General features: G+C 48.5%; 3 protein-coding genes across 4 annotated transcripts; 1 reads left to right on the forward strand and 2 right to left on the reverse strand.

Annotated features, from left to right (window-relative positions):
• Positions 1 to 50,424: 50,424 nt before the first annotated feature.
• Positions 50,425 to 59,813, reverse strand: LOC149366766 (uncharacterized). The gene is made up of 4 exons (XM_089552258.1): positions 59,418 to 59,813; positions 57,197 to 57,572; positions 53,387 to 53,669; positions 50,425 to 52,118 (listed from the first exon to the last, which is right to left on the reverse strand). The coding sequence occupies exons 1-4, from the start codon at positions 59,640 to 59,642 to the stop codon at positions 51,833 to 51,835; spliced, it is 1,170 nt and encodes a 389-aa protein (XP_089408384.1). The 5' UTR covers positions 59,643 to 59,813; the 3' UTR covers positions 50,425 to 51,832.
• Positions 59,814 to 62,279: 2,466 nt separating this feature from the next.
• LOC149366767 (uncharacterized) lies at positions 62,280 to 72,978 on the forward strand. Its single transcript, XM_089571732.1, has 4 exons — positions 62,280 to 62,426; positions 64,934 to 65,126; positions 67,556 to 67,783; positions 71,168 to 72,978. Exons 1-4 carry the CDS (start codon positions 62,383 to 62,385, stop codon positions 72,731 to 72,733), a joined length of 2,031 nt encoding a protein of 676 aa, XP_089427858.1. The 5' UTR covers positions 62,280 to 62,382; the 3' UTR covers positions 72,734 to 72,978.
• A 7,424-nt stretch (positions 72,979 to 80,402) lies between these two features.
• LOC149366768 (piwi-like protein 1) lies at positions 80,403 to 121,264 on the reverse strand. 2 transcript variants are annotated; one of them, XM_089552275.1, is made up of 7 exons: positions 121,127 to 121,264; positions 105,218 to 105,938; positions 95,610 to 96,440; positions 94,304 to 94,444; positions 93,041 to 93,613; positions 89,364 to 89,747; positions 80,403 to 81,103 (listed from the first exon to the last, which is right to left on the reverse strand). In XM_089552275.1, exons 2-7 carry the CDS (start codon positions 105,779 to 105,781, stop codon positions 80,654 to 80,656), a joined length of 2,943 nt encoding a protein of 980 aa, XP_089408401.1. In that variant the 5' UTR covers positions 105,782 to 105,938; positions 121,127 to 121,264; the 3' UTR covers positions 80,403 to 80,653. The 2 variants fall into 2 exon arrangements, with proteins under 2 accessions (XP_089408401.1, XP_089408392.1); XM_089552266.1 differs by lacking the exon at positions 121,127 to 121,264 and adding an exon at positions 112,107 to 112,263.
• Between the last annotated feature and the right edge of the window lie 632 nt (positions 121,265 to 121,896).

Here is a 121,896-nt window from a genome sequence, read left to right on the forward strand (position 1 = left end):
GACCTAAAACCGCAGAAATGTTGCAATTAATCATTGATAATCAGGCTTCATCAGATGCTAAGATAGATGCATTAAGAGCTGAAATGACCGAAATGAACGTGAAATGCGAGAAACTGACCGCTGCACTTAATATGATTGCAGAATTGAACAAGCGAGTACAAACCCTAGAATCCCTTGTTCGTCATCAGGCGGATAAGTTGGTAGAGTATGAAAATAGAAGCCGATCCAATAATCTCTTAGTTTTTGGTATCGATGAGGACAAGGGTGAATCAGACCGCGACCTGGAACAAGCTGTTATTGATAATGTATTTAAAGGAACCTTGGGAGTAGAAGTGAACACGATCGACAAAATTCATCGTATTGGGAAGAAAAAAGAGGGTAGTAATCGGCCGGTAATCATGCATTTTTATGATTTGCGAGAAAAACAGTCTGTGATGCAGAACTGCGGCAAGCTGAAAGGCAGCTCGATAAGCATTAGTCAAGACTACGCTAAAGAAACTGTTGAATTACGAAAGAAACTATGGCAAAGCAGTGAAAAGGAACGAGCAAACGGCAACAAGGTGTAACTGGTACATGACAAGCTTAAGATAAACAATCATATCTACGTCTGGGATCGTGAAAAGAATGAACGGTGTCTGTACCGTACGGAGCAAGTTAAGGTTCCTCGATTCAAAAAGAGGGGAAAGACTGCTAGCCCTACATTGCTTCAGTTGCAAACTTCAGACAAGGCTTCTGACACGGAAAGCGATTCTTCTCGGTCATAGCTCAGAATTCTACTTGTAAACGCCCGCAGTATAGCAAATAAAGTAACTGATTTAGAGTATCTACTAATTTCTGAGAGCCCTGATGTATTGATGTTGACTGAGACATGGTTACATAGCGCAATTAATGACAGTAGTATTTTTCCTCCTGACTACAAGGTGTTTAGATGCGACAGAGATTCCAGAGGTGGTGGCGTGGCTATTATTGTGAAAAGCACTATAAACGCAGTCGCCCTTGATTGCAATGTCTCTGAAACGGTCTGGTGCAAGATCAGCTGTGCAAACATGTGGTATATGTTAGGGACTGTGTACAGACCACCAGCCACTCCGCCAGAATTTTTGGATGGCTTGAATGTATTTCTTAACTCCCATGTAAATGAAAACACAAGACTAATAATGGCTGGTGACTTTAATTTGCCGCATATTAACTGGGAAAGTCTATCAACGGGTAACGCAGAAATAAGGAGTGCCAATAAATTGATGCAGGTCATGTTTTCACATAATCTTAAGCAAATAGTTAAAGACTTCACAAGAGTTACACCAAAGTCCCAGTCATTGTTGGACTTGGTTTTCATATCCGGTAGAATACCAGACTATACTGTATCAGTTGAGAATGGTTTATCAGATCATAAGATGGTTTGCTTGAATGTACCGCTGCACACAAGAATCTGTAAGAAACCATATGTCGTGATGCATGTTAAGGATTATGGCCGTGCGAATGACACGTCCATCCTAGACGTTCTTGAAGAAAGCTTTAATGAATTTGAAATAGCATCCAACCGCGAAAGTGTAGAAGAACTATGGGACCGACTTAAAGGCATAATCAAATATTGCATAGATCATTTTGTCCCCACACGTATAAGGAAATCACAGCAAAAAAATCCATGGATAACTAGGAGCATCATACACCTTAAGCGTAAGATAAAAAGGTTAAGGAAGAAAAAAAGCAGGGCAACAGAACTTTCAATAACCAAACAAATGCTAAAATCTGCATTGGTGGAGTCGAAGAAAACGTTCTTCAATAAAACGCTTACAAACTTCCTTAAAAGCTCGCCACAAAAGTTTTGGCGATATTTCGCAGATAGAAAGAATGAAATAGAACAGATAGTGGATGGCGACGCAGTCGTGACAGAAAAGAAAGATATTGCAAACGTATTTAATCATTTTTTCCAATCAGTTTTCACGAAGGATAGATGTGACAGTGACGGTGATCCTTTAGTCTGCGCAATACAATACCCAATGGAAGACCTACGCATTACAAGGGAGGGCGTGTTCCAGCATTTGCTTAGGTTGGATGCAAAAAAATCGTGTGGCCCAGATGAAATACCAACGGTATTTCTTCAACGGTACGCTGAATGGATGTCGTATTATTTGCAGCTTTTATTCGAAAAATCTTTGCGGGATCATTCAGTACCTCAGGACTGGCGCGATGCCACCGTTGTTCCGATATTTAAAAGTGGCAATAGGCTATGTGTAAACAACTACAGACCGGTCTCGCTCACTTCTGTGTGCTGTAAAGTCCTAGAGCATGCAATAGCAAAACATATTCTGTATTTTTTAGAAAAAAAACGATTTATTATGCCCAGTTCAGCACGGTTTCCGATCTGGCCTTTCGACGGTGACACAGCTAATCGAAACTGTACATGACCTTTGTACAGCTACAGATGAATGCCAACAGGTAGATGTTGTATGTATAGACTTTGCGAAGGCATTCGATAAAGTTGCACATCATAAACTACTTTCCAAATTGAGGAGCCTAGGAATTAGTGAAAATGTAGTATTGTGGATTCAGGCATATTTAAAAAACCGTTATCAAAGGGTCAGAATCGGGAAAAGTGAGTCGGGGAAGTGTGAAGTTGTGTCTGGAGTGCCGCAGGGGTCTGTTTTAGGCCCACTTTTGTTTTTATTGTATATTAATGATATTCCGTCTAATATTAACCCACCTGTAAAAATTAAACTATTCGCCGATGATTGCCTAATTTACACGCGTGTAGCCTGCACGGAAGATCAGATCAAACTAAATAAATGCCTACAATCATTAAACTCGTGGTGCCAAAGATGGGGCATGGTAATTAACTACAATAAATCTACATACACTCACGTAACTAAAAAACAGAACGTTATCAGATTTGAATATAATATTGGAGAAAATACCTTGGTCGAGGTGCAGAGTTTCCGGTACTTAGGGGTGACAGTGGCGCATAATCTAGACTGGCGTATTCATATTGAGAATATCTATTCAAAAGCGTACCAGAAGCTTTGCTTTCTTAGGAGAAAACTTCCAAACGCAACTAGAGAAATTAAGTTAGTCGCCTACAAAACGTTTATACGACCAGTTCTGGAATATGCGAATGCTGTGTGGAGCCCTCACCAAAAATGCTTAAAAAAGAAGGTAGAAAGAGTACAGCGGATTTCAGCACGTTTTATATGTTCAAAGTATCGCCGTACTGACTCGGTTACAAAGATGATGCAGCAGTGTGAATTGGAAACGCTGGAAATTAGAAGAATAAAACATAGACTCAAACTTTTTTTCCAGATAATGCAAGGGACATTAAAAATAAATAAAGAACATTATGTGAAAGCGCCTCTAAAACGTGGTTCCCGGAAAAACCACAGCAGGGTACTACAGCCTATTAACACACGTACGGATGTGTACCGGTATTCTTTCTTCCCTGATGTAATTGAAATGTGGAACAAATTGCCAAGTGATGTTGTGGAGAGTATGAACGTGCAACAATTTGAGCTAGGTGTTGATATATTTTTGAGAAATGGTGCACAAATTTTGAACTCTGACTCATGATTGCTCATTTATGTATTTGTTTTTGTTCCCTCCCTGTAACGACCCTCATTTGAGGGTTAACAGTATGACCAAATAAATAAATAAATAAATGATGATCCGCATTTTATTACCGCTATCTATCGCATCCGCTCGCAATACCTACATGCCAAAAGCTCATGGAAAAATGTACAGCTAGGTTTCTGGACAAAGTGTATCGTGCACACTTACTTTTAGTGCCGGCGAGCAAATACCGTCAGCCGAAATACACGCCCCTTTAAGGGAGCACTTGAATGCGATTTTAATAGGAATGTAAAATATTGGACGGGGGCACTTAAGCTGCTCCTTAAGGGTAAGACGCGACAGCGTAATAGGTTAATTCTTATATATGCCGCTGCACCACTGCGCCAAGAGTTTTTTGAGGAGTCCCAGCGGTCAATGAATGTAAAGCAGAGTATGACCAGTTCTTGATATATAGGCATTAATTAACCCAACAATGCGCTCTCGTCATACCCTTAAGGCGGAGCTCAGGTGTCCCGTCCAACTTTTGTAAGCTCTCCTGCTTTAACTTAGGACTGGCTGCGAACCTTCGTGTGTGGTTCATCGTCATCATCAGCCTGACTGCGCGCATTGCAGGACAAACGCCTCTCCAATCCCTTGTGAAATGTTCTATACACAGTCTATAGACACCTTATAGACTCTATTGCCTTCCTATAGATATTTCTGTCTACTCAGAGTCTATAGACTGTCTATAGACAAAAGTCTACTAAAAGAGCATGGTCATAAAACTATAGATTGTCTATAGACTGTCTATAGCACCTGTATCGCATAAAGACTTCATCTGGAGTTGTCTATAGAGAGTCTATAGACTTTGTAGACAGAAGTTTATGCACAGTTTATAGACCGTCTAAACAATTTTTGTAAGAGATATCGCCTTTTAAGCCTGCCATGTGCCATCTGTAGCCACCTTACGCCGGAAAAAAAAAACAACCTCATCCGCCCACCTAACTGTCTGCCGCCCCTGCTACGCTTGCTCCGTAAGGCTTGAAACATAACGTAATTAGCAGAGACTTTCCAAATGGTGGTGAAGCAAACTGCGCACGTTCTGTACACAATGAAGCGAGCGGAAAACTTGCTTCTTCCTACCATAAACGAGTTATACGTAACACCATACATAACTGTAAATAAGATTTGTAAATACCTTGTCCAGTAGAGCAGCTGTACCGCTGCTGCTGTTAGCTCGACGAGTGTCATTCTCTACTTGGTGCAGTCTGAAGGGGTGCCCTTGTGACTGCTGGAAAATTACAAGAATGAAGAGTGTCAACAGTCGCCTGTCCAGGAACTGGTGATCGTGAAGACAAATGTTAGCGCGCACAGAAAAATACCTAATTCCAAATTTACTAGGAGCACCTTAAATACCCGTGAACACTCACTGGCCAGCTGAGTTAACTAAATCTATGACATTTGACGCCATTTTCTTTGCGTCGATATTGTAGAAAAAAAGAGGTTACTTCAGATGTTCACTTTTCAAAAAGTGTTTCCTTAATTCTCTACAAAGTGGCACATTTGTCACTCTTCTTTCTTCTGTACTATTTCTATCGCTCACATCGAGTAGTTAAGACTGCCGTATAAAACCCATAGGGAACGCTTTTAACGTTAGCAAAAAGATTAATAACAGAAAAATGCAAGCCTCCCGACGAGACACGCGCGAATATATTGATTGTTGTAGTGAAATCTTACTATATAAGAAACAACTGCGTTCAAAAACCTACCGTATCGAACCATGTAACGTTACACGAGACAAACATCATTGATTAAACGACATGCAGCCTGCGTCATCCTTCGTGCTGTCTTGATTGCCCTGTAGGTGTCTCCCGACACTGATCTGTGCGCTATTCGCGAGTTGTAAATAAAAAGATGCCCTAATTTGTAAGCCGCTGTGCAAACTAAGGCGGCCCGTACACATAGCGAAGCATAAGAGGCTTTCAACGCTTTCTTGGCGCACGCCGAGAAACCGAAACGACCTGTTGACTATAGATAGCTCGACCAGAGTCGCTGGAAGGCTCGGACACTCACTCCCAGCTTGGTCCATTCCAGCGTTGCTGCACAGGACGCGCACCACAGGAGGCAGATGGTGAAGGCGTTCCAGGCGATGAAAAGCCTCAGCACTACGCGCACAGGCTGCACGAAGTACGGGAAAGCAGTTAATTTTTGTCCGAAGAGTAAGCGATAGCAAATGCACCAGTGCGAAAACGCCTTTTATATTTAACCCGCCGCGGTGGCTCAGTGGTTAGTGGGCTCGGCTACTGAGCCGCAGTACCAGAGTGCAAACCCGGCCGCGGCGGCCGCATTTCAATGGAAGAGAAACGCAAAAGGCGCCCGTGTGCTGTGCGGTGTCAGTGCACGTTAAAGATCCCCAGGTGGTCGAAATCATTCCGGAGCCCTCTACTACGGCACCTCTTTCTTCCTTTCTTCTGTCACTCCCTCCATTATCCCTTCCCTTACGGCGCGGTTCATGTAATCACCGAGATATGCGACACAGATACTACGTTTATTCCTTTCCACAAAAACCAATTTTCATACCATTTTTATTTCAACTATTGTCAGCAATCAACCGGCACTTGAAGTGCCAAACAACGCAGCATGAACCCTACACTTCCTACCTGTCCTCGGGAAGCCACCCCCGAAGACACAGAAGTCGCGACATGCGACGTTTCGCTGGAATTTCGCATTAGAGAGCAGCGTTATGATCGGTCACGATTTTATAGCAAAGTTTCCTAGATGACAAGTTGAATTTGAAATCCCGGAGAGCTGCTAGTTTAGCATGCCAATCGATTTATATCTCTCAAAGGAAGCACGTACTCTTGTTAACCCTCTGGAGCCTAAACGTACTGCCAAGGCAATATTGCTAGCACTAATCAATTCCATTTCTGGAAGTTTCGAGTCAGCGCTTGTCTGTGTGTCTTCTTGCTTAGTCTTTCGCCTTGTTCGCGCTATACCCCCTAAGATATATGCATAAAAGCCGAATGCCTCCTGACGCAATATTATTTCTCTAGTTCATGGATCGCTCATTGCGCAGGAAACTGTCATTCCAGGAATGCACTGATTGCATGCTTTACTAATGACTTCATAAATCAATGCAATGCACTTCTACACACTTTTCGCTGACCGCAGCAAGACAAAGATATATCTGTATAGTCAGCGCCAAAAAGGACTATAACAACAGCGCTTCGATTTCTGGACTCGTTCAAGGAATTGCGCCTCCCACAAGTGAGTAATATTGGGTATCTTACCGCAGCGTCCATACTGATATCCTTCTTTTCGAGTCGAGCTTGCTGCAAGAAAAAGTTTCAGGTGATGTAAAGTGCTACAATAAACCTCAAGTTAGAATTCAAAACTGCTCAAAAGGACGAGTTCAGCATCTAAAGAAACGAATATAACAGTAGTGTCCTATTCGTTCCTTTACCTCCTGCCCTTGTCCTTTTTGCAGAGTTAGCAATCTTCCTTGAATATGAACCATCTGGTGTGCAAGAACGTCCTGCTAAATCGTTGTGCACTATGCCAGTGTCCTTCTCAAATGCCGGTTTCAACGACATTCTCGCAGGATAAATTAGGGAATTCAAAAATATTTTACCATCCATGGTAAGCTGCACAATTTATGGTAAGTTGCACAGGATTGTAAGAAAAAATGGGAGGCAGGGGGCGGGAGTGAATCAGGTAAGCGGATGAGAATGGCAACTTTTCGGGTATCAGTTGGAGATGAATGGTCCTGCAGTAGACGTAGTTATGATGCTGATCATGATGACAATGACAATGATGACTTTTGTGTCGAAACTAAGGACTCTAAACGAGTAGCGATGCTTATCAGGGAATCTCGGTGGTGATGAATAAAGTGGTGTGAAGCGCATTAAAAACTTGGGGGGCCTTTTTGCCCACATTCTTAAAGAAAAAAATGCGATAGCCTTTAGATCGACTGTTAAGATAACTACAGTCAGTCTCTAAGGTCGCTCTAGCAATTTCCCCGCCAAAACTTTGTTTCAAGCCGGTTATATTGCCCTTGTATAGTATACACGAGTCATCACCATCTAAAATGTTCCAGTACTTCCCATTGAATTGTCCTATATTGGACTGCACTAATCCGAACAACTAATCCACCCTAATCCAACCAGTATACCCCATTATTTCACATTAATCTATTTTTTAGAAATTGCTTGCTTTCAGAATCTTGGTAGCCTTTTAAAATTTCTGCAGGTGGGCGAACTTCAAATTTTTTCAGATCCTGATATTTACAAGTTTGGCGGTGTTGATGACGGCACAAGCCTCTCGACCAACCAAGGAATTTTGGGACATAAAAGCTGGATTTTATCACTAAGACAGCAATCTAGCTACCGTTGTATTAAAACCTGTGGAATTGTATGCAGGCAGAATGCTTGTGCATTTCTAAGCAGAAAACTCACGTAGGAAATGGCCCAGATTAGGAGGGCGTCACTGGCTGCGTTGGTGGCGAAGGCGAAGTCGAAGATGGCATTGATGGTTGGTGCATCTTCGTCAGAAGAAAAGTATTTCACTCTACAAAATATACATTGAGACCAGTAGAACAGACACAAAGAAACATGCACATAGAGGGCAAAAAATGGAGCTTATCATTGAGTAGCTATCCACATAGGGAGACTTCCGAAGAACGAGCAAGTATTAGGAAATTAGTTATTAGTCCCTGTTTATTGTGTGGAAGAAAAACGGTGAGCTTTTAAAAAGAGACTATCTGCTTCAGAACAGCATTTCTTTTGGATTAGCAAGTGTACTACTATTTGGATTAGGAACTGTACTGCTAACGGACTGTTTTGTCTTTTCCCAAGAGAGGAAATGGGTCAGGAAGGGCGCCGAACAAATTATCGCCGAAAGTAGGCTTCGGCTTCGAAGGTTCTGTGAGAGCTGTCACTGGTCGGAAATCTGACGCGCACGCAGCGGCAGCTTAGGAGGTGATGATTCCTATACTGTCCCTACTGCAGCGCCTTCCTAGCACGAACCTCGTCCGCGATGGCAGTTACACCCCTCTGGCGAAGCATACTCTACAATTCTGGACAAAATCATTTTTGAATGAGAAAGAGCTTATGAACGCAATTTTTAATATATTGTAAGATTTCACTGTAACTATCAATATATCCGCAGATCTCTCGCCGGCAAGCTTGCATTTTTTTTTTGCTATTAACGTTGCTGCTGCCGTCAAAATCGTTCCCCACCGGTTTTCTATGCCAGTCTTAACTGCTCGATGCGAGCGACGGAAACACTAGAAGAGAAAGATTTTGCTACATATCGGAAGAAGAATAGACCATTGTCGTCAATATTTTCAAACCGGTAAATTACAGTTTTCCAAAACTCAAAATTTCTGTCCAAGAGTGCTGAACATGAAACCGTAGCCTATGTGTATGTGTGCGTTGCTGAGGGGGGAGGGGGGGGGGGGGAGTGGAATTTGGAACTAATCTAAGCGGCAAAGCTGGTGTAGGGTGAAGTTGGGTGAGTGGGTAGTGGCCGTTCTGGGGAATGGCAATGGGTGGGCGGGAACTGCATCGAGGACCTCGAGGGGATCCCAGGGCATCGGGGCAAATCCCGCCACCCTTCAGGCCCAGAAAGTCACCAGAAATGAACCCGCCGGAAGGTGCTCCGGAAAGGGCTCCTGGGTCCGGAGGGAGGCAGGTGCACCCTCTTTTGGATGCACCTCCAGGCACCTGTCAAAATCTACGGACCACGCGTAATGAAGGACCAGGATGCCTCCGTAAAATGGCTCTCGCCGGAAGACAAAGAATTGTCTCTCTCGGGACAATGTAGGCAGGCACGGAGGATAGAAGCTCCGTGACATAGTTTGGTGGCCACACGTATTTCTGAATGCCAAGGTTTAACTAGTAATAAGGGCTAAATCTGGGTCCGCTGCACACATAAAAGAAAACGTCCAAAGACTGCACCCACGCTGCCCACTGCATAACACAATATGTCTGGTCCTCTAGAGAGAAGCGCTCGAAAGAAATATTAGCCACTGTAAAACCACTGCTTGAGCTCTTCATATCAGCCTGGATAAAGTACTCTTGATACGCATTGAGAAACAGACCGCACAGCTATTGGCGACTCGGGTCAAGCTTATCGCTTATTGCTTACCGGAGTGCTTAACAAGGCCGAACGTCTCTCGGAAAAATGGCCGCGTACGCAGGGTGAGGCCGAGACAGTTCCAACCCTGTGGAGAGGAGGTTACTGTAATTCCGGTAATATTCTTCATCGGGTGATAATCTTCGTTATTTTCATTCAACTTTCTTATATTGCACAAGCGAGTATCAACGCAGAAACGTTTTTCTTCTTATTTACAGAGTCATCCATGTATCGAATTGCTTAGAAAATTATCTGTTTTATCGGTTTTATCTGTTTTTCGTACAATGCCGGCTATGCCAGGTACTTAGATCGGGGCGGCAAAAACGAAAGTAGGAAGCGTTTGTTTCATCACAGCTGCCCGGTCCATGAGCGCACTTTAATAGTTGAAAGTGATGGCTAATTCCGCAGTCCCTATATTGGCACCATAAGAAACAAACAACCAAGTAGGAAGCCATTACGGTATTGTTGCACAAAGTTCCCACTTGTCTGTAGTAAATCCAAGCATTTCACCACACAAATGTCAAGAGCCTAATCAAGTAGAAATTGCAGCCGTTAAAACATACGTAGGTATAAGCAAAATTAGGAATTGAACCGTGTACCTACCGCATATGATTGACTGATTGACTGAAAACACCTTTATTTACTAAATATTCGTAGAACATGTGGGTGGGCTGCCTAGTCCGGTAGTCCACTGGTTATTGATGCTGCATTGGCCCTGCCCACCAGCCAGTACCACTAGTGTAACTTAGCTGGCGTTGGGTATGTGTTGGTTTGTAGTCGCCTAAGGTTGCTCTCTTCTAACTTATTGAGGGATTTATGTGGTGTTGGGTACTCCTTCCTGGCTGTTCTGTATGGCGCGAGGTTGTCAGCATACACTGCTAAACCTATTAGGTCGCGGCACCCTTCATGATGATCAAGGGAAGACACACGGTATAGAAGGGCTCGGGCATGCCTGTGAGCGGCTTCATTTCCTCCTGATAGTTCCAGGTGACCGGGAAACAAGATGACTGAGGCTTGGCTGGGTGGATGCTTAATCAGCAATGACAACCCTGACCTGTGAATTAATCTGTTATTGAAGTTGCGACAGGCGTTGTGGGAATCAGAGCGCACAACGGCGTTGGGGTTAGATGCAACAGCTAATGGAATAGCTGCCTCCTGTGCGTGATTGGGGTTGGATGTTTCCGCATATAAAACGAATGATGAAACAAATAAGCCTGTGCTGCTATGACGAACAAAGTGCTTAAAGAGTTAGAAAGCTTTGGTTCCTTAATATTTCGTAGTAGATGCATTGCTTCGTTTGTTCAGATTTTCCCTCATTATGGATGCATTGTCATTGAAATACCTTGAACCTCTTGAACTTCTAACAAAAATAATCGAACAGTTTTCTGAACATCAGCACACAAGTGTAATCTGAAGGTATGCATTAAGCTGCCTCAAAGACACTTACCAGGCAGCAGAAAGTGACCCCTAAGGCGGCCCGGGCACGTAAGACGGCAGTGGTCATCCCAACGTAAATGCCAGCTTGTTGGATGACACACAATTAAGAAGCTTTTCAGCAGCAGTATCAGCGCGTCCTTCTTCTTCTTCTTCTTCTTCTTCTTCTTCACCTCTTTATAATGGCACATACCCACGTGGGGGGATTGGCCAAGGTATAGTGGTATAAATCAGGAAATTTCCATAGGATTACGACAAAATATCGGAGCCAAACGTGAATTTTGAAAAATATATTCATGAAAAACGACAGAAGAATATATGCAGTGAAATAACAGAGAACATTTTGGCGAGAATAATACTAATAATAATAATAAAAAAACTCCAAGACTTTTAAAAAAGTTAGCAAATCAACCTACCAGTTGCAATTATGTAATCATGGACATTCCCACAAATTGAGCCCAATGCAAATCCTTTGGCGCTCGCTCCGAACGATAACAACACTGGCAGAGATAACGGGAGCCCTAACCTGGAGAGAGGGACCTCCAGGTAAACCTTTCTCTGAAGTGCGAACTTTGGAGAGTAGAGAAGGAAATGATCCACAGATTCAAAGTCCCCGCATGAGTCACATAGGTTTGTCGGTGACCACCCACATCTGCATAGGTATAAATGTAAACTGGGAATCCTGCACCGCAGTCGCGTCATTGACACCTCACACTGCCTGCTTTTACACGAACGGACGTTCCATTTATACGCTAAGTGCTGATAATCAGTAGTATTTAGTAAGGGATCGCGTAACCTGGCTGATATATGTTGGAACCGCTGAAACCTGGAGATCGCCAGCAGACTGAAATTCGGGACGGAATGCATTACTGACCCGTCAAGAGCTGACGTTGCTAAATAATCAGCCACCTCGTTTGAATGAATGCCTGCATGACCAAGAACCCAGACAAAACGGACCTCCTTTAAAGTGGACGGGACATAAAATCGCAGGAAACGGCTCAAAAAAATCTTTTTGGGAAGTTTCAAGGGGGACTAAAACTCACAAACAATTAGCCGCGATGATAACGTGATACACATGAGACGGAATTTTGTGCAGGGCCATTCCAAGAGCCAAAAATTCCGCGAAGAATATAGGGATATGATCTGGGATGCGGACAGAATAACTCCATGCCAAATCCTGCGTACGGAATTTTCGTAATGATCGCTATTAACACCAGTGAGCATACAACCTCTCCATGCGCTGTTATGTCTAGACAGATAGATACAGAGAGGGGGGAAAGGCAGGGATGTTAACCATAAAGGTTTCCGGTTGGCTACTCTGCACTGGGGAAGGGAATGAGGGGATTAAAGAGGGAAGACAGAAGGAACGGTAAACAGTCGCAATCTGTCAATCAAGGCAGCTTTCAGTTAGTAGTCAACCCTGGCAAGGCTATGCCTCCACCGTTTTAACGCTTACAAGGTGAAACGAAGAGTGTCTTAGTTTCAGCACTAAATGATTTTCAAGCGGCTGATGTATGCCTTACATTGACGGAGTGAAAGTATTAAAGTATTCAGTGTAATATTTTGTAGTATCTGTTACCAAGAACTCGGCAAAGTCCTGAGCCAGTGCAGCTAAGATTAGCGTCCTATCACGTTCGCTTCTCAAGCCACTCGATCGTTGTCCTTTTTTTCGTTATGTTCTCTTTCTTACGCCACGTAGTGACAGCCGAGTCCACTACAAGTGCTTGTCCAGAATTCCTGGTACTGGCAAGAGCCCTGTGCGGTCCTGCTGGGAGACGACATTGTTTTCTACGTTGGCATAACAGTCGACCGAAAAGCGACAAACATCAACGAAAAAGAAAAAAAAAAAGCAAGTTTGGTTTGGTATGGTTTGGTGTTTATTTTCTTTCAAAATGAAAGGGCAAGCCAAAGCCCTTGGCTCCCTGATACAGGCGGCAGCATACACCTTTAGCGCCTATGCAGGACAAACAATGACACCAAATATTATAACAACAATATGACACAAACAAGCATGAATTGAATGCATCACATGATACCTCAATCAGAAGATACAAATAAAGTGGCAGTACATATACCTGTTAGACGACAGGAATGCACATGCATCAGTGACAAATTTTATGCCGCAGGACGTTTTCATGGAAACAAAGACTAGCCAAAAACATATATTATAGCTAGTATAGGCCACAAAACTAAACAGGATTCTCTTCCAAATCTTTTTTTATACACTTTTTAAATACCTTAGTTGATGACAAGAATTCCCGTCCTAGTGAAAGTTGAAATTCATTCTAAGAAATTATAACCATACCGCTGCCTCCAGAGGCAGAGTCTCATATGAGCGCTCGCATTACTCACGAAAGCGGGGAAAAAATTGACCAGAGAAAGAATTCATAGTGCGAGGGAAGATAGGACCGTCGCGGGCGCATTTCAAAACGCGAGATGCACCAGTGATCCCCGTATTCTCTGGCTCTCCGCTGGTCCGCATGAACAATTCAGGGGAGCATCAACTCGCGCGGCATATTGTGGCGGGCAGCCGTCTCTGGATCTCCGCGGAGCGACCTCTGGGAGCGGCGGCACACATTTTGGCTAAGTGCTCAAATATTGACCCTGCTGCGGGCACACGGGAAATGCCGAGCTGACATGGCTGACACGCCGGCAGTTCGCCAAAAGCTGACGACCGAGGGAAAAAGCATGAAGAAAACTGTAAGAGAAAGAATATGAGAATGAAGCATGTCAGCAAAGCTTGAAACTGAAAAAAATTCTTTTTATCTTTATTTTCTAGCTTTCCGCAGCGAACTGCGTTGTTAGTCTGGTTTTTGCTTAATGACGTTTTAATTTTATATTAGATAAACAGCTGTTTGGTTCAGAGGGTCTGGGCCAGGCAGAAAATATCTCTCGTTCGCCCTGCTGCTAGGAGCCGAATTGTGCCGAAACCAGTGCTTTTGATTAAAAATGAACAAAAAGAATACGATACAAAACCTCCAAATCTACCTTTTCTCCGGCACTAAGCAATGTAATGTGAGCTATGCTGAGTTCTGCACTTCGCAATGTAGATGAGTTGGGACTTAGCTTTAATGGGTGTATGAATTTCCAATTTGAATTTATTTTCATTTTAAAGTTACACAAAATGCTCGCTGACCACTGTTTGACGCGGAAGAGTGCTTAGGCTTATTATACTCGCGCACAACTTTCTGTAGCTCTGTAGCCAAGGGTCGGGGCCCGATCGAGGAAGCCAGCCTGCCCACGTTTGCGCGCGAGAGCTCCAAAGTAAAAGTTGAATGATCACATTCTTGTTACTTGACAATATCTTCTTACTTACGCGGAAAATACATAAAAAATGTAGTTTTTATATAGAACGAGAAATAGTATGACACCACCTGCAACGGTGTACAAGAAACGGCTACGTCATAATTGTAATACGAAAATTGCTTTCTGAGGAAAGTAAACTGCGCTGTAACTGCCTCGCATCTCAGTGGCCACCTCAAACGCGCCTTAAGTCAAGAGGCAAAGTCTGGAAACGCGGACAATAGAAGGTGCATATGTCATCGGTTTAAATGCCTGCCACGAGCTACCCTCCAACGTGACCAGGGGCGTAGCCAGGGGGGGGGGGGGGTGCCTATGGGGCTTCAGCCCCCCCCCCCCCCCCCCCCCCGAAATTTTTTCAAACTGTCAACGACCGCAGCATGGCCCACGTACATATCGCGACTTCTGCTGTATCTGTCCTCGCTTCGGCGAGCGCGGCTTCGGCCGCTTATCTGTTTTTGAGCAGCGTCCGCTCCGGCGGACGCAGTTGTTGCTGCGACGCGCGTCTTTCCTTTCATTTTTCTCTTTCCTCTGCTCTTTTAACTCTCCTCTATCTGCACGTGGCAGCGGTGGTGGCTTGGCTCGAGCCAGTAGCAGGCCCGTGCAATTTCCTTTTAATCCTTCTCTCAGTCACAACAACAACAACATCATAGTTTTGTTCTTTGCCTGGATCGTCCATCCGTCCGTGTGTAAAGTTTACTATCTGTGATTGCACGAGATCTTTATTTGCCTTGTTTGACGCATTACATAGAGTGACTTTTGCTTAAACACGTAGATTTATTGGAGAGATCCGTGTATTTAAGTATCTTGTTGCGCGGTTTTGTATATAGATGCAGTGACTTTGTTTCCAGTGACACTTTTTTGTCCTTTATCAAGTCATATCTTCGCACGCCGGGATCGAACCCGCGTCTTTCGAGTCAGCAGCCGAGCGCCGTAACCACTGAGCCACCGCGGCAGGGCAACAAGCCGGAGCAGTGTACGGTAAATAGTGGCTCACAATTTTGATAAATATATAGTTGGGAAAACTGCCGCCACATGGGGTTAGCCAGTGGTGGCGGGGGAGGAGGGGAGGTGGGGCATATAAGACGTACGGAACGAATGTAATTATACTAAATTATGCCTCTCAGCTTCCTATGTGCACCCTCTGGACGCTTGATGACGTGACTATTTTCTGCCACCTGTGGGATTTATGTATCGTCTGCGAGTACACACAGACACACAGAATAACCTGCGAACATACCCACACAAACCGGCTTTTCTCGTGATGGGGCTAATACGGCTTTTGCTTTGAAGAAAGCCAGAGAGGTGTCATAGTGGAGGGCTTGGGCTCAATTTCGGCCACCTAGGAACATTTAATGCGCTCTGACATCACACGAACGAGGCGAAATTCTAGAAGCCCATGTACTGTGCGTTTTCAGTGCACTTTAGAGAACCCCGGGTGGTATAAATCTCCACAGCCCTTCACTACGTTGTCCCTCACAGCCTGAGTCGCTTTGGGACGTCGAACCCCGATAGACATAAACCAAAGAGCACACGGTGCCATTTGTGTTTCCGCACTATTGAAGAGCAGCGGCAGCGGCACCGCACTTTATCCTCAGGCTCAGTAGCCGAGCTTTGAAATGTGAGTAACCGTTACAAAGCGTGAGCAGAAAAAATATGATCACGGGACTTCCACTAAGGGGCCTCTTATCTCTTCCTCCTTTCATTCCCACTTTATTAAGGCGGAAGCCTTTAATGCCTCATCGTTGTAAGCAGGAGTTGTCAGAAATGTCAAGATTTTCAATTGGTCGAAATGACCGTGACGTCACAGTGTGCGAATTTCAAACGGGGCGAATTGTACTTTGACTAGTAAGCGTGCAACCAATTAAAGGGATGGTATATTGATGCCCCAAGTAAGTGGGACTGAGGTTAGTTAATTGCTTAATTGACCAAGTAGCCTTTCTAGCCAGACCATATAAATAAATAAAACCGAGTAGGAACTTGGTCGAGTTGGAAATCAAACTAGGGTCTCCGGAGTGCGAGACAAGCACGCTAACCACTCCGCTATGCCAGCTCGATGGTTTGGAATGAACAAAGGCGTGTCTAATGAATGTGGTAGCTTCGTTCACTCCCATCTTCCTGCCTTCCCTTACGGCGAGATATGCGAGACAGGTACATTTCCTTCAATCAAAAACCAATTTACCGAAATAAAAACTAGAGTTTTACTTGACAATTTACCGACGAGCAAGGCGGTTGAATTTCTTTGGTGGAGAAATTCTAGAGGCCCGCGTACTGTGCGAAGTCAGTGCACGTTAAAGGACCCAAGGTGGTCGAAGTTTCCGGAGCCCTCCACTAGGGCGTCTCTCATAGCTTTAGCCGCTTTGGGACGTTAAACCGGATAAAACAAACCAAACCAGGCATAGAGCCGAATGGGCGATTGCGTTCTGTGGACTCCCTCGCAGCGTCGCAAAACGCTGTCGCGTTCCGCTCCTAGAGGCAAAGCTTAACATCTTAACCGCACATCAGTGGCACAAGCAGCAACACTGCGCATAAGGCTTTCGCCTCACCGCAGTTTAGGTCAACAAAGTGCCCCTTGAATTTTCGTTCCTTATAGCGTGGCTGACGTTTTCAGCGACAAGTCATACAGGTACTGCGCCTCCCTTTATCTCAAACCCAGTTTAACGCAAAAGCTTCCTGTGTGCTGTGAGATGTCAGTGCAGCCGCCGCGGTGGCTCAGTGGTTATGGTGAGCGACTTCAGACCTGAAAGACGCGGGTTCGATCCCGGTCGCGGTGGTCGAATTTCAATGGAGGCGAAATTGTAGAGGCCCTTGTACTGTGTGATTTCAGTGCACGTTAAAGAACCCTAGGTGGTCGAAACTTCCGGAGCCCTTCACTACGGCGTCTCTCATAGCCTGAGTCGCTTTCGGACGTTGAACCCCAGAATCCAAACCAAAGATCCCCAGGTGGTCGAAATTATTTCAGAGACCTCCACTACGGCACCTCTTTCTCTCTTTCTTCTTTCACTCTTACCTTCCTCCCTTCCCTTACGGCGCGGTTCAGGTGTCCGCCGAGATATGCGAGACAAATACTGCGTCATTTCCTTTCCTCATAAACCAGTTTACCAAACCAACAGCAGGTTAAAAATCCCCAGGGGGCGGAAATTATTCCGGAGCCCTCTCCTACGTCACTCCTGTCTGTCTGTCTGTCTGTCTGTCTGTCTTCTTTCACTGGTACCCTTCGACCATCCTTTGCGGTTCCGGTGGATGGATGGATGGAAACAACTTTATTAAAACACACACAAAAAAAATCTTCCAGGGTGGGCCCCTACTGGTCCAGGAGTCCACGGGCTAGTGCTTCACTTAAAGCCCGATCCACTAGCCATTTCTGGCCGGCGGGCTGAGCGGTCCGTAAAGCAGCCTCCCAGGAAGAATGAGTGGGATTGGGGATGGGGGATACTGCCTTTGGGGAAGGACATTCCCAAAGGTAATGGAAAAGTGTGGATTTGGGCACGCCACAGGTGTTACAATCAGGAGGAAAGGTGGGATGAAAGCATGAGAGGCGGTGGGGTGAAATAAAGCAGCCTGTCTGTAATTGCCGCCATGTGGCGCTGGATAAGGGCGACAAGGTACAGTGGGGTGGTGGCAGTGTCATGCGGCTGAATTTGTAAAATGTGGTAATTTGGTGATATGTAGAGAGGACCGAAGAGGCTTCTTGCGCAGGGTTGGGTGCCTGATCCTCCGGGGTCCGGGAGGAGAGTTCTCGGGCCAGCGCATGAACGCGCTCATTACCGGCGATCGAGGCATGCCCAGGGACCCACGACAGAGTAACCGTTCGGTCCAGAGAGGTGGCCGTGGTAAGAATACGGTGTGTTGCCGGAGTCGCCACGCCCTTTAGGTAGTGGCGGTACGCGGCCTGTGAATCTGTGCAAATTTCTGTTATGTTTTTGTCAATGATGGAGTGGGCCAGAGCAAGTGCGATGGCAGCTCCTTCCGCCTCTGCAGGCGAATTAGTTCGAATAGTGGCGGCGGCCCCCACTGTGCCGTCTTCATAGGCTGCGACCGCCGTGAAATATCCTGGTTTAGAATTTTGTGCCGCGTCGACATAAAGGATATCGGAACGGTTGCTGTATGTTTTCGTGTAATAGCTCGCTCGTGCCTGCCGCCTACCGTGATGGAGACTAGAACTCATATTGCGCGGTAGGGGCTTCTGATATATGTGATCCTGCGTGCGCAGAGAAATCATGTAAGGTGTAGGACTTGTTGGGGTGGGAATTGGTGGATTGAGGCGTAGCTGTCGCAGTAGGCATTGTCCTGTTTCCGTGCGACTCAGGCGGACTAATTGGTTGGTGCGTTGAGCCTCTATTAATTCGATCACTGTATTGTGGGTACCAGTGGCCAGGAGACGTTTCGTGCTAACCGTGCGTGGAAGACGTAAGGCAGAGGTGACAGCCGTGCGTATTAGGATGTCTGCCTGTTGTCTTTGCCGCTGAGTGAGTATGTGGTATGGAAGGTGGTATGTAATGCGGCTAATGATTAGTGCATTTGTCATATTGAGGGTCTCGCGTTCAGACAGCCCATGATTGCGTGCTGCCACCCGCCTGATAAGTGCAGCGACCTGTTTGGTCTGTCTCTGCAAGAGCTGAAGGGTGGCGGTTGCATCGAGTGTGTTGTTAATTAGAAGGCCGAGAATCTTCATCTGAGGCACAATGGGCACTGGATTCCCGTACATGTGCAGTTCAATCGGGGGGTCACTGGGGAGGGGTTTCAGCTGCAGGAGTTCCGATTTATTTGGAGAGCAACGGAGGCCTGTGTTTGCTAAATGAGTGGTGGTGATGTCTATGGCAGATTGCAGGATATCCTGGGCTGTTCCAAGGGATCCTCCCGTTGTCCAGAGGGTTATATCATCTGCGTATATGGCTGTGTGGAGCCTTGGGACAGCAGCAAGGGCCTTTGCCAGTGGCGCTAGGGCAATGTTAAAGAGTAAAGGTGATAGAACCGCCCCTTGTGGGGTTCCCCGGTTAGGCAGGGGGAAAGGCAGGGAGGCAATATCCCCAAGGTGGAGGTCTGCCGTGCGCCCCTGAAGGAAGGCCCGAATATATTGCCATATGCGGGTGCCACACCCCGTGGTGGCTAATGTCGTGAGGATATGGTCATGGCTTATTGTGTCGAAAGCCTTATGGATATCCAGGGCCAGTATGGCTCGCGTAGAGGCGGTACGACGCTTAGTGCAAAAGAGGGACTCTTTAAGCGCGAGAAGTACGTCTTGCGCCGAGATGTTTGGGCGGAAGCCGAATTGAACGTTTGAGAGAAAGCCTGTTGTTTCTAGGAATGGTTGCAGGCGATTGAGAATGACATGCTCGAAGAGCTTGCCGACACAGCTCGTTAAGGAGATGGGGCGCAAATTTTGAAGAGTGAGGGCTTTGCCCGGTTTGGGTATAAATCGCATGCTGGTATGGGTCCAGGATGAAGGGAGCGTCCCAGCTTGCCAGTGGTTATTAAAGAGCTCCGTGAGTTCCTGGAGGGAGACATCGTCCAGATTGAGTAGTGCCTTGTACGTTATGCCATCCGGCCCCGGCGCCGTAGAGCGGTGAATACTAAAGAGTGCTCGGCGGACTTCGTTTAAGGTGATGTCGGCATCAAGTTCTGGGTTAGGTGGAGGTAGATTGGGTGGATCTGCCGACTGAAGGGATGTGGGTATATAAGTGTCCCGTAGTTGGCCAATTACGTTGGTGCCCTTTTGGAGCTCTAGTTGTATTAGACGTTGTGTGTTTACTTGTGTCTGAGATTTAGTGGTTGTTGGATCCAAGAGAGCGCGTAGGAGGGACCACGTGCGTTTAGTGCTTAATGTACCCTTCAGGTCGTTACAAAAGGTTGCCCAGTTTGCGCGGGCTAGCGTGTTCGCGTATTCTTCGGCCTCGCGAGTGAGAGCGGCTATGCGGAGTCTCAATTTACGATTGTGTCGCTGGTGACGCCAGCGCTTGAGAAGTCCCTGTCGGGCCTCCCATAGATGAGCCAGATGTGGATCAACCTGCGGTGCCTTAGGGGTATTTTTAATGATTTTGCTGTTCGCCTGGATGGCCTTCACCAGACGGTCTGTCCAGTCAGTGACAGTATGGGGTTCTGTCGAATCAGTCGCTAAATATGAGCGCAATTTATCCCAGTCAGTGAGAAGCTGCGAACGAGGGTTGAAAATCTTGGATTCATAAGATATAATAGTGGAGACTGGAAAATGGTCACCTCCAAGGCTGTCCTGGAGCACCGTGTGAGATTTAACGATTATGTTCGGTGTAGCCCATGTGAGATCGGGTGTGGTGTCGCGGGTGACGCTTGTGCCAATGCGAGTGGGTACGGTGGGGTTTGTGATCAGGCCAAGGTTGTAATCAGCCATTGCGGTAGAAATCAGGTTACCTTTGGGGGTATCCGAGTTGTATCCCCAGTGCGTGTGACGTGCTTTAAAATCACCCACCACAAGAAGGTTTGAAGAACGGAAGGAGCCCAGGATACCCGGAATAACTCTGCCTTTATCTTTAGGATTGCTGTATATGTTAATAATGGTTTCGGTGTTGAGGTGTCCATCTAATCATGATACACGTGCTGCGCCCTTTGCTTCCCCCAAAAAACCAGCAATCATTGCGGCGAACAGTGTTTCTGTAAAAAAAAAAACAGTTCGAAATGTCTACACCACCTTTCCAAAAGCTCTTCGGAAAATGAAAATGAAAATTGGTTTTTTGTGTAATATTTATTTACAAACTTTATTTTATTTTACAAATGTGCATACAGTCTTTAGGATGAGCCACAGGCCAAAAGCTAAAGAAAATAGCTTGAAAATGCCTGTGGCTCATCTAAGAGCCATTACAAAATAATAAAATAAACACATGCATACAACGGTGGCAGATCGGAAACGAGCACACTGTAGAAAGAATTTATAATATTTACGATTGAACTGATGGGTACACAGAGATGTAGTTTGAAACTAGAAAAAAACAATTAAAACTGAACAAATGCATTTGAAAGTTATACACTGCTGGGTTGATTACAAAGGGGAAAAGGACACCGATACATACACAAACTACAATGTATGAAAAAGAAGTTATGGAATATTTTTTACAAAGTACACTTTTAAATCATGTGGTCGGAGGTTATACATGCTCAGCTGGTTAGATTCGTAGCTGTTTAGAACATTAGATATAAGGAAGTTAAGTGCTTGTTTACCATAGTTAGTTCTAGCTCGTGGAAGTGTCCATTTAGCAGTTGATCGGGTTTGAACTTACTTTTCTATGGGCTTTAACAATGCGATATTAAGCAAAAAATTACATATTGATGGCGAAGAAAATTTGAGATAGTATAATAGGCGGTACTCAAGAAAAACATTGACACGAATTACTTCATACTTAGTAAACAATTCAGCCGTATGGGCAGTAAAACTGGCACCTGCGATAATCCTGATAGCTTTCTTTTGGAGAATTAGAATTTTCTGTAGATTTGTTTTGGATGTGGTAGCCCAAACTATGTGGCAATAGTTAATGTGTGATTGGAATAGGGCATGATAAATCATTCGTTTTATACAGGGAGGAAATTCAGTGCGGTACCGAGCAAGAAAACCAACGGAAGGAGCTAATTTCTTGCGAAGATGTGTTGCGTGTGCGGTCCAGCTCATACAGGCGTCAAAAATTACACCGAGTGATTTGAAGGTGTCCACGATTTCTATTTTATGATTCCCAAGTTGAAGATCATCGTTTAAGTTAATTTTGACGTTTTTAGGCCTGAAGAAAACAGCTTTAGATTTATTGGTATTAATAGACAACCCATTTTGAACGGACCACGCATGCAAAGTTTTAAGAACAGCATTACCGCGATTTAACAACTGATCTGTTGAGGAGCCCGTTAAGAAAATACTGGTGTCATCTGCGTACAGAATGAATTTAACGTTACTGTCAATGTTTACGAGATCATTTATATATACGTTAAAGAGAAAAGGACCTAAAAGGCTGCCCTGAGGCACTCCACAGTTTATAGCCTGAAGAGTGGATCCATGTCCATCACAGAAAACAGCCTGTTTTCGATCAGTGAGGTATGACCGTAGAAGATGGAGACACATTCCTCGAACACCATACATTTCTAGTTTAGCAAGCAAAATAGTGTGGTTAAGAAAGTCAAAAGCCTTACTGAAATCAACAAAGATACCGAGAGTTAGACATTTACGTTCAAAATTTTGCAAGATAAATTCTTTTTGTGAGAGGAGAGCAGATTCGGTAGAGCGTCCTTTTCGAAACCCGAACTGTGAATCTGTTAGCAAGCTGTGTTTAGTAAAAAAGCTATCCATTCTTTTTAGAATAATCTTCTCATATACCTTCGAAAAAACCGGAAGTACGGAAATCGGGCGGTAGTTGGTTAATACGGCTTTATTACCTCCTTTAAAGATAACTGTTACTTTGGCATTTTTCATTTCATTAGGGAAAATAGAGCATGAAAGGGACTGATTAAAAATGAAAGCTAGATACGGGGCTATTAGGTCTGCAACAAACTTCAGCGGTTTTATTTGCAGCCCATCATAATCCACACAGCGTGTTGATTTCAGATTCATTAATACTGAGAACACTTCTTCCGAATCCGTTTGATAAAAGACTAGTGATAAAAGACTAGTGATTAGGAAAGGATATCGCAGTAATTGTCCCGCATATCTCGGCGGACACCCGAAACGCGCCGTAAGGGAAGCTAAAGTGGGAAGTTAGAGAAGAAAGGAAGAAAGAGGTGCCATAGTGGAGGTCTCCGGAATAATTTCTACCCGCTGGGTTTCTTTTACTTGCACTGACAAATCCGCAGGTGGTCGAAATGATTCCAGAGACCTCTATTACAGCTTTTACTTTTTCCTTCGGAGTGTACTACTTTTCCGGTCTACAGAATTTGTTTTAAACATTTCTGGGAGGGCGGCAAGAAGGCGTATTAGAAGTAAATAGAGTAAACCTTACTTCATTTCAACAATTCAATTAGAGAAATTGAAAACAGGGCCGCTGTCCCTGTTCATGTGTTCGAAAGTGTGGCCTCAAGGTAAGGTGATCAAGTAACCTTAGGTATGATAGTAGTTTGTTTTCGAGATTTTTTCCAATTGAGATTGGTGTAGAGGCAAAACATCTGACGTTTCTCGAAGTTTGTGGCATTCATTTAGTGATCAACATAGGTAGCCCCAATGTTCCGATATGTACTTATCCAGGCTATCGGCTTATAGCTGAGCTACAGGGGTGAGTTTGAATGACACTGAGTCAAATGGCATACGAAGTTTGGCATGGTATTCGGACTGGACGGACTCCCGCGGTGGTACACGACTATTTCCAAACGCATTCGAATGCCTCAGCTCGTTTGCAGTGTACAGCGTCGACGACGGCGGCGGTCACAGTGATCACACTAGTCTGACAACGATACCATCACAGTGAACAGCAGCATGCGATTACAGTGATCTAGTTCACTGTAATGTTTAAGAGCGCAGCTCTTTGGCGCCCGTTTCTGCGTTTCACGGCGTCGCCTTCTGCGTTTCGCGGCGCCGCCATCACCGTCGCCGTTCTCCGTTGTAACCAGCAGTAGACACCTGCTTTATGCTGTGAAACCAATGGAGCGGGAGCTTTGAGAGCGGAGTAAAATTGGCAAATTGGTTTTTGTGGAAAGGAAATGCGCAGTATCTGTCTCACACATCTCGGTGGACATCAGCATACCCCCTATGCCCAGAACCCTTCGCCGCTTCCCTCCACGTCCTTTCCCTCTGCCCGGCGGACCCTCCCCCGCGGGACCTAGAGAACCTCAAGACCTGGGAGGACTGGGAGACCCTGCTGCGCTCGGAGGACCCGGCCGTGCAGACCATCGCCACCGGCCGGGCTGCCATTGTTATGGACCTTAGGAACATAAACACGAGTGCAGTGGGGTCGTGCCCCGAATTCCTTTTAAAATAGTTTTCTCTCTCTCTCTCTGGACACCTCAATTGTGCGTTAAGCTATGTGGCGGTAGTGAGAGATGTGCGGTGCCTGGTGGTATCCGTTGTTTGAGCCAGCGTCTTCGCTTCGGCGGACGCGGTTGTTGCGACGCGCGTCTCTTCTTTCACTCTTTCCTCTTATCTTTCAACTCTCCTCTATCTGCACGTGGCAGCAATGGTGGCTCGGCTCGAGCCAGTAAGCAGGCCCATGCACTTTCCGTTTCATCCTTCTCTGTCTTAACAACAATAACAGTGCTTGCGTTGGCATTGGCAACGTTTTGCCAGAAACGCTGCGCTGAAGCCTTAGGCCATCGGCGTTCATTGTGTTTGTTGGCGTTGACGTTGACGTAATTTTAAGGAAAAGGTAATTTTAAGGAAAAGACGTGCGCATATTTGGCTGCCTGGTTCACTAGACGCCTGAATCGCGCTTATAGGTACGTGGGCATGAGAGAGAGATGTGGGCTGTATGCGTTAGCGTTGCGCGCTTATAGGTACGTGGGCATGAGAGAGAGATGTGGGCTGTATGCGTTAGCGCTGATAATGGTGAGCGAACTCTCGCGATCAACGGGTAATTGCCACCTGGCAGGGCGGGTGGGGACTTTAATGTACATATAAAGACAAACAACAATTCCTTGCCACTCATGTGGGAGAACATCCCGTTCCTCTCTCTCGAAACGCCTTCCACGGCTGTGACAACCTCGCGAAATACTTGCAGAGACCTCGTCTATGGGAACCGGGGCATTGGTGCAGCAAGTCGAGCGTATACCCATCTATTTCTCCAACCACAAAGCTTCCTTCATGACAATCAAGAACTGTTAGTGGAGTGTTTATGGCAGAAGAAAAATGTGTGAAAATAACAAGTTGTCAGTAATTGCACATATATGTCTTACACGAATGCTTTGCCTCAATCTATCGAAAAGCTGAAACAGTTGATGAGCGGCGCTCAAATTTCGCTTTAGGATTGGATTGGATTGCAAAACGTTTATGGTCAGCACTGAGCCCTAGTGGGCATTATACTAGGTGGCTTCGAGCCCATGGCTCTTGGCGACCTTGTGAGCCCACTCAGTGGCCCGGACTTGCGTCAACGGGTCTGAGCTGGCCACTATAGCCTCCCACCGCTCTAGAGGTGGGACTGGTAGTAAGGACTGGTAGTAGGTCCGCCGGTGGTGGCGCCTTTTTGCAGCTCCATAAAATGTGGTCATATCCGGCTATCTCGCCGCATTGTTTGCAAGTAGCGTTGTACTGTGTTGGATACATGTATGCTAGTCTCGACGGGCTAAAGAAGGCTCGCGTCTGGAGCCGACGCCACGTTACCTCCTGGCTTTTGTCGAGCTTTTTGTCTGGTGGCGGATAGATCCTCCTTTCCAGTTTAAACTGGTTGGTGTATTCGTGAAATGATATGAATGCATCCCTCGTGAAATTTGGGGACTCAACCCGGCTCACTGCTCGGCTGACATAACCTCGAGCTATACTGTGAGCCAACTCGTTTCCCCTGTTCCCCGAGTGTGCCGGCACCCATATTAGTTCCACCTCTCTTGGGTCCCAGTCTTTGTCTTAATATTCGTTCTGCCTCCTGGGAGATCATACCCCGCGCAAAATTGTTGATAGCCACCTTGGAGTCGCTAATTATGGTGACTGCTTTGGTGCTGGATATTGCCATGGCGATAGCCGCCTCCTCCGCTGTCCCTGAGTTTTTTGTTTTTACCGAACCGGCCGTTAATGTTTCACCCGAGTCGTTCACGGCCACGACCACAAAGGAGTCGCCTCCTTCGTATTCCGCCGCGTCTACATAGGTTGTGTATTCCGAGCCTTCGAGCTTGGCTTCAAGGGCCTTTGCTCTGGCTCTCCTCCTGCCTTCGTGAAAAGCAGGGTGCATGTTTTTTGGAAGTGGTTTAATAGTGAGTAATTTTCTAACTTTGGTCTGTAATTTTGCCTGCGCGTTTCTTTCCGGAATTCTATCATGTAATCCTAGGTTGCTCAGGATCTTTCTCCCCGGGGGTGAGGTCGCAAGCCTCCTTAATTGCGCAGATATATGTTCCTCGCATAGTTCCGTGGTGGTGTTGTAGATCCCCAGTTTAAGAAGTCTTTCCGTAGGAGTGCAGTGGGGCAGCCCCAATGCTGCTTTATATGCCTGCCTTATGATCCCATCTATTTTGTTCTGTTCCGCCAGCCCTAGCTTGAGGTAGGGAACGGCGTAAACTATTCTGCTTATCACGAAAGCCTGAACCATTCGGCAGAGATCTTTCTCTTTGACTCCCCGTCTTTTGTTAGCTATTCGCGTTATGAGCCTGGTTGTCATGTTAATTGTGGACTTAAGCCTGTTTATTGTCTCTGTGTTCTTTCTATTGTCCTGTATTATAAGTCCTAGGACCATGATTTTGTCAACTCTGGCTACCGGAGTCTCATTTACCAGTACGTGAATGTCTCCTGCGTTGGTATCGCTTTTGCCAGCCCCCCGGATCACTAGAAGTTCGGATTTGCTTGGCGAGCATTTTAGTCCTGCCCATTCCGCGTAATCCTGGACAATATCGATCGCGTGTTGGAGATTTTGTTCTATTTCCCCATCGTTTCCTGTATGCGTCCATATTGTTATGTCATCCGCATATAGCGTATGGTTAATACCTTCGACAGTCTTCAATAGCGGCGGTAGGTTCTTCAACGCCAGGTTGAATAAGAAAGGAGAGAGCACTGAGCCCTGCGGAGTTCCCTTGTCTCCCAGCTTAATAGTTTCTGACTGGATGTCTCCTAGATTTATTTCTGCGGTTCTGCCGGTTAGAAAGTCCCTTACGTAATCGTAGGTCCGCTTTCCAGGGGCAATCTCCGCCAGATTAGTTAGCATGACCTCGTGTTTGACGGTATCGAAGGCTTTATGTAGGTCTAGGCCCAGTATAGTTTTGGCGCCCCCTTTGTTGGGTGGGTCTATGATGTCTGCTTTGAGCTGGAGCATGACGTCCTGCGTGGACAACTTGCTCCTGAAGCCTAGCATCGTTTCAGGAAATACCTCCCTTTCCTCTGCGTATTCCTGGAGTCTGTTTAATATGACATGTTCCATCAGCTTCCCCAGGCAGGACGTTAGCGATATCGGCCTGAGGTTGCCCACTTCAAGTTTCTTCCCGGGTTTTGGAATAAAGATTACTTTGACATGTTTCCATTGTGAAGGTAGACTACCTCGTTTCCATATCTCATTTAGGTTATCTGTGACTGCCGTGACCGAGACTAGATCTAGGTTCTTTAGCATTTTGTTGGTTACCCCATCTGCCCCCGCTGCCGACGTGGTTCTTAGTTGACTCATTGCTCTCCATACCTCCGCTATCGAGATGTCCTCATCTAGCTGTGTGTTCTCTGCTCATTGGTAAGCTGGAGATGAACCCTCTTTGTCTGTGTTAAGGTACCTGCTCTTCAGTTCCTCTATTAGGTCCGCGGCTGTTCCCTGGTATTTGTGAATCAATCGTTTAAGCTGCCCTTGTGCCGCCGACTTTGTTTGTCCTGGGTCTAGTAAGTGGCGAAGAAGATGCCACGTGTTCTTGCACCCTAGCTTTCCATTCATTTCATCGCAAATTTGTCCCCAGTGTTGACGCTGAAGCTCGTTTGTGTAGTCTTCTATCTGTTTTTCGAGTGTCGATATTCTCTTCTTTAGCCTTCTATTGTGTTTCTGTTTTTTCCACCTCTTCAAGAGGCTCTCGGGCGCTTCCCACAAGTGGGCCAGCCTCGAGTCTCTGATGTCATGTTCGGTGGTTGGGGTCTTGTCTAGTGTGACTGTTTACGTCTCTTTTGAGTGTCTCAACCCATTGATTTAGATCCGATATCTCCCTCGGAGTGGTTCTGTCCCGGACTTTTCGGAGGGTGTCCCAGTCTGTCAACTTCGTTTCGCGCAGCTTCCCCTTCATCGGCCTGGTTTGTGTTTCAATTTCTATGATGTAGTGATCGCTACCCAAGGTGTGTCCTGTGTTTGACCATCTTTCACCCTCGAGGCGTCAAGTCTGGGGACGTGTCTACGCTGACGCTATTGCCTATCCTCGTGGGGTCTTGCGGGTTGTTTAGTAGCGTGAGCCTTAAGTTTTGGATTTCTGTCCATAGTTTGTTTCCCTTAGGGGAGGCCGTCCGATATCCCCATGCCGGATGCGGAGCGTTGAAGTCCCCCGTGATTACTAATCCCTTCTTATAAGATAGTCTAATGGCTTTACGTAATAGGTCCGCCAGCCCTGTGCCCGGTTTTTCGGTGAGTTGTATATATTCAGAATAAAGACACTGTTGTCCCCTTTTCTGTTTGGGATTGTTTCTAACATCACGTAGTCCTCGCTTGTGTTTTCGAGTGCGTGTTGTGTTGCCGTTAGATTTCTTTGCACTAGCGTGGCCGTGAACGACTTGGGTTTGAGCTCTTTTTGCACTTCTAGCGGGGTGTACGCGGCGTGGCCAATTAATTTGACCATGCCGCTTGCCTCCTGCAGCGTGATTACGTCCGGTGTGGTTATGTTTTTTTGAATGTATGCCTGCAGGTTCCACCTTTTGGACTAGAAGCCTCTGCAGTTCCACTGCCAGATTCTAATTTGTTGGCGAAGGGTCATGATGTCCTATAGAGGCTGCTGCTGCGGTTGCAGCGAGGGGAGGGTGTTGCCGGCAACAGGGGGAAGCCTGGCTTCTATGTTTGCTAGTTGTTCCAGAATTTGCTGGAAGCAACCCATGGTTCGTTCCCTGAACATGACGAATTCCGCCGTCAGATTGTCACCACGTTCGGCTATTTTCTCTACCCTAGCGGCAAGGGCATTAATTCTAGCGTCTTGAGCGTCAACCCGCTTCAATAGTGTGTTCATGTCTGACCTAACCTTGATGTGGGTTTTAGCCGATGCGTCCTCGTTAGGACTTTCTGCCGCCTTTTTGGGAGTACTGTCGTCTGTGTTTCCCTCTCTGGGTAGAGGTCTTTTCAAGGGGACTCTGGTGTCTGTATCCATTGCGTTTTGAATGTCTCCCCCTTCATATGTGTCACGCGGGGGCGCCTGACTCGCGTTTTGTGATTGTTGCAAAGGAGGTTTTTCGACCGCCTTCGGCTGTTTTGTGTCAGCGTTAATGAGTTTCCTCAGCTCCACCCTTTCCCTCTTTATGGTGTCTAGCTCTCTGTCTCTTAGCGAGCTGCTCTACCAGTTCCTTCTCCCGAGCGGTTTCCCAAGAAGAGGCCTTATCTGGCCAGCTCACCTTTTTGCCCGCGTCTCTGTCCTTGCTTGAGCCTCTTCCTCTGCTCGAGCTGCTCTCTCTGTCAGGACCCGAGCTGGCGCCCCCGGTCCCCGGTAATGATGGGAAGGAGCTCGATCTGCTCCCCCGGTGGCCTTGGCGGGTGCCGCTGTGGTCCCTGGTCTTCGGTCTTGGTTGGTGTCCGGAGTCAAGTTGCCCCAGGTCGTTCTTGGCTTTATAAGGTTCTTTCTTTGCCAGCCGATACTTGCAATTCCGGCTGCCGGTGTTGTGTGGCCTCCCGCATATGATGCACTCGGGTTTGCATGTCGGCAGTTCTCCCTCCGGTGGGTCTGGATGGTCTTCGCCGCATCTGCGGCAACGCTTTACCCATGGCTTATAGCACACATCCGTCCTGTGTCCCGTCTTCCTGCAGTTGTAGCAGGTCTCTACCCGCTCTCGGTACGGGTAGACGATGAACACTGATCCCCAGTAGAAGACTTGTCTGGGAAGCTTTTTCTCTCCAAAGGTGATGAGAATAGATCTCGACTTGCCAATTCTTCTGGCGTTGAGTACTACGATGTCCGGGTTGCGTTTGATGAATCCATGACGGCCTTCTTCCGGTGTTCCGATATCATAGGCGTTGTATACCACGCCCTTAATTGCGTCGTCGGGAGCCGCGACGTAGGGTGCCATAGCGAGGGTCTTCTCCCCGATAACTATCCTCTTTATCCCCGTGTAGGTGCTCGCGCGTTGACGATTGGGTGTGCTGATCGTGTACGTGTTGTTCACGGAGTTGATTCTTGAAGTGTCTTCGTCCAGGACATCTCCGTATGGTAGTTGCGCGGCCGCGCTGGTGGCCTGCAGTAGGTGACGTGGCACGTAATCGTTCAAGTTCCAGCCTCTGGGCCTGAAGATTATTTTATAGTCGCTCTCCGGGAGCTTCGGCATTGGTGCCCTTTTTCGGATGTTCGGGTCTTGCTTCTTTTTCTGAGTGGCAGTCGATTTCTTCTCCCCGGCGCCGTGATCGCCAGCGTTCCCGCCGAAATTCGCGGCGGCGTTCGTGCCAGCGTTTCCGCTGGCGATTCCAGGCTTCCCGCCTTTTTTCATCCTGCGATCGTGCATGCTGAGAACGGTCTCCCACTCACCGTTCTCAAATTCCGAGGGTGCCAGTTCACCTCCGTCGACGGCGTTGATCATCGTGGTGGTCACGGGGCCGCCCCAGGGGCCGGCTCCCGTCGATGCACGGGTAGCTACGCTAGGCCTGGGCGTTAGGCCTAGCTAGCTGTCACGCGTCCGAAAGGTGAAAGGTCCCATGAAATGTGAAATAGTCCAGCATTTGCCCGAAATCCAGTGTCCCCTTGCACGGAGGGAGAATCCGGATCTGTTCGCGGTAGTTTCCGGCCCGCAGGCCCAAGTTGAACGCCGAAAAACAGCTGCTTGGCGGGAGCGCATGCGACGCACGTCTCCGCTTTAGGAAGTAACGTAATTGTCCGTAATTTGTTTTTTGTGGGACAAGTTTTTGAGGCCAGCGAAACAGAAAAATCCGATCGCGGATGGTCAGCCTTCATGCCGATGGGAGGTCGGCGGCTGAGTGAAAACGCGCTGATGAGGGGACGGTGCGAACACACACGCGCTTCTACATTATCCGTATTAGAAATAAGCTAAAAATCATCCCTATTTCACATGTGCACACTTGAACACACACCAGCCATAAGCGTTTCCCAGAATAATTTTAGTCGACGACGACCCCCTTCCCTTCCGCGACAACTATAGGCCTAGCGAGTCCGCAGGGTTCGCTCTCTGATTGTGGCAGTTGTGAAGAGTGAATTCACAAGTTTTAGCGAGTGCAAATGGTCAAATAGGCTGCTTCATTTAATGCGAACGGTCACCAAAAATACTTCTGAATAAAGTAGTTTAAAGTAGGGTGCTGGGCACGTCGGAGGAAGCAGGAACAATTGGCGAGAAGCGGCGGTCCTGCGCGATGTCAACAATCCGGCTGTCAAGTCTTCCTCAGGCGTGCGATCGCATTATCGCTTCCCACAGTTCCCACAAATTTTTGCACAGCGTAAACAAGCACTGGTACAACCGGTATGGAAGAGAAGACACTATTTAATAGACTAATGAGCAGATTTCGTTTTATGTCACGCAAACAAGCACAGGCTGTTCATACGCAGCGATGCAAACAGTGTGAATGCAGTCGTCGGCATCGGCACACTCCTCTGGAAGTTTCATGCACACACGTTAAATGTTTATTCGTGCTCTATCATCTTCAAGCACTCACTTAGTTAGAACTCGAGCTATTTGCTAAGAAAACAGTAGAAAAATGTGAGCAGCGGGTATAAATGAACAGCCACAGAGCCGAAAGCAGTCGCGCGGCTGTGAGCGGGGCGAAGCGACGGCGGCGTCGGCTGCTATTGGTCGGTGTGGGCTGTGTTCGCGCTTCGAAGGCACTCCAAAACCTGGAATGTCTCCGCGGAGCTCCGTCGACTCGAATGTCATCTGAACCAAATGACGTTGAAAAACTTCGTGTAGCACCGTAAGTTCGGCAGTCGAGTAGAATGACATTCGGTTGGAAGGCTTTCGAACCACCCGTGTAGCAAGGGCATTAAATACCACCATCTTCCTTTCGCCTTCCTTTTGCGCTAAGTTCATCGGTAAAGCGGCGTTTTTGGCGGCGGCGGCCGTTCAGATGCGACGTCGAGGGACCGGACGCCTCCAATGCCTCCTGCTGTCGCCTCAGCGTGGCAGAGGTTTTGGCCCAGTGTTGTGTTCAGCGATGCCGCCGACTTCGAGAGATGCGTTGACGCTCAACCAATCAGAATGGTCGTGGTCACGTGATCTACCCGCGAGGAGCGCGACAGCATGACTGAATGCTCGCGTGGCAATACTGCGCACGGCCGCGGTCAAGTAAACTAGACTGGTGACGTAATTCGGCGCCGGCAACGTTGTGTTCCCGGCCGACGTGAGGAACCGCTGAATAGGGCTCCCAATATTATTTTTTAAGAAAAAATTATACAATTGTTGCTCGCATGCGAGAAATGAACATCAGTAGCTTTACCGTACACAACATCACCAGAGCACGCGGCCAAGACCACACAGCTAGTGAATACACAAACACGGCCACACGAACCCACGGTTATCATCAGATGCACGACTCATGCCAAAGTGGGGGACGAACTCTTCCCACAAATGGTAGTTGAGGCGACAAAATGAATAAGAAAATTTGCCTCTCCCGCACCACTGATGTATCGCGGGTATAAGCCCAATAGCAAAATAAAAGATTTGGCCCGAGGGCAATTGTGATTTTGCCACCCGAAGGTGGAAAGAAATCAATAGGGAAAGCTCTACTTTAGCGACCCACCGCCGAGGAAGCGGGCCCGGGGAGACTCCCCTGATGTCCCCTGGGAAGTAGAGGGATGGGATGGGCGTTTGGAAATGGGAAATTGGAAATTGGTTTGGGTTGTGGGAATTAGGTGGGATTGGGGACAGCAGGTATTTTGACCAGATTTGGCTTGATTTGATCCTGAGTTTCTTTTCAGGCCTCCTTGAAGGGCGAGCACTCAGTGCACCAATCGTGGGCCCTCGGCGTTGGACGTACTCCCACACCACAGAGAACGTTTTGCCGGCGATCTCCGACCGTCCGAGACAGGGAAAAACCCACAGGGGCTCGACTAGGAACCCCTCCCCCAAGCCAGGTTCCGCCACCCCGACCCTCCCACAGTACTAAGAGACGGATATTTCGCAGCACTCGTTCGGTACTTCGGCTCTTACTCCTGCAGTACTCGCACACGCTGCAGCCATCCTTTCACGGTTTTCGCGGCGATCGTGAAGCCTAGCGATCGCCCTGGCATAGTATGTGAAACCTCAATCCATACTCCCACTCTTTCATGGTTGAGGTCTCGATTGATGTCCGCAGTGACATCACGTGCTACCACAAGGTATATATGCCCGTGCCCGGGCCAGGCATTGATGCCCTCTGCGATTTCACCAGTCTACTAACCGTTACTCAGACAGCCGCCAGGCTTTCCCGCGTTTCGGAGCTTACTGGCCTCGGAGTTTGCTGCTACTTACTCCATCTCTTTTCGTGCTTTCAGGCCAAGGGCAGCTTCCCCAAAACCCAAGCTTGGATCGCCCAGCCGCATGCGCCCGCGAGGCACCAAGCTCTTCGTGATCGGAAACCAACGCGTCCGCAGCTGGGTGGTACGCCCTCGTACCGAGAGGGAACCGTGACTTTCAATTTTGCGAATTTTGGAACGACCGCGTCTGCCCGGGCGATCTCGTCGATCGGCAAAACAGCTAAGTCGGAACCGCGTCTACCGCGGCGCCAGCACCAACGGCAAAACGACAAAGTCCCGACCGCGTCTACCGCGTCGACCACGCCAAAAGCAAACAGCCGTTCTAGTCACCAGTTCTGCTTTTAAGCCGGATTCCACGTGCCCAGTCCGTCTCCCTTCTCGGACCTGCCCTCCCACTCAGGCATAGGGCATCGTGGGCGCGACACGCTCCCAATGTCGCGGAAAGTCTGCTGCACCTTTCCTGGGGATTCGCAACCCCAAGAGTGGATTCCGGCGGATCCACCCACCGCTGTGCGTTGCACCGGAACAAAGCCTAGTAGCCGAAACTACACCGGCCCGTATCCGGTGTCAGGGGGGGCCACGGCCAGGCCGCACAGTCGGATTTCCCCCCCGAACTCTTCCCACATATGTTAGGTTGGTCTGTCTAAAAGGAAAGTAAAATAATAGAGCCCGGCCCGCACCGCTTAGAGCACAACGGGCTTGAACTCTTCCCACAGATACTAGTGTGGGCTTAAAAATAAATAAGAAAAAAGTGCCCTGCCCGCACCGTCTTACGACATTGAATAGGTTGGGGCAACCGAAAAGGAAATAAAAATAATAGGCCCCTGCCTGCACCGTTTACACACAACAGGCTTAACCCAATTGCAAAATAAAAGAGGAGGCCCGTAGGCAAGTTGTAATTTGACCACCCGTAGGTGGAAAAATAAAATATTAGGGAAAATGCTACATTAGCGACCCACAGCCGAGAGAGCGGGCCCGGGGAGGCTCCCCTGACCTCCCCTGGGAAGTAGCGGAAAGGGAAATGGGACGTGGGAAGGGAATGGTGACAGCGAGGTTTTTGCTCTGATCCTTCAATTATCTCGACTCCATTACTGGCCCGCCTGGCCAGGACAGGGAGAGCATCGAGATTGCCCAATGGTGCGGCCCCACTCACGGGATGCCCGACCACCCACCATACGCAACGGGCTCCGACCGTCGGAGACAGGAAAACCTAACACGGGGTCAGTAGCTACCTGGGGCTCCTCTCGCACACTAGAAGGCCTTTCCCACCTGCCGGCTACTAGCCGTCGAAGGTTTTTCGCGGTTTTTCGGACACCGGAAGTATGTGTGATAGTCCCGATCGCCGTGGAGGTCCAGAAAGAACTGGTCGCTCCTGGGGGTCCATCTGTGCTTCCTCCAACCATCCATGCACTTATTTCCTCCCCTAGCTTACTCTTCTCCTACAGAGGAGAGAGTGTTCAAGGCTGGGCGACCGGGCCACTAACCAAGAACGTGGCTTAGGATGAGATGACCCGGGCCTACTCCACCGGTACTCCACACATCTTCGGTTTTCGCCAGACTCTTACGAGGCAGTACTAAGCCCTCATCCCCCGGCATCCCGCAGGCAGTTAAGCCTGCGGCCGGCCGTAAGGCCCTTTCCCCGAGGCGGCGGTCCTCAGAGCCTGGCCACTATGAACCCCCGCGCGGACCTGGTTTCTCCGTAACCAGAAACCGACGCGTCGGTAGCCAGACTTGCACGCCCCCGCGCGCAGAGGAAGGAAGGTAGCATGTATTCGAAAACCTTTTGGCGTTTTGACATGCCTTCCGGGCCGGATTTCGTGGGTCCAACCTGAGTATAAACCCAGGCCTGCCTCCGCTCAGGCATCGGACCTCACGTGCACGACTGGCCCTCACAGTCGTGTGGGAGTCGCTGCCACTCCCATGGGGGTTTGCATCCCCAGAGGATGGGTCCCGGCCATCCCATCCCCACTGCTGGCATTGCACCGAAACAAAGCCTAGTAGCCGAAACTACAACGGCCCGTATTCGGTGGCGGGGGGGGCCACGAGCAGGCTGCACAGTCAGATTTCCCCCCCACCGTCTTACGACAAATGATAGTTGAGGCGACAAAAATGAATAAGAAAATTTGCCTCTCCCGCACCACTGATGTATCGCGGGTATAAGCCCAATAGCAAAATAAAAGATTTGGCCCGAAGGCAATTGTGATTTTGCCACCCGAAGGTGGAAAGAAATCAATAGGGAAATCTCTACTTTAGCGACCCACCGCCGAGGAAGCGGGCCCGGGGAGACTCCCCTGATCTCCCCTGGGACGTAGAGGGATGGGATGGGCGTTTGGAAATGGGAATTGGAAATTGGTTTGGGTTGTGGGAATTAGGTGGGATTGGGGACAGCAGGTATTTTGACCAGATTTGGCTTGATTTGATCCTGAGTTCCTTTTCAGGCCTCCTTGAAGGGCGAGCACTCAGTGCACCAATTGTGGGCCCTCGGCGTTGGACGTACTCCCACACCACAGAGAACGTTTTGCCGGCGATCTCCGACCGTCCGAGACAGGGAAAATCCTAACAGGGGCTTGGCTAGGATCCCCTCCCCCAAGCCATGTTCCGCCACCCCGACCCTCCCACAGTACTAAGAGACGGATATTTCACAGCACTCGTTCGGTACTTCGGCTCTTACTCCTGCAGTACTCGCACACGCTGCAGCCATCCTTTCACGGTTTTCGCGGCGATCGTCGCCAGCAATCAATAGCATTTGGGACGGAGAGACTCCTCTCCCTCTCGATTGGAAATCGGCTCTCGTGACCTTTATTCCGAAGGCCGGAAAACCTATTGATGTGGAGAACCTTCGCCCCATCTCCCTCACGTCTTGTGTCGGCAAGCTGATGGAGACGATGGTGCGCGACAGACTCTCCGATTTTCTCGAAACACAGCACACTTTCGCGGACACCATGTTCGGTTTTCGCCCTCACAAGTCAGCACAGGATATACTTCTGCAACTTCACCACGACATCTTAGATCCTGTCGAATGTCCCCACAACGACAAGGTGGTCCTGGACTTGGATCTTAAAGGCGCATTCGACAACGTCAAACACGAAGTAATCCTGGACCACCTCAGTAACACCAACTGTGGCCACAAAACATTCAACTACATAAAACAATTTCTTACAGACCGTCAAGCCTACATACGCATACAAGATGCGGAACACGGGCCATACACCATCGGCTCGAGGGGAACACCTCAAGGCGCGGTCCTGTCTCCCCTCCTCTTCAATTTGGCAATGCTTCATCTTCCCTCCAAATTGTCTTCTCTGCCCGGGATACATCACGCTCTTTATGCGGATGACATTACAATCTGGGCCACGCAAGGTAACCTGGGCCACATGGAGTCCTGCCTGCAAGCAGCGGCGACCGTAGTCGACGACTACGCGGCCTACTGCGGACTCCAGTGCGCCCCAGCTAAATCAGAATTTGTGCACTTACGTCCCTCCCCTCGGGACACAACACCGCTTCGCATCAGTCTCCCCTCGGGACCGATCCGGGAGGCCAAGGAGATCCGCGTCCTTGGCCTCTTCATACACCACCAACGCAGAGTCGACACCACCATAGCCAAACTTCGCACGGTGGGAGACCAGGTGGGCCGAATGGTCCGCCGGGTCTCCAACAAGCGAGGCGGATTACGAAGCAAGGATGCACTGCGGCTTGCCCATGCTTTCGTAACGAGTAGAATCCTCTACTCAACTCCCTACTTGCACCTGCGCAAACACGATGATGAGCAACTGGAGGTCATCCTGCGGAAAGTCATCAAGCGGGCACTCGATCTCCCGGTCACCACGTCCAACCAGAGACTTCTGGCCTTGGGCGTGGTGAACACATTCCGGGAGCTTCGAGAAGCCCACTTAGTCAACCAATACACGCGTCTTGCACAGACCACGTCCGGTCGCCGCCTCTTGGACCGGCTACACATAAAACACGACTGCCACATTGAGGAAAGGGAGAGAGTGCCAGAACCCTGGAGACGCGCCCTCCGGGTCCGACCCCTTCCCCGCAACTTGTCCAAAGAAGACCATAGCGGTCGCCGCCAGGCGCGCGCGGAAGCGTTGGCGCGATACTATGGTAACCAAGAACATGTGTATTACGTAGACGTTGCCCGCCCACACCACGGGGGGTGGTACACGGCCGCAGTCGTACACAACACAAACACAGTTAACGGGCTCACTTTCAAAGCCTACAGCGCAACACACGCGGAGGAGATTGCCATTGCTCTGGCTCTCACGAATCCCAATTCAAAACACATCATCACCGACTCGCGAGGGGCCTGTCGGAACTACGAGTTGGGCTGGGCTCCCCCGCTTGCCTGGCGCATACTGGAATATAGCTGTCGATCTGAAGATCCAACTCCACGCAACCTGATTTGGGCCCCCGGTCACCAGGGACTCCAGGGAAACGAACAGGCCGATCAGGCCGCCCGCGCACTCTCTCCCCGGGCTATCTCCCTGTCCTTGGAAGGGTACTCCCAATCAGACAATCTGGCCATTACATTCAAACAAATCACCGATTACTACAAGGAGGAGCACCGGCGCTACCCGGCCCCTTGTAAGGGTCTGGATCGCGCTGACGAGCGCCTCCTCATCAAAATTCTCACTAACACTGTACTGTGCCCGGCGGTGCTTAAACATTTCAATACATCCTTTGATGGCACGTGCCAGTTCTGTGGGGAGGTGTCTGACACCTTCCACATGGTTTGGGCGTGTCAATCTAACCCATCTATCCCCCCCAACCCCAACCCCACCAGAGAGGACTGGGAGGCGGCCCTGCTCGGCTGTCAAGATCTAAAGAGCCAAAAGGCCTTGGTTCAACGGACGCGGGCGGCGTTGCTTGCCAATGGGGCCCCGGAATAGGGGCTCCACCTAGTACTGTGAGGGGAAAGGGCCAATAGGGCCTACCCCAATCACCTCTCTGTAAAATATTTAATTGCCCATAAATGTTTTTCACCACCACCAGCAATCGCCCTGGCATAGTATGTGAAACCTCAATCCATTCTACCACCCTGTCATGGTTGAGGTCTCGATTGATGTCCGCAGTGACATCACGCGCTACCACACGGTATATATGCACGTGCCCGGAGCAAGGCATTGATGCCCTCTGCGATTTCACCAGTCTACTAACCGTTACTCAGACAGCCGCCAGGCTTTCCCGCGTTTCGGAGCTTACTGGCCTTGGAGTTTGCTGCTACTTACTCCATCTCTTTTCGTGCTTTCAGGCCAAGGGCAGCTTCCCCAAAACCCAAGCTTGGATCGCCCAGCCGCATGCCCCCGCGAGGCACCGAGCTCTTCGTGATCGGAAACCAACGCGTCCGCGGCTGGGTGGTACGCCCTCGTACCGAGAGGGAACCGTGACTTTCAATTTTGCGAATTTTGGAACGACCGCGTCTGCCCGGGCGATCTCGTCGATCGGCAAAACAGCTAAGTCGGAACCGCGTCTACCGCAGCGCCAGCACCACGGCAAAACGACAAAGTCCCGACCGCGTCTACCGCGTCGACCACGCCAAAAGCAAACAGCCGTTCTAGTCACCAGTTCTGCTTTTAAGCCGGATTCCACGTGCCCAGTCCGTCTCCCTTCTCGGACCTGCCCTCCCACTCAGGCATAGGGCATCGTGGGCGCGACACGCTCACAATGTCGCGGAAAGTCTGCTGCACCTTTCCTGGGGATTCGCAACCCCTAGAGTGGATTCCGGCGGATCCACCCACCGCTGTGCGTTGCACCGGAACAAAGCTTAGTAGCCGAAACTACACCAGCCCGTATCCGGTGGCAGGGGGGGCCACGGGCAGGCCGCACAGTCGGATTTCCCCCCCACCGTCTTACGACAGTCGGAAAGCAGCTTTGGATGAGGACATGATGTCTGAGAGAGAGTGAGGCCCCAAAACAAAAAAAAAATGTAGAGGAGATATTACCCGCCGCGGTGGCTCAGTGTTAAGGCGCCCGTCTACCGAGCCGGAGTGCCCGCGTTCGAACCCGACCACGGCGGTTGCGTTTCGATGGAGGCGAAACGCAAAAGGCATCCGTGTGTTGTGCGATGTCAGTGCACGTTAAAGATCCCCAGGTGGACGAAACTATTCCGGAGACCTCCACTACGGCACCTCTTTCTCTCTTTCTTCTTTCACTCCTACCTTCTTCCCTTCCCTTACGGCGCGGTTCAGGTGTCCGCCGAGATATGCGAGACAGATACTGCGCCATTCCTTTCCCCAAAAACCAAATTTATATGGGACCCGCTCCTTCCTCCTCCAATCAGCACCACCTTGCACCTCAGCCATGGGCCTAGCTGTTAGCCGACCATTATATGGGGCCAGGTTCCGAGCTCCATCCTTCTCCGCCACTGCACCCCACGGCTCGCGTCAGAACATGGGCTGAAACCTGGCACCGTGGCACCGGATATCGATGACGGCTGCCGCATCTCCGACCGGTGAAAAGTTCTCAACCCATATCCTGCTGGCTACGGGATGCGAAGACGCCAACGAGAACTGCCAACACGGGCAAAGTCCTCGTGCGCCGCCTTCAACCTTACCGCTATAGAGAACCTGCCACCACCTAGGGTGAAGGGCCAAGTGTATCAGGAGTCTGACTGGTTTTAGAGGGATTAACGGGGGCTTGTATCTGATGGAGGTATGTGGCGTGGGGATTGGATTGGATTCTAAAACATTTATTGCGTCGAGAGCAGGTTGCGGAGGCACGTACTAGATGGCCGCTAGCCCATGGCTAGCGGCAACCTCGTTGGCCCGCTCGATTGCCCGTTCTTGAATCTTGGGGTCCGAGCTGACCAGCACGGCCTCCCACCGCTCGGGAGAAGGGAGCTGTAACTAGATATCTGCAGCTCCCCCCTTTCTCACTTTCTAAACGAGGGCGTCTATTTCTAGACCAGCGCAACTATGCCGGCATTTCCCCCATTATCGCCGGTAAGGTATTCTCGATGGTCACGCAACAGACCTGGATAGCATCTCTTTGTCGAAGAATATCTATGCAGGGCTAATTTCACAATGCCGGACGTTTACAGAGATGAGCTGGTGTTGGTGTGCTGATGATAGTGTTTGGGTGAAATTAGTTAAGACGACTTCAGGCAATCTCACTCCAAATATAATCACTAAATAGAATGGGGTCCAGTGGCCGAGGGGCAGCATACACCAAGGACTGAAAAGTTGTACTTTGATGCATGACATTTGCCTTCTTCGTGCGCGGTGAGAAATGGATACATACTCCGCAAGTTTTCAGATTTTCGTCCATACAATTCTTAAAAAAAAAATAGACGCAAGGTGTTTCGTTTGTAAGCAAAATTAAAGAGCAGCGTTTCAACAGCTTTTGCGTGCCGTCACGCCGTACCCGCAAATTATGAACAAGTGCACTTTTTCAACGGTAAGTTCATGGTTGTTATGTTTGCATCGTAACAAACAATATATTCGCAGATCCCTCCCCACACTTGCAGTGGGCCGCTGTTTATTGTCAAAAACGCTCCCTACTGGTTTACGATGGCCGTCTTACCTACTCGGTGCGAGTGCTGGACGATCTCTAAAAGCAAGATTTTATTACAATAGCATCAGAGTTCATGTCAGGAGCAAAATCCGCTGTCTCATGCCAAGAAATTCACTGATTATTCAAGATACGTCACGTTATCTTGTGACGTCATTGCAACTTGCCCCTCTGGGCCACCTTGATTGGTAGAGAGAGGTCACGTTACATTATGACGTCATCACAAATTGCCCACTATGGCAGGCGGCAACCTGGCTACCGTTTTATGAGTACCCTGCTCAGCGGGGCAGGTGTCCATTGAATTAATGATCGGTCGAGAGAGGTCATAGGACCTTTTGACATCATCGTAATATGCCCACACAGCCAATGACGTCCGGTGGAAGTCCAACGGTTATTCCGCGTCGGACTTTCGGATGTTTGTCGTGAGTCCCATTTTTTACCCAAAGTCAAACTCCGGACGTCCGTCCGTCGGACCATCCGGTGCAAGACAGCGGTTCTTGTGCAGTTAATCTGATGTATGTCCGAACGCGGACATGCGAACAATGCGCGAAATGTATGCGCGTTTTCTCAATTCCGCTGTTATTAAGCATGATATGATTTTAGCTCCCGTTGTGGGCAGTGGGGTGACGTCACGCCGAGACCGAGAGCCAACATCCGGGCACTGAATTCCACTCATCCGGGCACTGAATTCCACTCATCCGGGCACTGAAACGAGAACATCCGGGCACCGCACGAGATTTAACGAAATTTGTTGTTGTTGTTGTGACTGAGAGAAGGATGAAGAGGAAAGTGCACGGGCCTGCTACTGGCTCTAGCCAAGCCACCACCGCTGCCACGTGCAGATAGAGGAGAGTTGAAAGATCAAAGGAAAGAGAAAAAGGAAAGAAAAGACGCGCGTCGCAGCAACAACTGCGTCCGCCGGAGCGGACGCTGCTCAAAAAAGAAGCGGCCGAAGCCGCGCTTCAGGCTTCTCCGCAGTCACGTATCAATCTTTCGCCTTTTAACGAAATTTAACGAGACACTCTAAGCCCTCCTACAGGACCGGCATACAATCGCCGGTAGCTTCGCGCCGAACGGGTGGTGGCGTTCCTCCCTTCCTGTACGGTGCGGTTCGGGTGTCCACCAAGATGATAGAGAATTACTGCGCCATTTCCTTTCCTCAAAAAGCGTTGCGTTCAAAGTGCAAGGCATCGCGCCGAACAGGTGGTGGCGTTCCTGCCTTCCTTTACGGTGCGGTTCGGGTGTCTACCGAGATGACAGAGAATTACTGCGCCATTTCCTTTCCTCAAAAAGCGTCGCGTTCGAAGGGCATCGCGCCGAACGGGTGGTGGCGTTCCGTGGACTGCCTGGCAGCGCTACAACACGCTGTCGCGTTCCACTCCTAAAGGCAAAGCTTAAGCGTCATTAATTAGCAGTTAATTAGTATTTTGTCATTAATCAGAAATTAGTCACCAATTAGTAATTTGTCATTACTTCGTCATCAATTATGTGTGACGTAATCCAGTGGTGACGTCACCAGTGTCACATAGGCAAAGTGGTGCGGAAAACGCTTTCGACTCTACGCACTTTAGACAGTTTCGAACGCGCGGCATTTACATTTTTGTCAGGCCTGCGTCTCGTCATGTCCGCGTACGCTTCTGCATCGTTCTGCATTTCATGCTTACCCTACTCTCTGTTACGGGGGAGGCACAGATTTTTTATATTTGGAGATTTTAATTTTCTAAGAATTAATTGGTCAACACTTTCCGTAGTGGACAAAGATGCAGAAGCACATTTTTTTCTCGGCACTTGCCTTGATTTTTCATTAACACAACTCATTAACCAACCAACACGATCAACTAAAGCCTCTTCCAATGTACTTAGTTCTCACAAACAAACCTGATATATTTTCAGGCATAACTGATGAGGAACGCATCTCTGAACACGATGTTATCACTTGGTACATTAAATTTCGCGCTAGTAAGAAGATAACTACTAAAAAGAAAATAAGATATTACGGGAGAGAAAATTTTGATGCAATTAATGCAGAATTATTAATGTTTTCTGATAAATTTTTGCATGATTTCTGCTCTCGCTATATAGAGCAGAACTGGATCCTTTTTAAAACTGCCCTCAATGATCTCATCGACCAGTTCATTCCCATGTTAACCATTACCTGTGATTGCAGTTCTCCTTGGTTTACCAACCGTCTTCGGCGGCTGAACAACAGGAAGAAAAAAACTATACAGCCAGGCAAAACTGAATGGTCTTGTGAGTTCACATGACAAATACAGAGCATGTGAAAAGGATTATAAGGCACTATTAAAATCTACTCGGCGCAACTTTTTTTCTCATGACTTGTCTTGCATGCTGACAAATAATATTCACCGTTTTTGGCGTGTGGTAAACCCAGTAATTCGACCTGACATCACTCTTACAGATTCTGTTGGTGTTCCCATCCCTGATTCAGAGTGCGCTCAACTTCTTAACGATGCGTTTGTAACTGTGTTCACAGATGAAGACATTACTTCCTTGCCTACATTAAGCGCACTAGTGGGACTAACTATGGACGAGATAGTCATCAGTGAGCCTGGTGTTTTATCTCTACTAAACAATCTCAAAACATCTTCTAGCGCTGATCATATGCGCTTCAATAATAAAATTTTAAGGAATACATCACATAGCATTTGTTCCATGTTAACCGCATTATTTTCCCAGTCGCTATCAACTGGCACCGTTCCTAACGACTGGCGCATAGCTAAGATAATAGCCATTTTCAAATCAGGTGATCGTGCTTCTCCGCTTAACTATCGTCCCATCTCCTTAACAAGTACAGTTTGTAAATTACTCGAGCATATTATACATACTCAGGTCATCAACTACCTTGAAGATCATAACATTATCTTCGATCATCAGCACGGTTTTCTCAAGGGCTACTCATGCGACACCCAACTTGCCGGTTTTATTAACGATATTCATGCACTGATTGACGCTGGTTTTCAAGTTGACGCAATAATTTTAGATTTTTCTAAAGCATTTGATCGCGTTCCACACCAAAGGTTGTTGCTTAAACTTTCCCAACTGAACATTCACCCTAATATTATTGCATGAATAGCAGATTTTCTCTCATCTAGAATCCAGTTCACATCAGTTAACAACTCTAACTCATGTTACGCTAATGTTACGTCTGGAGTTCCACAAGGCAGTGTACTGGGACCTTTACTTTTCCTCATCTATATTAATGACTTACCCAATTGCGTGACGTCCAGAATCAGACTATTTGCTGACGATTGTGTGCTTTATCGATGTATAACCTGTAACACTGACAGCCAGCCACTGCAGCTTGATCTTGAAGCGATAAACACATGGTGTTCTAATTGGTTAATGCCTTTAAATCTTTCCAAAACTAAGCTCATGTCTTTCACCAATAAGCCACGTATTCCTACCGCCTACTTTCTTGATAACAATAGTGTAGAATTCACCACAAGTTATAAGTATCTTGGCATTAACCTTCAATCCAACTTATCATGGAATCATCATATTAATCTCACTCTTGCCTCCGCTAACCGTACTTTCGGACTTCTCAAACATAATTTAAAAGAGGCCGCGACTCATGTAAAAAAACTAGCGTACACCACATTAATCCGTCCGAAACTCGAGTACGCGTCTGCCATTTGGGATCCACATCAGAATTATATCATCAGTAACATCGAAGCCCTGCAAAACCGTGCTGCGCGATTCATCTTTTCTGATTATTCATGTTACACCAGCGTCACCTCATTGAAGACTAAAGCCGAGTTAGGTAACTCAGCACTGCGCCGAAAAATTTCCCGTCTATCACTCTTCCACAAGTTTGATCACCATCCTTCCCTTCATGATGAATTCTTCCAGCCACCGCCAGTTATCTTTCCACGTCGGGATCATCCTTACAAAGTTAAACGCATTAACTGCCAGTCATTCCATTATGCCTATTCTTTTTTACCACGCACAATAACCGAATGGAACGCTTTGCCATCAAAAATTGCCACAGAATCTCATCTAAATAAATTCCAACATATTATGCACTCATGTTTCAACAACTAAATAGGTATTTTTTTTAGAGTTCTTTCTTCCGCCTTGTCTTCTTTTTATTTTATATTTTCTTGTTTTGTACTTCAGCGCACTTTTTCCAGTGTCGTCTTTTTCTTTTTCTAGCGGTGCTGTTATTTATTCTCAAATTTTGCTGTTATGTGCATTGTTGCGACCCTTTCTGTGAATGCCTATTTATGATTAATATTTTGTGATTTCTATTTTATTTTAGTGCAATATTTTTAACCTTGTAACAATGCTTTGTACTTACTCCCCCCCCCCCCCATGTAATACCCTCAAATAAGGGCCTTTGGGAGTATTTTGAATAAATGAATAAATAACTAAATTCTCGAACCGTCGCAGGGTGGCATGCATGTCCAGGTTATTCGAGCGGTTTACGCACGAAAAAAGCACGACGTTAGAAGAGCACAGGGGAAAAAAAAGCACGACGATAAAACAACACAGCGGAGTACGGTGCAGCTCTGCTGGAGTGGTGAACGATCATAGCCATAACGCAAATTGTAAATAACATATACGGCAGTGACCCCTGGACTTAACGAGGGTTCGTTTTACAAACTCAATAAGTAACAGGGTATAGTGATATTCGCGATGTGAAATTTTCACTTTTTTTTCTGGCGGGTAATGGAATGACTACCGCTGATGAAATTTTTCTGGAGGCATCGATTCTGTGGGTTTACCAACATGGTGTTGGATTCTAGCAAATGCGCTCGACTTAGGTCTCTGGTTATACCATAAGTTCTTGTTCTTCACAACTTAAGTTCTCGCCAACTGAATCGTCCCCGATTTTGTTTGGAGCTGTTGTTGTTGTTGTGACTGAGAGAAGGATGAAAAGGAAATTGCACGGGCCTGCCTACTGGCTCGAGCCAAGCCACCACCGCTGCCACGTGCAGATAGAGGAGAGTTAAAAGATCAGAGGAAAGAGAAAAAAGGAAAGAAAAGACGCGCATCGCAGCAACAACTGCGTCCGCCGGAGCGGACGCTGCTGAAAAAACAGATAAGTGGCCGAAGCCGCACTCGCCGAAGCGAGGACAGATAGCGGGGTACAGGGTCTTTATACATTGAAAATATCTAGTATGCCATGCTTACTGTTCAAGATGGCAGGATTGCCCGAGACATTTTCAGGTTGTCTGGTGCTTAACCTGGACGCGGCACAGGAGTGGTCTGTGGCTGACCTGCGGCTGCTTTGCGAAATGGGCTACACAGCTCACGTGAAAATTCACTCATCAGCGTGAATTTGTTGTGTGTAATTTTATATTGAAGCGCTTTTGTTCACGTCGAAACAAATTACCTCGAAACATCAATTTCCGCAGCATTTCACCTTAGCTACTTTTTTCGCTTGGAAGCCAATGTTCTTAAAAGTTCAATTTTAGACAAATTGGACCCTTTTGCTGATGAACCACAAGAAAGGCCTAAAAAAGACACAACTAACCTAACAAACACAGGTGAGAGTCTATTGAAGCAGAGTTGAGGAATTCATACAGGGAACTTTGTTTCATAGGCTGTTTACGGCCCTATCGGGCTTGGAGATAGGGAGGGCGAAGCAAACAAAAAAAAAGCAACAATAACGAATAGGTAATACACAATGTCTTGCTTCAGTAAAGACAGCAATAATAAATGCCTTTTATTTACTTTGTTGCAGCTGTAAGGTGCCATTTTGGTGATTCCGAACTTATGCGGCAGGAGGGTTCCAAGGAGAAAAAATTATCAACATCATCATCGTCAGCCTGACTACGCCCACTGCAGGGCAAAGGCATCTCCAATTAACGCTGCCCTTCGTCAGCTGCGGCCACCATAATCGCGCAAATTACTTAATCTAATCCGCCCACCTAACTTTCTGCCGCCCCCTGCTACGCTTGCCTTCTCTTCGAATCCCTTCCGTTATCCTTAGGGACCAGCAGTTATCTTGCCTTCGAATTACATGCCCTGCCCAAGCTCACTTCTTCCTCTTGATTTCAATTAGGATATCATTAACACCCGTTTGTTCTCTCACCCACTCCACTTGCTTCCGATCTCTTAACGTTACCCTTAGCTATTCTATTTAGTCTGTAGACTTTCTTTCTGGAAAAAGGCTCTTCCTGTTCTAACTGGTAGCCTCTCTCACTACGCTTTAGAGGTCGTCATTGCCGCGAATGTTAGCTATGGTCGCTGAATGCCGGGCAAGGGCTGTGGCGTGCCAGAGAGCGAAATCAAGCGAGAGACGCCATGCATGCTGCCTAGCAGTTGATGGGTTGGTTTGGTTTGGTTTATGAGGGTTTAACGTCCCAAAGCGGCTCAGGCTATGAGGGACGCCGTAGTGAAGGACTGCGAAAAGGAAGCAGCTGCGTGCGCTGGCACGTAGTGAATCAAAAGCATCCAAGCAAACAGAACATAGCTAGCAAATAAGACAAGATAAACTACCCGGGACATATCTGACCGCAGAGCGGTTGCCCGGGCCAATTTTATGTCTCAGTTGCCCAGACTCTGCTTACGCAATGCAGAACGAAACTAGGTCACTGAAGCCAAGCAAGCAAGGACTACATAATTCTCCCATAAGCACCGTTCAAGTAACGCTGTTCTACAATGAGTTTTCGCTGTTTCTCAATGAATAGGCGAAACGAGCACTTGCTAACTTAAAGGTAGCTGCGGTATGTGTCGTGGTTTCCTGTTTGTGGTTATGGCTATGATAGTTCACTCTTACAGCAGCGCTGCACCGTATTTCGCTGTTATTTTTTGTAGTTGTGCTGTTTTTCCTTGTGCTGTTCTCTCGTCGGGCTGTTTTTTCTTTCTGCTGCTTTGTCGCTGTGCTGTTTCGTCCGGCATGCCTTTTTTTCCTCTGCTGTTTTGTCACCATGCAGTCTTCTTGCACTGCTGTTTCTTTGGTTTGCTTTTTGTCGCCGTGATGTTTTTTCCTTGTTTTGGCACGTGCTTTTTTTTCCTTGTGCTGTTTTGTCGCTGTGCTGTTTTGTCGTTGTGATGTTTTCTCACTGCGCTGTTTTGGCGCATGCTGCTTTGTCACCGTGCTATTTTTTTCCTTTCGTGTCTTGTCGCCGTGCTGTTTTTTTCGCTGTGCTGTTTAATCCATCACGCTATTTTGGTGCGTTCTTGTTTTTCCCTGGGCTGTTTTGTCGCCATGCCGTGTTTTCTCTATGCCGTTTTGTCGCTGTACTGTTTTTGTCAGCTGTTTGACGAATGCTGTTCTTTCGTCAGGGGGTTGCATTCCTATCAGTGTGCATTCGAGCGCGAATACAATTTCTGAAGCTCAGTACCTGTTCTCACAATTCGCTGTCTTTCCTCCATAAAGCAGAGCTCTAGCGCTCCAGAGAAGTGCACTCACCTTTCGCGCATCTCAGACGAGTTACGCAGCAGAGTCTAGTTGTACGTGCATAAGACGACGACACGACGCTGGAAAACTTTTTCTCACTTCGTTTTTTTTCAATCACCACTATCATTTACCGCACCAGGCCGCATTTTCACACATTTGCTTCCCTTCCGTAACCACTCGCAAAAGAAATGCTCCAATGCCCTACTTGACACTACAGCGACGCCTAATGGCAAACTGCTTCTTTCTCTTGCTGTCCGATGTTCCTTGCCGAAAACAGATGTCACCTTATTTTCGAGCTACTCCTTAGTCGACCTCAAGAGCGACACCGTGGGCGAACAGCGCATGACGACGGAAAAAAACCTGCAAATCGGGCGCGCAATCACACAGCCACGAAGAACGTCGGCCATATTCATTGTTTACTTCAGCGTGGCTCGCTATCAGCTTCGTCTAGATTTGGCTGATTCGTCACGCCACCTATGCCCTTTTTTCTTTTACGCCGGCCTTTTACTTTGCCTTTAGGAGTAAAAATAAGAATAAAGTTTAAAAGTCCGTTTGTAAAGTGGTTGGTTGGTTGGTGTATGGGGTTTAACGTCCCAAAGCGACTAAGGCTATGAGAGACGCCGTAGTGAAGGGCTCCGGAAATTTCGACCACCTGGGGTTCTGTGACGTGCACTGACATCGCACAGTACACAAGCCTCTAGAATTTCTCCTCCAAAGAAATTCAACCGCCGCGGCCGGGATCGAACCCGCGTTTTTCGGGTCAGCAGCCGAGCACCATAACCACTGAGCCACCGCGGCGGCGTTTGTAAAGTGTTTAAAATTTTAGTTGAACGTCGGTAACCACTAGAAAGCATATTTTCTTCATTTAAAAGTAATATAGGATCCAAGATTTACAGCCAGCAGAGTGAGAAGTGTATTGGGTATCCAGTGACTACCTGAATTTCCGGAGAGCAGAGCGAGACGTGTAATGCGCATCCAGAGGCAAGGGTCGCACCAGAGAACTGTCACTGGTTGCATTTCAGAACATGACAGGTTCTTGATTTCTGATAAAGTGTCCGTGGCTTAGGCGCCACTCGAATGCACGAGTTTTGCAGTGCTTACTCACGAGTACTCTGGTGAGCGAATTTCACCACGAGGATAAACGAAAGCTGCTGTAGGGTAGAAAGGAACATGAATACATTTGATGGAGAAAAACACAACTTGTTCAGTTAGCCGCACATAAACGTGAAGTAACTGCTCTTTCAATGTTTTTGCACCGGCTTTTAAACACTCGTGACTACTAACCCCTAGCTGTACAGCTTCAACCACTCTTCAAGATCCACCTTTTCCTGGTACGGCGTTAAGTCCGCACTATTACACATCTGGTTTGGTTTGGTTTAGTTTATGGGGTTTAACGCCCCAAAGCGACTAACGCTATGAGAGACGCCGTAGTGGAGGGCTCCGGAAATATCGACCACCTGGGGTTAAAGAACCCCAGGTGGTCGATATTTCCGGAGCCCTCCACTACGGCGTCTCTCATAGTCTGAGTCGCTTTGGGACGTTAAACATCTATCAAGTCCTATCTATTAATTAAGTCCACATCTATTAAGCCCACACATTACACAAGCAGCCCTGGCCGGCAGCGATTTGGAGTACCAACGTCAGACAACCCGACGGGTTCAGACATCAGCTCAGGCCACCGGAGTCCTGAAATGAACTAAGCAGTCCGTTACTGTGACTCGTCTAGCGTTTGAAAACTTTTCTCTGTCCTTTTCTTAAATAGTACTTTTGTGACAAAGCGCAACGTTACGTTACGAAGAAACAATTGTCTGGCTTGCGATTCCTCATTTTTTCGATTAGCTTCATTTTTTCCGCCCTGGAGGTGGGGCGTTGTCAGAAAATAAAACTATCGGTTTCCAACAGACCTAAGGTTTTTATTTTCTCGCTGTCACCTCTTCCCGGATTCAAGCAGGGATGTGCGATTAGTGGCTGGACGAAAACGAGAGATTATCTCCGGATACTTTTCGAGGACCCGAGCCCGAGTTCTCTAGACAAGCACTAATCCTGGTGACCAGCACCTGACCGAAAAAAGAGCAGCTATTGCCTGAATGGTTGACAGGGGAGGTTGGAGAAAAGGGGTTGGAGAGGATTGTGCTCAGCCGACTGTCTCAATGGAATACTTTTTCCTTAGAATCACGCGCCCCTGTTAAAATCGCAAGTACATCAATGCACCAAGCCGGATTGTTTTTGGGAGTGTCATGCTTTGGCTCTGGTCGTAGGCAGCAGACATCACGGCACACTACGCTCACTTAAAGCCCAGCTTGTGCACTGAATCTCCAGGCCAGTTAGCTTTTGCTGTGCAACCGCGCTCTCCGTACGCCGACGCCGTTGCACAGGCAGTGACGGGAAAACGGCAAGCTTTTCGCAGGCAGACGGGTATGAAACACTTGGTGCTGATCGAATTCAACCCAGCTATCAGCATGCTTCCTTCAAAAGACCATCTCAACAATGCAACGAACGCTTGCCATATGCCATTCAAACAGTTGTTTTCGCGGTTCGTGGTTCTACCATGTCGCGACCACATGCATTTCTAATTCAATTCGCGTAGCAAGCCGAATTTTCCCGTCATAACTTGTGCTTCAAGAGCGACACCACACGTCAAGCAGCGGATGGCGCAACATAAACGAAGAGCCCTGGGGGTTCAGTATGCACTGGGACTTGAGTGTTTTTTTCATGCTCCTACACTCTCTTTTCCCAACCGCAGCCAATGCATTGATTTATGCACGCGAAGTAATTTTACAGCTGTCATCAATAGAAGCGATGAAGAAATTAAACCAGGAGGCTCAGGTACAAACATCCTTACGCATTTAGCAGAAGGTTCTCCTTGATCCAACCCGTGGTCTTCGCCTTTTAAGTTTCACGGTTTTTTTTTGTTATAATTGCGATCAGCAAGGTTTTTTCGTCGCTGGCCACACAAGTTCTGCCGTTCGAACGAAAATTTGGAGGTTCGCGGACAGCGCAAGATTAAAACGTGGAGGACGCACAGCCTGGGAGACGAAGGCGCTAACTGCCGTTAGGCTATTTCACTCAACTTCCGCACCGCGTACCAGATCTACAGGAGATCATTGTCTTTCGCTTGCGTGTTTGTGAAATAAGCCAGTCGGTAGCGAGCGTCCACCCCTCTCCTGTCCCTGCCTAGTTCCAGCCTTAGTTTTGTGCTCGTTGAGACATCCCTGATTATGCCGTAAACTGTCTAGTGGTGTCGCTAGTAAGATAATTATCAGTCTAATCTTCAACAAGACGGCTCCGCAGCCGCTCAATCCCAGTCTCCATCGCATTCTTAATCGCACATCCCTGTTGAACCCGGTCCGTGGCGGTAGACTAAGCCCGCTGCAAGGAGTCCGTGACCAGCCTGACCGGAGGCACGGAGGAGGCGTTCACGGGGGCCCCCCATGGCCGGAGCATCTTCTTGCCGCTCTTTGAGACCCAGACGGACGGGGCACGAACGTTCTGGATTCGCTTCTTCTGCATCACGAAGGGGAGGGCGCTGCCGAGGACGCAGGAGATGCTGCAGGCCACCACCAGTAGCATGACGAGGAGACTGATCTTGGTGAACCCCTTGCCGGACATGCTGTTGCTCGCCGGCGTACCCTCCGGGGGCGGTGGGCTGGGGTGCGGAGAGAGATGAGACCCACTCTTGAATGAGTACTTTAATGTGTTCTTCGCTTCCGGGGTAGGTCCTTAGGGTTGTGTTGTGGTTTGGTTGGTTTTATGGGGTTTAACGTCCCAAAGCGACTCAGGCTATGAGGGACGCCGTAGTGAAGGGCTCTGGAAATTTTGACCACCTGGGGTTCTTTAACGTGCACTGACATCGCATAGTACACGGGCCTCTAGAATTTCTCCTCCAGAGAAATTCAACCGCCGCGGCCGGGATCGAAGCCGCGTCTTTCGGGTCAGCAGCCAAGCACCATAACCACTGAGCCACCGCGGATGACACATGGGCAACTAAGGCCATCATGCACCAAGCTTCAGAGAGAGACAAATTGTTTTCTGCACAAGTTTACGCATAATAGAGTCAGTTTGTACTGCCAACAGATGACTGAGCACAAAATTTTTAGAAATGGATAGCAATGCTAGCTTTCAAGATAGTCGAGTAACTTCTGCCACCATCCTTGGCTGGGCAAGGATGTCGAGGCTCCTAACCAATCCAAGGAAGACCTCAGCCTTCTTTTAATGAGTAAGAAAATTGCTCATGTGTGATTAAAAAGTCTCCATGTTGTAATAAATTGACTGTAGTTTATCTATAGTTGCATAGTCTAACTATAGTTTAACAGTTAAGCGCTTAGTGTCTCCGGCCCCCAGCTGGCGTTTAGGGCTGGGGTCGATCAGCCGTTCCTCACTGTACTATAGACCAGCATTACCATTGGCTGGGCTTTTTTGATTGCTCAGCCATCCTAGAACATATAGAAGATCGAAGAGGCCACGCAATATTTACTGCCAAACCTAGCGCAAGAGCACTTGAAGGAGCATAATCCACCTGTAGATTCTAGGTCATTTTAGTACATAGCGTCTGGGGGATTTTTACAGGTGTAGTAAGTTTCTATTAAGGAAGTACAGTCGAGTCCACTTAAAACGAACCTGGCAGACACGCGCGTTGCCTTCGTTGTATCCGAAGTTCATTGTAAAAGGACCCCCTACAAAGCAGGCTATCCAGGCCGGTCACGTTCTCCTCGCCCAGATCCTTGCTGCCAAAATGTTCTTTAGGGACTCGCTATTACTAATTATGATAAAAGCATCCTCGGCAACTGGTGGCAGGTCGCCACATTAATCAGATTCGTAACGGCGGGAAAGTGACGTGGCCATAGTTGTTAATTCTGAGACGAGTTACCTTCGCCTTAATGCATATTTTGACTGTAGCACCACACTAGTTCGTACCTGGTGGGAGAAGCAGCCGCGTTCACGGCCACGTACTGCGCTGGAAAGGCGTCCACCATCGAGTAAGCGCTGCGGTTGATCGGCAGCTGGGGGGAGGGCTTCATCGCTCCCGGCAGATACATCCCGTTGAGGCCGACCCCCTCCGTGCCGTTCTTCTTGGCAGCGATGGCGGCGGGGTTCGGGAACACGAACACCTCGAAGTCGACGCTGATTAATCCCGCCACAGGCTTGATGTCTGTTACGTTCACCTTGTCATCGCTGCTGTTCTCAGTTTTGCTGACCCCTGCAAACATACCAAACAATTCCGCACAAAAACATTTTTTTAATAGAAAAGGGTTTATGAGCGCAATTTTTTTTTATCTATAGTAAGATTTGAAAATAACAATCAATATACCCCCAGATCTACTGGCGGCATGCAGACTAATTTTTATGCTTTTGACATTTTTGCTATCGTCAAATGCTTTTCTATGCTCGATGCGAGCGATGGAAAATAATACCTGCGGTTTTACTGTTGAACCTGGTTGTAGAGCGAAAGCTGCGATGTATCGGGCAACTAGACGCGGCTTGGCATCTGTAACGTGGATTGCGTTCCGGACACTGGATAGGCTGCGCACCCACCCTGCCACCCAGGCAGGTGGCAGTTAATGATCGCCAGAGTTTGCTCACCCAATGAAAGCTGTGGCCTACTATGCAGTGGCGCGTGTCTGCCACTACGTTTTCAGCGTTAACGCATGCAGCCCACGTCTCTCCCACTCCAGCCACATACCTCAAGGCACGATTCAGGCTTCCACAAACCCAGGGAGCCAGTTACGCGCCCTGCATGTCCTCAAAATCGTCGGAGTCTAGAACGTTGTCGACGTCAACGCCTATGAACGCATTGAATGAGAAGGCCCAGAGGTTCAGTGCCGCGTTTCTGCCACAACGTTATGAATGCCAACTCATGCGGCGTACATCTGTCACTACCGCCACGTAGCTTAGAGCGCGACAGGTGTCCACTGCCACAAGGGGCCAGTTACGCGCCTTTGCTTTCGAAGCTCCCGCTCCTCATCGGTTTCGGCGCAGCTCTGGAGCGGCTGAAGGTCGCTGAAGGTCAAAGCGACGGAGCCGACAAAACTCATAGGGCATGCCATAGTAAAGCTTTCGCTTTAAAAAACAATCACACCTTGCATTTTTCAATATTCACAATTCTTCTCCAGGAATGTTGGATATGTTCAAAGGATCAGAATATCAAGCACGAGCGTTAGAATGAAATGAAGGCCGAATTTCGATGAAGGCGAAATTCTAGAGGCCCGTGTACTGTGCGATGACAGGGCACGTTAAGGAACTCCAGGTGGTCGAAATTTCCGGAGCTCTTCACTACAGCGTCCCTCATAGACTCAGTCGGTTTGGGACGTTAAACCACAATAAACCAATAAACCAAACCAACTGAATTAAAAAAAAATTGGAGGACTCAAGCTTCGCCTTTAGGAGTGGAACGCGACGCCTGGCCTGTTGGAAACACCTTTTAACGCAACAAATATTTGAGGAAAGAAAATGGCGCAGTAATTGTCTCACATCTCGGTGGACACCCGAACCGTAAGGAGAGGGAGGAAGGTGGGAGTGAAAGAAGGAGGAGAAAAAATTACCGACGATTACGTTACTTCCTAATGCGAAATTTGAGCGCAGCAAATAAGCTGTTTCACCTTTTCGACAGATTGAGGCAAAGAAATCGAGCAACACATGTATGCGCTATCACAGAATTTTTTTTTTTTTTCACACGTATTCCTTTAACAAAGACTCCACTAACAGTTCTTGACAGTCATGAAGGAAGCTTTGTGGTCTGAGAAATAGACTGATATATGTTCGACTTGGTACAGCAATGCTTGATTCTCAAAGACGAGATCTATACAAGTGCCTCGCGAGGTTGTCACAGCCGTGGGACGCGTTACGAGCGAGAGGAACGGGATGTTCTCCCGCATAAGTGTTAGGAAATTGCTGTTTGTCTTTATGTCAACATTAAAGTCCCCCACTACTGACACCGGTGTGGATCGATGGACGGTTAATGCGAGTTGCAGGAAGTGCACGACGTCTTTCGTGAGTGCGGTAGGGGCGAAGTAGGCAGCTACTACCAGCAAGCCGTTGGGCAACTTTGCGGCGCACAGTTCGCCAACTTCATGTGACGTGCCAAACATTTCGACTGGTATTGCAGAGAGACCTGTGCGCAAGTAGATAGCGACTCCCGCCGCTCTGTTGTGGTCTCTGCGAGCACCACAGCAGTATAGGAAATCTATGATTTCGAGAGGCTCTTCGGGATCCATCCAGGTTTCAGCACAGCAAAGTACAGAGGAATGGCGCAGAATGTGATCGTGGTGTACGTCCTTGGCATGTGCGGCAAGGGAGCGTACGTTAAGAATGTGGTTGTGAATGATGAATCAAGTGCTGCCAGCGAATGACGCGTCCATTGGCTGTCTGCGTGTGTTACTGATGTGTGGTTAACATGTTAAGCTTCGCCTGTAAGAGTGGAACGCGACAGCGTCTTGCAACGCTGCCAGGGAGTCCACAGAACGCCATCGCCAATTCGGCTGTACGCCTTGCTGGACGGTAAATTTATTTTTTGAGGAAAGGAAATGTATCTCTCTCGCATATCTGGGGGGACACCTGCACCTCGCCGTAAGGGAAAGGGGGAAGATGGGAGTGAACGAAGACGCCGTATTAGCTAGACGCGCCTTTGTTCATTCCAAACCATTCAGCTGGCATTACGGAGTGGCTAGCGTGCTCGTATCGCACTCCGGAGACCCTGGTTCGATTCCCCAACTCGACCAATTTCGCTCTCGGTTTTATTGATTTATGCGGTCTGACTAGAAAGGTTAATTAGGCTATTTCATATTTATATTATTGTATTTCTATCCATCGTGTTCTGTCATTAACCTGTCAATTGTTGGAACTGTCTAGGATGTTCGACACAACGTATAAGAAACGAGCAACGTCTTACTGAGTGGGGAAGTGCGTGGTGGTGGAGGGAACGCGGCTTTGTACTTATCTGTTTTTTTTTTCAGCAGCGTCTCCTTCCGCGGACGCTGTTGTCGCTGCGGCGCGCGTCTTTCTTTTCTTCTGACCTCTTCATTCTCCTCTATATTAATTAGGCTAATTAATTAAGTAATTAACTAAACTCAGTCCAACTTAGTTGCAGCATCACTATACGATCCCTTTGATTGGTTGCATGGTTACTAGCCAAAGTACAATTGGCCCCATTTGAAATTCGCGCACTGTGACGTCACGAGCATTTCGACCAATTGAAAAGCTGGGGGCGGAGCTGGTTACGAGGCCGACGACGACTCGAAACCCAGGAACGGACGCCATAGAGCTGCGCTCTAAAAAAAAATGCCGCAACGAAGGAAATAAAATTGGAATTCAGGAAGGAATTGATGCAGTAACTGTCTCGGATATCTCGGTGGACACCCGCAGCCCCCGAATATAGGTCGCCGGTTCGAATTCCTTGCGCAAGTTAGGCTCTAACGCCACGGGTTTGTTTATGTTGCACAAACGCTGAATCGTATGACACCATCTGAAACAATCTGCGGAAAACGGTTGGCATGATACGATTTTTTCCGACGCGCGGAGCCGACAACGGCAACTACTACTACTACGACGCCGATGGCTTATCGACCGAACGAGCTCTATGCGCTGTCGCGTGATAAATTAGCTTAGTTCCTTGTTCAGTTCTCGAAGCACGTCGCGATACATATCAACTACTGACAGACCGTTGCAGAACCTCGGCAGTAGCTACGAACACCAGTGCTTATGGCTGTTCCCTTTCGACGAAGGCCGTACCTGTCCTGTTGGCTTTCTCGTCGAGACGGATGACGCCCGGAAGAACGGGAACTGCTGCTGGAGGAGGTAGCGCCCCGAAGTCCGGGTTCACCACAGGCGGTGCAGCCATGAAGTTGTTCCAGAAGAAATGCATCAGGTCGAGGCCTTTGGGTTCCCGGCCGGACGATGGGTCGCCGAAGCCCGCAGACCGCGGAGCTCGGCGCGCGTGATGGCCGATGGCCATCTTAAGCACTTCCTTCTCCCTGGCGGTAGGCTGGTAAGGATTGCTGTCTGGTCCGTTCCCCTCTTGTTTTTTGGGACTGTGGACAATCAGGGCACTATCCGGCTCTCTGGCACCATGGGCGGCGACAGGGGCGAAGACTGGCTGCATCTTCATCTGCGAGAACAAAATTAGCTGTGGTTCAACCCGGCATAACATAGTAATATGAGCGAAAGCTCTGTGAAGGTAACTTGTTGTTGTTGTTGTGACTGGGAGAAGGATGAAAAGAAAATTTCACGGGCCTGCCGACTGGCTCGTGCCGAGCCACCACCGCTGCCATGGGGTACCTGACTAGGCATCCCACCTAGTGGTTGTAAGGGCGTGACCCTTCAAGTCACGACCCCCAACACCTCTCCCTATGATTTAATAAATGTTTTCACCACCACCCACCGTGCAGATAGAGGAGAATAAAAAGATCAGATGAAAGAGAAATAAAAGAAAAGTAAAGACGCGCGTCGCAGACCTGTGAAGGTAAGCACACGCCACACGTTTTTATAAACCGGACGGCGCGTCATGCGATTTCCGGCAGTTGCGAGAGTGCCGTCGGCTCAATGCGCGCAGCTGTGGCGAGGCGGGGCGAGTCACGTGGCATTACGTCGGAGCCACGCCTGCGCTCCCCCTGGAGTGAAGGTCAAATTTCATAGCCACATGACCTTCACCTTTCTAATGAAGAAGTAAAACTTTAGCTCTAAAACGTGCTGTCATTAATGCTTACATAATCTAGAACGCCCCGCTCTTCACGACAGGAGATTAGCACTGCATCCATTTGTTCAGTGATGTTGATGACACGTTGCTTACTTTGGTGGGGCTGTTAGAGGAACAAGAGTTGATGTCTATCGAAGGAACCGGAAGCGGTTTGACAGGCGCCAGAAAACTTTGACGGAATATTCGAGCCCCTGAACATGTTCCTTATTAACTCCCATGTTCCAGGAGGTAAAGCACCAAAAAAAATCACGAACTCAAGACAAGCGCAAATTTTGGTGATTTCAAACCTAAAGTGCCGAAGAAAGCAATTCTCGTGGTACGGAGTGGCCTAGACTGATCTACGAGTTGGCTAAGAAAAAAAGGCCGACACCGTCTGGAAGACTTTGAAGTAACAAGCGTTAGCTGCATGGTTTACTACAATTGATATTAATGAGATGCGAGCTGTCCTGTTTTCTGGTTGCTGCCACAGATGGCGCTGTGATCTCAAGGTGGTAGCAGACTCCACGGAATCTCGAAACGTGCTGTCATCAACAGCGGATGCTTTTGCACCTTGAGAAAGACCGAATCGCATCGTGCCCAGGAACACTGCAGGACACAGTACAGGCAATACCTTACTACAATTCTGCTTAGTCCCTACAGCAACGAAGTTTGAGCGGGGCCTGCACCGCACTTCCCCACTTTCCGAGAGAGACCACCCTTTCATTAACAGACCTAAATAACATGACTGCAGGTGGCACAACTTGAATGACCAGCAAGCGAACCGGGCAGTGCTCCATCCTCATTGGTAGGACGGTAGTCACGTGATCCTAAAGTGGCACGACGTCATTTCGTTTCTTGTTCCCACATTCCTACCAACTCGACTACGGCAACGGCGCCGAAAATTCTGTGGGAAGAAAAAACTCTAAGATTCTTACCTCACCGATGACGTAACACCAGTGCAGTTCGCGTACAAATTGTAGGTCGAAGTCGATAGCTGAGGAGCTCCCGTGCATCACCGATCTGTCGCGGGTAGCTTTTCGCGGATGACCAGAAAGAATCCCGTGCACTGTGAGATCAGGGCGCCGATTGAAGACGCGCTACGTATCCATCATTATTATCATCATCATCATCATCAGCCTGACTACGCCCACTGCAGGGCAAATGCCTCCCCCATGTCTCTCCAATTAACCCTGTCCTTAGCCAGCCGCGTCCACCATATTCCAGCAAATTTCTTAATCTCATCCGCCCACCTAATTTTTTGCCGCCCCCTGTCCATACCTTGTTCAACAGCGGGTGTCCGCCATCCCAGAACGGCTGCTTCTCGGGGCCAGCCATCTGGGACAGCTGCATGTCTCGCACGATGGGCTCCACAATCCTCTCGAGCAGGTTCGGGTGACGGTCTGGAAGCAACTCTTCCGCGACCGCGGTCCCGGAGGTGGCCACGATAACCAACACCACGGTGGTGGCCGAGCTCAAGAACGCCCTCCTACTGATCGGGGCCATCGCGGCGGCTCTCGCGCCCTGGTGTTCGGGGCCCACGAGGCTTCTTCAGCGGGCGGTCCGCCCTGGGAGTCGTTCCCCGGCACCCTACCCTGCGGCACCACCGACGTGTGCAGTGGGTGATCTTCGTTCGGCAAGCCTCGCGATGCTTAACCCAAGAGGTGCGGCTGACGTAGAAGCACGAGACCTGCGTCACGCTCGGCACGCTCCGATGAGCACTTCGTTGACTTCTTTTCTCTTTCATTCAAACAGTTCACCGCCTGTGTCTTGGCCACTCCCCCGTAGTGGGTATGTGCCATTCTACTTGAGGCCAACCAACCATTCCAATCTGTGAGCCTAAAGCCTATTACTACTCCCTTTCCTCCAATGCTCCGGAAAAATTAATGCTCCTTTTTCCAGCAATTCACCACCTGTTTCTTCGCCACTACCCCGTAGTGGGTATGTGCCATTTTATTTGAGGCCAACCAAACATTACGCCGCATGCTTCGGCACTGCCAAAATTCAGAGGCTTAGCTTGGTTAAGCCCGGAAGGTTGCGAAAGAAAATTACTAGCAAGTTTAGCGACTACAGTAGTGAAAGGCGAACGCCTGAGTGCTGCACCGCACGCCGGAATTAGCTTAAAGTGCTATTGAGGTGTTCACTAAACCACATAGCTGGTAAGGCGCCTTTTCTTTTCTCCAAATCAACGCAGTCTACAACGCTGTCTATGTCAGAGCGCATCAATGAACGCCACAACAGAGGTCAAGCTAAAGGTCAAACGTGGATCCGCCGGGACGACGCAGAAGGCTCAAAACCTAGCGCAGTATTGCTTTCGCAATAAAAAGCTGTTGTTGCCCGGATACAAATAGCGCATACCCGAAGGGGGGACTGGCCATGGCGAGGCGGTGACAGCGTTCCACACTGGTGCGGCAGTAATGAGGAATACGCGAGATTTGAGGAGAACCAGCCGCGGCGGCTCAGTGGTTAAGGCGTTCGTCTAGCGAGCCGGAGTACCCGGGTTCGTACCCGACCATGGCAGCCGCGTTTCGATGGAGGCGGAACGCAAAAGGCGCCCCTGTGCTGTGCAATGTCAGTGCACGTTAAAGATCCCAGGTGGTCGAAATTATACTGGAGACCTCCACTACGCCACCTCTTTCTCTCTTCCTTTTTTCACTCCCACCTTCCGCCCTTCCCTTACGGCACGGTTCAGGTGTCCACCGTGAGAACAGTCCACCGAGATATGTGAGATAGATACTGCGCCATTTCCATTCCTAAAAAAACAATTTACCAATTTACAAAGTTGGCTGCACCGCGAACCACTTTCGCGGCAAAGTTAGAGCAAAGTGCACACTGCATGAGACGGTGGAGCCATCTGGTGGAATTCTCTGATACAAGTATTACCAGCACAGCCCGCCACCTGGACTGGGCGCTGTGGCAGCTACTCAGCGCGGGTTTTCGAAATCAGATCAAGTAGGCAGTCTTAATCCGCAGTAACGCTTCCCTGCTTAGTGGAAATCTAAGCAGAACATTCCAATCACGGCTGAACAAAGAATGCCGCTCTATTTTTGCTTTTCCCACAAGAAAATCTACAGAGTAAATAAAATAGCGAATGTCAGTCTGCAGCATTGAAATTTAGTTCAGCGGTCTACAGGGCGTTGCATATTTGGGCATCTCTAACTTTATATACTACTTTGAGATCTATTATTTATTATTTATTTATTTGTACTGTTAATCCCCACTTAATGGTCATGACAGGGAGGGAATACAATAATCCGAACAAAACACTGATACATATAAAAACTTCAAACATAACACATAACGACGAACACTTGGAGTGAAAGCAATGTAAATATAACACTAAAATACTCCTCCGCTCGAGATTATGATACAGACCACCAAAATACGGCATGCAGGGAAAAACTTGCTCGAAATCTTTCTCGAAACTTCTCCAAAAGGCTCTTACATTGGTACTGTGTACAACCTAAGTAGACAGTTGATTCCGCAGCTGTATCACACCAGGAAAGAAGCAACAACGAAAGATGGTGACGCGTGCGAATCCGTTACTGCGGATTAAGACTGCCTTATTACAATATGGTTTAATCGGGCGTCAAGCTAAGTCGGAGGAATGAAGTACATGTTCTTATTTACCTTTATTCTTCATGCTGTATTTGGTACATTTGTTTATACTAACCTCGGATAATTATTCTATGACTGCATGCTTTATAAACGTTTTACAAAAACTGTTTTGGGTGCTGTTCTTTAACTGCCTTTCTGTCCGTAAACCATATCCTAAACGAAGACCTACATCGTAGCGCATTTCACTCGCTGGATACAATCTTTTTCACAACTTAAAAAAAGAAACCTTCGCTTTCTCTTTTTCCCTGTGCATATCTTGCTTTATGACCCAGGAATTGTTGTTGTTGCTGTTGGCCTCATAAATTAGCACATACCCGCAAATAGGACGGGAATAATTGTCGCATGTGGCCATACGGAGTATAAGAAGAAAAAGTGTCGCGCACTGAGCCACAATCATCATTAGACAGAATCATTCCTTTTATGGTCTCGCTATTCACCCTGGCCAATCCCTCGCCGTGGGTATGTGCCATTAACCCTGAGGACATCATCATCATTAGAATTGTCCGTGCAGCTGAGAGCGAAATGGAATGCCACCGGTCGCCATTGCCTCGGGGCTACCTCTGCTGAACTGCGAGAAGCCCAATCTCCACGGTGCTACATCCCGGAAGCTGGCGTATACCAGGAAGGGATGAAGCAAGACTTGGACATCCTGTCGGAGGGTGAACTGAGCCCGTGAGTTCCCGAAGGGAGAACTTCACCGACGTAGAATACATGTTCGCCAGTTCGATTTCATGGCGGATCATGCGAAACGATATTTAACTTCCTTAGGTAATAGGAGGAGGAGGAGGAGGAAAAGCTTGTATTAGGTTTGGCTTTGTTTATGGGGTTTAACGTCCCAAAGCGACTAAGGCTATGAGAGACGCCGTAGTGGAGGGCTCCGGAAATTTCGACCACCTGGGGTTCTTTAACGTCCACTGACATCGCACTGTAGACGGGCCTCTGGAATTTCTCCTCTAAAGAAATTCAACCGCCGCAGCCGTGATCGAACCCGCGTCTTTCGGGTCAGCAGCCGAACACCATAACCACTGAGCCACCGCGGCAGTTAAGTGTGCTCGTCTTCCTGAGTGGAGCTCATAGTCTAGGCATCCATGTGCCGCCGCGACCCTGTAGGCCCGTCAGATCAGCTGCCGCTGGTCATGCGGGTTCGCGCTGGTCAGAGTGGTCTCAGAAACAAGGGCTCTGAGCCCATAGCCCCATTGGCCACCGCTATCTTCTCGGCAGCCTCAATGAGCCGGCGCTAGTCGGTCGGCTCCGTGCTGGACACGGCATCTTCCCAAGAGGAAGGCGAGGGGAGTGTTGTGGTTTGTATTGCGCAGGCCCAAACGGAATGGTAGAGTGTAGTTAGATGTTGTTGACAGCTCTGGCATTTGTTCGGGTGGAGGGTTGGGAGGAACATGTGTTTGTGATACAGCTGAGGGTACGTGTGAGTCTGAAGTTGACGCCATGTCACAGCTTCGGTCTAGGAGACCGACAGAGAATATTCGCAGAAAACACTGCAAAGAATCACTGGAAATAATTTAACGCCGATGGTGATAACTTTTTAGCGTCAGGACTCTAGCAGGGTTAGGAAGTAAGGCAGGAGGGGAGAGTGCCGTAAACGACGGGTTCTGTGCGCGGTAAGATTTCGCAGCTCACGTATTATTATGTAGTAAGTGGAAACTACAGCTTTGACCTCGGTCTCTCCAAAAGTAGTTGTGTGAAGTCGGACCTAAGTCTTGTCTCCTCTTACGATAAAAGAGCGGAATAACTTGCCTGTATGCTAACATTGATACTGCCCCACCTGCATGGTTATTCCCTGTTTTCCGGGTACCTTTTCTGTCATTTTTGCGCTATGTTTAGTCTGAAACCTAGATGCCCAAGTTATTGACAGACCTGTTTAGTGTTCTTGAATTTTTCCCTCTGTTATGCAGCTGCGTAAACCTTCAAACCTTGTGATGTTTGTTTTACAAGTTTAGAATTATTTTCTTTTTTGTTCATATTCAATCTCCTCCCAACAACGCCCAAATTAGGGTGCTTTATAGGTACTGGAATTGGTGTATTCACATAAGAGGTCATGACTGTAGTTGCCAGTATTTCGAATGAAGAAAGCATCAAACAGTTCATTTTCCAAGTACACTCCTAAGACGAAGATACTTTGAGGGTGAAATAAAAGCTTGTATTTAAATTTAGGGCGGCGCAGCGAGCTATGCGAAGAAAAATTATAGCTGTATACCGTTAAGAGACAGCAAGAGCGCCGAATAGGTAAGAGAACATACTCCAGTTTCTGTTATCGAGCTGAAATCAAGAACAGGAAACGGCCTCAGAGAGGTGATGCAATGCTGATTGTAGGTAACCGATGGCCGCTTAAGATTCCAGAATGGTTTGGTTTATGGTTTATGGGGTTTTCTCAGGCTATGAGGGACGCCGTAGTGAAGGGCTCCGGAAATTTCGACCACCTGGGGTTCTTTAACGTGCACTGACATCGCACAGTACACGGGCCTCTAGAATTTTGCCTTCACCGAAATTCAGCCGCCGCGGCCGGGATCGAACCCGCGTCTTTCGGGTCAGCAGCCGAGCGCCGTAACCACTGAGCCACCACGGCGGGGCCAGAATGTATTCAAGGGAAGACAAGCGCATTGAAGTGGTTGTAGAGAATCAGGTGGACGGATGGGATTCGGTAGCTGGCGGAGACAGAGGAGCCGTACCTGGCACCTGATATGGTAATTAGAGATATGAAGGAAAGGCCTAGTTTATGTATTTGGGCTGAAGAAGAAGAAGATGATGATGATAATTTGAGATGCTAATAAGGGAGTAATTACTCATTGACTTCCACCCAAGCGCAGCCATACGGCTACTTCTCAGAAACTTCGCAGTTAAAGAAAAATTTGTCCTGGTCCGGGGTTCGAACCCGGGACCACCACTTCAGCGGAGCAGTCGCTCTACCAATTGAGCTAACCGGGACGGCAAGCTTATAGTAGGGCGAGAGCGAATTGATAAAGAACTCGAAGTGGAAACAGTGTTGCCCAAATATTTAGGGATTCCCCTAAATATTTGACCAATTTGGGATGCTGCAAAAAATAAGGCTAATGTGAAGCGGGGAGCCGGTTGCAGTGGAGAATGTTTCATCAGCGTTCTCATGGTCGCGGTGCTCATGGAGGGCTTCTTCCGTGGAAACACTTTTCTCCTTCCGTGCCCCGCAGTTTCTCGGGCGAAATCCTGAGCGGGGACACGAAGCACAAACACCGGCAGCCGAACGACGTGCTACCCCTGAGCCTGGCGGTCAACCAGGGCGTCGCACTGGTCGCCCTCGGAGCTCTCGCCTCTCTCGGCGCATGGCTGTTCGCTGAGCCTGACGTCATCGGTTCGCCTCCGCGCAAATGCCCGGCCTGCGAGGTGAGCTGTGTATACCCTTTTGACGCTGCGTTCAGGACCGCGATATTATTCGTTATTTGGAACATAAATAAAAACTGTAGGGGACACTCAACCCCACATTAAGGTTTGGTTTGGTTTAGTTTATTGGGGCTTAACAACCCAAAGGAACTCAGGTTATGAGGGACGCCGTAGTGGAAGGCTCCGGAAATTTCGACCACCCGGTGTTCTTTACCGCGCACTGACATCGCACAGTACACGGGCCTCTATAGAATTTCTCCTCCAAAGAAATTCAACCGCCGCGGCCGGGATCGAACCCGCGTCTTTCGGGTCAGCAGCCGAGCACCATAACCACTGAGCCACCGCGGCGGCCCGGCATTGAGGGTATTACGCGATAGCGTAATGGGTTTGCCGTATATGGGGAAGGTCGTTCCCTACTTTACACTCATAGATCCCTGGAAGTATTCATGCCCCTCCTGGCGCTGTGCTACAGTGGTCAAGCTACGCACCACTGCCCTGCGATAACAGGCGCACCCATCGGTGGGCCTTGTGCGGCCCAGGTTCCTCTTTCTGAGCGACCAATCATTAACTTTCCCCTGCCACGGTGGGCCAGTGCGCTCACTATCCGGTGGGCGGCAGGTTGTGATGACGCTGCAAGGTCACGTGACCTATTTGGCCCACCTGCCAGAGCCGTGCTCGTTATTCTTCGCTCACAACGCCGACAACGCCGACACCGATATTCTGGTGAACGGGGCCTGTAACGCTTTCGCGTTAAAACTGCACGCGAGATGAGGCGCACAACTGGCCGCGTTTACATGAATGCGACAGCAGCGCATCGCATCAACTTTTTAGCGCATCGTATTCATGTAAACGGTGGTAATGCACTAGGAAAGCGCATCGCATGATTGCGCCAGACGCGGGCAGATCGAGAATGGCAAATCGACTTCAGCGGTGAATGGAAACAGGTTTGGAGGTGTCCCTGCTCCTTCTTTTCGTGCCTACACGATACCCCCAGCCGGATAACAAAGCAGACTTGGCTCAAGATGGGGGTCACTGGACCCCTCTGCCGCGTGCAATGGGCGAAGCATTGATGCTGTACGTGTAAACAGTAGCGCATCAGCTCCACGGGATACGCTAGAAAATGCGATGCGCTGCTGTCGCATTCATGTAAACGCGGCTACTAATCGTTAACGGGGCGAGCGCAGACTTTCCGCTGGAGTTTTCAGGAAACAACACTGCCTTCCTAGCATGACCAACAGTGCGCATGCGCAGAAAATACCAGTGACAATCAATAGCGCCCCCACAATCATCTCGTCGAACCGAGAAATTTCAACTCGTTACTCAATATATGAATTGAAATCTCGCTAGCACTATTGTCCCGACCGTATTCGGCTACCTTGGTGGCTTGAATTCCTCCCGCCGTTTGGTCTTTTGCATAGCCGACGAACTTTGTCAACCTGAAAAGCGCTACTTAGTCGCTGTTGTAGGATTCGCAGCTTTCTGGTAAACGTTTCTCGGTATTCGGTTTCAAAGACTTCTCATGCTCTCGTAGATGCTTGTAATTGCAGGGTTCCGTCCGGTTTCGTCCGGCCTGCCGTAAAAGAACCCCAGGTGGTCGAAATTTCCGGAGCCCTTCACTACAGCGTCCTTCATAGCCTGAGTTGCTCAGGGAAGTTAAACCCCAATAAACCACACCAAACCAAACTGTCCGGCCTGCATAAAGCATACCGCAGCTAATCGGATGTTGGGGCACTGCGCCCGTTAAGCATAGCGCACGCATATTGTTGTATTTAATGCCACGTTCGACATTTATACTTTCTTTGTCCTTTAAGAGAAACGAACTACACAGCCTACACGACGTTGTTTCCTTCTCTGATTACCTTTTCCTGTGAAATGTCCCGTCTATCCGTATCGCATGCTCCTTTAGTATTCCTTAATTTGGGCGGCAGAAAGTTAGGTGGGCGGACGAAATTTAGAAGTTTGCTGGAATAGGGTGGCCGCTGCTGGCAAAGGATAGGCCTAATTGGAGAGATATGGGAGAAGCTCTTGTCCTGCATGCAATGGGCGTAGTCAGACTAGCGATTAATTTGAGGTCAGCGTGAGAGTCCTTTGTTCTGCTGTGGGCGCAGCAGACACGATGACAGCCTCTACATGCCAGAACTTGCGCTAATAATGCTACAGCAGTAGAAGCCTCATTTGGAAAAAGTCTTCTGTCATAAAATTCGCCGATTGGCTGCAGGGAAGTGACGACACCAGACTGAATAATTCGCATTGGCTCGAGTGAGAAAACGTCATCAGACCGGACCTGACGTCACCAGATTCGAAGTGAAATCACTTTAGTTGAAAGCATAAGCAAATTCTAATGCTAACGCATAGCCGACACATATTGTAATTAAAATTTTTTGGAGTTCAGTCCGTTTCTTAATAAGAAGGGGCGTCTTATCGAAACGCAGGAGGCCGAGGCGTTCCTGGACCGGGTGTCCGAGCCGCGGGTGTCGCCGTGCGACGACTTCTACGAGCACGTGTGCGGCCGCTGGGGCGCCGCGCCCTCCTTCGAAGCGGCGCTGACGGCCGAGGGGCATCGTGCCCTGCGCGACGCGCTGACCGCCTACCCACGGGGCTTCACGCGGACCTACGCGACATTCGAGAAGCTTGCCGCTTACTACCGATCCTGCTACATGGTAAGCTGCAGGCCTCACGGTGATGCCACTCTAGGCGGCGTAACGCTGGAGTTCTACAGGGACTGCGCGCGGTATCGCAAGTGCCATGACGCTTGTTCCACAGTTAGCGGGTTCCACAGTGGTTCCACAGTTCACATCCAAGCACATGGCAGTATGCGGATTGGAGAAGAGAGCAAAGTTAAAGCGTGGATTTAAGGGAGGAGAGAGAGACTAGTATGTAAAGTGGAGCCAGAACCCAAGCTAAAAGCCGCCAACTGTAGCCATGCCATTTAATCTTGGCGCCAAATTTGTAGCCAGATAGAACAGAAGCGATATGATGCATACAGTTGTCATTACAGAACGCTGCATAACTGAATTTTGACTCAGCGCAAGAAACAGAACAAAGAGCTCGAAATTTTGGCCTTTTTGCTTGGTCTTCAAGCCACATGTATGTACGTTGATAATAAATAAATGAATTATTTATTCCTCATTGCGCGTATATAGTAATCTTGAGAGTAATGTTGTCATATTCTAGACGGCAGTTGAGTCGGACATTGAAGCTGTTGTGTTTTGAAGACGCACACTAAACTCTATTCGTGGAATCGCCATTGGCCACGGTAGTTCGATTTTATAGTGCATCAGTTTTGAAGCGAAAATCTTCACTCACTACGCTAGTCAACACATTGCTTCGCGTGAACCGGCGTATATCGGAGCACGAGTGACGTCACGCACGGCGCAGGCTACTGCGCATGTGTGCCGCCGCTTGTCCTCCTCGCCACCCTTTGACCTCTCGCCGCAGCCGTGCGCAGTGCGCATTTGAAAGGAGGGGTATATAAGGCGCGCTTGCCCATAGAACAGGCGCACTCTGCAGCGTGCTATGCGTCATCGTTTGACGTTCGCCGCAAGCGCGTGTTTATCGCGGATCACCGCAGCTTTTCGCTTCGAGATATCCAGGCTTAACCTTAGCTAAGCCCCAGCCAATTTTTTTTTGTGAAGTCCACACAGGACAACACGCACTCAGCATCAGCTTTAGAAACTGTAACTGGTAATTCGCCATGGGCCTGGCGACACGTGTAGAAAAGGGCATTCGCTGGAATTGTCTTTGTTCGATGCCGCTGCGTGCCATAAACTCAGTGCACGATAATTGTTTGCAGCTGCCTTCTAACTCTCAACTCGATGAACGAGCATCCAAAATTTGAAGCTTCAGCTTCAGTATGCCTTCACGGCTCTTCGCGCTTTCTATGTCATCAGGATTGTTGGCATGCGGCCCCTGAAGTGCAGACGAGGTATTTGGAAACCGCTGCAGGAGTTGTAACTGCCATTTGCCTCAAGAACTGGAAGCAGCGCTCTAACGGCTTCTTGGTCTTGTGAAATCATCTCTCTAAAGATGTCATCTTCTTTAGAGTCACCCTGCGCTCACGTGTAGGCTCCCTAACTCGCTTGGTGTGTTTTAAAAATATGGCTAGTAAATGCGCCAAAACAGACGTTCGAAGTAAGCAGAAAGTAGCCAAGGAGCCGGACCGAAATGTTCATCGCTTCACAAAGCAGGCTGTTGGGCGAGTTGATGTCGATCTTTCATAGTTACAGCTGGAAAAACAGGACAAGAGAGAACGACAGAATGCAGCGCTCTGCTCTGTCGTCCTTTGTTGTCCTGTCTTTCACGCTGTAACTATAGAAGATCGCTAGACAGTGTCGTACATTAGCCAATTCGGAGCAAAGTAGTCACCTACGGCAACCTTGCCGCTCCCTCCCCCGCGCCTCCGAACGAAGACATATTTATCCTCTTTTTTTTTATCTGAAAATAAATTTTGAAACATGCATTGCACACACGAGACATATAAGACTAGACATACCTCAGCATGCTTGTAGTGTGTCAGCTCTGAAGAGCGCCTTCTATGTTACCAAGTGTTCGACTGAAGCTCTTTTCACGGAGGCACTGCAACACTTAGGCTACCACTTGTTGCTCCACGCACAATGCTCGAACAGTAAAAGAATGTTTCGCCTACTTTTCCTTCTAATTGGGTGACGTAGCACTTCTTCAGAAGCATCGGAGGCTGGCATTTTTATGGCGCTTCAAAAATATTTAAATATACTGTTCGACGCCATGGAACATTGAAGATTCAACAGGACTAATAGAATCCGATTTTACAATTGGTAGAGGTTTAACGTAATTAAACCGCGCAGACGTGCGAAAGCAGGTGTTCATTATTCAATAGGAGGGGGCACTTACGCTCTGTCTTAAAGGTATGACGTGATGTCGTTAGTGGTTAAATGGCCATATATGCAGAATTGGTCATCAGCTAATTAACATTCATAGGTAGCGGCGAGTCCTCTTATACTACCAGCGCACTGGCGCGGCGGTTAAGCGACGCGCCACTGCAGTGGCAAGTGGCTCTTTCCGTCGCAGCCGCCGGTAGGGACTGTGGGATCCACGCTACTCTTCCCCAGCACCCTCTCGCGCAGCTGGCGCGATGCTCTTCCGAACTTACCCGAGCTTATTCGAGTCAACTGTGTAATCTCGGGTAGTAACTCGGGTTGCTAGCAAACGGCACAATATCGGAAGAACGTACAGCTGCCCACAAACGCTTTCGGAACGCCGAATCCAAGAAAACCGCCAGTTTCCTATACACCTTTGCATTAAGGGCTGCCGGGGCACTGCCATATTGTTCACTGGACTGTCGTGAGCAGCTCGCGCTAGTGCGGGGGAAGCGGTGGTGGAACCGGTTTCCGACAGTCCTGAGAGAAGGCGTTTCGACAACTCCCTCGCCCAATGCAAAGGTCTATATCCTGTATTTGTACATAGCGTGTATTGCCGACCTACCCTTATCCTTTCTTCTATCGCTCCCCTTTTCCTCTCCCTGCCCCTGCCCTTTTATTCGCCCTAGCCACAGCTCAGGTGCTTCAGGCTTCGATAGCAGATGGCAAGGATGGCAAAATCTGTTCCTTCCGTTTTTATTTATATTTTTATAATACCAATTTAACAGCAACTAACAACAACGTCAATTCCCCGCTGACTAAATGTGGAGCCAGGCACTGACTGAGGGATGCATTGTACAGGTGAAGCTGGGAACCAAAAAGCACACCCTTCGATTTATGGTTGCATGCTAAGGCTGCCCAGTAATTAGGCGCTGCTGTAATTTTCGTCTTCCAGAAATTTTATGTGCATCTGTACGTACTTACCTGTACGTACAGGGGCCAATAAATTTTTTGGAACACGAACAAAACTTAATTACTGGGCAGCCTAAGAAGATTATGCGGTCCACACAGCACTAACCATTTTCACAAACAATAAGGCAGCACAGTGTCCAATACGTGTCACTCCGAGCCTACTCATTTCATGTCGCTCTCGAGGCTTTTGCAAACCGAACGGATTCGCAGTAACCCTTCCAACTGTGTCGCTCGCAGGACATGGAGAGTCGGCACGACATTGTCTATTTCGTCGAACGCTTCTCGGAGACCACCGGTCTTCGCTGGGACACGCTCATCGCCAAGAGAAGCCCCCACGAACTGGTCGACGTGCTCGTCGCCATGAGCGCACGATTCGCCGTCTCAGTGATCATCAAGGTCGTCACACTCGAGCTCAAGTACAGCTTCGTTGTTTCTCCGCTCGAAGACGACCAGCTGATCAGTGCGTCGAAAATGACCGCGCTGCTTGAGAAGGTGATCGTCCTGGTCAACCGCTCTCTGGAAGGAGATCCATTAGGAATCGCGAACCGGACGCAGGAACTCCATCGGAAGGTCCTGGAAGCATACAGCAGCCACGACCGCAACGAGTCCAGACTCCTGGGTGACGCCAAGACCGCCCTGTCCCACTTGGGACTCGGCGACACCGCGAGCTGGCTGCAAGCCGTTGAAAGACACACTCGCTTGAACGTCACCAATGACTCGACGGTGGCCGTGGACTCTCCCAAGCTGCTCAAGACAAGCCTGCAGCAGTTCGCCCTCGCTGACGACACGGCCCGCTCGGTGTACCTGTTCGCGCACGTCGTGAATGCCGTCACAGCCGTGTACGACCTTAACGTCATGGTAGACGGCCGGCCGGATATCGCCAGCGAGACGTGTCTGCTGCGGCTCAGCGCCAAGGAACTGTCCGCTGCTCGGCGCTCCTTCGAAGTCTCCACGCTGGCTCCGCAGCGCACCGTGATCGCCATTAAGGAGATGATGACCCTGGTCACGCTTCAGCTCATCAAGCGGGTGTCCCTCAATCGGCGCGTTGAGACCTCGGCGCGCATACTGCTCAGCCAGAGCCTGCGCTCTTACTCTTACAAGAGCGTCTTCTCGGGACCGTACCTCAACATGAGCCGACTGGAGAGCGCCTATAAAGCGTTCCCCGCCATGCCTAGCCTGTACCAGGAGAGTATGTGGCACGCACATTTCCTGGTGCCCGAAGAACTGCTCGACACTTGCTTGAATGGCAAGCTGCTCGCCGACGTGAGCCAGGAGATGTGCCTGTCCCCTTACGTCCTGCTCCCGCCCATGGTGTACGGGGAGGCAGACAAGTTCATCAACTACGCCTCTCTGGGCTTCTTCATGGCCACCAGAATCGTGCACGCCTTCCTCTCACCCAAGACGAGGACCGAAGAGGAAGATCGTGCCGTAGCCTCACTATTGGAGACGGCGGCCGAGTGCCACAAGAAGGCGGGTGACGCCAAGTACGCGTCGGACGTGGTGGACGCCCTGAGCTTCGCCCTGGGGCTCCGCTCCGCCCTAGAAGCGTACAGAACCTGGGCGGCGTCGGCGCTAAAGTCGGCGGAGAAGACCTCCATGCTGCGGACGTTCTTCCGAAGGGCCTGTCTCACGGTCTGCTCCGAGTCGCCGTCGGGACACACTCCACACGGGGGCAGCTACGGGCGCTTCAGCTCCAGACAGGCCTGCAACGTCGCCGTCAGGAGCATGCCCGAATTCTTCGTCGCGTTCCAGTGCAGGATCGTCCACAATATGAGCAGGAACGGCATCTGCACTTTATTTTAGATTTTCTTAACATAATCTTCCGCATACGTACCGGCGAGATTCGCTTTGAGGAGGTGTTTCGGGGCTGAAGCGGCCATGTATAGTTGAAAGTGTTCTGTAAAATGTATACCTCGGGTAAAGGCTCGATAACCTGTAAATGACAATAATGTTCGCGTGAAATGGGGTGCTCGAAAACCTATCCAAAATGGCTCTGTGAGCGTCCAGTGCTACACTGTCCATTGTCGATGTGACCAAGGTGAACTACGAACCCGAGGCCCTGCCTTTCATAGGTTTCGTCAAGGACCGAGAAAAGTAACACTGAACAGCCTCGATTACAGACAACATTGCGAGCGTTTTTATTTTCTGTCTACGTGCTTCAAGTCCTGCGCTTTGTTTAATGAATACAGGGCTGTCGACGGGTTCATGAAACCCGCCGGCACTTGGGAGTGGTCCCCTGGATAGAAAGTGGCCATTTATTGCTAAAGTGGCCAAGTTATTGCTAATTTGTTGTATGGCTGGTGTTATCACGCAGCGATGACCACACTTGCTTTTTACCAACTAACCTGTGTCTATTTCGAGTTCAGTGCACGTCCTGTTCATTTCCTGTCTGCGTGTGTGTGTTTCTTTAGCGCTGAGGAACTTTAAATTTATTTAGTTGATTTAAGATGTCTTCAGACTGGGTGCTATGGAAAGGAAAATAGGTGAAATGTTAAGGAATCGAAAGTGGGTGAAGTCGGTGAGGGAACAATCGCGGGTTAATGACATCCTTGTTGAAATCAGGAGGTAGTGTGCTTGGGCAGGGCATGTAATGAGAAGGCAAGATAACCGCTGGTCCTTAAGGGTAACGAGTGGATACCAAGAGGAGGCAAGCGTAGCAGGGGGTGGCAGAAAGTTAGGTGGGCGGATGAGATTAAGAAATTTGCTAAATACGGTGGGCACAACTAGCAAAGGACGGGGTTAATTGGAGAGACCTGGGGAGGACTTTGCCCTTGCCCTGCAGTGGGCATAGTCAATATAATGATGAAACTGGGAGCAGAAATCATTGTATGGGTATGATAAGAAACCGATTAATGGATTCTATAATAGCATTCGGTTATTCACTGACAAGAAGAAACCGTCGAATTCCAACGATACGAAATAACTTGGAGCAGGAGAAGCAGATGTAATGGCAGCAACGATATGCTTCACCATCTAGAACGTATAAGTGTGATCCACCGTAATGGCCGTCATCTCAGAGGCCTATAGTCACCGGTAAACAAACAAATGACGCTGGAAAAAGGCCACAAATGACGCAAGACCACAAAGTGGCGGGCTTAGTGAAGCAAACGTCCGAGCGTCAGCTGCCGACGTGTTTCAGCTTCCTCGTCTCGTTGAGAGGTTACCGAATTAAATTGAAGATCGATAACTGCGCCATTTTCCTGTTAAGAAATCTATGGCAAAGTTGAAGTCCCGGGAACAGTGGTCGAGTACCGTGAAGGTTGCCAGGTACGTTTCTTTTCGGACCGTTACCCTAGACCTGCTTGCGCCAGTCGGCGTGATCAAGTGACCTCCGGCAGTACGAAGCTGGGGGCCCGTACAAGGCGTAGCCGCCTTATTATGAGTTGTTCCGAATGCCCCACTTAGAGTAGTCGCCACAGGTATCCACGAACGCTGTTACGTCGGTTCCGTCGATTGAAATGCTAAGGATCAGAGGTTGCAGTTGTTGGGGGGGGGGGGGGGGGGCAGTAACGTCGCTGGGTCCGGTCACAACTGCGGTGCGGCACGAATTGGTTTCGTTTCAACGGAGAACTGGGGCGTCAAAGCGGTTTATCGGAGTCTTTAGTGTCGGAGCGTCGTGGAATCGCACCGCCGCCTGGTTGCAGCGGGGGATATCTTGAACGTTTCGCCGACGCGAAACCTCACAGCAAACGTTGCCGCTTCTAGTTTTCCCGACGTCGTATAGATGTCGCGGAGAGGAAAAAGGACGCGGAAAAAGCGACAGGGAATACTGACAGAGCACACCGAATGTGGCGGCCAAGTAAGTAATCGTCAATATCTGGGGGGCCACTGACCGTGTTGAGGTCGTGGCGCGTTGGCGCTAAATCACGGCAGACCTATTCGTCGGGAAAGGCAGTTGCGGTACACGTGACCAGCCTCGCAGCAATGGTAGCACAGATGGTGATGATCGGCAGTGTGCCATACGTTGCTTTTGCGTGGGCTGGCACGACGAACGGCTGCGGCGTATGCCATTGCCTGTGGCAGTTTTGGTTGGAGAAGTTCAGGTTGCGTGAGCGCCCACTGCACCTCTTCCCGAATTAAATGACACTTGAGGCGTCTGTGTCATTGAAAACAAATTCTGGAGGTCCTCGCGTTCTACTCTCCGTATGGTCTCACGGGACACGGCATGGCCACCAGCGTCAACGACGGCGGCGGCCTTCAAGGAGGACAGACGCTCGTACTTCTTGCATCGCATCTCTAGAGACTTCTCCATGGAAGTGGCCTCTTAATTCTGCCACGGTTTTGGGGGTTTCGCACTAAGCCAACCAGAATTCACTCTTTGATGCTCCACATCAGTTAAGAGTTTTTATTGCGAAAACACTTCTTCACGAGGTCAAACCAGCTCACCGGTTTGCGGGAAGCGTGGCATTGGGAAAACCATAAATGCATAAACACTGCCGCCATTCGGATTAGAATCCTCGACGGCGCGAGAAGATAGGCTTAGCTGCTCAGTGCACGAAAGCACTGTGCTATCGTCGCATTCGTTCAGCCTCACTAAAACACTCTCGCGCTGTGCATTGCACATCATGCTCTTCATCAACACCCTCTTTTTAATGCAATTAGTCTTTATTTGCCCTCTATATATAAAAATTTTATTTCACATACAACGCATGCGACAGAGGTTGCTTTTTGTCATGGACTACAAGGAGCTGGTCTCATTTGCTTAGCTACTAAATTTCATCCTTTATGCTCGGAAAAGCCCCTTAAGCGAAGCATTTTAAGGTCCCTATGTTGCATAGAATAGCTTGCCTTGCCATCTGCCTGCTCCTCCTCACAGATTTAGCCCTTTTTAGGGCAAGAGCGTTGAAACCCATTGCATCATCTAATATGACAAGCTCAGAGAACGGGGAATTGTCATTAGGTTCTACACGTAAGAACCTGGCAGCATTCAGGACCTTTTCTGATCATACTATACTTAAACTACGCAACTATTCACGCCAGATCAGAAGCACTGCTCTTTCATAAAAATTCTCGAATAGCAATTCAAACCAAAACAGCAGTTCCAAGCAAAACATCTGAACAAAAGAGATACTTAAGCCAAATAATAATTCCTTGCCCTGACGCTACAAAAAAAATCCCAAGCCGAGCATTCTCAGTTCCTTAGATTTAGTGTCGCACCATTCTTGCACTCTAAAGGCCTAGCTTCTTCTGCTCTCTGCCTATTCACTCTCGCACATAAATTTAGCCCTTTTTGAGCACACGAGGGCTCCAAATCGTTCATTCAACTAGGCGACCAAGCAAGTAAGAAAGCAGAGAAAGCAGGGCGCCATTAACTTCTACATATAAGAACCTCGCAGACTTCAGCTGTCTTCTTTACCGAATGGTAACTGAGCAACTTCCCCGACCAAGGGGCGCAATTAACTTCTACTTGTAGGAACCTCCCAAACTTCGGCTGTCTTCTTTACCAAATGGTAACTGTGCAACCTCCCTGACTATGACGCGCCATTAACTTCTACATGTAGGAACCTCGCAAACTTCGGCTGCCTTTTTTACCAAATGGTAACTGCGCAACTCCCCTGACCAAGGAGCACCATTAACTTCTACATTAACCTCGCAAACTTCGGCTGTCTTCTTTACCAAATGGTAACTGTGCAACCTCCCCGACTATGACGCGCCAATAACTTCTACATGTAGGAACCTTGCAGACTTCAGCTGCCTTTTTTGCCAAATGGTAACTGCGCAACTTCCCTGACCAAGGAGCACCATTAGTTTCTACATGTAGGAACCTCGCAAACTTCGGCTGCCTTTTTTACCAAATGGTAACTGCGCAACTTCCCTGACCAAGGAGCACCATTAACTTCTACATGTAGGAACCTCGCAAACTTCGGCTACCTTTTTTACCAAATGGTAACTGCGCAACTCCCCTGACCAAGGAGCACCATTAGTTTCTACATGTAGGAACCTCGCAAACTTCGGCTGTCTTCTTTACCAAATGGTAACTGTACAACCTCCCTGACTATGACGCGCCATTAACTTTACATGTAGGAACCTCGCAAACTTCGGCTGCCTTTTTTACCAAATGGTAACTGCGCAACTCCCCTGACCAAGGAGCACCATTAGTTTCTACATGTAGGAACCTCGCAAACTTCGGCTGCCTTTTTTACCAAATGGTAACTGCGCAACTTCCCTGACCAAGGAGCACCATTAACTTCTACATGTAGGAACCTCGCAAACTTCGGCTGCCTTTTTTACCAAATGGTAACTGCGCAACTCCCCTGACCAAGGAGCACCATTAGTTTCTACATGTAGGAACCTCGCAAACTTCGGCTGTCTTCTTTACCAAATGGTAACTGTACAACCTCCCTGACTATGAGGCGCCATTAACCTCTAGATGTAGGAACCTCGCAGACTTCAGCTGTCTTTTTTACCAAATGGTAACTGCGCAACTCCCCTGACCAAGGAGCACCATTAACTTTTACATGTAGGAACCTCGCAGGCTTCAGCTGCCTTTTTTACCAAATGGTAACTGCGCAACTTCCCTGACCAAGGAGCACCATTACCTTCTACATGTAGAAACCTCGCAGACTTCGGCTGTCTTTTTTACCAAATGGTAACTGCGCAACTCCCTTGACCAGATCAGTTCCAGTTCAGCTTTCGTGATAACATTTATTCACAAAAAGTTTCAATACAAATTCGAAGCAAAACAACATGTAAAGAAAGCACAGCAAACAAAAATTGTGCTTCAACTTTTTAAAGCAAACTAACTACTGAGAGAAGAAGCACTATGAAAGAAAAACAAAAAAAAACTACAAACTAGAAAGTAAGGCATTGGAAGATAGAAACTATTTCTCTTTTATTTTGTGATAAAAATAATTGTTAAACCAATTTAACGACAAAAAATAAAGCACCTGTAATTTAACCACAATGCCTTACTCACCATTTTCAGAGAAAAAACAAAGGGCCTTCAGCCACCATAAAACATCACAGATGTTCCAAGATGAATTTGAAACAGTAAAATGCGGAAACAAATTTGATTTTTGTTGTCAATACTTTTTTCGACCAAAGTACTAGAGCGAGGTGCTCCATTGACTAATTACCGCATCACAAGCATGCATTTTTCAAAATTGTTACAATGAAGTCAAGATCAAACATAATTGCTCATCAATAACCCCGTGGGGCACCTAGGGATCATTAATTTTCAACAGGAAAAGAGAAAGAAAAAATCAACATGAGTGCTTCTCTAGCCCCACGTATGAAAGAAAATTGTGTTAACGTCAACACGAAATGCACAACACCAATTGGTTCAATACTTCTGTGGCTTTAACACGTTAGAGAACACAGTTCTACCTGGATTACATGCAGGCATTCCTAACCTGAGGATATTGTTTAGTGTAAGAATACATATGTTAAGTTTAGTTAATGGGGGCTTAACGTCCCAAAGCGACTCAAGCTGTAAGGGATGCCGTAGTGAAGGACTCCGGAAATTTCGGCCACCTGGGGTTCTTTAACGTGCACTGACATCGTACTGTACACGGGCCTCTAGAAATTGGACCGCCGCGGCCGGGATCGAACCCGTGTCTTTCGGGTCAGCAGCCGAACGCCATAACCACCGAGCTACCGCGGCGGCCTCAAGAATATTGATGTGTCATCCTAACTCATCATTACATTTCACTCAATATGATCATAAGAAGAAAATTAGCCACTGACCATAAATGTAAAATCAAGATATATGGTTCTGTGAACTAAATGAAGCAAGCCCAGTCATAGTTAATTAAAAGACTAGCGCATAAAACTAGGACATAGACAGAGAAGGAGACATGACGAGCGCTAAACATTGTCTTTGTCCTAGTTTTATGCGCTAGTCTTTTAATTAACTATGACACACCAACTAGCCCAGCTTTCCGCCTTGAAAGCCCAGTCAGTCTGCTTCACTGAAACAGGACACAAAAAAAGCCTGCCATGAATACAAGACTTGTGACTACATGCCTACGTGGCTAATGAAAGATTTCAGATGCGTCCTGACATTTTTGAATTACAATAAAAAGTATACACATCGAAAACAAAATAGTTTTTCCTCCACTTTCCTGACTGACGAGTGAAGAAATACTAATTGGCCATCACAATCCACCAATCACTCGTGACGTTTTAAAAAAATAACATGATTAGGAAGACCATGAAATCATACTAGGATGTCCTTTTATGAAATTCATGCTTTAGAACAACCAGAAATACTCCCACACCAGTACATAAATCCCTGCTGTGAAAGAGTACATGTCCTTTATCTAATGCAACCATTCAAACGCGTCCTTACATTTTTCAATTGCAATGAAAAATATGTGCATCAAAAACAAAATCGTTCTTTCAACCACTCTCCTGAGTGAAGTTGAAAGAAATACTAATTGGCTATCACACTATCACAATCTGTCGATCACTTGCGACATATTAAAAAATAACCATTCACTCGTAGTAGGATGTCTTCCTGTTAGAGATTCATGCACTAGAACGATCTGAAATACTGTCATAACAAAACAAAAATGTCAGCTGTGAAACCCTGATGGGTGATGGGCGCATTCATGGGCAGTATATGCCATGTGGCTCAAAGAAATCACAGAAGAATTATACTGGCATTCTTGAATTGCGATCCGTTCATTATAGAAAACAGCTCGAAATCACAATGAAAAATTATTTTAAGGCAGGGAACGGGAAACAAATCAAGCATATATAAAAAAAATCTAATCGCACAATACAAATTCCAATCCACTGCTTCCCTCAGGTAAAGGCATTTTCAGATGAACTTTAAATCAATGAGCTCTAATGTCGAATCAGCTCCCACATCCAATATCTCTCGCATCAAACTCTCCACAAGCAATCATCTGACACATCTCCATAGAGTCCTCATGTGAAGAACAACGTACTGGAGGACCATGGTAAGCCTCAACCCATTCCTGCTTCAATTAGACGCCGATGCTCGGTTCATGAACTCCCACGGCGACTCAATGAGCTCTGATACCACGCGGAATCACCCACATCCAAGACCTCTCCCATGAACCTCTCCACAAGCACATCCGACACACCCGTCACATCGCTAGTGAGTGCTCTTGTGAAAAAGGAAAGCTTACTAAAGGGCCACGGTGTAAGTCTGAACCCATCACTGTTTCAGTCACACGCGATGCTTTGTTCATAGCTCCCACGGCGACTCAGTGAGCTCTGATGCCATAAAACATCACCCACATCCAAGGCACGAACTTCTCCCCAAACAATCATCGGAACGCTTACTAGAGGGCCATCGTCTAAGCTTGAACCAATCGCTGCTTCAATTAGTTTGGTTTGGTTTATTGGGGTTTAACGTCCCAAAGCGACTCAGGCTATGAGAGACGCCGTAGTGGAGGGCTCCGGAAATTTCGACCACCTCGGATTGAATTTTCCGGAGCCCTCCACTACGGCGTCTCTCATAGCCTTAGTCGCTTTTGGACGTTATACCCCATAAACCAAACTAAACTAATTGAAGCAGCAATGGGTTCAAGCTTAGATCATGACCCTCTAGTAAGCGTTCCGATAATTGATTGCTTCAATTAGACGAAGGTGCTTCAGGCTTCTTAAACTCTCACGGTGACGTGCGGCGGTCGATGGTCGATCGCACACACCCCTTAGCCCCTTTCCCTACCCCCCCCCCCAGATGCTCTGCCAGGAAGAGGTGAGAGGACGAAAAACCCCTCCACCTTCCACACACCAGGCGCCAGTCGTTCAGAGGTAGAAGAGGGTGGAGTGGAGGCGCTCGTGGGGTGAGTTGTGCAGCGACTGCCCTGCCAGGAAGGCCAGCTTGTGGGCGTACTGGCACGGTGCAGGCACGCGGATGGTGCCGGGCCAGTTGAAGTACAGGTGCGTGAGCTTGTAGGACAGGCGCTGCATGTGGTCCGGCTTGAGGCCGGTGGTGTCGTGGATGACGTTGTAGTGGGTCGGCGCCACGGTGCCCTGGCGCACGCTCTGGGACACGAGGAAGAAGTCGTAGCGCTCGGGGCGCGTCACCTCGCTGTCGACCACGGTGCCCGGCGGCGGGTTGGTGACGTCGCGTCCCGACAGGAAGAAGCGCGTCGACATGCGCTTGGTGACCACCACGAAGGCCAGCTTGTGCTCCACGCCCGGAAAGAGGCCCCGCAGCGACATCACGATCTGGTCGATCTCCCACTCCTTCACCTGCGCAGCGCACCCGAGACACGCCTCAGTCGCGCACGCTGCTGCCGCGCGATTTCTTTGAACTGTCTATAGGTTGCCAATAGACTCTTGTCTACAAAGTCGATAGACCTCCTACAAACTAATCTTGCAGACTAGTCTATATGCAATACTAAACCTATAGGTAGTCTATATACAGCCTAAATCGATTTTTGGCCATACACTTCTAGTAGTCCTTTGTCTATAGACAGTCTATAGATTATGGTTTGGTTCAGGTTTATGGGGTTTAACGTCCCAAAGCGACTCGGGCTATGAGAGACGCTGTAGTGAAGGGCTCCGAAAATTTCGACAACCAGGGGTTCTTTAACGTGCACTGACATCGCATAGTACACGCGCCTCTAGATAAAGGCTTTGTGCATTCACTACACCACCTCGGCCGAACGTTATGCGTGATCCACTACTGGATTTCCTGAGGCTGCGAAGCGCCAGCTATGACGTACTGCAATCGAGCACGCGGTTGCGGCATCACATTTCCTACTTCTCCGCCTTTTCACGGATACATGGCTCTGTCCGCTGTAACTATGAGGCCGCATCATCCCCTAGCGGGCACGAAACGTAAAAACGTTCTCGTGTTCTGCAATGTGAGTGCAAGTTAAAAAGCAGGAAGGTCAACCTGGGTTTCAAAGGTCTACCGGTGACTGTGCTAAATTTATGCCACCATCCAGGGCAGGGGAATATCGCATAACCGTTACCCCACTTCGCCGTTAGTGGTACGAGGACTCGCTACGACCTCATTCATCTTGGCGTAGTTGCGTAGTAAAGAATATGAGTAGACGGGCCGTAGAAAATAGACTCACTCACTACGACCTCATACATTTTGGCGCAGTTGCCTAGTAAAGAATAGGAGTAGATGGGCAGTAGAACACAATGGACTCGCTCTCTACGGCTTCATACATTTTGGCGCAGTTGCATAGTAAAGAACTGGAGTAGACGGGCAGTAGAAGACAATGGACGCACTCACTACGACTTCATAGATTTTGGCGTTCTTGCCTAGTAAAGATTTGGAGTAGATGGGCAGTAGACAATAGACTCATTCACTACCACCTCATACATTCTGGCGTCGTTTCGTAGTAAAGAATTGGAGGAGAAGGGCAGTAGAACACAATGGACTCACTCACTACCACCTCATACATTTTGGCGTTCTTGCGTAGTAAAGATTTGGAGTAGATGGGCAGTCGAGGACAATGGACTCACTCACTACCACCTCATACATTCTGGCGTTCTTGCGTAGTAAAGATTTGGAGTAGATGGACAGTAGAAGACAATGGACTCACTCACTACCACCTCATACAATCTGGCGTAGTTTCGTAGTAAAGAATTGGAGAAGGGCAGTAGAACACAATGGACTCACTCACTACCACCTCATACATTTCAGGGTAGTTGCATAGTAAAGAACCCGAGTAGACGAGCAGTAGAAAACAATGGACTCACTCAATACGACCTCATACATTTTGGCGTCCTTGCGTAGTAAAGATTTGTAGTAGATGGGCAGTAGAAGACAATGGACTCACTCACTACCACCTCATACAATCTGGCGTAGTTTCATAGTAAAGAATTAGAGTAGAAGGGCAGCAGAATACAATGGACTCACTCACTACCACCTCATACAATCTGGCGTAGTTTCATAGTAAAGAATTAGAGTAGAAGGGCAGCAGAATACAATGGACTCACTCACTACCACCTCATACATTTTGGCGTTCTTGCGTAGTAAAGATTTTGAGTAGATGGGCAGCAGAATACAATGGACTCACTCACTACCACCTCATACATTTTGGCGTTCTTGCGTAGTAAAGATTTAGAGTAGATGGGCAGTAGAAGACAATGGACTCACTCACTACCACCTCATACAATCTCGCGTAGTTTCGTAGTAAAGAATTGGAGTAGAAGGGCAGTACAATACAATGGACTCACTCACTACCACCTCATACAATCTGGCGTAGTTTCATAGTAAAGAATTAGAGTAGAAGGGCAGCAGAACACAATGGACTCACTCACTACCACCTCATACATTTTGGCGTTCTTGCGTAGTAAAGATTTGGAGTAGATGGGCAGTCGAGGACAATGGACTCACTCACTACCACCTCATACATTCTGGCGTTCTTGCGTAGTAAAGATTTGGAGTAGATGGACAGTAGAAGACAATGGGCTCACTCACTACCACCTCATACAATCTGGCGTAGTTTCGTAGTAAAGAATTGGAGAAGGGCAGTAGAACACAATGGACTCACTCACTACCACCTCATACATTTCAGGGTAGTTGCATAGTAAAGAACCCGAGTAGACGAGCAGTAGAAAACAATGGACTCACTCAATACGACCTCATACATTTTGGCGTCCTTGCGTAGTAAAGATTTGTAGTAGATGGGCAGTAGAAGACAATGGACTCACTCACTACCACCTCATACAATCTGGCGTAGTTTCATAGTAAAGAATTAGAGTAGAAGGGCAGCAGAATACAATGGACTCACTCACTACCACCTCATACATTTTGGCGTTCTTGCGTAGTAAAGATTTTGAGTAGATGGGCAGCAGAATACAATGGACTCACTCACTACCACCTCATACATTTTGGCGTTCTTGCGTAGTAAAGATTTAGAGTAGATGGGCAGTAGAAGACAATGGACTCACTCACTACCACCTCATACAATCTCGCGTAGTTTCGTAGTAAAGAATTGGAGTAGAAGGGCAGTACAATACAATGGACTCACTCACTACCACCTGATACATTTTGGCGCAGTTGCGTAGTAAAGAATTGGAGTAGATGGGCAGTAGAAGACAATAGACTCGCTCACTACGACTTCATACATTTTGGCGTAGTTGCATAGTAAATAAGTGGAGTAGAACACAGTGGGCTCACTCACTACGATCTCATACATTTTGGCGTAGTTGCGTAGTAAAGAAATGGAGTAGACGGGCAGTAGAAGATAATGGACTCGCTGACTTCGACCTCATACATTCTGGCGTAGTTTCGTAGTAAAGAAATGGAGTAGACGGGCAGTAGAAGACAATGGACTCAGAATTGAGAAAAGAATCACAATCAGAATAAAATGAAAACTTGAATCGACTGGTGAGATAAAGAAGAATGCTATCACATTTCTTCTGCGTCAATGAAATTGATTGGTCTAAGTCTTTCTCGAAATTTTAAGAACTAACTGACACGGTATTAGCATCGGCCAGCTACATATCTCTCATTGCGACCAGCTGCCTAACCTTAACAGTTATGCAGCAAACTATCAGAATTTAGCTAAGAAACTTACTTGTAAACATGACTCGTTTCTATTTGGCTGCTTGCCACCACTGCCGTTATACTGCAAAACGAATACACTACGCCTGCACCAGGGGTGTAGACGGGGGGGGCTCGGTGTGAGAACACCCGCGGTAAGTTTCTGAGCGTTCACTGGATCCGCGCCGTCACCCTGCTTTCGGCCTTTTTTTTTTCGTCCATTCTATTTACACACCGAGTCAATATATTAAAATGTAATAACGAGGATAAAAAGAGTGTCGGTTTGTCGACACAAATGGTTCTTATTCTTAAAGCCAGGTGGGGCTACTAAGCTGAAGTTACGAAGCATCTCATGATGTTTGAGTAAACTGATGTGATTTTTGAAGTCTCATCTCGGAGCTACAACTTCGCAAGATCAGTTCTTGGGGTGTGCACTTCTCAACATTCACCGGCATATTTTTGAAGCGAAAAGCTGCTCTACGAGGGTCGGAGCCGACCTTCGCGTATGCCGTATGCCGCGACCCAGTGACGTCACGCGCAGCGCAGGAGGCGACGCAGCCGCGCGCTACTGCACATGCGCGTCGCCTCCTCGCTGTCGCTAGAACTGCGCGCTTCGCCTCATCGCCCACCATTTGACGTTTCTTTGCAGCCGGCAATCCTCATCTCGGCATTCCTGCGAGCAGTTTCAACCGCGCCGATTTCAGTCTCCTCCTCCGCCTCCGTATAGGCAGTGTGTGGACGGCCGCCAAACCCAGCATAACTGAAGCGTTTCGCTTCTATATCGAGGTTTAACCAGAACTAAGCCACTGCATAAATTTTTGCAAGTCGAGGAACTGCACTTTCGCATTTTTCAGTTACCGCTGGTGGCTTCGACTGGATGTGTAGCCTGAACGCGAGCAGAGACACTTCTTTCCTACTTTTTGTGCATAAGAATGCGGAGGTGAACGGACGATTTAGCGTAATGTTCGGCTTATACAGTATGTATTGTCGCGATCACATTTTAGAAGCGCCCTTTTTACTCGCCCGACAGTTCCGCTTTGAACTTCAACCAGCGCGCCCTATTTCTGTGTTTCAGTAATTATTCAGGAATGTTGTGGTACATTTGCATTCTTCGTTGTTTAGTCTCGAAAAGACTGATGTACATTGTCGCGGCTCTATAATCGGAAGTGATAGTTATAGAAGAAAACTCAGGGGGGCACTTTGTTGACCTAAAGTGCGGTGAGACGAAAACCTTAAGCGCGGTGTTGCTGCTTGTGTCACTGGTCTGTGGTTAAGATGTTAAGCTTCGCCTCTAAGAGTGGAACGCGACAGCGTCTTGTAACGCTGCCAGGGAGTCCACAGAACGCCATCGCCCGTTCGGCTCTACACCTTGCTCGTCGGTAAATTGGTTTTTGAGCAAAGGTAATGAATGTATCCGTCTCGCATATCTCGTTGGACACCTGAACCTCGCCGTAACCGGAAGGGAGGAAGATGGGAATGAAAGAATGCACCGTATTTACTAGACGCGGCTTTGTTCATTTCAAACCATCGAGCTGCATTTACGGAGTGGTTAGCATGCTCGTATCGCACTCCGGAGACCCTGCTTCGATTCCCCAACTCGACCAATTTTCTACTCTTTCACTTATTTATTTGGTCTGACTAGAAAGGTTAATTAGGATAATTGGTTAATTAAGCAATTAACTAAACTCAGTCCCACTTACTTGGAGCATCACTATACCATCCCTTTAATTGGTTGCATGGTTACTAGCCAATGCACAATTGGCCTCATTTGAAATTCGCGCACTGTGACGTCACGACCAATTTAAACAAGGCCAGCGTAGCTGCGGCGTGACGGCGGCCACCCGAGGTCTCGCTATGGCTTTCGGAGTGTTGCAACAAGAGAGTCACTGTTCTTCCTCATCGCACGACTTATGGGACTCCTTTTAATTGTAGGGATAGTTCACCCAATTATACATACCTTGTCAAGTCGGCCTTCTTTTTCATCCTTTACACTTGTCCTCAAACGATAATAAACTATCGGGAAAATAAAATAAGCTTTTTTTTAAAGCGCCTCTGCGGCCGGGCGCAGGTTCGTACGCATGGGGTACAAGTTTAGACAAACCCCATTCGTTTATGGTTGCCGACTTTGTCGGGCAGGAGGTTAGAGTATTATGCGAAGGTACTGCAAATAGCCGCAATTTTTCTGTTTTCTCATGAAAAAATAAATATTCTTTACAAATCAAGTCCTCGGATTCCTGTGCGCACTCGTGATATATTCCAGTGAACGAAGCAACTAGCTCTTCGACTTTATGAAAGTAGAAAAATGACTGATATTTTTCGGGCGCAGACTCTTTTCATTATTTTTTACTGGTGGGATGTCACACCTCGAAAAGTATTTCTGGCTACGTCACTATGCAGCATCTGCATTTTTTTTTTATTTCCACAATACTGCAGACCACAAATTGTGAGCCCGTCGGGTCATTTTGTGGACGCAGTCGCCGCGGTATGTAACCGGATGCCACGCAACTGGCAATTCTAACTCTACATGTATGGCTCTACCTAGCCACCGCCCCGACGCTGCCGCATCTTTTCTGATCTGCACGCTGACCCGCCTTAAAGTAGGACGAGGGTCTTAAAACTAACTTTTTTAATTATGGCTAGAATCTCAAAATTTTGCACACAGATGTATTTTCCTTTTCTGATTCTAAAGATGTAATCATAATTGAGCTGGTGCTCTTATATCTTACAAAGTCTAGAATGTAATTAGGTAATTTCTTACGCAGCATTAATAAATTTTCTCATTGCCTTTTGTTGCTTTCAACTGCATGAATTGGTCGCCAGAGAGTTCCCATACCCGATCACATTTCTCGTTTTTCTCTAAAGACATGCCATCCTGATATACTATGTCGAGAGTAAGAGGTAATTGTAAATTGCTATTTATATGTGGCCTAAACAAAACAGTAAGCATGTCATCAGGTATGGGAATTCTCTGGCTATCAATTCATGTAATTAAAAGCAATAAAATGCAATGAGAAAGTTCATTAAAGCTGCGTAAGAAATTACCTAATTGCACTCTATAATTTAAGATAACTTTTGATCTAAGACCACCAGCTCAATTATGACTACATTTTTGAAATCAAAAGAGAAAAACACATCTGTGTTCAAAATTTCACCAGATTATACCGCAAATAAAAAGGTCAGTTTTAAGACCCTCGTCCCCCCTTAAGATGTGGCGCGATAGCTAATGGGTTAGTGCCCATATATGCAGAATTGGTCTCCGTTTAAAATTCATATATCCCTGGGAGTCCTCATACCACTCCTGGCACAATAGAGTCGAAATTCTAGAGGCCCGCGTACTGCGCGATGTCAGTGCACGTTAAAGAACGCCAGGTGGTCTCGACATTTCTGGAGCCCTTCACTACGGCATCACTCATATCCAGAGTCGCTTTGGGTCGTTATACCCCTATAAACTATATAGGCAGTGTGTCAGCCGTGCGCTGCAGCGTCTAGATCCACGCCCACTGAAAGAAACGAACACTGTCAGCCACTGGCCGAGGCGATCGTCGGCGGTGAAGGGCTCCAAGGCACTGCTCCGCTACTTGCGAGCTTCTTTCTGGCCTGCATGATAGGCTGTGACAGTAACGGAACGCTGGCTCTTCACAATGACCAATTTTCTGTACTCTCTTTTCTCTCTCAAAATATATTCCCCCCCCCCCCCCCCCCCCGTCACTGTAGTGTACCAAACCGGTTATTGTTCCCGTTAACCTCCCTGCCTTTCCTCTTCTTCGTCCTCACTCCTATAAACTATAAAGCGTGAACGCCATCTTATACGGGTACCCCACGCGCGCACACACACTCACACGCACGCACGCACACACACGCACACACACGCACACACACGCACGCACACGCACACACACACACACGCGCGCGCAATTTCCGGAGCCCTTCACTACGGCGTCCCTCATAGCCTCAGTTGCTTTGGTTTATGGGGTTTAACGTCCCAAAGCGACTGAGGCTATGAGGGACGCCGTAGTGAAGGGCTCCGGAAATTTCGACCACCTGGGGTTCTTTAGCGTGCACTGACATCGCACAGCACACGGGCCTCTAGAATTTCGCCTTCATCGAAATTCAGCCGCCGCGGCCGGGATGGAACCAGTTCCTTTGGGACGTTAAACCCCAATAAAACAAACAAACACGCGCGCTCGCACGCATACAGATTTTCGCTTAATGGGGCAGTATTCGCAAAGCCAGGAAATGCCAATACAGTTCACTCGCTGCAGTACAAAACTGCACATTGCAAAAACTGCAAAAACAACAGGTTTGGAGCAATGTTGGGAAGCTAAAAGGGTCCGGAGTGTCTATCCAAAACGACTATTCTGCAGAGACAGTTAAAAGGCGCAAATTACTCTGGCTGAGTGCAAAAAATGAAGTTGATAGCGGCAGGAAGGTTTCCCTTTTGCATGATAAACTGCGAATTGATAACACCTACTACGTTTGGGACGATGCATCGAATACACGTGTTCCTGCACCTATCAGAGGAGGCGAGGCTTCTGATAGCGGTTGCAGGCCCAAGCACATGATCTGCGCGTGTTGTCCCTCAACGCCAGAAGTATTAAGAACAAAACTGACGCCCTTGAACTACTACTACTTTCTTATGACCCACACATTCTTGTTCTTTCAGAAACATGGTTGCATGATAAAATAAGTAATGAAGAGATTATTCCCCCTGGCTATCAAATATTTAGAAGGGATCGTGGTTCAAGGGGCGGGGGTGTCGCAGTAATTGTTAAGTCCTTTTTGCGTGTCACTGTCCTTGACCAAATTCCTGATCATGAGAGTCTGTTTTTAAATGTGTCGTGTTCGGGTTTGACCTTTCTATTATGTGCAGTTTACCGCGCTCCTGGTACTGAAATCACATTTCTTGACAGCTTATATGATATGATATGATGATTAACAGAGTGTGGTCACAGATGCTCAACTGCAGATTAACAACAGAGTATCATCGTCACAGATGCTCACCTGCGGGATCTGTCCGTCGGACACCCCGTCGCGGAAGAAGATGATGCGTTCGGGCGAAGCGCCGTTGTTGCACTGCGAGTACTTGCGCAGCGCGTCCTTCAGCAGCGAGGCGAGCGAGCTGCCCAGCTGCTCGTGGGTCTCGTGGAAGGTGGCGCGCGAGTACCAGCGCGTCAGGCTCCTGTTCATGCTGGCCACGAAGGCGCCCGCGGCGCGGTTGCGCGCCGTCGAGTCGTGGTAGGTGTCGTAGCCGATCACCATGGTGTTGCCCAGCGGCATCTCCAGGCACCAGGCCTCGCCGCCCAGCTTGCAGTTCAGCTGCACCGCCACCTTGGTGGCCACCGAGCGGATGTTCTTGCGGTTGCTGATGGTGCGCGCCAGGATCACCTGGAGTACGCACCGAAAAGAATGACGCTTATCGCCACCCATTGGGACTGCACTGTGCGAGCCACGACTTTTTCTTTCGCCAACCTGTGCTACGTTTCATCCAGCATACAAACCAATACTTTGAAGATGCATGTATTATGAAAATTTTTGACATCTATAGTTTTCAACTGCTCTCGAAGGATAAGAAGGAGCTACTTCGTCATGTTGATTATTTGGGGACACTGGCCTGCCTAACGCCGAGCGAGAAGCTGTATACACTAGACAACACTCTCCGTGGCAGACAAACCCCAAGAACAAACTACGGATTACAAATGATTGCCTTCCAGCTGCCTAAACACCTAAACACGTTACATCATAAAAATATTGGCATAATTAGTACTCCGATCCGTGACCTTTGTAAACATTTCCTGTATTTCAAAAACTAGTCGTTTTATAATTTTTTCATTTTTCCTTTTGATTCAATGTTTGGATCATAAGTTTGTAGTACTATTTTTGTTATTGTGATACTGTTGGACAATATGTATTCTTTGTTCCCCTGATGCCTTTGTACAGAGAATTCCGTTTTTATCTGCGGGAATTTAAAAAATTCCTGTGAGCAAACTACTGTCCTAATTGAGAGCAAACTTTGCTCACGGGGTAGCATATTATGGTCTACGTTATTTGAGATGTAATTAAACGTCGGTACTTGCCTGCATTTCTTTAAATTAAGAAGGAACTGCTGTCAACTGCGAGTAAAGCTGTCGCAGACGAGAGCTATACGCGAGCCGAGCAGCTGGTTTGACAGGGCGCGCCATCTGCCGGAAGGCGAGGCAAACGACGTCCCGGCTCGTATGTTCGTCGAATCTCGCCTTCCGGCAGATGGCGCGCCCTGTGAAACCAGCTGCTCGGCTCGCGTATAGCTCTCGTCTGCGACAGCTTTACTCGCAGTTGACAGCAGTTCCTTCTTAATTTAAAGAAATGCAGGCAAGTACCGACGTTTAATTACATCTCAAATAACGTAGACCATAATATGCTACCCCGTGAGCAAAGTTTGCTTTCGATTAGGCGAGTAGTTTGCTCACAGGAATTTTTTAAATTCCCGCAGATAAAAATTGAAGTCTTTGTATATGTAGGGGCCGAGGGCTCGTCAAGCCTCCTCGGCCCTTTTCATCGTTGTGATGAATAACTCTCTATTATTATTATTATTTAAAGCGAGGGAGGCGAAAGCCTTACCACCAATGAGACGACGGCCGTAGGCACACACGAGGCGGCTATGGGGCTACTTGGATTGGCTAGTCATGACTAATTAATCTTCACCCATGACTAATTAGTTGGTGAATAACCAGTCATAACTGGTGACTAGTAATGATTAGATACGACTTTCACTTCAGGTGTAATGGACGGACGGACTGAGTCATGGCAGCGAGTATGAGCTCTTAAAGGCTGTCTGTCGCCTTTATAAACACTCAGTGCTGTGACTGCCACCACCTTGGTTTTGTTTTACTCCTTTAGATATTTTCGTACCGCGACCTATCGAGACTTTGAGAAGCAAGACTTACATATGGGGGAATGATACGCGGTTGGTGGGGCGAATCGCTCTAACTCAATCCACGCCTAAAACGTAGTTCACGTTCGGTGAAAGTTACAGCTGGAGGGACCGAACAATGAGCGCCTCACCGCTTCGACCGTGATTTTGAATGCTGCCACATCGTTTTATACCGCACTATATTCGCCCAAGCTCTCGCCGGAGTTTCAAGAATAACGAATGATGCGTGGAGTAATACGGTTCCGCGGTCGAACTGCTTACGCAGCCTGCGCAGTGATGTATGAAACAGAGTACACAACCCACATCGGCACCTTCAGGCTCCCCGCTACGTTACCACTATTCCTTACACGGCGACCAACTTTCACACCTACCCAGCCCTTTGATCGCTCTCGGCACAACTGTTCACAGCGCAGTCAAAACAGCGGACAGCTAATCCTAACAGTACTACACAACATAGTACGATCAACTAGGCACAGGTACGGGTGGCCAGAGACTTCCTCAGTGCTCAGCTTGGCGTGAAATGAAGTGATTATTCTTTTTACTCAGAGTGTCCCGGTCAGTTATGACAAAATGGAGCCTTCAATTATACAAACGAAACAAACTGAAGACCAACTGGAACGAGCTACTTCTAAAATGTTTGAGTGCTGAAAAGCACGTCACGCCCCACCACTTCCCTATTTTGCACACGACGCGCAAAGGGAACGGTCATTCCAACTGATTGCAATTGTTTTTAAGCAAGTTCCACTCAGCGCTCTATGATAATTATAATGTTAAAGCTTATCTGCATCAAATAGCAAATACAGGATGCTGAAGACCTGCAGACAAAGCTGTCATGAAGACCGCTTGACGAGGCCGCAGGTCCCTCATGCACTGGTCATTGTACAGAGACGCAAAAACTGAAGTCATGACCAAGTCTTGAAAAGTAAATCCAGGGCCAGCTTAGCAAATAATACACCCTGGTTCCCAGTCTAATCTTATTTGCAGTGTAAAACCTCTGTCGGTTTTGGGAAAAGAAGAGTCGGTTTTTTGGCGGACACCTCATGCACACACGAACCCAAGTTAAAGCTTGACAACACAAGCTTTTAGCAAGAGTTGGTGGTCAGCTGGCGCGTTCTGAACCGCTAGAAAAATTTACACCAACAGCCGGTACGGGTACGTTTCCTGGCTTCGCGGCGTTGGCGTCATATCGCGCTACGCTGATCGGGCAAGTGCACTGACGTCACGCAAGAAGTAGCGTGCAAGGCCCCATGGCAGCGGGCAATGCTAAGTGGCCCCAACACACTGCCGCCTCGAGTGACAGCACAGTGACGTCATGTGTTATACCCCTTCGATTTTCTCAAAACCAAGAGATGTATTAGACAGCAAGATTAGACTGGGAACTAGACTGTCAACTGCTTCCTAAAAACCAACACATACCCAACGTCAGCAAAGTTACACCAGTGGTACCCTACACTATACTCTCCGCAAGCCTCTACCACATGGTGTGGGCATGCCAATTTAATCCCTTAGTTGATCGCATTCCAAATCCCTCAGAGGAGTAGTGGGAGGCTATTCTGCTCAGCGATGATCCTGACCGTCAGCGCTGGCTGATGGGGAGGGCCAGCTCAGCAGCAACAGCCAGTGGACTACCGGACTAGGCGGCCCACCCACATGTTCCAAAAATATTCAGCAAATAAATATGTTTTCAATCAATCAATTCCTGCTAGGCGGCCCAGACTTCGTTCGCTGGATCTGGCAACCTGCTTCGGGCGGCAAAGCCGCGGCTCACCTGCGTATGGAGGCCGAGGCTGACGCATGCTTCCTTCTTGATGATGTCGTAGCGGTCCTTGCGGTTGTTGGGAACCACGACCAGGGCCATTTGAAAGTTGCCGCCGCCGCCCAGCTCGTTGAGGGCGCGCACGTAGGCGCCAGCCCGGTCGTCGTCCAGCCGCAGCATGTGCGGCTGCCCGATCTGCACGCCCATGGGCGGGCACACGGTCATCAGGTTGCGCACGAACTCCGTCACGTTCGCCTCCTCGCGCCGGTGGCAGATGACCATCCACGACTCGATGCCGATGGCCACGTGCAGCTGCCGGTCGCGCGTCTCGCGCGAGAAGTCGGCCGTGGCCGGGCTGTAGCGGTAGGTGTTGCTGCCCTGCATCACCTTCTCGGGCGGCAGCACGCGGGCGTCGATGGAGACGAGCGAGTCGTCGAACCGGATGCCCCAGCTGTCCATCTCGGTGCGGATGGCCGGGTTGCTGTTGATGCGCTCGATGAACTCCAGAAGGTTGCGCACCCGCTTCGAGGGCTCCACCCGGGTGTGCTGGGCCAGGTCCCGCATCACGGACACGTTACCCCGCATCTGGAGAGAGAAAACTTTGTTTATCACACCTGTTCTTAAGTTTAAGGCTCAAAAAAGCCGAGAAATTTTTGAAACGTTCAGCATTATCAGTGATAAAGAAAACTGCGTCAGCATCCCCCCCAACCCCACCAGAGAGGACTGGGAGGCGGCCCTGCTCGGCTGTCAGGACCTAAAAACCCAAAAGGCCTTGGTTCACCGGACGCGGGCGGCGTTGCTTGCAAATGGGGCCCCGGAATAGGGGCTCCACCTAGTATTGTTAGTGCAAAGGGCCAACAGGGCCTACCCCAATAACCTCTCTGTAAAAATTTATTGCACGATAAATGTTTTTCACCACCACCACCACCACCACCCTTCTGTGGCGCTACGCAAAAAACAAATAGATTTCCTGAAGGCAAACGGGTTAATTGAGCCAGGTAGGCCATAAATAGAACGTGCTCCGATGTGGCAAACATGAGTGGCATGGCAAAGGCGCCTTCTGCATTTTTTTTTAGATTATGGGCTTATCTTGTCACGGATTACTTTTCTTTGCGCCCCCTTTTGTATATTATAACTGTTTGCGTCCGGCGTTCGTCCTGTCTCGTCTACCTTCGTCCCTGTCTTTTTAGCCGCTGGAATGTCTCACAATAGTACTAGCAGCCAACAAGCCCAGCTTTCTACATTCAAAGAAAAGGTCAAACCGTTTGCACAAACCTCGTCAGTGAGTCCCGTCAGGACGCACAGCTCCGGCACCAAGTTGATGTTGTTCAAGCGGCCAGCTCGCAGGTCCTTCTCCTTGGGGCGGCACACGAGCAATGGTTGGCCCATGTCGCGAATGCGCTTCTCGTACTGGTCCTGCATATGGCATATAGACAGAGATCTGATCGTACAAGCAAAGAAACACGATATCAGTGCCAGGAAAACTCGACGCAGCCAGAGCCCTACTGAAAGGTTCCACATGAGCCGCGCGTATGGCTTTTTGGGAATATCGAGTCCATAACCTATGAAAAATTATACGGAAATCTACATCTTGTCTGTACGGAGGCCATAGGCATTCCGCGTAATTTCCATATGATTTCTAGACAGCGTACATGACGTCATACGAAGTCCACAAGCTTCCAAACGTGCTTCCACGTAGCCCATACCGACCACATATGCTCCATACTGACGCCATATGATATTTATAGAAGCATATGGAATTGCGGAACTCGTCATATGGAAACCTTCTGCAGGAAGGCGGCAGAGTCAGATGGCGAAACAAACTTAGAAGTATTCGGGGACTACTTAAGCTACGGCTTAAGGGTATGCTGTGATGAGAGTTAATGAGCCCTTTCAGCAGCCTGCAGCCCTCTCTGCCTATCACTTCGCAGACATGGGCATTATTCTTTTGTACTGTATTTTTTAATCCGATCGCGTTCAGAATGAGAATCATGTTCATTTAACATCAAGTCAATGTTGGGTGCGTCGACAAAAAGCCAGTGAAAGGCCTGACGAGGCCGACGCGCCACAGAGGCATTGCAGTGGTACACAACATCGCAGCACTTTCGAAAAACAAACAAAATCCGGCCATCATCCCGGAAAGGCAACAAAGGTGGGTGACCTAGGTCACGTGACCTCGTGGGGGGGGGGGGGGGGTATAACCTTCATTAGCGCTTTCGGGTCATAACCATAAGGCGAATCTTATATTTCGTTTTTCATACTGAAAACCAATCGCCCATTGCAGGCACGCCCTGATTATTGCACTCTTATTGCTGTAGGGGCTGCTTGAACTACGCGCGCGAGGTCACGTGTTGCAACGTCATGACCCTCTGATCAATCCTGATTTTCTTAACGCCAACAACCCCGGTGACGCTAGGCTCTCTGGATGCTTTCGCGCTAAAATGTTTCTAACAGAATGGACTATCCTGGCATAATATGAGGAGTGGGAGACCATTGGGAGAAAACTTTCTGATGGGATGGTGATGACGCTGCCACTATGCAAGGGCCTAACCGCTTAACATGCGGCTAGCAGCACACGTACGTAGTAGTAGGCGGCGTACGTCTTGGGCCCGTCCTTGGTTTCGAAGGTGCAGCCCGGGTTCTTGCTCCAGTCAATGTCGTCCACCCTGTAGGTCTTGTTGTTGTAGGGCGTCATGACAATGCAGCCCGTCACCAGGCGCGTAACCTCGTCCTTGTAGTTCAAGCCCTGCGGTACCTTCGACATGAGGTCGAGGACGCTGTCGCGACGCAGCACCTTGTGGACCGTGTCCGTCACCATCATGACGCCCGACTCGTGCTGACCAATGGCCGTGACCAGCCCCTGCCACAACTCGAGGCCGTGCTGGGGAATGGTCGACACGGCGTGCTTGTCGAAGAAGTGCCGGTTGATCTGCACGAAGTTGAGCCGCTCCAGGTTGCGGCGCATCTGCGTGTTGAACAGGCGCAGCAGGTCCGGGTTGGACGGCGCCAGCTCCTGGATCCACTTGAAGCGGACGCAGATCATCACGTTGTCGGTGCGCCGTGGCTCGAACACCTCGGTGATGTCCTGGGGCAGCCGCGTGGGCGACTTCAGGTCAGACATGCCGTCGAACACGAGGCACTTGCCGAACATCTCCACGTGCGACATCAGCAGGCTGCGTCGAATGCGGCTGGACTCCACCACCGGGGTAAACTCCACGTGGTACTGGTGGACGCAGAACTGGGGCATGGAGAGCAGCCGGAAGTAGTTGGCCACAAGCTTGACGGGGGTGCCCGAGGTGCCCCTCTTGTCGAGGTTCGCAGGCCGCGTGTGGACGTGGACATACTCATCGCGGCGACCTCGGCCCGCTGGGCGGCGGCTGTCCCCGGAGGGGCCAGGCGTGACGGGTGGGTGCTGCAAGTAAAAATGTAGAGAGGGGGAGCTTTGCACTCACAGCCGCTAATCACACTACGCCTATATTTTAAGGCGGAAGCCTTTAATGCCTCATTAATGCCTTTAATGCCTCAACAAAAGAGGTCAAATTACTCGCTTACACATCATTGGTAAGACCGAAACTAGAATACGCATCCCCCATTTGGAGCCCCCATCAAGCATATCTGATCGATGCACTTGAAGCCGTCCAAAATCGCGCCGCCCGTTTCATTCACTCCCAATATTCATACGAAGTCAGTGTGCCATCTCTGAAATCACTGTCCAACTTACGAAGTCTTTCTTGCCGTCGTCGCGTCGCTACCCTATCTCTTTTTCATAAATTTTATTACAGCTCACTCGGCCATGAACCATACATCTGCGCACCTCCGCCGCGCATATCACATCGCACTGGTCACCCCCTTCAAGTTACTCGTCCACGTGCCCGTACCGTAACCTTTTCCATCTCCTTCTTTCCACGAGCCACGTCAGACTGGAACGGCCTCTCCCACTCCGCTGCTGCTATCACCTGCCCGTCACTCTTCAACGCCAACATTGAACTTCATATGTCATCGTGAAAAAATGTACCAATTTTTGATTAACCCACCCCTTATGTAATACCCAGAAAGGGGCCTTTAAGGTAAATAAATGAAATGAAATGAAATCGTTGTAAGCAGGAGTTGTCGACAGAAATGTCACGCTTTTCAATTGGCCGAAACGGTCGTGACGTCACAGTGCGCGAATTTCAAACGGGGCCAATTGTACTTTGCAACCAGTTACCATGCAACCAATTAAAAGGATCGTATAGTGATGCTCCAAGTAAGTGGTAATGAGTTAGGTTAATTGGGTTAATTAACCTTTCTAATCAGGCCAGATAAATAAAAAAACGAGTAGGAAATTGGTCAAGTTCGTGAACCGAACCCCGGTCTGCGGAGTGCGAGACGAGCATGCTAACCCCTCCGCCATGCCAGCTCAACGGCTTGGAATGAACCAAGGCGCGTCTAGTGAATACGATGTCTTCGTTCACTCCCATCTTCCTCCCTTGCCGTTACGGCGAGGTTCAGATGACCACCGAGGTATGCGAGACATATACATTTCCTTTCCTCAACAACCAATTTACCGACGAGCAAGGCGTAGAACCGAACGGGCGATGGCGTTCTGTGGACTCCCTGGCAGCGTTGCATTAGAGGCAAAGCTTAACATCTCAACAACACATCAGTGACACAACCAGCAACACCGCGCTTAAAGGGACACTGAGGAGAAATTGAAAATGGCTTGTATCGACAGAATACCAGCCCCTGATTACAAAAACGCCACTCATGCTGACAACAAAGCTCTTGTAACGTAGAAAAGACCAAGAACCAAAATACAGCTATCGCCGCCACAGGCCAAACTCGCAAGTACAAGCGTCATGACGTCATAGGACAAAACAGTGTTGATAGAATCAATGGTTCTAGCAACGCTAGGACACGAGAACCACGAATCACTGAGGCGCAGCCAATGCATGCGCAAATCTTGACATCGCCAGACGGCGCCACGTACTCGGCAGCTGCGCGCGAACCTGCAGCATCGGGACCAATCAGCGCCTGCTCACCGGCAATAGGCGGGCTCCCGGTATTCCGCTAACGATAACGAGGTACACGGTATGCTAAAGGTGTGTATTTGAGAGAACTTCGTTGACTTCGAGAACGGGATCCATCGTAACGCTGGCAAAACGCCGGTGCAAACGTAAACGAAGCGACGGTAGCGACGGCCGCAATAGCCGATAGCTGCCTTCAACGCGCGGCCGGCGGTAGCGTTTTTTTCGGGTGCTGCTGGGCCGCACTGCTGGCCGAAAGAAATCACGGAGTCTGCGTTACGTCATGTGCACGTCATTTTTCACGTCACTTAGTCCTGTGTCGTCATAGGAGAATCCCAAGTTTGAATCAGAGCGGCGGGAAAAACTTTTTCAACTTCGAATCCAAATTTCTTGTAAATAAATGCATCTTTCGCTGCCGGCCAAGTGGCAACAAAGCCATGAAATGCCCAGCTACCGGATTTCGCTATAAAAAACTATTAATAGAGCTCTCCTCACTGTCCCTTTAAGGCTTTCGCCTCACCGCACTTTAGATCAACAAAGTGCCCCCTGAATTTTTAAACACGTCCTACTAGGCCTCAGACAACCGTTCTGCTAGGTAGACGCAGATATAAAAACCGCTGCTCGTCTGCGCTTGCTAACAGGTGCCCACAACAGTCCACCCAGCAATTGGCAACGAAGTGGGGAGCGATCTTTGGAAGCGAGAATGCACCCACACAAATGTACGAACAGTATTCAACTTTGTGCACACGCTAGAATACTCTGGACAGTGCAGACAATACCTGGTTTTGAGACAGCTAAGCAGGTCACTCACTTCTGAAGGGAACAAAGTCGCCTTTCGTATTGCTACAGGCTTGCAGAGGAGCCTTTGACAATTCTCCAGAAGTGGCCAAGCCGAGTATGTACATGTATAACTGGCTCTGAAAAGGCAACGCACTGCCTGAGGCCAGTGCGAATGTTTCGAGTGAGGCACTTCAGCTCGAAAGCAACGGACGTTTAGCAGTTGGTTTTAGTTTGCTTTTATGGAGGGTTTAACATATCCTTAAAGCCAATCAGATTTATCACTTTCGTTTGTTACAATGTATCAATCACCAAAAATGACATGAAATTCCTGATAACAAATCAATCACCAGAAATGACATGAAGAAATTCCTGATAACAACTCAGTAGGATACGACCTTCGAATCCATAGAAAGTTGATTCCTGAAGTTCGAACAAACTGTGGCAAACCAACACTAATTTACCAAGTTCCCTCTCTTCTCAATAGGTTCGAACAGGACATTGACTTTTCTGTCAGCAATGCTACATTCACAATAAACATTAAACTATAGCTAATTGCCAACAATGTTGAATTTTGTTCCCTATAAAACTTTCTTTGGATGACTTTGTTCGTGAGTGACAGTAGGGCCCCGATCCTCCCACGTCTGCAGTTTATTATTGCATGCATGCAATTGATCTCGCTTGTATGTAGAATTGTGGCTATGTTGGTCATTTCACTCTAGCTGTATAGTTTGTGTTCCGGCAGCTCTTGCGTGTGTATATTTCTACACACGTATGGACTAATTGTGCTGTGACGTATTTTTTTTTACTGTTTTTCTTTCGGCAGAAAGAAAAAAAATAAAGAAAAAAGCGACTTATGCTATGAGGGACTCCATAGTGAAGGGCTCCGGAAATTTCGACCACCCGGTCCTTAGAATTTTGCCTCCATCGAAATTCGGCCGCCGTGGTCGAGATCGAACCCGTGTCTTCCGGGTAAGCAGCCGAGCGCCATAACTACTGAGCCACCGCGCTAATGAGTTTATGATCCTTGTAGGCGTGGAAGATAAATGACTGGACTCAAAGAACATATATTTTGCCCTTGAGCTTCACAATTTCACGTCTCTTCCAACCAAATGTCGCAAAATAGTCACATACGATTCAACTTCACGGAGAGACCGCCTACTGCTTCCTCAGTTGCACTCTTTTCATTCTAGAGGCCTGTGTGCTGTGCGATGTCAGTGCACGTTAAAGAACCCCAGGTGGTCGAAATTTCCGGAGCCCTTCACTACGGCGTCCCTCATAGCCTGAGTTGCTTCGGGACGTTAAGCCCCAATAAACCAAACCAAAACTCTTTTCATTCTTTTACAAGGGTTGCAACTACATCACACTCTCAACACCCACAGGCGCCATCGTAAAACAACTACTTGGCGTGGCGCCTGAGTGATTATGGCGCGCGGCTGCTGACCCGGGAGATGTGGGTTCGATTCGGGCTGGTGCCCCCGCATGTTGATGCAGGCAATATGGTACCGCCACGTCCGTATATACTCTTGTAAGTGCCATACTTTATTTTCCGCGGTTCTGACGGGGTGCGACGCTGACGAGGGATTGGCATTTTTCCGTAAAATTTTTTCGTCTATAGCTTTGTATTGCATTGCATTTAATTATATGGGCATAATGAATTGAGACCATCACTCGGAGCATCATGCGGCAAAGACATGGTATAATTTCTTTCAAAAATTTGATGTCCCCGGTGACAGCCCTTGTCCGGACAAGGACTCCGACGAGCCCAACAATAAACACCTCAGCTTTCTTCTCAGGCCTGAGAAAATGGATGAAGGCATGACGAAATGCGTCAATGCACTGGGTAAAAATTTTTAGAATCTATAGCTTTTGTGATATTATAACTTGCATAATATCGCCGCTTCTTTTAGGAAACTAAAAACCGATGAAATATCTACAAGTGAATTATCTCCTCAAATTTAATTGGGGTGGAAGGGAATGGGCTCATTGTAAAATAAAGCAAAATATTTTTTCCGTCACCGTTCCAGTTCTGCGCATGAAAATAAAATGTGATTTACTGTGAGCTCACCTCCGCTGAACCTACCCAGGTTTAAACCCGACCGCGGCGGCCGCGTTTCGATGGAGGCGGAACGCAAAAAGGCGCCCGTGTGTGGTCGGTGCCAGTTAAAAAATTTGGCAGTGGCTTAGCTCTGCTATGCCAGGATATACGTGGCGTGAGGTAAGGGCGAGGTGTCCACATCTCGATGGACACCTGAACAAGAGAGAAGGCGCATAACTGCCCTCTTGGAACAGTGGACACCTCAACAATACTTTAAGCTAAGTGGCGGTAGTGACAGGTGCGCGCTGCATGCATTGGCATTGACAGCGCCGAAGCAGTAGGCCGTCGGCGTTCGCTGTGTTCATGGCGTTAGCGTTCCCCACGTCTTACACTCCCATCATTTTAAGGAGAGGAGGGTGGGTGGGTGGGTGGGTGGGTGGGTGGGTGGGTGGGAGAGTGAGTGAGTGAGTGAGAATGAGTGAGTGAGAATGAGTGAGTGAGAGTGAGTGAGTGAGTGAGAGTGAGTGAGTGAGAGTGAGTGAGTGAGTGAGAGTGAGTGAGTGAGAGTGAGTGAGTGAGAGTGAGTGAGTGAGAGTGAGTGAGTGAGAGAGAGTGAGAGTGAGTGTGAGTGTGAGTGAGTGAGTGAGTGTGAGGTGAGTGAGTGAGAGAGTGTGAGAGAGTGTGAGAGTGAGTGTGAGTGAGCGAGCGTGCGCAGCGAGGCACGCCAGCTGTACATAGTGACGTCATTTGCTCCTTCGGCATGCTCAGCACGGCTCTCCAGTAGCCATGCGAAACTTCAACCTCGGCCTGTGTAGCTCACGCAACAAAATCCCCAGGAGGTGTAAATTATTCGGGAGACCTCGATCACGGCATCTCTTTCTCTCTTCTTTCACTCTCACCTTACTCCCTTCCCTTACGGTGCGGTTCAGGTGTCCACCGAGATATGCGAAAGAGATACTGCGCCAATTCCTTTCAATTCACCAACATCTCCTAAACGACATCAGTGACACTGGACAGACGGCATTCTCCCCGCAGAATGCAAGCCCTCAATTATCCAACTGTTCTGTCACGCCAGCATTACTTCCACGAAAAACACCCTTACCTTACAAGACCTTTCTTTGCGCCGTAAATGTTTTTGACTGTTTCTTCTCTAGAATTCATCAACATAGGACTGTATTAAAGGAAAATTTTTTTCGTTGCCTCTCATACATATCAAGCTGTTCTGACCACATCTTTAGAGTTGCTGTTCCATTATCAAGAACAAAAATGTGCCATAATTCGTTTATTCCCAAAACCAGCGCACACTGGAACGACCTTCCTCCCTCGATCGCTGCCATTTCTGACATTGACAATTTAAGACCATGGTAATTTCTGCCGTTTCGTTAAGTTTCGTGAACCTAATATTCTAGCCTAAGTTGCTTTGGGACGTTAAACCCCAATAAACCAAACCAAAACTATAATCAGTTGTGCACTATTTTTCTATGTACTTACCACTCCTTTCTGAAATGCCCTCGAGCTCGGAAAGTATGGGAAATAAAAAAATATACCCAAACACAACAAACCAATTTGCCTTCAGATTGTCCGCCCCTCCTTCCTAACATGGTGTGTGGGTACAACAGTAGGTTTTGGTTTGGTTTGGTTTATGGAGTTTAATGTCCCAAAGCGACTAAGGCTATGAGAAACGCCGTAGTGGAGGGCTCCGGAAATTTTGACCCCCTGGGGTCCTTTAACGGGCACTGACATCGCACAGTACACTGGCCTCTAGAATTTCTCCTCCAAAGAAATTCAACCACCGCGGCTGGGATCGAACCCGCGTCTTTCGGGTCAGCAGCCAAACACGATAACCACTGAGCCACCACGGCGGCTAAAGAATGCCCTGGATCGTTTCCAGGACCACCTAGAACCTGCATGTACTTCTTTGCACACACACAAAGTGGCTTCCGTTCGCACATGTCTACGAAAGACCTTTTCGTTCTCCTTCAATAAACCACTAATTGATGCTATTCGCTCCCTTCCAAACCACACAGACCCTATGAGCCCTTTGTACCGTCTGCCGCTCCTTGGTCACGCTGGGATGGCAAGCAATGAGGTATGCCAAAAGATCACCCGCGAAACTTATGCGGGCGCCTCTGATCCGCCGGTCAAGACTTCCTCCCAGTAACGAGGACGGTCACAAACGCACCATTAAGGAACACTACACACTGCTCCGTGACTCCTTTCAGGCACTTCATAAACCCCACCCTCAACTTAGCGTCGTCGCCCAAGCTCTCATTGTCCGCAAGCAAGCTTCACACCAACACCCTTACCCCAGCTCGCCTGCATCTCTCTAGCACGCGGTCTGACTTCTCCCGCCCCAACTGCCCCTCTCCCTATGCCAGTCTAGAGTACCCTCATTTTCAGGGGTGGGGGGCAGGGGGAGGCCGTTCCCTGTGCGACGTCAGTCCATTATAAAGAACCCCAAGTGGTCGATATTTCCGGAGCCCTTCACTACGGCGTCTCTCATAGCAGGCGTCGCTTTGGGGCGTTAAACCCCCATAAACCTAAACCTAACCTTTTTAAATGACCAATAGCCCTCTCAAATCTCTGCTTACGCAATAGAACCGGAGTCATTTGACTCACACTGCAAATTGTGCGGGAAGAAGGCGGACCTGTACCATATGGTATGGGCCTGCCAACGAAATCAGGCGGTCACTGTCAATAACCAGCCAGCGCAGGAGGGGTGGGAGGCAGCTCTGACCAGCTCGGACGAAACGAGTCAGAAGCAAGTCATCGAAAGAGCGCGGACAGCAGCCTACACCAATGGGGTTCCGGACTGAGAGCTCCACCCGCCGCCACAACCTCCTAAAAAAAATTCAGTAAAATATTTTCATCATCATCTCCTCCCCCCTGTCACCTGGAGTACCTGGCTGGCATCGGACCAACCGGGTGCCCTGGTGCTCCATGGTCAGCATCTTAATGAGCGCTTAATAAGTCGCTCTTTATTATAATAAAGTGCCGTTCTCTCCCTCGGGACGCTTACCGCAAACGCGCTGCACGACCAGATGCTCAAGACAGCGCCAAAACGTCTCGCACCTCAAAGCATTGTTATAACCATGTAAAAACCAAACCACGATCGTCAGCATATAAAGCAAAGCAAATGCAACAACTTCAAAAGCACAATTGCATAAGCTGCCGCAATCATCAGCTTTGCTAAGGGTGTGATCACATTTAAATTGTTTATAAAGATCGATTAGACGGCTTTCTCTGTTTGGCACGAATAGACGGATTCGTTGCCGCGAAAATCAGCCGAGAATTATTCCACCCACTCGACATAAAACACGTAGCGTGATCACGTTTTGGCTCTGAATGGTGCTATGGCCCAGCCTCAGAGATCCAGAGTGTAAAAAATAAACTGTATCAAGGTCGCCTCAGTTTGCCCGCGAAAACAGGCGGCGAAGGCGACACCCGCAATCCACGTCTTCACCTTTTAAGGCGAAAGCCTTTAACAATTCATACTCGCGGCCATGACTCTGTCCGTCCGTTACGTCTGAAGTGAAAGTCCTAAATAGTAAAGACTAACTAGTCATTAACCAGTCATCAAATAATTAGTATCACTAGTTAGCCATCAACCAATCATGACTTGTTAGTCATTAACCAATCATGACTAGACTAAATAGTCATGACTAACTAGTCATTAACCAATCAAGGCTAGACTAATAAGTCATGGCTAGCTAGTCATTAACCATTCATGACTGGTTTGTCATGACTAGTTAGTCATTAACCTGGCATGAATAGTTTGTCAACAGGTGGATGAACACTAGCAGCCAAAGTGGCATGGAAAGACTTTCGCCACGCGCACTTTAGATCGTCAAAGTTCCCTCTCAATTTTTGTAGGTTATCAAAGCTCCGTTTCTGGTTAAAACAGCTTCTTGGTGATTAGATTAATGCGCAAAGCTATACAGATACGGGCGAACATTGAGAATTTGTCCCGGGTGCTCCTACGGTCCCCACTATGAAATGCGAAATTCAGTGACAGCTGCGCAGTTTTCTTTTCATGGCATATTGAGGTAAAGAAGCTAACAGCAGCATGTATATACGTATAGTTACAGAGCACTGTTTCTAAGTTCTCCACTAGTACTACTACTCCAACGCGAAACCCAAGTAACGGGCCTTCAACTGCTGTCCTCGAAGAATGAAATGCCTCCGAGTGGGCATTCCTCCACTCTCTTCACACTTTGCTCATTCCACGTTAGCCCTCAACTGTCTACGGCAAGAACCCTCCGGATGGTTCCCCTGGCAACCAGCCTTCGTTTACGCACTACTACGACGCCAAACCCAGATAACGGACCTTTTAACAGCTTTCGCTGTAAACAAGAGACGTTCACTCACCTGCCGCACCACAGCTGGCGGAGCCATCGCCGCTGACCGCTGGAGCTGCGCCCCGTCGCCGATGGCCATCCTGTCGATGGAGGACGACAGGCCCGTCGCGCCGTCGACGGCGTACACCGAAGGCGCCGGCGAGGATGCCACCGAAGGCACCCTCGAAGGCACCACCGAAGGCGCGGGTGAGGACGCCACTGAAGACACCATCGAAGGCACCACCGAAGGCACCATCGAAGGCGCGGGCGAGGACGCCACTGAAGGCACCATCGAAGGCACCACCGCAGGCACCACCGAAGGCGCCGGCGAGGACGCCATCGCATTCCCCACCATTCCAGGAACCCACGGCATAGTCGCCAGTGGTGCCATGGCGGCAGGATGTTGAACCACCGACGGTTGCGCCCACGGCATAGCCGCCATTGGTGCCATGGCGCCAGGATGATGAGGCACCGACTGTTGCGGTGCCTGTGCCCCGGGTCGGACGAGGCTTACCACGGCCCGCGCCCTGCCGCGCGAACGGCCGCGAGCGCGGCCGACGGGCGGCGGGGTTTGATCATCGCTTCTTCGGTCCATCTGGCTTTACAAATGGCAACTGAGTGCGGTGGTGTTGTAGGCAGGTCAGTTCAATGGTGGTCGCTTCGGTCGATGTCCTCGCCTCGTCGCCTACGCGGGAACTCGCGAGACGACGTCCAATCTTCAAAAATACCGGGAGGAGTGGGCAGCGGAAGACCTGCGACGAGCAATAGCAACACCATCGTCACTCTTAAAATACAAGAATAGTTGGTTGGTTTATGGGGTTTAACGTCACAAAGCGACTAAGGCTATGAGGGACGCCATAGTGGAGAGCTCCGGAGGTTGAAAGGGACATGTATGAGAAGGCAACTGCAAGACACCCGTACTCGAACACGGCTTTTCAGAACTTGCAAGCTTACATGTTCTCCGGAGACATAATACAACTTTCACATAAGAAGGTTTGATCTTCCGTTGGGACTGGATACAGCGGTAGGAAGACAACAGCATTGATGTTTACTCGCGTGGCGGTGGTATCACGCTCCAGGTGGTGAAATTAACGGTTCAGGAGCCCTGGCTGGGTGTCCAGTTGGTTCGCTATAAGGTCCTAGCTTCCATTTACGCTTTATCTCCTTTTGAATCAGAATAAGGCTTAGCATGGAGCAGATATAAGGTCGCCAGCAAGTACGCTTCTGCGAGCAGATGAATAATTCATTCACAATACCGTTAAAACGGTGTCTGAGGCCCACTGTATGACAAGGAGCAAAAATTCTGGGGGGCACTTTGTTGACCTAAAGTGCGGTGAGCGGAAGCCTTAAGCGCGGTGCTGCCGCTTGTGCCGCTTGTGCCGCTTGTGTGGCAAGAGTGGAACGCGACAGCGTCTTGCAACGCTGCGAGGGAGTCCACAGAACGCCATCGCCCGTTCGGCTCTGCGCCTTGCTCGCCGGTAAATTGGTTTTGAAGCGGAAAGCTTCACTACCCGCACCACAGCCGCGCTTCGTGTGAGCCATCGGAGCCAAGATATACCACAGCCGCGCATGGGCGCAACCGAGAGACGTCACACGCGGCACAAATACAAAAATAAGAGAGAAACAGTGCGCCAGGAAACTCTCATATCTCGGTGGACACCCGAACCGCGCCGTAAAGGATATATAATCAAAAGAAAGTTGGTTTTAAGGAAAGGAAACGACGCCTGTCTCTCTCTCATATCTCGGTGGATAACCGAGACCGCGCCGTAAGGGCCTTCAGGTAAATGAAATGAAAACTGGTTTAAGGAAATGAAATGCCCTTCTCTCATATCTTGGTGTACACCCGAAAGGAATGGACACCACAGTATACGTCTGTAAAGCAACCTTCTAAGACAGCACCCGCATTCACTACAACCGCGTCTCCTCCTCCGCCTCCATACAGGCAGTGTGTGGACGGCCGAACGCCTCCACCGATATCGTGGTGCTCCCAGTGCATTGTGCTCCAACTGTGACAGCCATGACGTCAAACCAAGCACAACTGCAGCTTTTCGCTTGTATATCCAGACTTAACCAGAGCTAAGCCACTGCCAAATTTTTTGAGGAAAGGTAATTCATCTGTCTCGCATATCTCCGTGCACACCTGAACCTCGCCGTAAGGGAAGCGAGGAACATGGGAGAGAACGAAGACACCGTATTCATTAGACGCGCCTTTGTTCATTCCAAACAATCGAGCTGGCATGGCGGAGTGGTTAGCGCGCTCGTCTCGCACTCCGGAGACCCTGGTTCGATTCCCCAAGTCAACCAATTTACTACCCGGTTTTGTTTATCTGGCCTGACTAGAAAGGTTAATAGGCTAATGTGGTAATTAAGCAATTAACTAAACTCAGACCCACTTACTTGGAGCGTCACTATACTATCCCTTTAATTGGTTGCATGGTTACTAGCCAATGTACAATCGGCCCGGTTTGAAATTCCTGCACTGTGACGTCACGACATTTCGTCGTATTGAAAAGCGTGACATTTCTGTCGACAACTCCTGCTTACAATGATGAGGTATTACAGGCTTCCACCTTAATGATACAACGGTGCACTCCCGAGCAAACTGCCATGAGTAACACACGCGATATGTACTGGAAGGAATGGCTCGAACTAATCACAGCGGAGTTTCGCTTTACGGCAAAGCCCGGAAGACTCGTGCTGGGCGTCATTCGGGACGCTACTGCTTACACAAGTCAACGTACAAGGTCGTACGCATGTTCACTCATGTTCACTCTTAAGGTGAACACGCACTGAAGCAAAGTGGAGCGGGCGCAAAGGGAGGTCAAGGTCGTACGCATGTTCACTCATGTTCACTCTTAAGGTGAACACGCACTGAAGCAAAGTGGCGCGGGCGCAAAGGGAGGTGGTGCTTCGCCTGGTTCGCCCGTTAGCGTCAATACACGACTATGTCGGACGCACTGTAGCTCCGGAGAGAGTAGCCAAGCGCTCTCGTGTTCACCCTAAGAGTGGACGGCCCTGTACATGGTGTGCGCTGCGAGCTTACCAAGCCTCAAAGCTGCACATGTATGGACTACGAGAGAAAGAAGACCGAGCACCGACCGCATCTGTTTTAACAAGGGGGACTTACGTAAACATATCATACGTAAAAAATTCAGGGGGGGGGGGGGGGGGGGCGCTTTGTTGACCTAAAGTACGGAGAGCCGAAATCCTTAAGCGCGGTGTTGCTGCTTGTGGCAATGATGTGTGGTTACGATGTGAAGCTTCACCTCTGAGTGTGGAACGCTATATCGTCTTGCAACGCTGCCAGGGTCTACAGAACGCCATCGCCCGTTCGGCTCTACCTCTTGCTTGTCGGTAAAACATGTTTTTAAGGCGAAAGCCTTTAATGCCTCATACTGTCTTTAGCAGACGCTGTCGGCAGCCATGTCGACAGATGCGTCGGCAGTGGTGTCGACAGATGCTGTCGGCAGCCGTGTCGACAGACGCGTCGGCAGCGATGTAGACAGACGCGTCGGCAGATTTGTCCGCCATTCGGCGTCACTGCTTAAAAAGAAACTGCGCCGAGGGTGGGAATCGAACCAGAGCCTTTCGCAATTGAAGCGGAGACGCTAACACTCCGCCACGAAGGCTCAAGGTTTGAGCAGCCGCCGCGGTGGCTCAGTGGCTATGGTGCTCGGCTGCTGGCCCGAAAGACGCGGGTTCGATCCCGGCCGCGGTGGTTGAATTTCTTTGGAGGAGAAATTCGAGGCCCGTGTACTGTGCGATGTCAGTGCACGTTAAAGAACCCCAGGTGGTCGAAATTTCCGGAGCCCTCCACTACGGCGTCTCTCATAGCCTTAGTCGCTTTGGGACGTTAAACCCCATAAACTAATAAACTCAAGGTTTGAGCATCAATAAAGGCGCATCTAGTGAATGCATTGGTTTCATAAATAAAATAAAAGGAATAAAGTGAAGGAAGGGGAAAATAAAAATAAGAAAATAAACAAAAACAAAATAAAAGTAAGAGATGAAAATTAAAATAAAAACAATAAAAATCCGAAAAGGAACAAAAATAAAAAGTAAAAACGAACAGTGCGCCAGGAAATGCTTTCGCCTTGCAGCACTTTAAAGAGCCAAAGTGGCCCCTGAATTTTTTATTTATCCTGTCTGACTAGAAAGCTTAATTAGGCTAATTGGTTAAGCAATTAACTAATTCAGTCCCACTTAATTGGAGCATCACTATACGATCCATTTAATTGGTTGCATGGTTACTAGCCAAAGTACAATTCGCCCCGTTTGAAATTCGCGCAATGTGGCGTCACGACCGTTTAGACCAACTGAAAAGCGTGGCATTTCGGTCGACAACTTCTGCTTAGAACGATGAGGCATTAAAGGCGTCCGCCTTAATAAAGCCATCGGCCGACGTGCTGCCGCCGCAGTGGCTTAGTGGTTATGGCGTTCGGCTGCTAACCCAAAAGACGCGGAAAGGACACTATGTGGTCGAAGGTGGCTTCAAGTTCGCTGTCTGCGCATTTTTCTGAACATTGCCCTGGGTACCTAAGACAACAGAGGGCCGGGTTTGGAAATGTGTAAAGATTGTGTAACCGGCGCCAGCTGATGGCTTGGCATCTGCTCAAAAATCTATCCGTTGGAGGAAGTCTAGCTCGTTGAAAACGACAGCGCTGTGTAATTTCTCCGTATCGTAGCTTGTGGTCCCTGTCTGTCAAGACCACCTCGCTCGGTTCGGCCCGGAAGGAAAAGCCTCGGGTGAACTCGTCGGCCGTCTCAGCGATTCTCACTGAACGGACACCTGTCCGTGAACTGACGGATCTCCAAGAGCGTCTGCTCAGACAAAGCGGAAGGAAAAGCCTAGGGTGAACTCGTCGGCCGTCTCAGCGATTCTCACTGAACGGACACCTGTCCGTGAACTGACGGATCTCCAAGAGCGTCTGCTCAGGCAAAGCGTAAGGAAAAGCCTAGGGTGAACTCCTCGGCCGTCTCAGCGATTCTCACTGAACGGACACCTGTCCGTGAACTGACGGATCTCCAAGAGCGTCTGCTCAGGCAAAGCGTAAGGAAAAGCCTAGGGTGAACTCCTCGGCCGTCTCAGCGATTCTCACTGAACGGACACCTCTCCGTGAACTGACGGATCTCCAAGAGCGTCTGCTCAGGCAAAGCGTAAGGAAAAGCCTAGGGTGAACTCCTCGGCCGTCTCAGCGATTCTCACTGAACGGACACCTGTCCGTGAACTGACGGATCTCCAAGAGCGTCTGCTCAGGCAAAGCGTAGGTAAAAGCCTAGGGTGAACTCCTCGGCCGTATCGGCGATTCTCACTGAACGGCCACCTGTCCGTGAACTGACGGGTCTCCAAGAGCGTCTGCTCAGGCAAAGTATAGGAGCTCGAACACCGCGGAGATACCCGGATTAAACAAGTGTAACGTGCCACCGCACTGTAGATTATAAGCTTCTGAAATAAATTTAATAAAGCGGCACAATAATCCAAACGCAATGACACTACCGAGGGTGAACTCATTGGCCGTCTCAGCGATTCTCACTGAACGGACACCTGTCCGCGAACTCCAAGAGCGTCTGCTCAGGCAAAGTATAGGAGCTCACACACCACAGAGATACCCGGATTAAACAAGTGTAACGTACCACTGCACTGCAGATTATAAGCTTCTGAAATAAATTTAACAAAGCGGCACAATAATACAAACGCAACGGCACTACCAGCCAAGAGCAGCGTTCGAGTTTGCGAATGGAGGGATATAGCGCGCGTTACTCGAACGCGACTTCAAACGACATCTCGATAAACGCATTTAATAAACCAACGACGCAGCGTTAGGCAATATAAAAAGAATACACTCGAAAAGAACGAAAAAAATGTTTTGCAAAGCTTTCAAATTTCACACAGCGTTGAATTGAGTCGTAGTTCCCTTAGCACGTCGGCGAAAGGCAGAAAAAAATCCGCGCGTTCCACCAGCGTCAGTCCGAAGACCGCGCAACGCTAAACAGAACGCTCACCAACTTTAATCTACCTTAAAATTAACCTTATACTGCTTGAGTTCCCACACTTTTTTTTTCTGAACTGCCCCCGCTAAGCACATTTTTTTTTTCGACAAGCGTGCGTTCAAGTAGCTTCTCTCAGCTGATCACGCCCAGAAATCCATTATATGCATGCAGCAAGAAGCACAACTCGGTTACGGAATCGAGCACTTTTTTTTTTTGTAAGGAACAATAAGCAAACAGCAACGTTTAAAAACTCTAACGCAGGGATGAAACGCGACGTTAAAAGGCGTCTCCACCAAGAAATAACAAACTCCAACTCTTGGGAAAAAAGTACGGAGCAGCAAAGTGCATTCCCGCAATAATTAACGCCCATCCTCTTCCCTTGCTGTCCGCTATGACGCACTTTCCAATTCGTACAATTGCCTGTTCGCGATCCCGCGCCTAAACGCGTCCTCGCCACGTGCTCGGCAATCCCAATTTCGTTTTGCTCGCAAAAATAAATTTTTGCAGCCAAATTTACGATGCGCGGAATCAATTTCGAATTAATAACACCGCGGTAGTACACCGCGGTTGAGAAAAAAAAATTATACCGAGGCGATAATTGCGGGGAAGCAAGATAACCATGTGTACACCACTCTGAAACGCGTCGTCAGGCCTAGCGACCTATCTCAATCACAAAGCGTCAGGGAAAAGACAGCATGCGAAATTCCTCAACACGCACGGAACTTAGAATTTTATCTCGCAAGAGACGCGTCGATGCGTGCGTCTTTTTTTGTTCCCTGAACGTGACTAGCTATTCGCAGAGCCCTAGAATGCTTTCCGTTGTCGCAACTAAGCGTAGTCTGCGCGCTTCTTTCAGTAGTACAACGCGTTTTCCGGGTCTAAAAAAAGCACGGGAAGAACACTGCAAAGCAGCGAAAAACAGTACTCACGGAGTTTCCATTAGACAAACTTCAAACCATGATAAACGCCGTCCACCAAAAAAGCCGCCGACCGCACTACAGTATTACGGTTTGATGAATCGGCGCGTCACTCGCGTCGGATCCCTTAAATACGCGGGCGAGTGTCACGTGATGACGCCCTCGCTGCTAAACGCGCGCCTCTAAACAAAAAACAAAAAGAGACGCGTCTGTCATTTGTCGGAGAATGTGGTAAATTACTTTTTGAGGAAAGGGAATGAGGCAGTATCTGTCTCTCACATCTCGGTGGGCACCTGAACCGAGCCGTAAGGTAAGGGAGGTCGGTGGGAGTGAAAGAAGAAAGAGAGAAAGAGGTGCTGGGAGTGAAAGAAGAGAGTGAAAGAAGAAAGAGAGAAAGAGGTGCTGGGAGTGAAAGAAGAAAGAGAGAAAGAGGTGCCAAATTAGATAGATGGAAAAAAAATTACCGACGATTACGTTACTTTTTAATGCGAAATTTGAGCGCAGCAAATAAGCTGTTTCACCTTTTCGATAGATTGAGGCAAAGAAATCGAGCAACACATGTATGCGCTATCACAGAATTTTTTTTTTATTTTTCACACGTATTCCTTTAACAAAGACTCCACTAACAGTTCTTGACAGTCATGAAGGAAGCTTTGTGGTCGGAGAAATAGAGTGATATATGTTCGAATTGGTACACCAATGCTTGATTCTCAAAGACGAGATCTATACAAGTGCCTCGCGAGGTTGTCACAGCCGTGGGACGCGTTACGAGCGAGAGGAACGGGATGTTCTCCCGCATAAGTGTTAGAAAATTGCTGTTTGTCTTTATGTCAACATTAAAGTCCCCCACTACTAACATCGGTGTGGATCGATGGACGGTTAATGCGAGTTGCAGGAAGTGCACGACGTCTTTCGTGAGTGCGGTAGGGGCGAAGTAGGCAGCTACTACCAGCAAGCCGTTGGGCAACTTTGCGGCGCACAGTTCGCTAACTTCATGTGACGTGCCAAACATTTCGACTGGTATTGCAGAGAGACCTGTGCGCAAGTAGATAGCGACTCCCGCCGCTCTGTTGTGGTCTCTGCGAGCACCACAGCAGTATAGGAAATCTATGATTTCGAGAGGCTCTTCGGGATCCATCCAGGTTTCAGCAAAGCAAAGTACAGAGGAATGGCGCAGAATGTGATCGTGGTGTACGTCCTTGGCATGTGCGGCAAGGGAGCGTACGTTAAGAATGTGGTTGTGAATGATGAATCAAGTGCTGCCAGCGAATGACGCGTCCATTGGCTGTCTGCGTGTGTTACTGATGTGTGGTTAACATGTTAAGCTTCGGCTGTAAGAGTGGAACGCGACAGCGTCTTGCAACGCTGCCAGGGAGTCCACAGAACGCCATCGCCAATTCGGCTGTACGCCTTGCTGGACGGTAAATTTATTTTTTGAGGAAAGGAAATGTATCTCTCTCGCATATCTGGGTGGACACCTGCACCTCGCCGTAAGGGAAAGGGGGAAGATGGGAGTGAACGAAGACGCCGTATTAGCTAGACGCGCCTTTGTTCATTCCAAACCATTCAGCTGGCATTACGGAGTGGCTAGCGTGATCGTATCGCACTCCGGAGACCCTGGTTCGATTCCCCAACTCGACCAATTTCGTTCTCGGTTTTATTGATTTATGCGGTCTAACTAGAAAGGTTAATTAGGCTATTTCATATTTATATTATTGTATTTCTATCCATCGTGTTCTGTCATTAACCTGTCAATTGTTGGAACTGTCTAGGATGTTCGACACAACGTATATGAAACGAGCAACGTCTTACTGAGTGGGGAAGTGCGTGGTGGTGGAGGGAACGCGGCTTCGTACTTATGTTTTTTTCAGCAGCGTCTCCTTCCGCGGACGCTGTTGTCGCTGCGGCGCGCGTCTTTCTTTTCTTTTCTTTTCTTCTGACCTCTTCATTCTCCTCTATATTAATTAAGCTAATTGATTAATTAAGCAATTAACTAAACTCAGTCCAACTTAGTTGCAGCATCACTATACGATCCCTTTGATTGGTTGCATGGTTACTAGCCAAAGTACAATTGGCCTCATTTGAAATTCGCGCACTGTGACGTCACGAGCATTTCGACCAATTGAAAAGCGTGACATTGGGGGCGGAGCTGGTTACGAGGCCGACGCCGACGCCGACGACGACGCGAAACCCAGGAACGGACGCCAAAGAGCTGCGCTCTAAAAAAGTTTGCAGTGGCTTAGCTGTGCAATGCCAGGATATATGTAGCGTGAGCAGTGACGTCACGTGGCTCTGCCCCGGCGGCAGCAGCGGCGAGGCGACGCCGAACGCGCGCTGCGAGGCGCGCCAGCTGTGCGCAGTGACGTCACTCGCTCCTCGCGCATGCGCAGTGTGGTCGACGGAGCCAGCACGCGAAGCGGCGAGACTCTGGCCAATGTAGCTCACGCTACAATACTTTATAATTTCGACCACCCAGGGATCTTTAACGCGCACTGACGTCGCACAGCACACGGACGCCTATTGCTTTTTGCCTCGCTAGAAACGCGGCCGCCGCGGTCGCGTTCACTTCGTTTTGGGGGGATGAGGCACTATACCACTCCGACGCCGGGTTCGATTTCTGGCGTCGGAATTCATGGCGTCGGTTCGATTCCTGGCGTCATCTCCCGAAAACGAAGCGACCTAGGTTAAAACGCGGTTACTCCGGCTCGGTAGACGAGCGCCTGAGCAACAGCGGTGGTTTGAGAATATGAAAAGATGGTTTGGTTTGGTTAATGGGGTTTAACATCCCAAAGCGACTCAGGCAATGAGTGACGCCGTAGTGGAGGGCTCCGAAAATTTCGAGCACCTGGGGTTCTTTAACGCGCACTAAAACTCTTCACACAGACGCGTATTATGCACTGAGAAGAGGCGCCGGGACGCCGAGGTTAAGCTTGCTAGCAATTTGACACACGAGATCACGCTATTAAGGCGAAAGCCTTTTTTAATGCCTCATACTGTCGTTAAAGGCCGTGTCGACAGCCGTGTCGGTAGATGTGTCCGCGTTTTGACGGGTGTCCACCAAGATAAGCGAGACAGTTACTGCGTAACTTCCTTTCCTCAAATACAATTTTCGGCTTCTTTATTACGGCCCCTCTTTCTCTTCTTTCGCTCCGACATCCTATACGCTGCGGTTCGGGTGTCCACCGAGATTACAGAGAATTACTGCGTCATTTACTTTCCTCAAAAAGCGTTGCTTTAAAAGGGCGAGGCATCGCGCCGAACGGGTGGTGGCGTTCGTCCCTTCCTTTAAGGTGAGGTTAGGGTGTCCACCGAGGTGACAGAGAATTACTGCGCCATTTACTTCCCTCAAATCCGTCGCGTTCAAAGGCCAAGGCATCGCGCCGAACGGGTGGTGGCGTTCCGTGGACTGCCTGGCAGCGCTATAACACGCTGTCGCGGTCTACTCCTAAAGGCGAAGCTTAAGCGCCATTAATTAGCAGTTAATTAGTATTAAGGCGGAAGCCTTTAATGCCTCATCGTTGTAAGCAGCAGTTGTCGACAGAAATGTCACGCTTTTCAATTGGTCGAAATGATCGTGACGTTACAGTGCGCGATTTTCAAACGGGGCCAATCGTACTTTGGCAAGTAACCACCAATTAAAGGGATTGTATAGTGATGCTCTGAATAAGTGGTAATGAGTTTAGTTTACTGCTTAATTACCAAATTAGCCTAATTAACATTTCTAGTCAGACCACATGAATAAATAAAACCGAGTAAAAAATTGGTCGAGTCCGGGAATCGAACCCCGGTCTCCGGAGTGCGAGACGAGCATGCTAACAACTTCGCCATGCCAGCTTTTTTTTCTTTATTGCGTGGAAGAACTTCCGTAAAAAGGGGGAAAACTTCAAGGAAACTGGTCCGCGTCTGAAGTTACCGGGCTGCTTAATAGGAGCCCGCCATAGCCCTAACTCAACACTGCATCCCCATCAAAACATCAAAATTCAGAAAGGCACACACATGCATCTAGGCACGGCAGCCAGCTTGGAGGCACTCCTCACCAAAGCACACTGTTCACGAAACACAGATTTGGACGATCTTGGTGGCTCGGCATGTCTGTCCATCATACGGCTTTCCCAAAGACTGAATAGTCCCATCAACACAAACAGGTCATAAGGCACAACAGAGTTTTTGACAACAGGCAGAAATCTAATAGTGTATGGTGTAATTTCAATGTCCTTCTTAAGAGTTCGTTGTATTATGTCCCAAAAAAAAAAAACATGGCAACACGGCACAGGATGAAGCAATGATCAATTGTCTCAGGCCCGTTACACAGACGGCAATTCACATTCCAGGGTACAACCATCCCCTTGTCATTAAGAAATGTCTTGACAGGCAGCGTCGCTGTGTTTAGTTTGAAAAAGAACGTTTTAGCGGCTGCCTGAATGCACATCCACCTAACAAGCTTTAGAACACTGATGTCCAAATACCCCAGATAAGGCTGCCGATACAATGGTGTCGATGGTTTGGAATGAACAAAGGCGCGTCTAGTGAATACGGTGTCTTCGTTCACTCCCATCTTCCCCCCTTCCTTTACGGCGATGTTCAGGTGTCCACCGTGGTATGCGAGACAGACACATTTCCTTTCCTCAAAAACCAATTTACTGACGAGCAAGGTGTAGAGGCGAACGGGAGATGGCGTTCTGTGGACCCCCTGGCAGCTTTGCAAGACGCTGTAGCCTTCCACTCTTAGAGGCGAAGCTTAACATCTCAACCACACATCAGACGCACAAGCAGCAACATCGCATTCAAGGCTTTCGCTTCACCGCACTTTAGGTCAACAAAGTGCATCTTTGAATTTTTTAGTCATTAATCAGTAATTAGTCACTAATTAGTAATTTGTCATTACTTCGTCATCAGTTATGTGTGACGTCATCCAGTGGTGACGTCACCAGTGTCACATAGGCGAAGTGGTGCGGAAAACGCTTTCAGCTCTACGCACTTTGGACAAAGTGCCCTTGAATTTTTCGTTTGTGAGAGCCGGCCTCTTAAGAGTTTGTCCAATCATACCACCCTGTACCAATCCCTTTCATCATCATCACCACCATTGGCGAAATAATGAATACTGGCCAATTGCCAATATACTCGCTAGTGGCCAGTTTTCATTATTTCGCCGATGATGATGATGATGATGACAGGGCACAGGGTGGTATGATTGGACCGACTCTTACGGGGCCGGCTCCACTTCTACTGTCTAAAGTGCATGGAGGCGAAAGCGTTTTACACAGCACTTGCCAATATTTGCCAAATATACTCGCTAGGGAGGTGGTGACGAATCGCGGTTACGGCCGCTCATCTGTTTTTTTTCAGCCAGCGTCCGCTTCGGCGGACGCAGTTGTTGCTGCGACGCGCGTCTTTCCTTTTTATCATTGATCTTTCAAGTCTCCTCTGTCTGCACGTGGCAGCGTTGGTGGCTCGGCTCGAGCCAGTAGGCAGGCCCGTGCACTTTCCTTTTCATCCTTCTCCCAGTCGCAACAACAACAATATACTCGCTACTTGGCCATCAGGCGTGGTAGTGGCAAGGCGAGCGTGTCGAGCGTTTTGTCGATTTCGCGTTGTCGATAATCATCGTTTGATAACCGGCCGCAGTAGCTCCGCCCGCACACGCACTACTGCCAGCTCTCCTCCCTCTGAAGAACGATGGAATGTACTTCAGACAACTACAGAGAACTTGCAACAAGTCTCTCTCAGTTTATGGGCCCAAGCAGTCGCCCCCACCTAGCGGCCAAGACGCCCCACTATGCCTCATTAACTACAGTAAAGTTCATTCACTCAATCAGCGGTTGCACTCTCGGCTACTGAGCCGGAGCTCCCAGGTACGGAGCCGGCTACGGCGGTCGCGCTTGGGCGGAGTCGACCGCGGCGGTCGCGTTTCGATGGAGGCGGAATGCAAGGGACGCCCGCGTGATGTGTGACGTCACTACACGTTAAGGGTTCACAGGTGGTCGAAATTATTCCGGAGACTTCCACTACGGCACCGGTTCCTCTTGTTCTTTAACTCTCACCTCTCTCCCTTCCTTTACGGCGTGGTTCGGGTGCCCACAGACATGCGAGAGCAGTACTGCGCCATTTCCTTTCCTAAAGAAACAAACTCTCTGCATGATATAACTCGCTTAATGCTCAAAGCCTTGTAAAGCGATCAATGTATGAAACAAAAGCGCACCAGAAAATGGTCTTTCAAGCAGCGTCTGTTTTGAGACGCTGCTAGATTATAATATAATGTTTAAGAGTCTTTTAAGGCAAATATTACAGCAGCTCTTATTTTCGCCAGCAAAATGACCCAAAACTGAAATAAAATGCATAGCAGTGGCGCCTCCTGGTCAAGGCAAGGTTAACTACAAACCGTACGAGCAACAAATTTTTCATCACGAGGCGTCTAATGTTCAAGAAACTGTTGTAAATTCAATATAAATTGCTGTTTTCCTACAATTAAGTGCATAAAACACCGCGACAAAGCTCGAAATTTATTTTTGTTTTGTTCCGGACATTTGTGTTACGTTCCGGACAGTTGCAGACGGCAGCAGAGCAACTTCAGGTCCCGTTAGGCCTGAGCGCTCCTGAATCGAGAGCGTATCTCAAAAAATGGGCTGAATTGCATCTTAGACTTTATCGTCGAAGCAAGGGAATTCATAACGGAAAGCAAAAAAAATTGAGGGGACACTGGCTCTCTGAAGTGCTGCAAGGCGAAAGCGTTTCCTGGCGCACTGGTTGTTTTATTTATTTTTATTCTTCATATTTTGATTTCTTTGGTTCTTTTTCTTATTTTTATTGTTTTTGTTTTTATTTTCATATCTTATTTTTATTTTTGTTTATTTTCTTGTTTTTTCTATTTTTCCTTTCCTTCACTTTATTCCTTTTATTTTATTTATGAAACCCATGCATTCACTAGATGCGCCTTTATTCTTGCTCGAACCTTGATCCTTCGTGGCGGAGTGGTAGCGTCTCCGCTTCAAATGCCAAAGGCTCTGGTTCGATTCCCACCCTCGGCGCAGTTTCTTTTTAAGCAGCGACGCCGAAAGGCGGACAAATCTGCCGACGCGTCTGTCGACACGGCTGCCGAGAGCGTCTGTCGACACGGCTGCCGACAGCGTCGGCTAACGACAGTATGAGGCATTAAAGGCTTTCGCCTTAATACCAGTAGTTTCCAGTAAACATGCACACCAGTATTGCAAGGGCTGCTGAAAAGGCTGAAGCGGGCGGCTCTAGCTTGGAAGGACGCCGCCATATTTTCACGCTAAGGGCGCAAAAGGCGAAACTGCCGCAATGTTGGAGAGTTTTAGTATAGCGTTAGCGTGATAGCGGGCCGCAAGCAACTTATCCCCTCAGAGAGTTTTAGTATAGCGCTTTGAAAACGCTAAACGCCATCTGCTTGACATGGATGCCAACGGTCCTTCTAAAATGGTTGACATTGCCGCTAACTTGCCAAAGTATAATATTTCGGAGTTTTTTAAACGAATTATTAGTGCAGCGTTCATTTTCGTCTGCAAAATGATCCCGAAATTGAAATAAAATGAAATGAAAACGTAAAATAGTGGCGCCATCTAGTAAATGCAATGTTAACTACAAGCCGTTGGAGCAAGAAAATTTGCCATCACATGACGTCTAATGTTCAAAAACTTCAATACAAGTCCATAAAACACCGCGAAAAACCTCCAAATCTATTTTTGTCTCGTTCCAGACGTTTTTGCTAGGTTTCTGCTGCGTTTCGGGTCGTTGCAGACGGTAGCAGGGCAGCATGAGGTTCCATTAGGCTTGCGCGCTCCAGAATCGAGAGCGTATCTCAAAAACTGGGCTGAATTGCAGCTTAAACTTTATCGTCGAAGCAAGGTAAGTCATAGCGAAAAGCAAAAACACCAGTAGTTGCCGGTAAACATGCCGACCGGAATCGCAAGAGCTGCTGAATCGGCTGAAGCGGGCGGCTGTCGCTTGAAAGGACGCCGCCATGTTTCCACGCTAAGGGCGCAAAAGCCGCAACTGCCGCAACGCTAAATTCTGAAAATTGCGTGCGTACGCTAACGCTATTTCCCCGTTAGCGTTCTGCGCATGCGAACTCTGGACCCGCTATTCCGCTATGCACGCAATTACGCAAAGCCCGCAATACTAAAACTCTCTGTTAATACTAAAACTCTCCAATGTAGTCCGCCCAACGTTTTGCTGTTACATAGCGTTTCCATTATCGCCCCTTGACGGGTTTGGTTTCTGGGCGACGTTAAATGTCCCAAAGCGACTCGGGCTATGAGGGACGCCGTATGAAAGACTCCGGATAATGTCGACGCTTGGAGTTCTTTAACGCGCACTCACATCGCGCAGAACACGGTCCTCAAGCATTTTGCCTCCATCGAAATGCGACCGCCGCGGCCGGGAGCGAACCCGCGTCTTTCGGGGCTGCAGCCGAGCACACACCATAACCATTGAGCAAACGCAGCTGCTGAATCATCACTCGATGCGGTTAGCATAGGTTAGCTAAATGCTAAAAATTTGATGGCGGCCGCTTAGCTCACCTAAGCCTGTTTATGCAAGCGAAACTCACGCTTTCATCCCAGTCCCGTTTCGATCGTAAAAATGAATCATAATAGCCAAATTTCCGATGCGCGGAAACGATTTCAATCAACACCGAGGCAATACACCGCAGTTAAAAGAAATAGTATACCGGGACGATAATTGCCGGAACCAGGCTAATCATGCGTACGCTGGTCGTGAAACGCGCCGTCAGGCCTAGCGACCGATCTCAATCACAAAGCATCAGAGAAAAGACGGCATGCGTAATTCCTCAACACTCCACGGAACTTAGAATTTCTCTTATATAAGGGACGCGTGAATTCGTGCGTTTTTTTTTTGTTTCCTGAACGTGACTTCCTATTCGCAGAGCCCTAGAATGCTTGCCCCTTGTCGACATTAAGCCGAGTCTGCGTGCTTCTTTCAGGAGTGCAACCAATTCTCCATGTCTAAAGAAAAGCATAGGAAAACACTGCCACACAGAGAATAACAGTACTCACGGTAATTTCAATTGCGACACCTTAGTTCATGATCTAGACTGTCCATCCGCACTACTGTGAAACCGTTTGACGAACCGCTGCGTTACTCAAGTCGGATCCCTTAAATACGCGTGCGAGTGTCACGTGATGACGCCTACGCTGCTATACGCGCGCCTAAAACAAAAAACAACAGACGCGTCTGACATGCGTCTGCGAATGGTAAATTGGTTTATGAAGAAAGGAAATGGAGCAGTAGCTGTCTCGCATATCTCGGTGGACACCTGAACCGCGCCGTAAGGGAAGGGAGGTAGGCCGGAGTGAAAGAAGAAAGAAAGATGTGCCGTAGTAGGTGGATGGATGGAAATGTTTATTAAGGCGAAAGCCTTTAATGGCGCATACTGTAGTGACCAAGACGTGTTAGCAAATTTGTCCGCGTTTCAGTTTGGTCGAAATGGTCGTGACAACACTGCGCGCGAATTTTGACGGCTGTCCACCGAAATATGTGAGACAGTTACTGAGCAATTTTCTTTCCTCAAATACAATTTTCGACCGGTGCCCTCCGAGATATGTGAGACAGTTACTGCGTAATTTCCTTTCCTCAAATACAATTTTCATTTTCTTCATTACGGCCCCTCTTTCTCTTTCTTCTTTCACTCCACTCCCTCCCTTCCTGTACGGTGCGGTTCAGTGTCCACTGAGATGACCGAGAGTTACAGCGCCATTTTGCTCCTCCTCCTGGAAATGCACCGGGCCGCAGGCCCCGGTGCATTTCGTTATATTGCTAGTGTGCC

Source organism: Amblyomma mixtum, chromosome 1 (genome assembly GCF_055824585.1).
Source record: "Amblyomma mixtum isolate Tamu chromosome 1, ASM5582458v1, whole genome shotgun sequence".
In the NCBI taxonomy this organism is placed as follows: Eukaryota; Metazoa; Arthropoda; class Arachnida; order Ixodida; family Ixodidae; genus Amblyomma; species Amblyomma mixtum.

Excerpts from the sequence above, each read along its gene's own strand:
- LOC149366768 (XM_089552275.1), bottom strand. The coding sequence starts at position 105,781 with ATGGACCGAAGAAGCGATGATCAAACCCCGCCGCCCGTCGGCCGCGCT. Across the intron at positions 94,445-95,609 it reads CGTACGCCGCCTACTACTAC|GACCAGTACGAGAAGCGCAT; the intron begins GTACGTGTGCTG and ends TGCCATATGCAG. Across the intron at positions 81,104-89,363 it reads CCGACGGACAGATCCCGCAG|GTGAAGGAGTGGGAGATCGA; the intron begins GTGAGCATCTGT and ends TGCGCTGCGCAG.
- LOC149366766 (XM_089552258.1), bottom strand. The coding sequence starts at position 59,642 with ATGGCCCCGATCAGTAGGAGGGCGTTCTTGAGCTCGGCCACCACCGTG. Across the intron at positions 53,670-57,196 it reads CGAGAAAGCCAACAGGACAG|GGGTCAGCAAAACTGAGAAC; the intron begins GTACGGCCTTCG and ends GTATGTTTGCAG. Across the intron at positions 52,119-53,386 it reads GCGGCTGCTTCTCCCACCAG|CCCACCGCCCCCGGAGGGTA; the intron begins GTACGAACTAGT and ends TCCGCACCCCAG.
- LOC149366767 (XM_089571732.1), top strand. The coding sequence starts at position 62,383 with ATGAAGCAAGACTTGGACATCCTGTCGGAGGGTGAACTGAGCCC. Across the intron at positions 62,427-64,933 it reads TCGGAGGGTGAACTGAGCCC|TTTCTCGGGCGAAATCCTGA; the intron begins GTGAGTTCCCGA and ends CGTGCCCCGCAG. Across the intron at positions 67,784-71,167 it reads ACTACCGATCCTGCTACATG|GACATGGAGAGTCGGCACGA; the intron begins GTAAGCTGCAGG and ends TGTCGCTCGCAG.